Source organism: Triturus cristatus, chromosome 1_2, assembly GCF_964204655.1.
Source record: "Triturus cristatus chromosome 1_2, aTriCri1.1, whole genome shotgun sequence".
Lineage (NCBI taxonomy): Eukaryota > Metazoa > Chordata > Amphibia > Caudata > Salamandridae > Triturus > Triturus cristatus.
Genome location: NC_140580.1, coordinates 648,413,730 through 648,557,908, shown reverse-complemented (window position 1 = coordinate 648,557,908; position 144,179 = coordinate 648,413,730).

The window sequence follows — 144,179 nt, the reverse complement described above, 5'->3', positions numbered from 1 at the left end:
GGTGGGGGGTACGCTCCATGCATACGCGGGTGGGGGTACGTGTCGTACTTACACTGTTGGGGTGGGGGGTACGCTCCATGCATACGCGGATGGGGGTACGTGTCATACGTACACTGTTGGCAAGGGGGTATGCTCCTTGCATACGCGGGTGGGGGTACGTGTCGTACTTACACTGTTGGGGTGGGGGGTACGCTCCTTGCATACACGGGTGGGGGTACGTGTCGTACTTACACTGTTGGGGTGGGGGGTACGCTCCATGCATACGCGGGTGGGGGTACGTGTCGTACTTACACTGTTGGGGTGGGGGGTACGCTCCATGCATACGCGGATGGGGGTACGTGTCGTACGTACACTGTTGGCATGGGGGTACGCTCCTTGCATACGCGGGTGGGGGTACGTGTCGTACTTACACTGTTGGGGTGGGGGTACGCTCCTTGCATACGCGGGTGAGGGTACGGGTCGTACTTACACTGTTGGGGTGGGGGGTACGCTCCATACATACGCGGGTGGGGGTACGTGTCGTACTTACACTGTTGGCATGGGGGGTACGCTCCTTGCATATGCGGGTGGGGGTACGTGTCATACTTACACTGTTGGGGTGGGGGGTACGCTCCATACGTACGCAGGTGGGGGTACGTGTCGTACTTACACTGTTGGGGTGGGGGGTACGCTCCATGCATACGGGGTGGGGGTATGGTCCGTACATATCCGTCCCCACGCTATGTGATGCTTGTGCGGGCCATACCCAGGCCTTTGCCACGTGGGTACGAGCCGTCCCGCCATTGTTGGGGTGACGTAAGTGTGGGCGTGGTACGACTCGTACCCACGCTCTTAAGGCGTGGGTACGGGACGTACCTGTCTGGTTGTGTTGCCGGTTCGCGTCGTCAAGAACTTCCGTTGTGGCGCTCGCTGGCTTAGCTGGACACGCCCCCACCCCCTCGTAGTGACCAGGGCCTGAGGGTCAGGTATGTCCAGGGCATGTGTGCTGTGTGACTTTGGTGGGGGTTTTGTGGCATGCCCTGGTCCTGCCACCCCCCCCCCTTTCCCCCCTCCCTTTGTTGTTCTGACCTTCTGCGGCGTCTGCGTCGGAACCTGTAGAGGAGGTCGACTGCTATGAGGGCCGGGATGACACGTAGGTTCGGGTCCACGTCTGTCTGTCGCGTACGGGTACTCCTTGTTTGCGTCGTCCTGTCTGTCCGTCGCGTACCGGTACTCCTTGTTCGCGTCGTCCTGATTTCCCGGCAGTTTTTGGCATCCGGAAAATATTCACCGTGCGGGATGACGTCGGTGCGAATCGTAATTCCTGGTTCGTGAATGGCAGGCTGCGTGCGTCCCGACGTCACGTTGGCGCTTTCCCGGATCGCATTTGTACGTTTATTTTCGTCGGTCGGGGTTTTGTACGATTCGTACGGAAATGGTGTTTCCGTGCGAATCGTAATTCCATGTTTGTATATTTTTACGACCGGGTACGCATCGGACGGAGAATATGCTCCGTCCGACGGTTCGTACCCGGTTTTTACCGGATCGTAATCGGCACCTAAATATTATTTCTAATGATATTATAATATTTAATATATATTTAACAATTTTATTTTTGCATTGTTAAACATCTTGGCCCAAATTACGATGTCGGGAGTGCTTAAGTCCACCCTACACCATTTCAGTGTGGGAACCGACCGACCGTAGTTTGGCGGTTCCGACAACCCTATTACAATTGACCGCACAAACTCCTATTTTCCTATGGGAACTTGTGCAGTGGTCGGAAACCGGGCGCAGCACAAGCTCTCATAGAGAAATGGGAGTTCCAGTAAATCCCTGAACCGCGTGGCAGGCACCGCACAGTGTCTACCACATGGTGCAGGGATTTACAGTCGGCATGGGTGCCCCCCAGGCTCCCAACCGAAGGCCACGGAGGCATGGGGGCCCTCCTGGGGGCCCCCAAAGTTGCTTTCCGACAGACTTTTCATGTCAGAAAGGCCGAAATTAAAAGCCTGTCGCAAACCGACATCTTAATCCCGACGTTGGAAACATCGTCCGTATGGGATTATGTGCAGCCTCCGAATGGTCGATGGTCTCCTTGAGCCCGTCAGAAGCCAATCGGTCTGACTGACTGGTTTAAACTCTGACCATCTACATTGTAATTAGGCGGTGGGACTTTAAACCAAGGATGTCGGTCAGAAAGCCTCCAACCTGCGGTCGGAGGCTTTCCAACCGACATCCTAATGAGCCCCTTTATATTTTTTACAACATTTTTCTAAAACTAAATTATTTTAAACATAAATTATTACATTAAAAATTAATAATTTTAAATAATAATAATAAATAATTAAAAATTATAAATTAAAAAAAACATAAATTATTTTTGACTATTTTCTATTTCTCCCTATTGTTGTCTATGGAAAATAGTCTTGCTTCCAGTTTAATTAAACAGCCATTTTTTGGGGGTTTCTTTGTTTTGCATTCTATCTATTTCATTGTTTGGTTACTTTTGCAGAGGAAGCTCGCCATTGAGAGCTACGTTTCTGCGGATAAGGTAAATTTGCTTTAAATTATTTTTAAGATCATTTCAGGGTAGGAGGTAATTAGAAGATCTGTAGGTAGAGCAAGTGGTGTGTTAAATATATTTTGTTTGTAGTATGATGAAGTTTTGGTTGTGTTCGGGTTTTTGTGTAGTGTTTTGGAAGTGTAGGATAGCGTATTAGATTGTTAGATGTTTTTGGTTATGTGATATGCATTATTGATTGTTGTTTTTAATGTATGTGGGCTTGTATGTGTTTTTGTGGGAGGGTGTTGTGTTTTTTGTTTTAGGTTTCCGTTCCCGATATTCGGTGGAGGTGAAGATGTTTTTTTTATTTATTTTTTTAAAGAAAATGTTATATAGTTTCATCAAAACTATTAATTTTATATACATTTCCTTTTATTTTTTGGTTTTCTTGGAGGGTTTTTTTTAAAAACTATTTTCCGGGTTTTTGAGGGTTCAATTATAGAGAAGATTGCATTGTTTGGTCCCTTTTTTTTTACAGTTGCATTTTTTAATTTTTCGGGGGGGGTTTATTTTGTATATGGAATTGGATTTGGATCGACTTTGTTTGGGAAATCTACTTGTTTGGGGACAATTGACCGCAACAAACGGTAAGTTATTTTTGATTATCCTAATATGGTTTGATGTTTAATTTTGTAATTTGTTTTGCTATTTTATTTTTTAATTTTAAAAATGTTATTATGTTATTATGCCTTATGTTACTTGTTTGATTATTTTTAATTACATAATAATATTTATTAAATTCAAAAGAAAGTAATAGTTTTTGGTTGGTGTATTTTGATTATTGCAGTAGGTGGTGTTTGGATCGGTATTATTTTTAGAGTATAGATTTTGCAATTTTATCTAGGTTTTCTAGTCCTTGGGTGTTTGTATACAATCTAGCTTTGTATTGTAGGTGCTCATACATTGTTTTGGTTTACTTAGTTTAGGACCTATTTAGTTTCATTGATCCTTGTAGCTTGTGTAGACTTGGTTGTGTTCTTCCCAATGTTTCTTGGAAGGCATTATGCCATCCTTCCACTGCATTGTTGGTTTTAGCTTTTTGGGTTAGAGTAGTGTCATACACATTCCATTCAGAGAATGTGGAATATGGGTTGTCTTCTATGTCCTGATCTGTGTATTCTCCCTACCCATGTGTCTTCGAAAATAGTCTAGTAAGGAAATTATTTTTGTTTCATTTGATTGGTAGAAGGGATTTTCTACAAGTCAGTTGTAGTAGTTTGCCACTTCAGTTATGGGTATGTAGGCTAGGGCTATTAATTGTTTTATTTGATATGTGCAGCTACTGTTTGTTGCATATTCTACATGCCATATACTCTGATTGAAGTGGTACTAGCATCCTTGTATTGCTATATGTGGGTACATTTTTTAATATAGCTTGCATCTTTGCTTGTCCGAAGTTAATGTTTTTTTTCGGGGGCAGTAATTTTCTGTCTGTTGTTTTATTTCTGTTAGAAATTCGGTGTAGATTCTAGCATTTGAACTTAAGATACACACTAAGATATGGCTGCCAGAATATCACCAATCAAAGTATGAACTATGCCAGTCCTTTGTTGCTGTCAACTCATTTGAGCACCCCCAGTGAAATCACCTGAGAAGTATTTAAACCTGTAATTTCAACATGTGGTTTGATGGCGCTTTTGAACGTGAGCACTGAGGAAGGTGAAAGCCGAAATGCATTTGCTCGTAATAAAATCAACTTGAGTCCTGTGAGTGCTGGGCCTGCTTTTTGAAGCTGTTATATTAAACGTGACTCACCCATCACGTCTGCAGGAGAGAGCACCCGTCCTGAGTTCTGCAGCGAAGGGTGAACTTGGAGCCTTGATTTAAATTACTGCCAGAACCGCCGTGATTGAGATGGAATGCAATCCTATCGACCAGCATGGTTGTCAGTTATTTAACTGGTGGTCTGCAGTCATACATTCTGCAACCTGTGGGAACGTATGCTATTTTGCATCACGGCTGTGGCGAGGGACAGAAAAACTGTCAAAATGACACAAACCTGTTTGGGGAACAACAGCGTGGCACTTTTAAAAGGGACTGGCAGCAGGCAGCACACTGAAAGGTACTTTGAAAAAGAAAAAATGTTTTGTTTTTTCAATATGCAAAAGTGAAATCCTGCATTGTCTATCAGTGACTTTATGAACTTGATTTCTTTAAACAACGAGGCCAGTACCATTTGAACCTAAGATACACACTAACTATATGGCTGCCAGAATATCACCAAAGTATGAACTATGCCAGTCCTTTGTTGCTGTCAACTCATTTGAGCTCCACCAATGAAATCACCTGATAAATATTTAAACCTGTAATTTCAACATGTGGTTTGATGGCGCTTTTAAACGTGAGCACTGAGGAAGGCGAAAGCCGAAATGCATTTGCTCGTAATAAAATCAACTTGACTCCCGTGTGTGCAGGGCCTACTTTTTGAAGCTGTTATATTAAACGTGACTTACCCTTCACGTCTGCAGGAGAGAGCACCCGTCCTGAGTTCTGCAACGAAGGGTGAACTTGGAGCCTTGATTTAAATTACTGCTAGAACCGTTGTGATTGAGATGGAATGCAATCCTATCGACCAGCATGGTTGTTAGTTATTTAACTGGTGGTCTGCAGTCATACATTCTGCAACCTGTGGGAACATATGCTATTTTGCATCACAGCTGTGGCAAGGGACAGAAAAACTGTCAAAATGACACAAACCTGTTTGAGGAACAACAGCGTGGCACTTTTAAAAGGGACTGGCAGCAGGCAGCACACTGAAAGGTACTTTGAAAAAGAAAAAATGTTTCGTTTTTTCAATATGCAAAAGTGAAATCCTGCATTGTCTATCAGTGACTTTATGAACTTGATTTCTTTAAAAAACAAGGCCAGTACCATTTGAACTTAAGATACACACTAAGATATGGCTGCCAGAATATCACCAATCAAAGTATGAACTATGCCAGTCCTTTGTTGCTGTCAACTCATTTGAGCACCCCCAATGAAATAAACCTGAGAAGTATTTAAACCTGTAATTTCAACATGTTGTTTGATGGCACTTTTGAACGTGAGCACTGAGGAAGGCGAAAGCCGAAATGCATTTGCTCGTAATAAAATCAACTTGAGTCCCGTGAGTGGTGGGCCTGCTTTTTGAAGCTGTTATATTAAACGTGACTCACCCTTCAAGTCTGCAGGAGAGAGCACCCGTCCTGAGTTCTGCAGCGAAGGGTGAACTTGGAGCCTTGATATATATATATATATATATATCCGAAGTACATGCAAATAAGCCACGCACTCTCAGTAGCAGTAACGAGTTTAATAAACACTGTTACGCGTTTCGAGAGTCGCGCTCCCTTGGTCACACAGTGAAAGTCACGAACACAATCCTCTATAAATGCATACATGATGGTAGACATAGTCATAGGACTCAGGATCTTAGTCATGTGTAAACAAAAGTGACTTTGGCGGCCATCTTAGAGTGGGTACATTTTGTAATGCAAAGGGAGACAAACTTGTTCCTTGTAGTTAATTACTTACAAAAGACACAGTGCATTTAACAAAAATGAGCATTGGAATGACACCGGTAACATTATTCAGGTTTGGTGTCATAGACGCGTGCTTATACTTTCAATAAATCCTATTCACGTCATAGTGACTTATAGCCAGTACATATGCACACTGTACACTTGATGATAACAGTTTATAGTTTGAACTCGTCATAGTGACACGTGTACAAACACAACAACCAGATACGTGTTCCAGAGAACAAGCTTACGGTGGCCAAATTTCAGCAAGCGTAATAATAGCCAACATTCTATGCTTCAAGGTGACAAATAGCCATGAGGTATAGACACAATTGCATGTACTTCAAATTTCTTCATCAAACCAATACTCACACCATAGTGGTGGTACCCTAAGAAAAAGCATTTTGCCTCCAATACAATTTTCTGACTGTAGACCATCTAATAAGTCCCCCTACACAACCTGTGCATAGTGGTGGTACCCTAAGAAAAAGCATTTTGCCTCCAATACAATTTTCTGACTGTAGACCATCTAATAAGTCCCCCTACACAACCTGTGCATATACAGAACAGAAATTTGTGAAAAAAAGATAAGTGTAGAAAAAAGTGATGTCTTATCTACTCATCTTCAGATTTCTTATCTGTGGATATGAAGAAAAGGGTAGGAGCCCGTGAAGTGCTCGTGAAGATATAATGGGCCCCTTCCTTTCCTCCTGTAAGAAAAGGACAAGAAAAGAGTATTAAAAATATTACCAAAACAGTATTTTCCATTAAAAACCAGCATAGGTTGAATACATTATGCACGCAAATGAAAAAGAAGACAAAAGAGAAGGAAAGGAACATGGTAATTGCACAAGTTAGTCTTCTATCAGGTGAGTTGCCAATTCCTCATCCAAATTGTGGCCTTTAGGGAACTTGGTTTCCAGATCCATAATCCACTTAGATTCCCGCTTTCTAAGGGTCAGTTCCCTATTACCACCTCGTTGCCCTACTCTCACTTGTTCAACCGCAAAGTAGGAGAGTAAGTTGCTGTTGGATGAATGTAGTTCTGCAAAGTGTCGTGCTATGGGATAATGAGGGTCCCTATTGTTGACTGCTCTCAGGTGCTCCAGAACTCTCTTTTTAGCCATGTGGGTAGTGCTCCCTACATATCTCTTTTTGCAGGGACATTCCAACACATATACGACAAATGTCGTACTACATGTAAGAAACTGTGTTATAGGTTTCATGTCTTTCTTACCTGGTACGCTAAATTCTTTCACCATTTTGCTGTTTCTACAGGCCTTACAATGGCCACAGGGGTGAAAGCCCTTCAAATTGTGTAGATAGTGGTCTTTCTTAGCAGTGACATCCCCATGTACTAGTATATCTCGTAAGCTTTTACTTTTTCTGTATGTTATTCTGGGTCTAGTACTAATTGTGGGACCTATGATAGGATCATTTTGTAAAATGTTCCAATTTTCACAGAGTATTTTCTGAATCTTAGATGATTCTTTGTTGTAGGTAAGGATCACTCTTGTTTCTTTACTCTCTACAGTATTCTCCTGGATTTTAGCTCCTAGAGTTTCTTCTCTTGTTATGTTCCTGATTTTGGATACGGCTTTATTAAGCACCCAATCTGGGTACCCTCTCTCCTTAAATCTGCATAACATAGTTTTTTATTCTTCCAGATACGCTACCATCTCACTACAGTTTCGTCTTGCCCTCAGCAGCTCACCATAAGGTATACTCCATTTGAGTGTTTCAGGGTGGCTGCTGAGGGCATGGAGGAGACTGTTACCCGCTGTTTCTTTACGGTACAGTCTTGTTTTAAGTGTGTTCCCTGTAGCCATAATCTTAATGTCTAGGAATTCCACTTCTTCCTTTTGCAAGTTATGAGTGAGAATGATGTTGTATGGGTTATCATTAAGCAGATTTACAAATTCAATGGCCTCCTGTTCACTACCTGTCCAAATGAGAAACAGGTCATCTATATATCTCAACCATGTGTCCACTTTACTGAGGTATGTTGCATATTTGGGGTCCCTCCGTACTTCATCCTCCCACATCCCTAGAAACAGATTCGCGAAACTTGGCGCGAAACATGTTCCCATTGATGTACCCGTGGTTTGTTTATACAAGTCTCCATTAAATAGAAATATATTGTTGTGAAGACATATGTTCATCATTTCCACCAGCATCTTGGTGTGATCCAGATACATGATGTCTCTGTCGTTAAGATAATGTGTGCATGCTCTAATTCCCTGATTGTGTTCAATAATAGTGTACAGAGAAGATACATCCAATGTTAAAAACATATGCCCTTCTTCCCATACAATACTGTCAATTTTGCACAAAAAATCCTTTGTATCTTTAACATGCGTTGGCAATTTAAACACATAGTCCTGTAAAAAATGATCGACATATTTAGAAATGTTCTCAAATACACTCCCTATAGATGAAACTATTGGTCTTCCAGGGGGTACAAGGGGATCCTTATGGATTTTAGGGAGAAAGTATATAATCGGAAGTTTGGGGTAATCTCTTTTAAGAAATAAATATTCCTCCCATGAGATTATGCCTTGTTGTTGCCACGTAGACAATTTCTCCCAGGTTGTGATGATACTCTCATTATAATCTCGTGTGTTGCTTTTAGAATAATATTTGTCATTTTCCAATTGTCTATACGCTTCTTTGAGGTACATTTCCTTATCTTGTAAGACCACATTACCCCCTTTATCTGCAGGACGGATAATGAGGTTGTGGTCATTCCCCAAGTCTGTGATGATGGATTTTTGTCTCATGGTGAGATTATAAGAGTTAGTCTTCCCTCTGCCTTGCCCATGTTTACAATCAAGAAGCGATTTTGTGACAACATCGTGAAATGTATCTATGTTGTCATGGGGAAGTATTGGGTAAAATATAGATTTGGGCTTAAAGTTTGTGCTGGCCGCTTTGTCTGTCACGATATTGCTGATCCCAGCAAATGTGTCTTCATTGGCATCCTCCCTAGCTGTATTATACGCTAGATCCTGCATAGTTCTAACAATGCTAGCATCTCCTATTGTGAGACTTGGTTGATCATTATCCTCATACATTACTGGGTTACCTTCTTTGGTTCTCCCTTTGAGGGTATGCCATTTAGAAAGTTTTAACTTCCTAATGAATTTAAACATGTCTACTCTGGTGTTGGAATAGTTAAATATTTCCGTAGGGCAGAATGATAGGCCTAGACACAGTGTTTTCTTCTCAAGATTTGAGAGATGTCGGTTAGAGAGGTTAACAATGGTTTTATTTACCATAGCATTGTCATTCATGGTTGTTTCGTTCTGTAGCCTCCCCGTCTGGTTCCCATCGGCTCTGTATTTCTTTCTCTTGTTAGTTCTGTGCTTCCGTCTTGATCTCCTCTGTTTGCTGCGCCCCTGCCTCTTCCTCTGCCTCTGTCACGTGGTTTGAAGCCACTCCCTATTTACAGTGCTAAGTTAGCTCAATCACGTTAGCTGTTGGAAAACCATCTTGTTGCTTTTGCTGCCTTTGCACCCGACACTGTTGTTACATGTTATTCATTTGAGAAATGCAGACTCGCTCTTGTCTCAAGTGAATGTTATTTATACATACTTAACAGTTGCTAGTGCCCTTGGTCTGTACATCGAGTAAAGAACTGTTCTAGGACACTAGACGGTGCCGGCTGATTATGTTCAGGGTGATCGTACCACTGTTTAGTCACAACATGCACGCAGCTGCAAATACCAGAAAGTCGTGGGCTTTAATATCACAGCGCAGCATATTGTTAGGGCATTCGATAGAAGAGCTGTTGCAGAGAACACTGAGCTGATCCTGTGATGTGATACACCAAAGCTGATCTATACGGTATGGGGTCCCCTATGCAAGCCTATGAGACCTTCTAATAGTCTAATAATATTTTATTAGTTGCTAGAGAAAGGAGGGTGGTTGTTTTCCACTGTCATTATTAATATGATCGCTCCTTTCATTTTCTATGGAATTGTAACAATGCTAATGGTAATGATCTTAACCATTTGTCTGCTTATGTTAGCCAAAGTACTGTATAACAGGACTCGAGGTTTATGAATAAATTCTTTAAACTTTACTGTGTCTTAGTTATTCTGTTGTGGACTGATATATATATGTGCAAACGGGTATTCCGGGTTCCCACCATTCCTGAGAATAACTAAGTCGCATGTTCTGGGTTGTCTATACATTGGGACCGCCGAGCTAAATCTCGGATAACGAATGTGACACTAAGCTAGTCGGATAAGGGGTTCTTAGTTCTGAGGGGAGTTTCTGGTACAACACAATTCTCTAAGGTTCTGGTTTCCTGCGCATAGTTCTGTACATACGCAGAATCCCTACAACATGGCGCCCCTAACGTTTGGTCTTAATATCTGAGATGCCTTAGTAGTGCTTTTTATTAGTCCACAACGCCCTCACTCTGGTTTCCGGATAACGGGAGTGACGGTTTAACCTACCTAGGTTTTAGGCTATAGGTTCTTTCAAGCTTGATAATAAAAAAGGTTACACTAAATCTAAGCCCAAGTGCTACTGAAGATCTCGTTGTATCTTCTTTTTAGTCCTAATGGCGGTAGAAATTCCTGCTCATAGTAGGCTGTCTCTACGTGCTCATTTGAGGACGTACGGGGTGCCTGATGACGGGATGGCAGTGGTGTTTGTCGTAAGTGCAAGTGCCACTTACCCTTATGAGTTGTTTTACTCTTGGGTTACCTTTGAGGCTGTGGAAGATGTCGATAAAACGTTCCACAAATACACTGCCACGCCGGTGCCTCTACATTATACCCCATATATGGCTTTAGAAATTCCTATTTCAACCTGGCAGCACACTATTTGGTTTAATGGCGCCCTCCCCCACACGGTCACCCCGGCGAGACTGGGTCCTTTGTCTATTGAAGGAGCTACTTGGCCGGTACTGGCCGGACATACACCTCATCCACGCTACCTGACGGTAGGAGTGGATAGCTTACGTATACTACACACGACCCTGATTACGGTACATAGGGCGTTAGTGCAGTATGTGTCGCGCACTGTACAGGTGGGGGCACCTGCAGTTGCGGGACACGGGGCTGATCACCATCATGCGGTTGTGGCAAGTCCTGTAATGTAATGGTAAACGCGGTTGTTGGCAAGCGCCCCCAGAATAAGGATGAGTATCCTTATTGGCTTGCAGAAAAATTCGATCAACTAGAAGCCGTGTTTCCTAACACTAGTCCTGTGGATAAACACAGGATACTCACTATTACTTTGCCAAAAGAACTAGTCCCAGACATTGTCGATTGTGACAATTGGGGCAAGGTCTTTGCCGCGACCTATTCGAAGTGCTTCGGCACTACGTCTATGTCGGTACTACCTTCCGTAATCAAGAAAGTCCAGGAGGACCATGGTGCGGAAGCGGCTATTGAATTGGGAATGCGGCTTATCGACAGCTTCGATATAGTATGTTCCATGATTATGGGAAATCTCAAAGGAGATGCCATGCAGTTTCAAGTGGGAAACATGATGGCACTTATTGCGGATGACGATAAGCCAAGGGAGTTTGCAAAAGTTATTGCGAAAGCCTATAGGATGGTTGGACGTAGTGCACTAGGCGTGAAACCCGTCATCAAAATTCCTGATGTAGTACAGCACACTAAAGTGAGTTCGTCTACAAAAGACGATAAACCCAACTTTCCAAAACAAAATTGGCGAGCTAAAAAACAAGATAAACAGCAACAGAAACAGGAGACTCGTCCAGCGTCCCCAGTTCAGGCATATGTTGAACGCACTTATGATTTGCGTGATCGTTCTCGTATTAAGTCACCTGATAGGTTTCAGGTTCCTGACCAGCGCTCTCCTCGTTCTTCACAGGAAACAGCGGCTTCACACTTTGGTGGAGGAGACCGTGGGAGAGGCCGGGGTGCTCAAGGACGAGATCAGCCCCGACAGGCGGACGGAAGAGGCAAGCAGGAGGATTCTGCGCGTCCACGTCCTCCGTTTCAGAAAAAGAAAGTTGCTGCTATCTCAGCGAAGTATGCCTCAGATGGTGCGGACACAGCTTCTGAACATGAAATGGGCGCTGACGCTGCTAGACAGCGCGGCGGAAGTTACAGTAGTGCGGGGAGCACTGCGGCCATTTCTGGAGGCGACAGCAACTAAAATCTATGTAACAGTAGAAACTGCTGATACTCGCGTAGCCCCCCCTGAGAGATTATTTGACGTAGTCCTCAATATTGAGGGTGACATACAACGAAAAATTAACGCGGTATTTTGGGATAATCTAACGACCACCTATGATATACTATTGGCGGAAAAAGATTGGCCCCCGGCGTTTGTTCTAAACGCTCCAAGGGGGGAAGAAGTCATTCTTCCTTCTTTTGGACACGTAGTGCCCAAGGAGGAGTCTAAGAAGTTGGCCGAGGAGTGGGCGCGGGTGCTTGCACCTGCGTTGTATCGTAATCAGGTGGGGTGGGATAAAAGTTCTACCCTCCACGAATTTCCATTGCGGTCCGACCCCCAGCCTCAGCCCCAATACCCTATGCGTCGTGAGGCTAGGTCTCACGTCGCGGCTATCCTTGAACAATTGGAATATCAGGGAGTAATTGAAACGTGTGTGTCATCCATGAATAATCCTTTATTCACTGTAACGAAGCCTGACGGATCGTACCGCCTAGTTTTGGATTACCGGCACTTAAACTCGCACTGCCGGAATTGTGCGGTGCAAAATACCCATAGTTCAGCTCTCGTCGATAGTCTTGTGAGAAAAAGGTTCAAAACCACACTCGACTTGTCCAATGGTTTTTATTGCCATAACATATCCCCTCATAGTTATGAGTGGACCGCTTTTACTTCGGGTGGTAAACAAAAAGTGTTCAAAAGGCTACCAATGGGCTATAAGAATAGTCCTGGGGTATTTGCTGCCCGTGTGGTCTCTCTCTTAGAGATGGTAGACCCGGAGGCGTACTCGTACGTTGATGACATCTACTTAACAGACGACGAGTTGCTTCCACACCTTGCTCGCGTGGACAACATAATTACTATGTTTGCGGACTTTGGTTACAAGTTTAACTTTAAGAAGTCCCACATTGCCGAGTACAGAGTTTTATTCTTGGGGTACGAACTCAACAATGAGGGCCGAGGCTTGGCTCCGCAGTTCCTTGAGAAATGCACACGCCTTCGTATCCCTACGACACTGAAACAACTACAATCATTGCTGGGCTTTCTGAATTTCGGTCGTACCTACATTCCTGAATATGCCCAGCGTATCAAGACACTATATGCCTTGGTGCAACCTAATTTTACCAAATCTTGCTGGCTGCCAGAACATTCGGCTGCATTACACTCTTTGCAGTCTGACCTTCTTACTGCGAAATATTTACAAACTCGTGATAACCACACAAACCTGGTCATAAGAATTGTACCGGGTGTGGAGGGGTTCACGTACTTAACATACAATGAAGGAGACACTGTCCCCATTGCTTACAAATCTCATTTATATACTTCGGCTGAAATGCGTTTCTCCACTGTCGAAAAAGTTTTGACAGCAGTTCAGATGGCAATCCTGAAAGAACGAGCGCTATCACAGGGGAAGCGCATGATGGTGGTAATACCATTTCCTGCCTTAGAGGCAGTCACTAAAGCGACTGTGCCGAATTCTAAAGCTTTGCATCCAAGGTGGACACAATGGGCGACCTCCTTAGCCTCGCCTGATGTCGAATACATTTTTGACGCAGGACTTCAGACTCAGGAGAGTTTGGAGTATGAATTAGTTCATCCGGCTCCACTTACATTGCGTCCGTTGGAGGAGTTCCATTATGTCATATACACTGATGGGTCCGCGCAGCCCGCAACTGGATCAAGGCACGCTTATTCAGCGGCTTGCGCAATTGTTGTTGGTACATTTGTGAATGGAGAATTCAAACAGGATGCGGTGCATACGCAGACTTTGGGTGATTGTACCGCACAATTGGCGGAGCTTAGAGCTCTGGTGCTTGCACTGGAGTTTGCTGATTACAGAGTCACAACTCTTATAGTGAGTGATTCTTACTATTGTGTTCAGTCTTACAACGACAATCTGATGTTTTGGATCGCGAATGGATTTTGTGATGCTGTCGGTAACAGTCTGGCTGACGAGGCAGCTAAAACAGCAGTGGCAACATACTTAGTAGCAGCAGTTACAAGATCCAAAAGTAAGATCGATGATGACATCTTGGCAGCTATTGCTGCATCTAAGACTGGGACGAACTTCCCTAGAGGTTTCCCTTCTCGATACCATTATCACTTAAGTCCTGATAACGTCCCGTTGGTGAGGATTAATGATGTTGGGGATAGGGTTATTCCCAATTCGGACTGCAGGCCTGCATTGGTACAAGCTGCGCACGAGGGTGTTGCGTCTGCGCACGCCGGAGTGTCCGCAACTGTGTCACTGTTGCAACAGCGTTATTGGTGGTACGGTTTGTACAAACATACACGGACTTATGTCCTCAATTGTGGGATTTGCCAACAAATAAAGCCTTCTACGGTGGCGCGTCCACCACAAACGCAGCTGCATATATCTAATCAACCACTAGCGTGTGTTTATTTAGATCACTGCGGTCCTTTTTCCTCGGACACTGCGTACAAGTATATCTTGGTTGCAGTAGATTCGTGCACACGTTTTCTTTGGGTGTGGCCACACAGGAGTGCTGATGCCAGGACTGTCATCAAAGCATTGCGTGTCTTTATAGGGAGTTTTGCATGTGGCACCCTTCACTCTGATCAGCCCTGCGTTCGCCTCTAAGGCTTACAAAGAAGCTATGAGAAGTTTGGGGGTCCAAGTCAAATTTTCGTCTCCATACCGGCCTGAGGGCAATAGTGTTGTGGAACGAATGAACCGTGACCTAAAGCAATCATTGACAGCCAGGGTGTTAGGTACTGGCAAAAACTGGCTAGCCCATTTGTATGACGTCCAACGTGCACTTAATAATCTCCCTAGAAGGTCTCTGGGTGGGAGGACCCCGTACATGATGCTCTTCGGAGTTCGAATGTTTGTCCCTGACCTTGAGGGTCTCGACATGGCGGCGGCAGCCGCGCCTTTTGACTTAGATGACCACTGTACTGTCTTACAGAATCTTCAGGAAACAAGAGACACTCTAGCAAAAGAGCACATATCCTCTGCGACCGAAGCTGGACTTCAGATTCCGGTAGTCGGCTGGCTACCCAGAGTTGGTGATCTGGTCCGTGAGAAGGTGGAGAAGAAGAAGGAGTTTGGCCCCTCTTATCGTGCACCAGTGCCGGTGCTTGGAGTTGAGGGTACCCGCACAATTGTTTTGCCTCCACTTCCTGGTCACAGAGACAACAGGTACATTTCGGTTGACAATGTCAAGCTACACAGGGTGGCCGATACTCCATAGTCTGACACCTTCAGTTTCTTGCCCTTCGATGATGCGCAGTTCTGTTGTGGTTCCACCATCTGACATCGTGCCTGAGGTTGCCATTGAAATGCAAGTACTTTCTGATTCTGCTGTTTCACCTGCGGATGGTGCTTTGCCTGATGATGCTGAGTATTCTTATCCTGCTGATGTCCCTTTGTCCCTTTTGCATTCAACTGATATTGTCCAGTCTAATTCTTCCTTTGGAACTGAATCATTGACTTCCACTGCCCCTTCCAAATTTTCAAATTTTTTTGCCTGGTTCAAGAGACAATTTTTGGTTCCCCCCTGGATTTACATTTGGCTGGTGCTCATTTGCATTTTTTAGGTCTCGCCTGATTCAGCGCTTGCGCTGATCTGGCCGAGACATTTTGTAAAGAGGCTTTTTCAAAGTGCTGCCGTGGCCTAAAGCTACAGTGCACGTGAACGTGCACGCGCGCCCTCCGTTGCATGCGATCGTAATCGCGATTGCGATCACTTTCACTTTCGTCGCGGCCGCGTTGCCAAAACCCAAAGTTAAGTGTGCCTCCTTTTTCCCTTATTTCACTGCTCCTTTTCTCTCTGCTTGCTTGTTATTATTTAGCCCGAGAAGCTTGTTTGTCCCGCCTGTGTAGCATAGCCTGTTTACCATCTCATTGGCAGCTTCTATTCTTCAGAGATATATTTGGACACAAGTGCAATTTCAACCAGAATGCATGATGTTCAAAATAATTGAAATCAGAGCAAGTGGCTCTAAGATCAGTCAGCGAAGGAAAGCGGCAGAAAAACTGTCGGAGTGGTGAAAGGTTGAGCGACCACCTGGGCCTCATTCACAAAAGGCTTTCTGCACCAAAGTATGCTCTATCTTAAGTAAAATTCCGAACTCACGATTTGTGGTGTTTTAGACCTGAAATTCTACAGTCTGCTTCCCTGGTTGACTTCTCTGCGTGAGTAAAACTGCAGGGCCACCTCTGTAAACTCCATTAATTTTTATTTTCCGGTGCAAACTCCTGTGACAGTCCATGAAGTGATAACTGTATGGAAGCCACTCGTGTTTACGTGAACTGAAGCATATGGAAAACTACTCGTCAAAAGGCATGAACTAATGGGGCTCAAGGTGGGAATTACAACAAACATTGCAGTTTTGGGGAACAGGAGTTTTGACAATGAAAAGTGGTTTTTACGTTTCCACAAAGGCTTGTGAGGTTTTGTGGGAAACTGAATGAATTCTGCGACCTACCACTGTGGAGAGCAGTCACTTTGAACTGCTCACTTAAAAACATGGTAAATACCAACAGGATGCAAGCGCTCTATAGACAAACCAGTGGAAAGGAATGTGGCATTCCAACGGTTCATTTTAGAATGCACTTTTTTTTCTGCTCATCGCGTACTACATTTATTTAGCTGTCCGAATACATAATATTATTTTATAGATTTCAGTTCTCACGTTCTCTAAGTTGCATTGGCTCCTCACTTATTTATACCTAAATTACTGCAGCACGAAGGAGCAACAGTCAAAACAAATGAGCAGAGAAGCAAAGACTTTCAGTTCTAAACAGGTCTTTTCACCTTCACATGGTTAATAGCACAAACCCCCTACGAGGATAAACCAACAACTGTCATGATAAAAACTGAGTTTCATATGAGATCTGCTGATTAGCTTCCTCTTATGGGAAGACCGAAAAGGGCAACTGGACGAGGGTAGGGCTCCAGGGCCCAATGGCCTGTGGTTGAAGTATTCAAGTGCTTACTGAGCAAGGTGCCAACAGTGGTGGCCGCTATTTTCCACGGGGGGGGGGGGCTGTAATTTTTTAATTTTTTTACTTCCCTTCAGGCCAGCCAGCCGGCAGGCTGTTGCTTCACAGTCCGCTTGCCACCACCTCTTGCTCCTGGGAAGCACCCAGGCTCCTGAATCCCCTAGCCAATCACAACGCCATCCTTGTGCTTAGTCTGTGTGCCATGCTCCAGCGCTCATATGGGGAATTGGGGCGTGGGCAGGTTCTGTACCCAGGCTGTAATGCAGCCTGAGTGAGGGACATGCGCATGACTTTTATGGTCAGCCCGAGAGGGCCATCCAAACAGTTATGCGCACTTAAGAGTGGAGCAACCTCTCCTCATCCTGGGCCCTGCCCTGCCAGTACAACCCTGCTGACTCCAGGAAACCGAAAACGAAAATGATAACGCTGGTTATCATTTTAGTTTTATTTTAATTACTGCTGGCAGAGCAGTAGGTCGACGCTCCTCCACCTTAGCTTAGGAGCCGCCCCTGGGTGGCGAGACATTTAAATCAATCAATTAGTGTAGTTGGGCTAATAACCCGAGACTAGAATGGACAAACCAGGTACTAAGCAAAGACCACATTGACTTCATATGGTCATAGCCTTCATTCTTACCTGAAGCAGATGATGGGCCATCCACACAAGTGTGGTGCTATTTCAGTTCAAAATGAAATATTGTAAACTTCAGCTGAGTTGCTGGCTCTGGCTAGCACGTGTTTTTGGACACCCAAAACACTATATATCCCTGCAACAAGAAGGGTCTCACGGATGTAACTCTTAATTATAATAATCTTTATTGCATCAGTAATAAAAAAAAAATAGTACACAAGTTAGTTACCCGTTGAGATATGTACTTAAAACAGTCATACTTGAGTCGGATCGGTCAAGGTTACTCGTTACCCTTGGCAATTAACACATTAAATAAGGTTTGTCTTGATAGATGCAATTCACCTGTCAGTCAATATAAACATCTTAATTTGAGCATTTTGATGGTCGGTCTGATTAGGGCACAATGTGCTGACTGGGCTCAGTATTCCCAGATTTCTTTTTATCTAGATTATACATTTCTTTGCTCTCACTAGACTTCCACGCTACTTTTATAAACCTAATAAAAGCACTGGAGAGATGCAGAATATAAAGGAACACTGAAGCCCTCTTTGACAGCTGATTCACGTGTTTTTATTCCCAGAAGTCTGAACAGTGGGAGTAATAAGCCAGCACAATCTTTAGGCAAACCTGGACAGCAGCAGAGGATGCCAGTCATAGTGTCAGATTGATAGACTTATAGCAGCACAGTCTCCACCTGATAGGATAACAGGTGCTTCTCCACTTTTGTTTCACCTATGTAAAACTCACAAAGTCTAGCACAAACCCTTTTAAGCGACAGTGGCAAAGTCTCTGTTATAAATGGTTTAAGTCGACCTAGTATTTAAGAGGTTAGCTGCATTTCATAATGCTTGACTGTCTGACTGCTCTTTGAATATTGCTTAAAACAAGCATTTGCAATGCACTAGGTCTCGCATTTAAGCGAGTTTGAGCTATTGACATTGCACATAACAATCTTACATGTTTTTATTCGTTTTTAAAACATAAATAAAAGGCAGTCATTTACAATGCCAATAGCTTAAACTCATGGAAATGCGAGACCTATTGCATTGCAAATGCTTGTTTGTTCATGCCCATTGGTTTTGTGGTAGTGTTTTTTAGGCTGATAAATGGACACTACCTGGATGAACGTTCTACAATTAGATTGATTAATGGAACTTTGGCCCCACATTCGTCGTCGCACATCATGAAGAGGGACCAGACTTTTGTAAATATCACCGCCTGGCCTGTCCGTGATGGAATAGCATGGGATGCAGTTAAATTTCAAATTCATGGGCCCACGGAAGTGATTAATGTGCCATCTGTATATCGTGTTTCTATGGGTGATGTGGTGAAGCAAGACATTCGATCTGATGATTGGGATGTTAAAACTATAGAGACACTGTTTTCTGATTTGAAATACTATGCCGCATTTGATGCTGAGGATTTGTATTTGAATAATGAAAACTATGCAGAACAGTTTTGTTATCAACATTATGGCACACATTTTCTTCATAGGGCGAACACATTTCGTAGTTTAGTCAACTTTACGCAGTGGGAACATTGCCCAGCCCCGAAGATTGGTAGTTCAAAAACATTGATCGAAAATTTTTCGTATTTTTCGGATTTCAGTGTATCCAATAATGCATCTTTTTATTTTAAGCTTAGAGGCGAACCTATTTCAAAGGTGCGTTTGACCCACACTAAATTGTTGTTTTCTAAGTCCTTCATGGACGATTTGGCAATTGGAGGGTATGACGTTTGGAAACATACTATTGATCTCAAATCGGTTTGGGGAACTAAATCTTGGCAAGTACAAGGTACAGAAGCTTTACATCGTGCCTGCCTCATCCCCAACCACGTGTTATTTTTAAATTCTACAATTTTTCAGACAACCTGTTTTGGATTGGCTATTTCTAAAAAATTAAATTCCCCCTCGATCCCGGATCTGATAGCTTATCCCGGTTGGGAGAATCACACAGATCTGTCCCTTACTATGTTGCAGTCTTTTATTTCCAATTCCACCTTCAACATTAGTGCATTGGACCCTAATGGTTGGTTGGTATGGCAGAAAAGTTCGGATAACTGTCAACGTAGATTTTTGGGGTTAATTCCCGGGTACATACAGGATAGAGTAGACCCACGTTTTCTGTCCTCACACACTGTCACTACCTACTCGGTAGGTAAATTGTGCCAGACATGGTTGCAACATTCCACATTAGATTCAGTTAAAATTCACTTGTCACGTTTGCATGACAAAATTGATTTGAATGATTTTGTTAAGGGTCCCGCATTGGGTAGATCCAAAAGATGGGTGTATGCTGTTTACAACGAGGTATGGAAGTTGTCACAGATTGAGGCTGCTTCCAGGCTCCGTGCTATTGACCAAGCCAATATGGAAAAAGTATTGGCAGTAATAGATAATAGTATTAATACCTTATCTTCGAGAATATATACATTGGATAACATTGTTTCATCTGTTGTAGATATTGTCCAAGACGATGTGTCTGTGTTGTATCATGGTCAATATCAATTACGTTCGATAATGCAATTTGCTTGGACTTTGCAGACGTTAAAGGCGGGGAAAGTACTGTGGGATTACATGAATATTTCTTCTTTATTCCGCCCATTTAATCTGACAGCGAAACAGCAATTCATGTCCATGAAAGATGCTACGTATTCACTACTGCATATAGAAAAGTTAGAACCTTTGCCTTTTTCTGTTGCTGAGTCGGATTATGCTGTGTGGCTTATCCATGGGATGGTCACTCTACCGATTTCTATGTATAGGTTTAGTTCGTGCATGAAACATTATGCCTTAGGCAGATACGAAAAACTTGGTTCTGCATTCTTGCATGAGGTCTGGTCTCTCCCATTTACATATCGATGTGAGAGAGACGGCAAAGAAGTTTATTTGAAAGGTGAGGAGTGTACGTCTGCTCCTGATCATTCTGTAGTATGTAGACATATCCAATTACATGGATCGTGTAATATGAATGCCCCTAATTTAGCTTGCGTATTGAAGGGCATTCCTGTGCCAGTTATAACGCCGTCATTTACGCTGCTTGCTAATGGTAGTTATTTGCTTTTAAATAGTGAGGCTTGCTGTGGGATGTTAGCTGGAATTCCCTATATTGTTTCAGTTTCACGGAGAGTAATTTGCTGTAATAACGTGCTTTTCCCACCCCCGCAAGGCCGACTGGATATATCCATCTGGCCGACGATTCCAACCTTGAAAGCAGAGTTCAATAGGATGAGCAGAATAAGGGCTCTTTTGTCTCAAAAGGAGGTTGCGTTGACTTCGTCACGTGAAACATTTCTCCTTCAGGTGGCGAACACTCGCACGGAAGTTCAAGCGCTTTTGAATACTGACCTCCCCCTACATTTTGGCACACTAATACACACTATCTTCAATGCTTCTTCTACGACTGGTCTGGTCCATTTTTTTTTAAATTGTAGGCTCTGGCCTTGTGACGTCTTTCCAGTCTATCTTTGGTATAATACCAGCTATTTTTCATTCTATTTTTTCTGGGGTTTTCGGAGGATTTCCTCTGATACTCGCATTAATTGCTGGCATACTCCTGTTGGTCTACGCACTACGCTATGGCTGCACGACTTGCGCTACTCGACCACGGATTCAGCCTGTTCCATCTGCGTAGCCAGATGTGGGAATCTTATGGGACTTTACCACTGGCTACCTTGAGTATCGCTTATGGATTATCCTTCCGGTTCCCGTTTTTCACTTGTGTACAGCCTGTGTTTCACTGTCTCGAATGTCCGTTCCAATGGGCTCTGGATATGTGTCTGTCAAACTTGGTGTCACCTGACCTGGATTTTGATCGACTGATGCATCCCTTAGTGGTTCATGAGTTTGACTGTTCTGGAGTCGGGTTTATGGCCTTGGGTGCGGCGCATGGAGTCCTTGGATTATGGGATATCGAGAAAGCAGCAGTTGACTTCCTGGCACGAAGTTACATCGAGATGCCTGCTTCTTGTCCACGTGGAGTGCTTGATGCTCATTTCCCTGTGGAACACGTGTGTTCTTTTTCTTTGCTGAATTGGATGACAGCCAATTTTGCGGATGACTCCAATGATTTTCTACTGGAAGCTGCAGCTGCGTATGCTGCTTATACTTTCCTAAATTGACTGCCGGATGGCGAGTTCAATGGAGTGAATTTTTTTCTATCTTCTCACAAACGATCGTTGGCCTCTATGGACGATGGATTGTGTTTTTACATTTTTTTTCTCTCTCTCTCTCTCTTCTTCGAAATTTTTTCTTCCTCTCATTTTCTGAACTCACATTTCAAGTTCTTTTGTCTGCATCGTTGATCTTGAACTCTGCGTTCTGTTGGAATATTCGCCACTGGTTGTACAGTTGTTCGATCAAAGGGGGATGTCACGTGGTTTGAAGCCACTCCCTATTTACAGTGCTAAGTTAGCTCAATCACATTAGCTGTTGGAAAACCATCTTGTTGCTTTTGCTGCCTTTGCACCCGACACTGTTGTTACATGTTATTCATTTGAGAAATGCAGACTCGCTCTTGTCTCAAGTGAATGTTATTTATACATACTTAACAGTTGCTAGTGCCCTTGGTCTGTACATCGAGTAAAGAACTGTTCTAGGACACTAGACGGTGCCGGCTGATTATGTTCAGGGTGATCGTACCACTGTTTAGTCACAACATGCACGCAGCTGCAAATACCAGAAAGTCGTGGGCTTTAATATCACAGCGCAGCATATTGTTAGGGCATTCGATAGAAGAGCTGTTGCAGAGAACACTGAGCTGATCCTGTGATGTGATACACCAAAGCTGATCTATACGGTATGGGGTCCCCTATGCAAGCCTATGAGACCTTCTAATAGTCTAATAATATTTTATTAGTTGCTAGAGAAAGGAGGGTGGTTGTTTTCCACTGTCATTATTAATATGATCGCTCCTTTCATTTTCTATGGAATTGTAACAATGCTTATGGTAATGATCTTAACCATTTGTCTGCTTATGTTAGCCAAAGTACTGTATAACAGGACTCGAGGTTTATGAATAAATTCTTTAAACTTTACTGTGTCTTAGTTATTCTGTTGTGGACTGATATATATATGTGCAAACGGGTATTTCGGGTTCCCACCATTCCTGAGAATAACTAAGTCGCATGTTCTGGGTTGTCTATACATTGGGACCGCCGAGCTAAATCTCGGATAACGAATGTGACACTAAGCTAGTCGGATAAGGGGTTCTTAGTTCTGAGGGGAGTTTCTGGTACAACACAATTCTCTAAGGTTCTGGTTTCCTGCGCATAGTTCTGTACATACGCAGAATCCCTACAACACCTCTTCCTCTTCCCCGATTTCCTCTCCCTCTCGGTGTTCGTGCTTGTTGAGGGGTTGGTTTCCCCGATTGCCGCCCCTTCTTCAGCACTCGGAATTCGTCCAAAAAAGTCGCTGGTCGAGTTATCACCTCTACCTCTGATGTAGTGCTGGTAGTGTTTTCCGAATTATCCTTGTCCGAGTCATAAGTTGCGGTGTTTGTAGGAACTGGGGTGGTTTCCGTAACATTGATTTTGTCCTTGTCCGTTTTAGATTCTTGGAGGTCATACATATGATCATACTTCCTACTATAGGTATGTATGCGGCCCGTCTCATAGTCTGTGCAGTCACGATGAAGTTTCCTTTGTTTCCTCAGTTTGATGTCTTCTTCATGCTGGGTTAGCCTTGTTCTTAATTCCTCCTTGTATTTCTTAATTGTAGTCTGATCGTTGTGTATCTTTAGTTCTTCTTCTAATTCCGCTATTTCTTTGAGTATATTCTCACGATCTTCCCAAGCGTACTTCACAAGGATACAAAGCATAGTTCTCGAGCTCTTTGTGGAATTCTCAGACCATTCCTCCAACATGCGAGGGTTGGGTGACTCGTATGACGGTGTGGTGTAAATTTTAAGTCCACGTGGTACCATCCCTTTATCTATATAGTCCTGGAGGGAAACTGCTTCCCACCATTTAGATGTTTCAGATTTCTTCAGTTTTTCAAATCTCTTTAATTTTGTCGTGAGGGTGGTGTCTGCTTCTGGTCTCACTGTACCCTGTTGTAGTTTACCGGGTGCTCTTGCTAGGAGAGTTTGGGCTGCTAGACGTCTCTGTGCATCCTCATCCATATTGCGTGGATAACCATACAGCCTATGAAGATATATTAAATCTGGTCTGTTTTAACTGGATTTGGTATACCATTTGTGACACAACGTCACTTGTGTCCTGAAATTGTGTCCAAAATGTACAAATAAGTTTGTCAAATTCACTCGTATACTGCCACCCCTTGAAGAGTTCAAAGTTCCCAATGCCGCTATTTAGTTAAGGATAGACACTTCCTCCGGTGCTAATGGGACACATGACAAGTGTTCGTTTTGTCAGCTTCAAAGGACGAACGAAGCGATCGAAATGAGGACAATACCCCAGTCCCTCACAGTGTCTAAGCACGCAAACCCTCCCCGACAGCCAACTAGAGATGCCTCCCTCCCCGTGGAAACGCAGCCGAGCAGAACAGCGCGTATCTCGCACTGAACTTCCGATCACACTCCCCGGACGGGATGGGCTTACCTCTAGGGCGCTGTTACGGGTGAGGTCACCGATGGTACTGGTGCTGGAAGTATCCTCGTAGATCCAAATCAGACGTAAATAGACTCAGCGGCCGGCAAGATTCCCTCGATTTGTATGCGTAAACGAGATCAGCTCTTCCTGGGGATCTCGCCTGTGGTTGGGTGGCGCGTGAAGCCGGTAGAGCTACCGCCGGCAATAGTAATCCGAAGTACATGCAAATAAGCCACGCACTCTCAGTAGCAGTAACGAGTTTAATAAACACTGTTACGCGTTTCGGGAGTCGCGCTCCCTTGGTCACACAGTGAAAGTTACGAACACAATCCTCTATAAATGCATACATGATGGTAGACATAGTCATAGGACTCAGGATCTTAGTCATGTGTAAACAAAAGTGACTTTGGCGGCCATCTTAGAGTGGGTACATTTTGTAATGCAAAGGGAGACAAACTTGTTCTTTGTAATTAATTACTTACAAAAGACACAGTGCATTTAACAAAAATGAGCATTGGAATGACACCGGTAACATTATTCAGGTTTGGTGTCATAGACGCGTGCTTATACTTTCAATAAATCCTATTCACGTCATAGTGACTTATAGCCAGTACATATGCACACTGTACACTTGAGGAAGAGCTGATCTCGTTTACGCATATATATATATATATATATATATATATATATATATATTCACTGAAAAAACCATAGGTTTCACACACGTTATAGTTAGGAATTAGCATTTAAAAAACCTTGCAAATTCACTGAAAAAACCATAGGTTTCACACATGTTATAGTTAGCGGAAATTTTACTGATAAAAAACCAATGAAATTGCCCCGTTATAGTTAGTGCTGGCAACTATAACTCACGCGACCGCAATCCTCTGCTGATGCTAATACTGTATTTAGACACTTATTTGCCCATGTCTTCTTCCATACATTTTTAGCTATACATATATTACAAATATTTTTTTTTATAAAGACACATATGTCATCAGCAGAAGATTGCGGTCGCGTGAGTTATAGTTGCCAGCACTAACTATAACGGGGCAATTTCATTGGTTTTTTATCAGTAAAATTTCCGCTAACTATAACATGTGTGAAACCTATGGTTTTTTCAGTGAATTTGCAAGGTTTTTTAAATGCTAATTCCTAACTATAACGTGTGTGAAACCTATGGTTTTTTCAGTGAATTTGTACGGTTTTTTTAAATGCTAAGTTACTTTACGCCATTCGAGGCGTGCGCGCCCACTTAACGCAGTGCGTTCCGTGCACGGTTTTTATCAACTTTAATAAGCCCTGTACATTTGGTGGCCTTCGGCCACCAAAAGCACAGGGGGTGGGGTCAATGTGGATAGTGTTTTTTTTATTTCGATTTTATAATTTCATGTTGCCAAAATATAGTTTTTTTACTGATGGAATAAGCCCTGTACATTTGGTGGCCTACGGCCACCAAAAGCACAGGGGGTGGGGTAAGTGTGGATAGTGTTTTTTTTATTTCTATTTTTTACCGTACGCTTACGGTAAGCGTACGGTAAGCGTACTCGGCGAAATTGCCGAAAAAAAATTAAAACCGTTTTTGCTCTTGGGGGATGTTTGGGGACTCCCTCAACATGACTATGTGGGAGGGAGTTGTCAAAACAGCCCCGTAACATGTTTTTGGGCATCATGTTTGATAAATAACACTCAGTGCGAGAGACAAAATGGCGGACGCCGCTTCCTGGTTTCGGCCGATTCGAATGTTTACTAAGATCTAAGAGCCAATCAGAATCGCGCTCGCGCATGCCACCGTACGCGTACGGTAAGCGTACGGTAAGCGTACCGTAAGCGGGCTCAGATATATATATTGATTTAAAGGCTATTTTCTCAGAATCTACTGAACAGATTCACACCAAACCTACAAAAGGCACTTCCTTGACATAGGGACTACCTCTCTGCCAAATTTCTAGTAATTCTGTTCAGCCGTTCGGGCTGTAGCTCTGTCTAAAGGTCCTATGGAAAAATGCATGGGAAAAACGCGTTTTGGGACCCCCCTTTTATCTCAGCCCCCGCTTGACGAATCCCCCCGAGACTTTCAGGGTAGGAGCGGAGCGTAGCGCCCCACCTATTTTGAGAAATTCGCGAGGATTCATCGACCGGCGCCAAAGTTATTCAAAATAGAATGTTGCGGATTTCCTATGGAAAAGGGGTCCTAACTATAATTACCTACTGGCGACCGCCAGTAGGTAATACATATATACATACATATATATATAAATATTCTCTGAAAAAAACATAGGTTTCAGGGGCGTTATAGTTAGTTGGACATTTCACTCGTACAAAACCATAGAAATTCCCCCGGTATAGTTAGTCCAGCTAACTATAACTCACGCGCCCGCAATGCACTGCTGATGACGTCACATATTACATCACTCATGACATGGTCAGTGACATCACTCATGATATCACTGATTACATCTCAAATGACATCACTGATGACATCTCTGATGACATCATCCTTGTGATAGAGTGGCAGACCTCCTCTCACCCTAATATAACCTTTGATACACACACTCAAAAATACAAACTAACAGTTTCAAAACAATGGACATACCAATACCAGTTACAACACACCTATTCAGTAATTCCAAGATCTACACACACATCCACTCATTCACCAACAGTCCCTATACAGTCACTCATACATGTACTCACTCATCATATGTACTCATACACCTATACATCCTGTTACACACCACCACTCATCCATAGAGTTACTCATACACATAGTCACACATGCAAACAAGGTATCAAACATCGATTTACTTGCATATACAGTTATACACACACAACCACACTTACTTCTACAGAAACTTACACATACTTACTCTCTTAAACAATCACTTATAGAAACACCTACTTATTTGTACAGGAACTCTTCCAATCTCTCACTCTCACATATACTCACTTATATACACCAATATTCACATATACTAGTTTAAAACATATGAAGTTACTCATAAAGATACTATTGAGACAGCCATTCCCTCACAAACACACCCATACACACACTCATCCACCTATACAATCCTGCACACATGCTGTCTTCAACACATACAGTGAGTCACTCATTCATGCATCTATGTATATAAGTAATACCCCCCACCAAAACATACAGACACTCAGACACTCATACTGATACTCACAAAACCAACTAATAACCCATATAGACACTCATGTAGCTACTCACCAACCCATGCAGCCACTTATACACAAAGTGAGAGACTGATACAGATATTTACATATTTAAACATTTCTCACTAACCCATGTATTCACTAAGATACACTTAATCAGTCAGTTATACCAATATTTCACAAAAAGAAAATCATCCATTTAGACACTTATATACCCATTTATTCTTCCACCGACCTTGAGATATACATATATAAAACATATTTAATTTTCAGAAAAACACACATTCACTGGATGATGTCATCAGTGATGTCATTTGAGATGTCATGAGTGATGTCATGAATGATGTCACTGACCATGTCATGAGTGATGTAATATGTGATATCATCAGCAGTGCATTGCGGGCAAGCAAGTTATAGTTAGCTGAACTAACTATAACGGGGGAATTTCTATTGTTTTGTACAAGTGAAATGTCCAACTAACTACAACACCCCTGAAACCTATGTTTATTTCAGTGAATTTCTAAGGTTTTTTAAATGCTAATTTCTAACTATAACGTGCCTGAAACCTATGGTTTTTTCATTGAATATATTATACTATGTATACATGTGAAATGTCTTGGTCCGCCTGTTTGCCTCGGTGGCACAGAAAAAATGGGTGGAACTGACGTCAGCACGCCGACGAGGTCCTCTTATGGCTCCAATGATGTCATACGGTGTCGCAAGCAGAGCCGTGCTATTATGATGTCCTCGTCGACGTGGGAGAGCTAGGAAAGAATTTCTGTGGAATGCTGGTGCAGGGGATATTCACCTAAGTGTTCAGGCTAATCCTTTGGGAGCAACTGTTTATGTTGCCACTCCAGAAACCAAAACCAGTGATCCGAGGGCAGAGGCCCTGCAGATGGCACACGAGGTGGGGTGCCCAGTCGTGTGCACCGGCGGGGCAGCGAAGTGACAGGCACCACAACCCACAAAAAAGGTAACGAGGGCACTGAATAACACAGGATCTTCTCTTTGTATCTGGCAGGAACAACAAAGTTAAGATGCCCTTGTACCAAAATGTAGAATTAGTGCTACAACGGTCTTCAAGAGGACCTGCAATGCCGCTTCTGCCTCCCATACCCTGGAGGTGGCACATGGGTCACGTGGTACGGTCATACTGCGGTGGGACGCACACTCGTTGACCTCTCATGGCACTGCTCCACACTTCAGGGAGGACGCTTTCCATTAGCTATGTTTTCCGATGACGTGTCACTCCGGCCCGTCCAACAACAGAACTCCTTTAGATCCAAACAGGCTCTTCCACTTTCTCACCGGAAGTGAAACCAGGCCTCGCGGACACTTTCACAATACAACAGCTGGAAATGCACTTTTCGGTTAAAAAAAAAACACATTCCTTCCTCCTAATTAATCAAATAAACGTCTCACTGAAGAACAGGGACCAGCTTTGATTGGTAAACAGACGTTAGAATAACTTTTTTACTACGCGATACCATTACAACGCATGCATTACCACACATGCATTGTACATTGCGAAGTCATTACTACACATTTTTTTAGAACGCATGGTCATTTACCACGCATGCCTTTACAACAAATTTTGTTGTAAAGGTATGTATGGTAAATGACCATGTGTTCTAAAAAACATGTAGACGATCCACGTTGTTGTAAGGAAATAGAGGCTGTTCCGTTTCCTCACAACGACGTGCACCGCCCCTCAGAGATGATGTGAAGCAGGAACCACGAGGAGAGAGGAACCACGAGGAGTGAGAGGTAAGGTGGATTGGGCATGGGTTGGAATTTGTTTCTAGGGTTTAGGGTAGTGTAGTGGTGTTTGGGTAGTGTAGGGGGTCATGCTGGGGTAGTGTTTTAGGATTTAGGGTAGTGCACTGGTGTTTGGGTAGTGTAGGGGGTCATGCTGGGGTAGTGTTTTAGGGTTTAGGGTAGTGCAGTAGTGTAGGGGGTCGTGCTAGGGGTAGTGTTTTAGGGTTTAGGGTAGTCCAGTTATGTTTGGGTAGTTGTAGGGTGTCGTGCTGGGGTAGTATTTTAGGGTTTAGGGTAGTGCAGTGGTGTTTGGGTAGTGGAGGGGGTAGTGTTTTAGGGTTTAGGGTACCAGCCACAATATCCGTGGACAAAGGAGATCCCGACTCTTTTGAAAGCTCCGCCAATTGAATAATTTGGGTCAAGGGCCCTACCACGTCCAAGACCTATCAATTCCTTTCTTGGGATCCCTCATATACTTGGAGAAAAAAGTACATAGTTTCTCATCAATTATAGGCGTGTGTGCCACCTTCCCCCTTCCCCTTCAGTGAGGGCCTGGGGCATTCTCCCCTCATCCTATTCCTGACCTCCCTTTCAAGGGGTTGATGGATTTTCCCCACTACATACTCTGCCACTTTGGTGTCAGGGGTCCACTCCGCCGACCTAGGATGGTAAATTTGGGTAGGCTCGAACATGTCCGAGAGGACCCCGTCCCCAACCAGGGACTGAGAGGAGTGGGACTTTGGATGCCAGAGATGCCCGAGTCCTTATCCTCATCGGAGGAGAAATCGTCCTCCGATACACCCGCTCCCTCCAAGGGAAACCTGCCATCGGGGTCCACAATAGTGGTGACAGCGTCGCAATTTTCTCCGGACCCCTCCTCCTTCTGGCAGGGTGCATGTTTCAGCGTTCGCACACTCTTGAGGAAGGTCTCCGTAAGTTTATCAAATCCTTCTAAGTGCCCTGCGTTATGCTTAACTGCCCTTTTATTCCCCATCTGGAAGCTACTGGGACCCGCCACCACCAGATCTGGGTCACTGAACACCCCAGGGATGCTTTTCGCCAGCTTATCAACCTGATTCCTAAGAGGAGCCAGTGCCCTAGAAATAGCCAGAGAGAGGGCTTGGTCCACTGCTGGAGGGAGACGTTGGGAGGCCATTCCTCCTCCACTTCCTGGTAGGAGGAGTAAAATTGGTCTTCTGGAGAAGACATGATAGCAGAGGGTGTGAGCACAGAACAAATGCCCTTAAAATCCTTAAGGCAGTTCCCTCGCCGGTGCTCCAACAGCTGGGCTTTCCCCAAAGCTGTTATAAGAATAGACTAAGGAACAATACCAATCACTAATGTGGCCATGTGGGGAAATCACCGCGTAGCGGTGTCAAAATTAGGCGAGGGTTGGTCGGGAATCAAGCGGACACTAAAGGAGTAACCGGATTCCCAAACGCATGTAAAGACCAGCGGGAGCGCTCGACGGAGCTGCCTCGCTCGGACCAAACACGCCTGACAGGATCTCACAGCGCGCAGAGCGCACAGCGGGAGAAACTGCGAGGGGGAGAACGCTCTCGTGCAAGAGCCTGCTGCGCAGGGAATATGAAACAATACCAACGCAATAATGCTAATAACGTGCACAAGAAACCTCTACACAAACAGCAACAACGTCAGATTAAGCCAAGAATGTAAGGAATGCACTTAACTGAGGAGCAGTGAAGAAAGAGGAAGCGGAAGGGACGTCAAGATATTATATATGATGGACTGTGATATGATTGGACTATAGTTGCCTTGAAGACTACCCCGCCAATGGTTCATGGGTTGTGTAGTCTTTTGTTTAATTTTTGTTGTGTTACATTTTCTTTGAACTGCTATGCAAATAAAGTGAGGAAAGCTATGCATAATCCTCGCCTCCGTCCTGCCATAGAATTCATTAAACTCTATTCGATCTGATTTAGAAACGTAGATCATAAAAGTGTACATAAAAATAGTAAATCCTCTTTCCTAATACAATACAGTGAGAATTAATTAAAACCAGTAGGTAAAAACGGGTGTAACAAAGCCCGGTTCAGAGCACCTTCAGGTTAACAGAATCGTAAAGTTCAATGTTTCGTAAGATCATTCTCATGTACTTTGTGCAAAATACGCAATAAGGTGTCCAAGCAAGATATAACTCTCCAATACCTGACCAGTCTGCACTATATAAAACTGCAGAAAAACTAAAAATAAAAAGTCTTTTGCACACTTCTGTCATTGGGCTATATGTGAGCTACATCTGGGTGATATTTGTGCTACATTTGGGCTATTTTTTCTCTCGTGCCATCTTGGGAGACTTATTTGTTATGAAGTTTCCTAATTTCCTCATTTACTGCAGTTTCCTCAGTAGGAAATGCTTTCAGTTTTTTACTTTGATTCCATCAAGATGGCATTCAGATGTGTCATATATTTGCCATAAATTCAGAATGTTAGCACTCTAGTTGTTCATTAGATCACTGTAGTAAAGCTACTGCTCACCAGGGAGTTAACTGGAAGTCTACTGCTGGTATTGAAAGTGATTGTTTCAGTCTGCATGTCAGAATTTTCTAATGAAATAGAAGAGGATTTGAGATCTCACTTAAAACATGCCCTATATTTCTCCATGCCACTGTCACCCCGAGTGGGATGGGGATGCTCAGACGTGAGTCATGTGCTCTCCATGCCACTGGAATCAAGCTATCCTGGCTGAAGAGGGGTGAAACCCCAAAACCGGTCCAAGGATGCTTGTTTCCAGTCCAGGAAAGACCTGGCCTGGCAGTTCGGTCTGGGCTGTTCCCATTGGGCTCAGGGTCAAAACTGATTTGCATAGGGCTGGATCCAAAATGGAATGGCATGGTGAGCAAAAAAACGATGGATTTAGGCGCAGACAGATCTCTGTACTGGGGTGAATGTATAACATTGTTCTGCATTCTGTCCATAAATAGTTATTTTTGCATTTGTGACCCCGAGTGGGACGGGTATGCTCAGACGTGAGTCTCGTGTTCTCCATGCCACTGGAATCAAGCTATACTGGCTGAAGAGGGGTGAAACCCCGAAACCGGTCCTAGGATGCTTCTTTCCCGTCCAGGGAGGACCTGGCCTGGCAGTTCGGGCTAGACTGTTCCCATTGGGCACAGGGTCGAGACTGATTTGCATATAGCTGGGTCCAAACTGAAATGGCATGGTGAGCAAAAAAACTATGGATTTAGGCCCAGATCTCTGCACTGGGGCGAATGTATGACATTGTTCTGCATTCTGTCCATCAATAGTTCTTTTTGCATTTGTCACCCCGAGTGGGACGGGTATGCTCAGACGTGAGTCCCGTACTCTCCATTCCACTGGAATCAAGCTATCCTGGCTGAAGAGGGGTGAAACTCCGAAATCGGTCCTAGGATGCTTGTTTCCAGTCCAGGGAGGACCTGACCTGGCAGTTCGGGCTGGACTATTCCCATTGGGCACAGGGTCAAGACTGATTTGCATATGGCTAGGTCCAAACTGGAATGGCATGGTGAGCAAAAACACAATGGATTTAAGCCCAGATCTCTGTACTGGGGTGAATGTATAACATTGTTCTGCATTCTGTCCATCAATAGTTCTTTTTGCATTTGTCACCCCGAGTGGGATGGGTATGCTCACACGTGAGTCTCGTGCTCTCCATGCCACTGGAATCAAGCTATCCTGACTGAAGATGGGTGAAACCACGAAACTGGTCCTAGGATGCTTGTTTCCAGTCCAGGGAGGACTTGGCCTGGCAGTTCGGGCTGGACTGTTCCCATTGGGCACAGGGTCAAGACTGATTTGCATATGGCTGGGTCCAAACTGGAATGGCATGGTGAGCAATAAAATGATGGATTTAGGCCCAGATGTCTGTACTGGAGTGAATGTATGACATTGTTCTGCATTCTGTCCATCAATAGTTCTTTTTGCATTTGTCACCCCGAGTGGGACAGGTATGCTCAGACGTGAGTCCCATGCTCTCCATGCCACTGGAATCAAGCTATCCTGGCTGAAGGGGGGAGAAAACCCGAATCCGGTCCTAGGATGCTTGTTTCCAGACCAGGGAGGACCTGGCCTGGCAGTTCGGGCTGGACTGTTCCCATTGGGCACAGGGTCAAGACTGATTTGCATATGGCTGGGTCCAAACTGGAATGGCATGGTGAGCAAAAAAACGATGGATTTAGGCCCAGTTCTCTGCACTGGGGTGAATCTATAACATTATTCTGCATTCTTTCCATCAATACTTCTTTTTGCAATTTTCTTTCTGCAGCACTAACCATAATTTCTATGGCAAGATGAACCCCCTCATTTTGTTCCTTTTTAAATTAAATGTTTTAAGTGTTACCAGTCTATTCCAATCAAGATGGCTTCAGGTGTGCCATAGGTTTGTCATAAGTAAGGTAAGACTATTAGCTCTCTAGTTGTTCTTTAGAACACTCTGGGAAGCTGATGTAGAACACAAAGGCATCAACTGACAGGCTGCTCCTGTTGAAATATAACAGGAAGATATTTGAGATCTCACTTAAAACATGTCCTACTTTTTCTTTCTAGAGCACTAACCATAGTTTCTATGGCAAAATGAACCCCCTCATTTTGTTCCTTTTTAAACAACATGTTTTAAGTGTTACCAGTTTATTACAATCAAGATGGCTTCAGGTGTGCCATACTTTTGTCATAAGTAAGACTGTTAGCGCTCTAGTTGTTCTTTAGAACACTCTGGGAAGCTGCAGTAGAACACAAAGGCATCAACTGACAGGCTGCTCCTGTTGAAATATAACAGGAAGATATTTGAGATCTCACTTGAAACATTATTTTTCATTCTACAGCACGAACCATAATTTCTATGACAAAATGAACCCCATCATGTTGCTCCTTTTTAAATTAAATGTTTTAAGTGTTACCAGTTATTCCAATCAAGATGGCTTCGGGTGTGCCATACGTTTGTCATGAGTAAGGCTGTCAGCGCTCTAGTTGTTCTTTAGAACACTCTGGGAAGCTGCAGTAGAACACAAAGGCATCAACTGACAAGCTGCTCCTGTTGAAATATAACAGGAAGATATTTGAGATCTCACTTAAAACATGTCCTACTTTTTTTTCTAGAGCACTAACCATAGTTTCTATGGCAAAATGAACCCCCAAATGTTGTTCCTTTTTAAATAACATGTTTTAAGTGTTACCAGTTTATTCCAATCAAGATGGCTTCAGGTGTGCCATACTTTTGTCATAAGTAAGACTGTTAGTGCTCTAGTTGTTCTTTAGAACACTCTGGGAAGCTGCAGTAGAACACAAAGGCATCAACTGACAGGCTGCTCCTGTTGAAATATAACAGGAAGACATTTGAGATCACACTTGAAACATGTCCTAATTTTTCTTTCTACAGCACTAATCATAAATTCTATGACAAAATGAACCCCATCATTTTGTTCCTTTTTAAATTAAATGTTTTAAGTGTTACCAGTTTATTCCAATCAAGATAGCTTCAGGTGTGCCATATGTTTGTCATAAGTAAGGCTATTAGCGCTCTAGTTGTTCTTTAAAACACTCTGGAAAGCTGCAGTAGAACACAAAGGCATCAAATGACAGGCTGCTCCTGTTGAAATATAACAGGAAGATATTTGAGATCTCACTTAAAACATGTCCTAATTTTTCTTTCTACAGCACTAACCATAATTTCTATGACAAAATGAACCCCCTCATTTTGTTCCTTTTTAAATTAAATGTTTTAAGAGTTACCAGTTTATTCCACTCAAGATGGCTTCAGGTGTGCCATAATTTTGTCATAAGTAAGAGTGTTAGCGCTCTAGTTGTTCTTTAGAACACTCTGGGAAGCTGTAGTAGAACACAAAGGCATCAACTGACAGGCTGCTCCTGTTGAAATATAACAGGAAGATATATGAGATCACACCTGAAACATGTCCTAATTGTTCTTTCTACAGCACTAACCATAATTTCTATGACAAATACGAACCCCATCATGTTGTTCGTTTTTAAATTAAATGTGTTAAATGTTACCAGTTTATTCAAATCAAGATGGCTTCAGGTGTGCCATACTTTTGTCATAAGTAAGGTTGTTAGCGCTCTAGTTGTTCTTTAGAACACTCTGGGAAGCTGCAGTAGAACACAAAGGCATCAACTGACAGGCTGCTCCTGTTGAAATATAACAGGAAGATATTTGAGATCACACTTGAAACATGTCCTATTTGTTCTTTCTACAGCACTAACCATAATTTCTATCACAAAACGAACCCCATCATTTTGTTCCTTTTTAAATTAAATGTGTTAAAAGTTACCAGTTTATTCCAATCAAGATGGCTTTAAGTGTGCCATACTTTTGTCATAAGTAAGGCTGTTAGCGCCCTAGTTGTTCTTTAGAACACACTGGGAAGCTGCAGTAGAACACAAAGGCATCACATGACAGGCTGCTCCTTTTGATATATAACAGGAAGATATTTGAGATCTCACTTAAAACATGTCCTAATTTTTCTTTCTACAGCACTAACCATAATTTCTATGACAAAATGAACCCCCTCATTTTGTTCCTTTTTAAATTAAATGTTTTAAGAGTTACCAGTATATTCCACTCAAGATGGCTTCAGGTGTGCCATAATTTTGTCATAAGTAAGAGTGTTAGCGCTCTAGTTGTTCTTTAGAACACTCTGGGAAGCTGTAGTAGAACACAAAGGCATCAACTGACAGGCTGCTCCTGTTGAAATATAACAGGAAGATATATGAGATCATACTTGAAACATGTCCTAATTGTTCTTTCTACAGCACTAACCATAATTTCTATGACAAATACGAACCCCATCATGTTGTTCCTTTTTAAATTAAATGTGTTAAATGTTACCAGTTTATTCCAATCAAGATAGCTTCAGGTGTGCCATACTTTTGTCATAAGTAAGGTTGTTAGCGCTCTAGTTGTTCTTTAGAACACTCTGGGAAGCTGCAGTAGAACACAAAGGCATCAACTGACAGGCTGCTCCTGTTGAAATATAACAGGAAGATATTTGAGATCACACTTGAAACATGTCCTATTTTTTCTTTCTACAGCACTAACCACAATTTCTATGACAAAACGAACCCCATCATTTTGTTCCTTTTTAAATTAAATGTGTTAAAAGTTACCAGTTTATTCCAATCAAGATTGCTTCAGGTGTGCCATACTTTTGTCATAAGTAAGGCTGTTAGCGCCCTAGTTGTTCTTTAGAACACTCTGGGAAGCTGCAGTAGAACACAAAGGCATCAACTGACAAGCTGCTCCTGTTGAAATATAACAGGAAGATATTTGAGATCTCCCTTGAAACATTATTGTTCATTCTACAGCACGAACCATCATTTCAATGACAAAATGAACGCCATCATTTTGCTCCTTTTTAAATTAAATGTTTTAAGTGTTTCCAGTTTATTCCAATCAAGATGGCTTCGGGTGTGCCATACTGTTGTCATAAGTAAGGCTGTTAGAGCCCTAATTGTTCTTTAGAACACTCTGGGAAGCTGCAGTAGAACACAAAGGCATCAACTGACAAGCTGCTCCTGTTGAAATATAACAGGAAGATATTTGAGATATCACTTGAAACATTATTTTCCATTCTACAGCACGAACCATAATTTCTATGACAAAATGAACCCCATCATGTTGCTCCTTTTTAAATTAAATGTTTTAAGTGTTACCAGTTATTCCAATCAAAATGGCTTCGGGTGTGCCATACTTTTGTCATGAGTAAGGGTGTTAGCGCTCTAGTTGTTCTTTAGAACACTCTGGGAAGCTGCAGTAGAACACAAAGGCATCAACTGACAGGCTGCTCCTGTTGAAATATAACAGGAAGATATTTGAGATCTTACTTAAAACATGTCCTACTTTTTCTTTCTAGAGCACTAACCATAGTTTCTATGGCAAAATGAATCCCCTCATTTTGTTCCTTTTTAAATAACATGTTTTAAGTGTTACCAGTTTATTCCAATCAAGATGGCTTCAGGTGTGCCATACTTTTGTCATAAGTAAGACTGTTAGCGCTCTAGTTGTTCTTTAGAACACTCTGGGACGCTGCAGTGGAACACAAAGGCATCAACTGACAGGCTGCTCCTGTTGAAATATAACAGGAAGTCATTTGAGATCACACTTGAAACATGTCCTAATTTTTCTTTCTACAGCAATAATCATAATTTCTATGACAAAATGAACCCCATCATTTTGTTCCTTTTTAAATTAAATGTTTTAAGTGTTACCAGTTTATTCCAATCAAGATAGCTTCAGGTGTGCCATACGTTTGTCATAAGTAAGGCTGTTAGCGCTCTAGTTGTTCTTTAGAACACTCTGGGAAGCTGCAGTAGAACACAAAGGCATCAACTGACAGGCTGCTCCTGTTGAAATATAACAGGAAGTCATTTGAGATCTCACTTAAAACATGTCCTATTTTTTCTTTCTACAGCACTAATCATAATTTCTATGACAAAATGAACCCCTCATTTTGTTCCTTTTTAAATTAAATGTTTTAAGAGTTACCAGTTTATTCCACTCAAGATGGCTTCAGGTGTGCCATAATTTTGTCATAAGTAAGAGTGTTAGCGCTCTAGTTGTTCTTTAGAACACTCTGGGGAGCTGTGGTAGAACAAAAAGGCATCAACTGACAGGCTGCTCCTGTTGAAATATAACAGAAAGATATTTGAGATCACACTTGAAACATGTCCTATTTGTTCTTTCTACAGCACTAATCATAATTTCTATGACAAAACGAACCCCATCATTTTGTTCCTTTTTAAATTAAATGTGTTAAAAGTTACCAGTTTATTCCTATCAAGATTGCTTCAGGTGTGCCATACTTTTGTCATAAGTAAGGCTGTTAGCGCTCTAGTTGTTCTTTAGAACACTCTAGGAAGCTGCAGTAGAACACAAAGGCATCAACTGACAGGCTGCTCCTGTTGAAATATAACAGGAAGATATTTGAGATCACACTTGAAACATGTCCTATATGTTCTTTCTACAGCACTAATCATAATTTCTATGACAAAACGAACCCCATCATTTTGTTCCTTTTTAAATTAAATGTGTTAAAAGTTACCAGTTTATTCCTATCAAGATTGCTTCAGGTGTGCCATACTTTTGTCATAAGTAAGGCTGTTAGCGCCCTAGTTGTTCTTTAGAACACTCTGGGAAGCTGCAGTAGAACACAAAGGCATCAACTGACAGGCTGCTCCTGTTGAAATATAACAGGAAGATATTTGAGATCACACTTGAAACATGTCCTATTTTTTCTTTCTACAGCACTAACCACAATTTCTATGACAAAACGAACCCCATAATTTTGTTCCTTTTTAAATTAAATGTGTTAAAAGTTACCAGTTTATTCCAATCAAGATTGCTTCAGGTGTGCCATACTTTTGTCATAAGTAAGGCTGTTAGCGCCCTAGTTGTTCTTTAGAACACTCTGGGAAGCTGCAGTAGAACACAAAGGCATCAACTGACAAGCTGCTCCTGTTGAAATATAACAGGAAGATATTTGAGATCTCCCTTGAAACATTATTGTTCATTCTACAGCACGAACCATCATTTCTATGACAAAATGAACCCCATCATTTTGCTCCTTTTTAAATTAAATGTTTTAAGTGTTTCCAGTTTATTCCAATCAAGATGGCTTCGGGTGTGCCATACTGTTGTCATAAGTAAGGCTGTTAGAGCCCTAAATGTTCTTTAGAACACTCTGGGAAGCTGCAGTAGAACACAAAGGCATCAACTGACAAGCTGCTCCTGTTGAAATATAACAGGAAGATATTTGAGATCTCACTTGAAACATTATTTTCCATTCTACAGCACGAACCATAATTTCTATGACAAAATGAACCCCATCATGTTGCTCCTTTTTAAATTAAATGTTTTAAGTGTTACCAGTTATTCCAATCAAGATGGCTTCGGGTGTGCCATACTTTTGTCATGAGTAAGGGTGTTAGCGCTCTAGTTGTTCTTTAGAACACTCTGGGAAGCTGCAGTAGAACATAAAGGCATCAACTGACAGGCTGCTCCTGTTGAAATATAACAGGAAGATATTTGAGATCTTACTTAAAACATGTCCTACTTTTTCTTTCTAGAGCACTAACCATAGTTTCTATGGCAAAATGAACCCCCTCATTTTGTTCCTTTTTAAATAACATGTTTTAAGTGTTACCAGTTTATTCCAATCAAGATGGCTTCAGGTGTGCCATACTTTTGTCATAAGTAAGACTGTTAGCGCTCTAGTTGTTCTTTAGAACACTCTGGGAAGCTGCAGTAGAACACAAAGGCATCAACTGACAGGCTGCTCCTGTTGAAATATAACAGGAAGTCATTTGAGATCACACTTGAAACATGTCCTAATTTTTCTTTCTACAGCACTAATCATAATTTCTATGACAAAATGAACCCATCATTTTGTTCCTTTTTAAATTAAATGTTTTAAGTGTTACCAGTTTATTCCAATCAAGATAGCTTCAGGTGTGCCATACGTTTGTCATAAGTAAGGCTGTTATCGCTCTAGTTGTTCTTTAGAACACTCTGGGAAGCTGCAGTAGAACACAAAGGCATCAACTGACAGGCTGCTCCTGTTGAAATATAACAGGAAGTCATTTGAGATCTCACTTAAAACATGTCCTATTTTTTCTTTCTACAGCACTAATCATAATTTCTATGACAAAATGAACCCCTCATTTTGTTCCTTTTTAAATTAAATGTTTTAAGAGTTACCAGTTTATTCCACTCAAGATGGCTTCAGGTGTGCCATAATTTTGTCATAAGTAAGAGTGTTAGCGCTCTAGTTGTTCTTTAGAACACTCTGGGGAGCTGTGGTAGAACAAAAAGGCATCAACTGACAGGCTGCTCCTGTTGAAATATAACAGGAAGATATGAGATCACACTTGAAACATGTCCTAATTGTTCTTTCTACAGCACTAACCATAATTTCTATGACAAATACGAACTCCATCATGTTGTTCCTTTTTAAATTAAATGTGTTAAATGTTACCAGTTTATTCCAATCAAGATGGCTTCAGGTGTGCCATACTTTTGTCATAAGTAAGGTTGTTAGCGCTCTAGTTGTTCTTTAGAACACTCTGGGAAGCTGCAGTAGAACACAAAGGCATCAACTGACAGGCTGCTGTTTAAATATAACAGGAAGATATTTGATATCTTACTTAAAACATGTCCTACTTTTTCTTTCTAGAGCACTAACCATACTTTCTATGGCAAAATGAACCCCCTCATTTTGTTCCTTTTTAAATAACATGTTTTAAGTGTTACCAGTTTATTCCAATCAAGATGGCTTCAGGTGTGCCATACTTTTGTCATAAGTAAGACTGTTAGCGCTCTAGTTGTTCTTTAGAACACTCTGGGAAGCTGCAGTAGAACACAAAGGCATCAACTGACAGGCTGCTCCTGTTGAAATATAACAGGAAGACATTTGAGATCACTCTTGAAACATGTCCTAATTTTTCTTTCTACAGCACTAATCATAATTTCTATGACAAAATGAACCCCCATCATTTTGTTCCTTTTTAAATTAAATGTTTTAAGTGTTACCAGTTTATTCCAATCAAGATAGCTTCAGGTGTGCCATACGTTTGTCATAAGTAAGGCTATTAGCGCTCTAGTTGTTCTTTAGAACACTCTGGGAAGCTGCAGTAGAACACAAAGGAATCAAATGACAGGCTGCTCCTGTTGAAATATAACAGGAAGATATTTGAGATCTCACTTAAAACATGTCCTATTTTTTCTTTCTACAGCACTAATCATAATTCCTATGACAAAATGAACCCCCTCATTTTGTTCCTTTTTAAATTAAATGTTTTAAGAGTTACCAGTTTATTCCACTCAAGATGGCTTCAGGTGTGCCATAATTTTGTCATAAGTAAGAGTGTTAGCGCTCTAGTTGTTCTTTAGAACACTCTGGGAAGCTGTGGTAGAACAAAAAGGCATCAACTGACAGGCTGCTCCTGTTGAAATATAACAGGAAGATATATGAGATCACACTTGAAACATGTCCTAATTGTTCTTTCTACAGCACTAACCATAATTTCTATGACAAATACGAACCCCATCATGTTGTTCCTTTTTAAATTAAATGTGTTAAATGTTACCAGTTTATTCCAATCAAGATGGCTTCAAGTGTGCCATACTTTTGTCATGAGTAAGGTTGTTAGCGCTCTAGTTGTTCTTTAGAACACTCTGGGAAGCTGCAGTAGAACACAAAGGCATCAACTGACAGGCTGCTCCTGTTGAAATATAACAGGAAGATATTTGAGATCACACTTGAAACATGTCCTATTTGTTCTTTCTACAGCACTAACCATAATTTCAATGACAAAACAAACCCCATCATTTTGTTCCTTTTTAAGTTAAATGTGTTAAAAGTTACCAGTTTATTCCAATCAAGATGGCTTCAGGTGTGCCATACTGTTGTCATAAGTAAGGCTGTTAGCGCCATAGTTGTTCTTTAGAACACTCTGGGAAGCTGCAGTAGAACACAAAGGCATCAACTGACAAGCTGCTCCTGTTGAAATATAACAGGAAGATATTTGAGATCTCACTTGAAACATTATTTTCCATTCTACAGCACGAACCATAATTTCTATGACAAAATGAACCCCATCATGTTGCTCCTTTTTAAATTAAATTTTTTAAGTGTTACCAGTTATTCCAATCAAGATGGCTTCGGGTGTGCCATACTTTTGTCATGAGTAAGGGTGTTAGCGCTCTAGTTGTTCTTTAGAACACTCTGGGAAGCTGCAGTAGAACATAAAGGCATCAACTGACAGGCTGCTCCTGTTGAAATATAACAGGAAGATATTTGAGATCTTACTTAAAACATGTCCTACTTTTTCTTTCTAGAGCACTAACCATAGTTTCTATGGCAAAATGAACCCCCTCATTTTGTTCCTTTTTAAATAACATGTTTTAAGTGTTACCAGTTTATTCCAATCAAGATGGCTTCAGGTGTGCCATACTTTTGTCATAAGTAAGACTGTTAGCGCTCTAGTTGTTCTTTAGAACACTCTGGGAAGCTGCAGTAGAACACAAAGGCATCAACTGACAGGCTGCTCCTGTTGAAATATAACAGGAAGTCATTTGAGATCACACTTGAAACATGTCCTAATTTTTCTTTCTACAGCACTAATCATAATTTCTATGACAAAATGAACCCATCATTTTGTTCCTTTTTAAATTAAATGTTTTAAGTGTTACCAGTTTATTCCAATCAAGATAGCTTCAGGTGTGCCATACGTTTGTCATAAGTAAGGCTGTTATCGCTCTAGTTGTTCTTTAGAACACTCTGGGAAGCTGCAGTAGAACACAAAGGCATCAACTGACAGGCTGCTCCTGTTGAAATATAACAGGAAGTCATTTGAGATCTCACTTAAAACATGTCCTATTTTTTCTTTCTACAGCACTAATCATAATTTCTATGACAAAATGAACCCCTCATTTTGTTCCTTTTTAAATTAAATGTTTTAAGAGTTACCAGTTTATTCCACTCAAGATGGCTTCAGGTGTGCCATAATTTTGTCATAAGTAAGAGTGTTAGCGCTCTAGTTGTTCTTTAGAACACTCTGGGGAGCTGTGGTAGAACAAAAAGGCATCAACTGACAGGCTGCTCCTGTTGAAATATAACAGGAAGATATGAGATCACACTTGAAACATGTCCTAATTGTTCTTTCTACAGCACTAACCATAATTTCTATGACAAATACGAACTCCATCATGTTGTTCCTTTTTAAATTAAATGTGTTAAATGTTACCAGTTTATTCCAATCAAGATGGCTTCAGGTGTGCCATACTTTTGTCATAAGTAAGGTTGTTAGCGCTCTAGTTGTTCTTTAGAACACTCTGGGAAGCTGCAGTAGAACACAAAGGCATCAACTGACAGGCTGCTGTTTAAATATAACAGGAAGATATTTGATATCTTACTTAAAACATGTCCTACTTTTTCTTTCTAGAGCACTAACCATACTTTCTATGGCAAAATGAACCCCCTCATTTTGTTCCTTTTTAAATAACATGTTTTAAGTGTTACCAGTTTATTCCAATCAAGATGGCTTCAGGTGTGCCATACTTTTGTCATAAGTAAGACTGTTAGCGCTCTAGTTGTTCTTTAGAACACTCTGGGAAGCTGCAGTAGAACACAAAGGCATCAACTGACAGGCTGCTCCTGTTGAAATATAACAGGAAGACATTTGAGATCACTCTTGAAACATGTCCTAATTTTTCTTTCTACAGCACTAATCATAATTTCTATGACAAAATGAACCCCCATCATTTTGTTCCTTTTTAAATTAAATGTTTTAAGTGTTACCAGTTTATTCCAATCAAGATAGCTTCAGGTGTGCCATACGTTTGTCATAAGTAAGGCTATTAGCGCTCTAGTTGTTCTTTAGAACACTCTGGGAAGCTGCAGTAGAACACAAAGGAATCAAATGACAGGCTGCTCCTGTTGAAATATAACAGGAAGATATTTGAGATCTCACTTAAAACATGTCCTATTTTTTCTTTCTACAGCACTAATCATAATTCCTATGACAAAATGAACCCCCTCATTTTGTTCCTTTTTAAATTAAATGTTTTAAGAGTTACCAGTTTATTCCACTCAAGATGGCTTCAGGTGTGCCATAATTTTGTCATAAGTAAGAGTGTTAGCGCTCTAGTTGTTCTTTAGAACACTCTGGGAAGCTGTGGTAGAACAAAAAGGCATCAACTGACAGGCTGCTCCTGTTGAAATATAACAGGAAGATATATGAGATCACACTTGAAACATGTCCTAATTGTTCTTTCTACAGCACTAACCATAATTTCTATGACAAATACGAACCCCATCATGTTGTTCCTTTTTAAATTAAATGTGTTAAATGTTACCAGTTTATTCCAATCAAGATGGCTTCAAGTGTGCCATACTTTTGTCATGAGTAAGGTTGTTAGCGCTCTAGTTGTTCTTTAGAACACTCTGGGAAGCTGCAGTAGAACACAAAGGCATCAACTGACAGGCTGCTCCTGTTGAAATATAACAGGAAGATATTTGAGATCACACTTGAAACATGTCCTATTTGTTCTTTCTACAGCACTAACCATAATTTCAATGACAAAACAAACCCCATCATTTTGTTCCTTTTTAAGTTAAATGTGTTAAAAGTTACCAGTTTATTCCAATCAAGATGGCTTCAGGTGTGCCATACTGTTGTCATAAGTAAGGCTGTTAGCGCCATAGTTGTTCTTTAGAACACTCTGGGAAGCTGCAGTAGAACACAAAGGCATCAACTGACAAGCTGCTCCTGTTGAAATATAACAGGAAGATATTTGAGATCTCACTTGAAACATTATTTTTCATTCTACAGCACGAACCATAATTTCTATGACAAAATGAACCCCATCATGTTGCTCCTTTTTAAATTAAATGTTTTAAGTGTTACCTGTTATTCCAATCAAGATGGCTTCGGGGGTACCATAATTTTGTCATGAGTAAGGCTGTTAGCGCTCTAGTTGTTCTTTAGAACACTCTGGGAAGCTGCAGTAGAACACAAAGGCATTACCTGACAGGCTGCTCCTGTTGAAATATAACAGGAAGACATTTGAGATCTCACTTAAAACATGTCCTACTTTTTCTTTCTAGAGCACTAACCATAGTTTCTATGGCAAAATGAACCCCCAAACTTTGTTCCTTTTTAAATAACATGTTTGAATTGTTACCAGTTTATTCCAATCAAGATGGCTTCAGGTGTGCCATACTTTTGTCATAAGTAAGACTGTTAGCGCTCTAGTTGTTCTTTAGAACACTCTGGGAAGCTGCAGTAGAACACAAAGGCATCAACTGACAGGCTGCTCCTGTTGAAATATAACAGGAAGACATTTGAGATCACACTTGAAACATGTCCTAATTTTCTTTCTACAGCACTAATCATAATTTCTATGACAAAATGAACCCCATCATTTTGTTCCTTTTTAAATTAAATGTTTTAAGTGTTACCAGTATATTCCAATCAAGATAGCTTCAGGTGTGCCATACGTTTGTCATAAGTAAGGCTATTAGTGCTCTAGTTGTTCTTTAGAACACTCTGGGAAGCTGCAGTAGAACACAAAGGCATCAAATGACAGGCTGCTCCTGTTGAAATATAACAGGAAGATATTTGAGATCTCACTTAAAACATATCCTAATTTTTCTTTCTACAGCACTAGCCATAATTTCTATGACAAAATGAACCCCCTCATTTTGTTCCTTTTTAAATTAAATGTTTTAAGAGTTACCAGTTTATTCCACTCAAGATGTCTTCAGGTGTGCCATAATTTTGTCATCAGTAAGAGTGTTAGCGCTCTAGTTGTTCTTTAGAACACTCTGGGAAGCTGTAGTAGAACACAAAGGCATCAACTGACAGGCTGCTCCTGTTGAAATATAACAGGAAGACATATGAGATCACACTTGAAACATGTCCTAATTGTTCTTTCTACAGCACTAACCATAATTTCTATGACAAATACGAACCCCATCATGTTGTTCCTTTTTAAATTAAATGTGTTAAATGTTACCAGTTTATTCCAATCAAGATGGCTTCAGGTGTGCCATACTTTTGTCATAAGTAAGGTTGTTAGCGCTCTAGTTGTTCTTTAGAACACTCTGGGAAGCTGCAGTAGAACACAAAGGCATCAACTGACAGGCTGCTCCTGTTGAAATATAACAGGAAGATATTTGAGATCACACTTGAAACATGTCCTATTTGTTCTTTCTACAGCACTAACCATAATTTCTACGACAAAACAAACCCCATCATTTTGTTCCTTTTTAAATTAAATGAGTTAAAAGTTACCAGTTTATTCCAATCAAGATTGCTTCAGGTGTGCCATACTTTTGTCATAAGTAAGGCTGTTAGCGCCCTAGTTGTTCTTTAGAACACTCTGGGAAGCTGCAGTAGAACACAAAGGCATCAACTGACAAGCTGCTCCTGTTGAAATATAACAGGAGATATTTGAGATCTCACTTGAAACATTATTTTCCATTCTACAGCACAAACCATAATTTCTATGCCAAAATAAACCCCATCATGTTGCTCCTTTTTAAATTAAATGTTTTGTTACCAGTTATTCCAATCAAGATGGCTTCGGGTGTGCCATACTTTTGTCATGAGTAAGGCTGTTAGCGCTCTAGTTGTTCTTTAGAACACTCTGGGAAGCTGCAGTAGAACACAAAGGCATCAACTGACAGGCTGCTCCTGTTGAGATATAACAGGAAGATATTTGAGATCTTACTTAAAACATGTCCTACTTTTTCTTTCTAGAGCACTAACCATAGTTTCTATGGCAAAATGAACCCCCTCATTTTGTTCCTTTTTAAATAACATGTTTTAAGTGTTACCAGTTTATTCCAATCAAGATGGCTTCAGGTGTGCCATACTTTTGTCATAAGTAAGACTGTTAGCGCTCTAGTTGTTCTTTAGAACACTCTGGGAAGCTGCAGTAGAACACAAAGGCATCAACTGACAGGCTGCTCCTGTTGAAATATAACAGGAAGATATTTGAGATCTCACTTAAAACATGTCCTATTTTTTCTTTCTGCAGCACTAATCATAATTTCTATGACAAAATGAACCCCCTCGTTTTGTTCCTTTTTAAATTAAATGTTTTAAGAGTTACCAGTTTATTCCACTCAAGATGGCTTCAGGTGTGCCATAATTTTGTCATAAGTAAGAGTGTTAGCGCTCTAGTTGTTCTTTACAACACTCTGGGAAGCTGTGGTAGAACAAAAAGGCATCAACTGACAGGCTGCTCCTGTTGAAATATAACAGGAAGATATATGAGATCACACTTGAAACATGTCCTAATTGTTCTTTCTACAGCACTAACCATAATTTCTATGACAAATACGAACCCCATCATGTTGTTCCTTTTTAAATTAAATGTTTTAAATGTTACCAGTTTATTCCAATCAAGATAGCTTCAGGTGTGCCATAATTTTGTCATAAGTAAGGTTGTTAGCGCTCTAGTTGTTCTTTACAACACTCTGGGAAGCTGCAGTAGAACACAAAGGCATCAACTGACAGGCTGCTCCTGTTGAAATATAACAGGAAGATATTTGAGATCACACTTGAAACATGTCCTATTTGTTCTTTCTACAGCACTAACCATAATTTCTATGACAAAACGAACCCCATCATTTTGTTCCTTTTTAAATTAAATGTGTTAAAAGTTACCAGTTTATTCCAATCAAGATTGCTTCAGGTGTGCCATACTTTTGTCATAAGTAAGGCTGTTAGCGCCCTAGTTGTTCTTTAGAACACTCTGGGAAGCTGCAGTAGAACACAAAGGCATCAACTGACAAGCTGCTCCTGTTGAAATATAACAGGAAGATATTTGAGATCTCCCTTGAAACATTATTTTTCATTCTACAGCACGAACCATCATTTCTATGACAAAATGAACCCCATCATTTTGCTCCTTTTTAAATTAAATGTTTTAAGTGTTTCCAGTTTATTCCAATCAAGATGGCTTCGGGTGTGCCATACTGTTGTCATAAGTAAGGCTGTTAGCGCCCTAATTGTTCTTTAGAACACTCTGGGAAGCTGCAGTAGAACACAAAGGCATCAACTGACAAGCTGCTCCTGTTGAAATATAACAGGAAGATATTTGAGATCTCACTTGAAACATTATTTTCCATTCTACAGCACGAACCATAATTTCTATGACAAAATGAACCCCATCATGTTGCTCCTTTTTAAATTAAATGTTTTAAGTGTTACCAGTTATTCCAATCAAGATGGCTTCGGGTGTGCCATACTTTTGTCATGAGTAAGGGTGTTAGCGCTCTAGTTGTTCTTTAGAACACTCTGGGAAGCTGCAGTAGAACACAAAGGCATCAACTGACAGGCTGCTACTGTTGAAACATAACAGGAAGATATTTGAGATCTTACTTAAAACATGTCCTACTTTTTCTTTCTAGAGCACTAACCATAGTTTCTATGGCAAAATGAACCCCCTCATTTTGTTCCTTTTTAAATAACATGTTTTAAGTGTTACCAGTTTATTCCAATCAAGATGGCTTCAGGTGTGCCATACTTTTGTCATAAGTAAGACTGTTAGCGCTCTAGTTGTTCTTTAGAACACTCTGGGAAGCTGCAGTAGAACACAAAGGCATCAACTGACAGGCTGCTCCTGTTGAAATATAACAGGAAGACATTTAAGATCACACTTGAAACATATCCTAATTTTTCTTTCTACAGCACTAATCATAATTCCTATGACAAAATGAACCCCATCATTTTGTTCCTTTTTAAATTAAATGTTTTAAGTGTTACCAGTTTATTCCAATCAAGATAGCTTCAGGTGTGCCATACGTTTGTCATAAGTAAGGCTATTAGCGCTCTAGTTGTTCTTTAGAACACTCTGGGAAGCTGCAGTAGAACACAAAGGCATCAAATGACAGGCTGCTCCTGTTGAAATATAACAGGAAGATATTTGAGATCTCACTTAAAACATGTCCTATTTTTTCTTTCTACAGCACTAATCATAATTTCTATGACAAAATGAACCCCCTCATTTTGTTCCTTTTTAAATTAAATGTTTTAAGAGTTACCAGTTTATTCCACTCAAGATGGCTTCAGGTGTGCCATAATTTTGTCATAAGTAAGAGTGTTAGCGCTCTAGTTGTTCTTTAGAACACTCTGGGAAGCTGCAGTAGAACACAAAGGCATCAACTGACAGGCTGCTCCTGTTGAAATATAACAGGATGATATGAGATCACACTTGAAAAATGTCCTATTTGTTCTTTCTACAGCACTAACCATAATTTCAATGAAAAAACAAACCCCATCATTTTGTTCCTTTTTAAATTAAATGTGTTAAAAGTTACCAGTTTATTCCAATCAAGATGGCTTCAGGTGTGCCATACTGTTGTCATAAGTAAGGCTGTTAGCGCCCTAGTTGTTCTTTAGAACACTCTGGGAAGCTGCAGTAGAACACAAAGGCATCAACTGACAAGCTGCTCCTGTTGAAATATAACAGGAAGATATTTGAGATCTCACTTGAAACATTATTTTTCATTCTACAGCACGAACCATAATTTCTATGACAAAATGAACCCCATCATGTTGCTCCTTTTTAAATTAAATGTTTTGTTACCAGTTATTCCAATCAAGATGGCTTCGGGTGTGCCATACTTTTGTCATGAGTAAGGCTGTTAGCGCTCTAGTTGTTCTTTAGAACACTCTGGGAAGCTGCAGTAGAACACAAAGGCATCAACTGACAGGTTGCTCCTGTTGAAATATAACAGGAAGATATTTGAGATCTTACTTAAAACATGTCCTACTTTTTCTTTCTAGAGCACTAACCATAGTTTCTATGGCAAAATGAACCCCCTCATTTTGTTCCTTTTTAAATAACATGTTTTAAGTGTTACCAGTTTATTCCAATCAAGATGGCTTCAGGTGTGCCATACTTTTGTCATAAGTAAGACTGGTAGCGCTCTAGTTGTTCTTTAGAACACTCTGGGAAGCTGCAGTAGAACACAAAGGCATCAACTGACAGGTTGCTCCTGTTGAAATATAACAGGAAGATATTTGAGATCTTACTTAAAACATGTCCTACTTTTTCTTTCTAGAGCACTAACCCTAGTTTCTATGGCAAAATGAACCCCCTCATTTTGTTCCTTTTTAAATTAAATGTTTTAAGAGTTACCAGTTTATTCCACTCAAGATGGCTTCAAGTGTGCCATAATTTTGTCCTAAGAAAGAGTGTTAGCGCTCTGGTTGTTCTTTAGAACACTCTGGGAAGCTGTGGTAGAACAAAAAGGCATCAAATGACAGGCTGCTCCTGTTGAAATATAAAAGGAAGATATTTGAGATCTCACTTAAAACATGTCCTATTTTTTCTTTCTACAGCACTAATCATAATTTCTATGACAAAATGAACCCCCTCATTTTGTTCCTTTTTAAATTAAATGTTTTAAGAGTTACCAGTTTATTCCACTCAAGATGGCTTCAGGTGTGCCATAATTTTGTCATAAGTAAGAGTGTTAGTGCTCTAGTTGTTCTTTACAACACTCTGGGAAGCTGTGGTAGAACAAAAAGGCATCAACTGACAGGCTGCTCCTGTTGAAATATAACAGGAAGATATATGAGATCACACTTGAAACATGTCCTAATTGTTCTTTCTACAGCACTAACCATAATTTCTATGACAAATACGAACCCCATCATGTTGTTCCTTTTTAAATTAAATGTGTTAAATGTTACCAGTTTATTCCAATCAAGATAGCTTCAGGTGTGCCATACTTTTGTCATAAGTAAGGTTGTTAGCGCTCTAGTTGTTCTTTAGAACACTCTGGGAAGCTGCAGTAGAACACAAAGGCATCAACTGACAGGCTGCTCCTGTTGAAATATAACAGGAAGATATTTGAGATCACACTTGAAACATGTCCTATTTGTTCTTTCTACAGCACTAACCATAATTTCTATGACAAAACGAACCCCATCATTTTGTTCCTTTTTAAATTAAATGTGTTAAAAGTTACCCGTTTATTCCAATCAAGATTGCTTCAGGTGTGCCATACTTTTGTCATAAGTAAGGCTGTTAGCGCCCTAGTTGTTCTTTAGAACACTCTGGGAAGCTGCAGTAGAACACAAAGGCATCAACTGACAAGCTGCTCCTGTTGAAATATAACAGGAAGATATTTGAGATCTCCCTTGAAACATTATTTTTCATTCTACAGCACGAACCATCATTTCTATGACAAAATGAACCCCATCATTTTGCTCCTTTTTAAATTAAATGTTTTAAGTGTTTCCAGTTTATTCCAATCAAGATGGCTTCGGGTGTGCCATACTGTTGTCATAAGTAAGGCTGTTAGCGCCCTAATTGTTCTTTAGAACACTCTGGGAAGCTGCAGTAGAACACAAAGGCATCAACTGACAAGCTGCTCCTGTTGAAATATAACAGGAAGATATTTGAGATCTTACTTAAAACATGTCCTACTTTTTCTTTCTAGAGCACTAACCATAGTTTCTATGGCAAAATGAATCCCCTCATTTTGTTCCTTTTTAAATAACATGTTTTAAGTGTTACCAGTTTATTCCAATCAAGATGGCTTCAGGTGTGCCATACTTTTGTCATAAGTAAGACTGTTAGCGCTCTAGTTGTTCTTTAGAACACTCTGGGAAGCTGCAGTAGAACACAAAGGCATCAACTGACAGGCTGCTCCTGTTGAAATATAACAGGAAGACATTTGAGATCACACTTGAAACATGTCCTAATTTTTCTTTCTACAGCACTAACCATAGTTTCTATGGCAAAATGAATCCCTCATTTTGTTCCTTTTTAAATAACATGTTTTAAGTGTTACCAGTTTATTCCAATCAAGATGGCTTCAGGTGTGCCATACTTTTGTCATAAGTAAGACTGGTAGCGCTCTAGTTGTTCTTTAGAACACTCTGGGAAGCTGCAGTAGAACACAAAGGCATCAACTGACAGGCTGCTCCTGTTGAAATATAACAGGAAGATATTTGAGATCTCACTTAAAACATGTCCTATTTTTTCTTTCTGCAGCACTAATCATAATTTCTATGACAAAATGAACCCCCTCATTTTGTTCCTTTTTAAATTAAATGTTTTAAGAGTTACCAGTTTATTCCATTCAAGATGGCTTCAAGTGTGCCATAATTTTGTCATAAGAAAGAGTGTTAGCGCTCTGGTTGTTCTTTAGAACACTCTGGGAAGCTGTGGTAGAACAAAAAGGCATCAAATGACAGGCTGCTCCTGTTGAAATATAACAGGAAGATATTTGAGATCTCACTTAAAACATGTCCTATTTTTTCTTTCTACAGCACTAATCATAATTTCTATGACAAAATGAACCCCCTCATTTTGTTCCTTTTTAAATTAAATGTTTTAAGAGTTACCAGTTTATTCCACTCAAGATGGCTTCAGGTGTGCCATAATTTTGTCATAAGTAAGAGTGTTAGCGCTCTAGTTGTTCTTCAGAACACTCTGGGAAGCTGTGGTAGAACAAAAAGGCATCAACTGACAGGCTGCTCCTGTTGAAATATAACAGGAAGATATGAGATCACACTTGAAACATGTCCTAATTGTTCTTTCTACAGCACTAACCATAATTTCTATGACAAATACGAACCCCATCATGTTGTTCCTTTTTAAATTAAATGTGTTAAATGTTACCAGTTTATTCCAATCAAGATGGCTTCAGGTGTGCCATACTTTTGTCATAAGTAAGGTTGTTAGCGCTCTAGTTGTTCTTTAGAACACTCTGGGAAGCTGCAGTAGAACACAAAGGCATCAACTGACAGGCTGCTCCTGTTGAAATATAACAGGAAGATATTTGAGATCTCACTTAAAACATGTCCTATTTTTTCTTTCTACAGCACTAATCATAATTTCTATGACAAAATGAACCCCCTCATTTTGTTCCTTTTTAAATTAAATGTTTTAAGAGTTACCAGTTTATTCCACTCAAGATGGCTTCAGGTGTGCCATAATTTTGTCATAAGTAAGAGTGTTAGCGCTCTAGTTGTTCTTTACAACACTCTGGGAAGCTGTGGTAGAACAAAAAGGCATCAACTGACAGGCTGCTCCTGTTGAAATATAACAGGAAGATATTTGAGATCACACTTGAAACATGTCCTATTTGTTCTTTCTACAGCACTAACCATAATTTCTATGACAAAACGAACCCCATCATTTTGTTCCTTTTTAAATTAAATGTGTTAAAAGTTACCCGTTTATTCCAATCAAGATTGCTTCAGGTGTGCCATACTTTTGTCATAAGTAAGGCTGTTAGCGCCCTAGTTGTTCTTTAGAACACTCTGGGAAGCTGCAGTAGAACACAAAGGCATCAACTGACAAGCTGCTCCTGTTGAAATATAACAGGAAGATATTTGAGATCTCCCTTGAAACATTATTTTTCATTCTACAGCACGAACCATCATTTCTATGACAAAATGAACCCCATCATTTTGCTCCTTTTTAAATTAAATGTTTTAAGTGTTTCCAGTTTATTCCAATCAAGATGGCTTCGGGTGTGCCATACTGTTGTCATAAGTAAGGCTGTTAGCGCCCTAATTGTTCTTTAGAACACTCTGGGAAGCTGCAGTAGAACACAAAGGCATCAACTGACAAGCTGCTCCTGTTGAAATATAACAGGAAGATATTTGAGATCTCACTTGAAACATTATTTTCCATTCTACAGCACGAACCATAATTTCTATGACAAAATGAACCCCATCATGTTGCTCCTTTTTAAATTAAATGTTTTAAGTGTTACCAGTTATTCCAATCAAGATGGCTTCGGGTGTGCCATACTTTTGTCATGAGTAAGGGTGTTAGCGCTCTAGTTGTTCTTTAGAACACTCTGGGAAGCTGCAGTAGAACACAAAGGCATCAACTGACAGGCTGCTCCTGTTGAAATATAACAGGAAGATATTTGAGATCTTACTTAAAACATGTCCTACTTTTTCTCTCTAGAGCACTAACCATAGTTTCCATGGCAAAATGAACCCCCTCATTTTGTTCCTTTTTAAATAACATGTTTTAAGTGTTACCAGTTTATTCCAATCAAGATGGCTTCAGGTGTGCCATACTTTTGTCATAAGTAAGACTGTTAGCGCTCTAGTTGTTCTTTAGAACACTCTGGGAAGCTGCAGTAGAACACAAAGGCATCAACTGACAGGCTGCTCCTGTTGAAATATAACAGGAAGACATTTGAGATCACACTTGAAACATGTCCTAATTTTTCTTTCTACAGCACTAATCATAATTTCTATGACAAAATGAACCCCATCATTTTGTTCCTTTTTAAATTAAATGTTTGAAGTGTTACCAGTTTATTCCAATCAAGATAGCTTCAGGTGTGCCATACGTTTGTCATAAGTAAGGCTATTAGCGCTCTAGTTGTTCTTTAGAACACTCTGGGAAGCTGCAGTAGAACACAAAGGCATCAAATGACAGGCTGCTCCTGTTGAAATATAACAGGAAGATATTTGAGATCTCACTTAAAACATGTCCTATTTTTTCTTTCTACAGCACTAATCATAATTTCTATGACAAAATGAACCCCCTCATTTTGTTCCTTTTTAAATTAAATGTTTTAAGAGTTACCAGTTTATTCCACTCAAGATGGCTTCAGGTGTGCCATAATTTTGTCATAAGTAAGAGTGTTAGCGCTCTAGTTGTTCTTTAGAACACTCTGGGAAGCTGTGGTAGAACAAAAAGGCATCAACTCACAGGCTGCTCCTGTTGAAATATAACAGGAAGATATGAGATCACACTTGAAACATGTCCTAATTGTTCTTTCTACAGCACTAACCATAATTTCTATGACAAATACGAACCCCATCATGTTGTTCCTTTTTAAATTAAATGTGTTAAATGTTACCAGTTTATTCCAATCAAGATGGCTTCAGGTGTGCCATACTTTTGTCATAAGTAAGGTTGTTAGCGCTCTAGTTGTTCTTTAGAACACTCTGGGAAGCTGCAGTAGAACACAAAGGCATCAACTGACAGGCTGCTCCTGTTGAAATATAACAGGAAGATATTTGAGATCACACTTGAAACATGTCCTATTTGTTCTTTCTACAGCACTAACCATAATTTCTATGACAAAACGAACCCCATCATTTTGTTCCTTTTTAAATTAAATGTGTTAAAAGTTACCAGTTTATTCCAATCAAGATTGCTTCAGGTGTGCCATACTTTTGTCATAAGTAAGGCTGTTAGCACCCTAGTTGTTCTTTAGAACACTCTGGGAAGCTGCAGTAGAACACAAAGGCATCAACTGACAGGCTGCTGTTTAAATATAACAGGAAGATATGTGAGATCTTACTTAAAACATGTCCTACTTTTTCTTTCTAGAGCACTAACCATAGTTTCTATGGCAAAATGAACCCCCTCATTTTGTTCCTTTTTAAATACCATGTTTTAAGTGTGACCAGTTTATTCCAATCAAGATGGCTTCAGGTGTGCCATACTTTTGTCATAAGTAAGACTGTTAGCGCTCTAGTTATTCTTTAGAACACTCTGGGAAGCTGCAGTAGAACACAAAGGCATCAACTGACAGGCTGCTCCTGTTGAAATATAACAGGAAGACATTTGAGATCACACTTGAAACATGTCCTAATTTTTCTTTCCACAGCACTAATCATAATTTCTATGACAAAATGAACCCCAACATTTTGTTCCTTTTTAAATTAAATGTTTTAAGTGTTACCAGTTTATTCCAATCAAGATAGCTTCAGGTGTGCCATACGTTTGTCATAAGTAAGGCTATTAGCGCTCTAGTTGTTCTTTAGAACACTCTGGGAAGCTGCAGTAGAACACAAAGGCATCAAATGACAGGCTGCTCCTGTTGAAATATAACAGGAAGATATTTGAGATCTCCCTTGAAACATTATTTTTCATTCTACAGCACGAACCATCATTTCTATGACAAAGTGAACCCCATCATTTTGCTCCTTTTTAAATTAAATGTTTTAAGTGTTTCCAGTTTATTCCAATCAAGATGGCTTCGGGTGTGCCATACTGTTGTCATAAGTAAGGCTGTTAGCGCCCTAATTGTTCTTTAGAACACTCTGGGAAGCTGCAGTAGAACACAAAGGCATCAACTGACAGGCTGCTCCTGTTGAAATATAACAGGAAGATATTTGAGATCTTACTTAAAACATGTCCTACTTTTTCTCTCTAGAGCACTAACCATAGTTTCCATGGCAAAATGAACCCCCTCATTTTGTTCCTTTTTAAATAACATGTTTTAAGTGTTACCAGTTTATTCCAATCAAGATGGCTTCAGGTGTGCCATACTTTTGTCATAAGTAAGACTGTTAGCGCTCTAGTTGTTCTTTAGAACACTCTGGGAAGCTGCAGTAGAACACAAAGGCATCAACTGACAGGCTGCTCCTGTTGAAATATAACAGGAAGACATTTGAGATCACACTTGAAACATGTCCTAATTTTTCTTTCTACAGCACTAATCATAATTTCTATGACAAAATGAACCCCATCATTTTGTTCCTTTTTAAATTAAATGTTTTAAGTGTTACCAGTTTATTCCAATCAAGATAGCTTCAGGTGTGCCATACGTTTGTCATAAGTAAGGCTATTAGCGCTCTAGTTGTTCTTTAGAACACTCTGGGAAGCTGCAGTAGAACACAAAGGCATCAAATGACAGGCTGCTCCTGTTGAAATATAACAGGAAGATATTTGAGATCTCACTTAAAACATGTCCTATTTTTTCTTTCTACAGCACTAATCATAATTTCTATGACAAAATGAACCCCCTCATTTTGTTCCTTTTTAAATTAAATGTTTTAAGAGTTACCAGTTTATTCCACTCAAGATGGCTTCAGGTGTGCCATAATTTTGTCATAAGTAAGAGTGTAAGCGCTCTAGTTGTTCTTTAGAACACTCTGGGAAGCTGTGGTAGAACAAAAAGGCATCAACTCACAGGCTGCTCCTGTTGAAATATAACAGGAAGATATGAGATCACACTTGAAACATGTCCTAATTGTTCTTTCTACAGCACTAACCATAATTTCTATGACAAATACGAACCCCATCATGTTGTTCCTTTTTAAATTAAATGTGTTAAATGTTACCAGTTTATTCCAATCAAGATGGCTTCAGGTGTGCCATACTTTTGTCATAAGTAAGGTTGTTAGCGCTCTAGTTGTTCTTTAGAACACTCTGGGAAGCTGCAGTAGAACACAAAGGCATCAACTGACAGGCTGCTCCTGTTGAAATATAACAGGAAGATATTTGAGATCACACTTGAAACATGTCCTATTTGTTCTTTCTACAGCACTAACCATAATTTCTATGACAAAACGAACCCCATCATTTTGTTCCTTTTTAAATTAAATGTGTTAAAAGTTACCAGTTTATTCCAATCAAGATTGCTTCAGGTGTGCCATACTTTTGTCATAAGTAAGGCTGTTAGCACCCTAGTTGTTCTTTAGAACACTCTGGGAAGCTGCAGTAGAACACAAATGCATCAACTGACAGGCTGCTGTTTAAATATAACAGGAAGATATTTGAGATCTTACTTAAAACATGTCCTACTTTTTCTTTCTAGAGCACTAACCATAGTTTCTATGGCAAAATGAACCCCCTCATTTTGTTCCTTTTTAAATACCATGTTTTAAGTGTGACCAGTTTATTCCAATCAAGATGGCTTCAGGTGTGCCATACTTTTGTCATAAGTAAGACTGTTAGCGCTCTAGTTATTCTTTAGAACACTCTGAAGAGCTGCAGTAGAACACAAAGGCATCAACTGACAGGCTGCTCCTGTTGAAATATAACAGGAAGACATTTGAGATCACACTTGAAACATGTCCTAATTTTTCTTTCCACAGCACTAATCATAATTTCTATGACAAAATGAACCCCAACATTTTGTTCCTTTTTAAATTAAATGTTTTAAGTGTTACCAGTTTATTCCAATCAAGATAGCTTCAGGTGTGCCATACGTTTGTCATAAGTAAGGCTATTAGCGCTCTAGTTGTTCTTTAGAACACTCTGGGAAGCTGCAGTAGAACACAAAGGCATCAAATGACAGGCTGCTCCTGTTGAAATATAACAGGCAGATATTTGAGATCTGACTTAAAACATGTCCTATTTTTTCTTTCTACAGCACTAATCATAATTTCTATGACAAAATGAACCCCCTCATTTTGTTCCCTTTTAAATTAAATGTTTTAAGAGTTACCAGTTTATTCCACTCAAGATGGCTTCAGGTGTGCCATAATTTTGTCATAAGTAAGAGTGTTAGCGCTCTAGTTGTTCTTTAGAACACTCTGGGAAGCTGTGGTAGAACAAAAAGGCATCAACTGACAGGCTGCTCCTGTTGAAATACAACAGAAAGATATTTGAGATCACACTTGAAACATGTCCTATTTGTTCTTTCTACAGCACTAACCATAATTTCAATGAAAAAACAAACCCCATCATTTTGTTCCTTTTTAAATTAAATGTGTTAAAAGTTACCAGTTTATTCCAATCAAGATGGCTTCAGGTGTGCCATACTGTTGTCATAAGTAAGGCTGTTAGCGCCCTAGTTGTTCTTTAGAACACTCTGGGAAGCTGCAGTAGAACACAAAGGCATCAACTGACAAGCTGCTCCTGTTGAAATATAACAGGAAGATATTTGAGATCTCACTTGAAACATTATTTTTCATTCTACAGCACGAACCATAATTTCTATGACAAAATGAACCCCATCATGTTGCTCCTTTTTAAATGAAATGTTTTAAGTGTTACCAGTTATTCCAATCAAGATGGCTTCGGGTGTGCCATACTTTTGTCATGAGTAAGGCTGTTAGCGCTCTAGTTGTTCTTTAGAACACTCTGGGAAGCTGCAGTAGAACACAAAGGCATCAACTGACAGGCTGCTCCTGTTGAAATATAACAGGAAGATATTTGAGATCTCACTTAAAACATGTCCTACTTTTTCTTTCTAGAGCACTAACCATAGTTTCTATGGCAAAATGAACCCCCAAATTTTGTTCCTTTTTAAATAACATGTTTGAATTGTTACCAGTTTATTCCAATCAAGATGGCTTCAGGTGTGCCATACTTTTGTCATAAGTAAGACTGTTAGCGCTCTAGTTGTTCTTTAGAACACTCTGGGAAGCTGCAGTAGAACACAAAGGCATCAACTGACAGGCTGCTCCTGTTGAAATATAACAGGAAGACATTTGAGATCACACTTGAAACATGTCCTAATTTTTCTTTCTACAGCACTAACCATAATTTCTATGACAAAATGAACCCCCTCATTTTGTTCCTTTTTAAATTAAATGTTTTAAGAGTTACCAGTTTATTCCACTCAAGATGTCTTCAGGTGTGCCATAATTTTGTCATAAGTAAGAGTGTTAGCGCTCTAGTTGTTCTTTAGAACACTCTGGGAAGCTGTAGTAGAACACAAAGGCATCACCTGACAGGCTGCTCCTGTTGAAATATAACAGGAAGACATATGAGATCACACTTGAAACATGTCCTAATTGTTCTTTCTACAGCACTAACCATAATTTCTATGACAAATACGAACCCCATCATGTTGTTCCTTTTTAAATTAAATGTGTTAAATGTTACCAGTTTATTCCAATCAAGATGGCTTCAGGTGTGCCATACTTTTGTCATAAGTAAGGTTGTTAGCGCTCTAGTTGTTCTTTAGAACACTCTGGGAAGCTGCAGTAGAACACAAAGGCATCAACTGACAGGCTGCTCCTGTTGAAATATAACAGGAAGATATTTGAGATCACACTTGAAACATGTCCTATTTGTTCTTTCTACAGCACTAACCATAATTTCTATGACAAAACGAACCCCATCATTTTGTTCCTTTTTAAATTAAATGTGTTAAAAGTTACCAGTTTATTCCAATCAAGAAGGCTTCAGGTGTGCCATACTGTTGTCATAAGTAAGGCTGTTAGCGCCCTAGTTGTTCTTTAGAACACTCTGGGAAGCTGCAGTAGAACACAAAGGCATCAACTGACAAGCTGCTCCTGTTGAAATATAACAGGAAGATATTTGAGATCTCACTTGAAATATTATTTTTCATTCTACAGCACAAACCATAATTTCTATGACAAAATGAACCCCATCATGTTGCTCCTTTTTAAATTAAATGTTTTAAGTGTTACCAGTTATTCCAATCAAGATGGCTTCGGGTGTGCCATACTTTTGTCATGAGTAAGGCTGTTAGCGCTCTAGTTGTTCTTTAGAACACTCTGGGAAGCTGCAGTAGAACACAACGGCATCAACTGACAGGCTGCTCCTGTTGAAATATAACAGGAAGATATTTGAGATCTCACTTAAAACATGTCCTACTTTTTCTTTCTAGAGCACTAACCATAGTTTCTATGGCAAAATGAACCCCCAAATTTTGTTCCTTTTTAAATAACATGTTTGAATTGTTACCAGTTTATTCCAATCAAGATGGCTTCAGGTGTGCCATACTTTTGTCATAAGTAAGACTGTTAGCGCTCTAGTTGTTCTTTAGAACACTCTGGGAAGCTGCAGTAGAACACAAAGGCATCAACTGACAGGCTGCTCCTGTTGAAATATAACAGGAAGACATTTGAGAGCACACTTGAAACATGTCCTAATTTTCTTTCTACAGCACTAATCATAATTTCTATGACAAAATGAACCCCATCATTTTGTTCCTTTTTAAATTAAATGTTTTAAGTGTTACAAGTATATTCCAATCAAGATAGCTTCAGGTGTGCCATACGTTTGTCATAAGTAAGGCTATTAGCGCTCTAGTTGTTCTTTAGAACACTCTGGGAAGCTGCAGTAGAACACAAAGGCATCAAATGACAGGCTGCTCCTCTTGAAATATAACAGGAAGATATTTGAGATCTCACTTAAAACATGTCCTAATTTTTCTTTCTACAGCACTAACCATAATTTCTATGACAAAATGAACCCCCTCATTTTGTTCCTTTTTAAATTAAATGTTTTAAGAGTTACCAGTTTATTCCACTCAAGATGTCTTCAGGTGTGCCATAATTTTGTCATAAGTAAGAGTGTTAGCGCTTTAGTTGTTCTTTAGAACACTCTGGGAAGCTGTAGTAGAACACAAAGGCATCAACTGACAGGCTGCTCCTGTTGAAATATAACAGGAAGACATATGAGATCACACTTGAAACATGTCCTAATTGTTCTTTCTACAGCACTAACCATAATTTCTATGACAAATACGAACCCCATCATGTTGTTCCTTTTTAAATTAAATGTGTTAAATGTTACCAGTTTATTCCAATCAAGATGGCTTCAGGTGTGCCATACTTTTGTCATAAGTAAGGTTGTTAGCGCTCTAGTTGTTCTTTAGAACACTCTGGGAAGCTGCAGTAGAACACAAAGGCATCAACTGACAGGCTGCTCCTGTTGAAATATAACAGGAAGATATTTGAGATCACAATTGAAATATGTCCTATTTGTTCTTTCTACAGCACTAACCATAATTTCTATGACAAAACGAACCCCATCATTTTGTTCCTTTTTAAATTAAATGTGTTAAAAGTTACCAGTTTATTCCAATCAAGAAGGCTTCAGGTGTGCCATACTGTTGTCATAAGTAAGGCTGTTAGCGCCCTAGTTGTTCTTTAGAACACTCTGGGAAGCTGCAGTAGAACACAAAGGCATCAACTGACAAGCTGCTCCTGTTGAAATATAACAGGAAGATATTTAAGATCTCACTTGAAATATTATTTTTCATTCTACAGCACGAACCATAATTTCTATGACAAAATGAACCCCATCATGTTGCTCCTTTTTAAATTAAATGTTTTAAGTGTTACCAGTTATTCCAATCAAGATGGCTTCGGGTGTGCCATACTTTTGTCATGAGTAAGGCTGTTAGCGCTCTAGTTGTTCTTTAGAACACTCTGGGAAGCTGCAGTAGAACACAAAGGCATCAACTGACAGGCTGCTCCTGTTGAAATATAACAGGAAGATATTTGAGATCTCACTTAAAACATGTCCTACTTTTTCTTTCTAGAGCACTAACCATAGTTTCTATGGCAAAATGAACCCCCAAATTTTGTTCCTTTTTAAATAACATGTTTGAATTGTTACCAGTTTATTCCAATCAAGATGGCTTCAGGTGTGCCATACTTTTGTCATAAGTAAGACTGTTAGCGCTCTAGTTGTTCTTTAGAACACTCTGGGAAGCTGCAGTAGAACACAAAGGCATCAACTGACAGGCTGCTCCTGTTGAAATATAACAGGAAGACATTTGAGATCACACTTGAAACATGTCCTAATTTTCTTTCTACAGCACTAATCATAATTTCTATGACAAAATGAACCCCATCATTTTGTTCCTTTTTAAATTAAATGTTTTAAGTGTTACAAGTATATTCCAATCAAGATAGCTTCAGGTGTGCCATACGTTTGTCATAAGTAAGGCTATTAGCGCTCTAGTTGTTCTTTAGAACACTCTGGGAAGCTGCAGTAGAACACAAAGGCATCAAATGACAGGCTGCTCCTCTTGAAATATAACAGGAAGATATTTGAGATCTCACTTAAAACATGTCCTAATTTTTCTTTCTACAGCACTAACCATAATTTCTATGACAAAATGAACCCCCTCATTTTGTTCCTTTTTAAATTAAATGTTTTAAGAGTTACCAGTTTATTCCACTCAAGATGTCTTCAGGTGTGCCATAATTTTGTCATAAGTAAGAGTGTTAGCGCTTTAGTTGTTCTTTAGAACACTCTGGGAAGCTGTAGTAGAACACAAAGGCATCAACTGACAGGCTGCTCCTGTTGAAATATAACAGGAAGACATATGAGATCACACTTGAAACATGTCCTAATTGTTCTTTCTACAGCACTAACCATCATTTCTATGACAAATACGAACCCCATCGTGTTGTTCCTTTTTAAATTAAATGTGTTAAATGTTACCAGTTTATTCCAATCAAGATGGCTTCAGGTGTGCCATACTTTTGTCATAAGTAAGGTTGTTAGCGCTCTAGTTGTTCTTTCGAACACTCTGGGAAGCTGCAGTAGAACACAAAGGCATCAACTGACAGGCTGCTCCTGTTGAAATATAACAGGAAGATATTTGAGATCACACTTGAAACATGTCCTATTTGTTCTTTCTGCAGCACTAACCATAATTTCTATGACAAAACGAACCCCATCATTTTGTTCCTTTTTAAATTAAATGAGTTAAAAGTTACCAGTTTATTCCAATCAAGATTGCTTCAGGTGTGCCATACTTTTGTCATACGTAAGGCTGTTAGCGCCCTAGTTGTTCTTTAGAACACTCTGGGAAGCTGCAATAGAACACAAAGGCATCAACTGACAAGCTGCTCCTGTTGAAATATAACAGGAGATATTTGAGATCTCACTTGAAACATTATTTTCCATTCTACAGCACGAACCATAATTTCTATGACAATATAAACCCCATCATGTTGCTACTTTTTAAATTAAATGTTTTGTTACCAGTTATTCCAATCAAGATGGCTTCGGGTGTGCCATACTTTTGTCATGAGTAAGGCTGTTAGCGCTCTAGTTGTTCTTTAGAACACTCTGGGAAGCTGCAGTAGAACACAAAGGCATCAACTGACAGGCTGCTCCTGTTGAAATATAACAGGAAGATATTTGAGATCTTACTTAAAACATGTCCTACTTTTTCTTTCTAGAGCACTAACCATAGTTTGTATGGCAAAATGAACCCCCTCATTTTGTTCCTTTTTAAATAACATGTTTTAAGTGTTACCGGTTTATTCCAATCAAGATGGCTTCAGGTGTGCCATACTTTTGTCATAAGTAAGACTGTTAGCGCTCTAGTTGTTCTTTAGAACACTCTGGGAAGCTGCAGTAGAACACAAAGGCATCAACTGACAGGCTGCTCCTGTTGAAATATAACAGGAAGATATTTGAGATCTCAATTAAAACATGTCCTATTTTTTTCTTTCTGCAGCACTAATCATAATTTCTATGACAAAATGAACCCCCTCATTTTGTTCCTTTTTAAATTAAATGTTTTATGAGTTACCAGTTTATTCCACTAAAGATGGCTTCAATTGTGCCATAATTTTGTCATAAGAAAGAGTGTTAGCGCTCTGGTTGTTCTTTAGAACACTCTGGGAAGCTGTGGTAGAACAAAAAGGCATCAAATGACAGGCTGCTCCTGTTGAAATATAACAGGAAGATATTTGAGATCTCACTTAAAACATGTCCTATTTTTTCTTTCTACAGCACTAATCATAATTTCTATGACAAAATGAAGCCCCTCATTTTGTTCCTTTTTAAATTAAATGTTTTAAGTGTTACCAGTTATTCCAATCAAGATGGCTTCGGGTGTGCCATACCTTTTTCATGAGTAAGGGTGTTAGCGCTCTAGTTGTTCTTTAGAACACTCTGGGAAGCTGCAGTAGAACACAAAGGCATCAACTGACAGGCTGCTCCTGTTGAAATATAACAGGAAGATATTTGAGATCTTACTTAAAACATGTCCTACTTTTTCTTTCTAGAGCACTAACCATAGTTTCTATGGCAAAATGAACCCCCTCATTTTGTTCCTTTTTAAATAACATGTTTTAAGTGTTACCAGTTTATTCCAATCAAGATGGCTTCAGGTGTGCCATACTTTTGTCATAAGTAAGACTGTTAGCGCTCTAGTTGTTCTTTAGAACACTCTGGGAAGCTGCAGTAGAACACAAAGGCATCAACTGACAGGCTGCTCCTGTTGAAATATAACAGGAAGACATTTGAGATCACACTTGAAACATGTCCTAATTTTTCTTTCTACAGCACTAACCATAGTTTCTATGGCAAAATGAACCCCCTCATTTTGTTCCTTTTTAAATAACATGTTTTAAGTGTTACCAGTTTATTCCAATCAAGATGGCTTCAGGTGTGCCATACTTTTGTCATAAGTAAGACTGTTAGCGCTCTAGTTGTTCTTTAGAACACTCTGGGAAGCTGCAGTAGAACACAAAGGCATCAACTGACAGGCTGCTCCTGTTGAAATATAACAGGAAGACATTTGAGATCACACTTGAAACATGTCCTAATTTTTCTTTCTACAGCACTAATCATAATTTCTATGACAAAATGAACCCCATCATTTTGTTCCTTTTTAAATTAAATGTTTTAAGTGTTACCAGTTTATTCCAATCAAGATAGCTTCAGGTGACCCATACGTTTGTCATAAGTAAGGCTATTAGCGCTCTAGTTGTTCTTTAGAACACTCTGGGAAGCTGCAGTAGAACACAAAGGCATCAAATGACAGGCTGCTCCTGTTGAAATATAACAGGAAGATATTTGAGATCTCACTTAAAACATGTCCTATTTTTTCTTTCTACAGCACTAATCATAATTTCTATGACAAAATGAACCCCCTCATTTTGTTCCTTTTTAAATTAAATGTTTTAAGAGTTACCAGTTTATTCCACTCAAGATGGCTTCAGGTGTGCCATAATTTTGTCATAAGTAAGAGTGTTACCGCTCTAGTTGTTTTTTAGAACACTCTGGGAAGCTGTGGTAGAACAAAAAGGCATCAACTGACAGGCTGCTCCTGTTGAAATATAACAGGAAGATATGAGATCACACTTGAAACATGTCCTAATTGTTCTTTCTACAGCACTAACCATAATTTCTATGACAAATACGAACCCCATCATGTTGTTCCTTTTTAAATTAAATGTGTTAAATGTTACCAGTTTATTCCAATCAAGATGGCTTCAGGTGTGCCATACTTTTGTCATAAGTAAGGTTGTTAGCGCTCTAGTTGTTCTTTAGAACACTCTGGGAAGCTGCAGTAGAACACAAAGGCATCAACTGACAGGCTGCTCCTGTTGAAATATAACAGGAAGATATTTGAGATCTTACTTAAAACATGTCCTACTTTTTCTTTCTAGAGCACTAACCATAGTTTCTATGGCAAAATGAACCCCCTCATTTTGTTCCTTTTTAAATAACATGTTTTAAGTGTTACCAGTTTATTCCAACCAAGATGGCTTCAGGTGTGCCATACTTTTGTCATAAGTAAGGCTGTTAGCACCCTAGTTGTTCTTTAGAACACTCTGGGAAGCTGCAGTAGAACACAAAGGCATCAACTGACAGGCTGCTGTTTAAATATAACAGGAAGATATTTGAGATCTTACTTAAAACATGTCCTACTTTTTCTTTCTAGAGCACTAACCATAGTTTCTATGGCAAAATGAACCCCCTCATTTTGTTCCTTTTTAAATAACATGTTTTAAGTGTGACCAGTTTATTCCAATCAAGATGGCTTCAGGTGTGCCATACTTTTGTCATAAGTAAGACTGTTAGCGCTCTAGTTGTTCTTTAGAACACTCTGGGAAGCTGCAGTAGAAGACAAAGGCATCAACTGACAGGCTGCTCCTGTTGAAATATAACAGGAAGACATTTGAGATCACACTTGAAACATGTCCTAATTTTTCTTTCTACAGCACTAATCATAATTTCTATGACAAAATGAACCCCATCATTTTGTTCCTTTTTAAATTAAATGTTTTAAGTGTTACAAGTATATTCCAATCAAGATAGCTTCAGGTGTGCCATACGTTTGTCATAAGTAAGGCTATTAGCGCTCTAGTTGTTCTTTAGAACACTCTGGGAAGCTGCAGTAGAACACAAAGGCATCAAATGACAGGCTGCTCCTCTTGAAATATAACAGGAAGATATTTGAGATCTCACTTAAAACATGTCCTAATTTTTCTTTCTACAGCACTAACCATAATTTCTATGACAAAATGAACGCCCTCATTTTGTTCCTTTTTAAATTAAATGTTTCAAGAGTTACCAGTTTATTCCACTCAAGATGTCTTCAGGTGTGCCATAATTTTGTCATAAGTAAGAGTGTTAGCGCTCTATTTGTTCTTTAGAACACTCTGGGAAGCTGTGGTAGAACAAAAAGGCATCAACTGACAGGCTGCTCCTGTTGAAATATAACAGGAAGATATTTGAGATCACACTTGAAACATGTCCTATTTGTTCTTTCTACAGCACTAACCATAATTTCAATGAAAAAACAAACCCCATCATTTTGTTCCTTTTTAAATTAAATGTGTTAAAAGTTACCAGTTTATTCCAATCAAGATGGCTTTAGGTGTGCCATACTGTTGTCATAAGTAAGGCTGTTAGCGCCCTAGTTGTTCTTTAGAACACTCTGGGAAGCTGCAGTAGAACACAAAGGCATCAACTGACAAGCTGCTCCTGTTGAAATATAACAGGAAGATATTTGAGATCTCACTTGAAACATTATTTTTCATTCTACAGCACGAACCATAATTTCTATGACAAAATGAACCCCATCATGTTGCTCCTTTTTAAATTAAATGTTTTAAGTGTTACCAGTTATTCCAATCAAGATGGCTTCGGGTGTGCCATACTTTTGTCATGAGTAAGGCTGTTAGCGCTCTAGTTGTTCTTTAGAACACTCTGGGAAGCTGCAGTAGAACACAAAGGCATCAACTGACAAGCTGCTCCTGTTGAAATATAACAGGAGATATTTGAGATCTCACTTGAAACATTATTTTCCATTCTACAGCACAAACCATAATTTCTATGCCAAAATAAACCCCATCATGTTGCTCCTTTTTAAATTAAATGTTTTGTTACCAGTTATTCCAATCAAGATGGCTTCGGGTGTGCCATACTTTTGTCATGAGTAAGGCTGTTAGCGCTCTAGTTGTTCTTTAGAACACTCTGGGAAGCTGCAGTAGAACACAAAGGCATCAACTGACAGGCTGCTCCTGTTGAGATATAACAGGAAGATATTTGAGATCTTACTTAAAACATGTCCTACTTTTTCTTTCTAGAGCACTAACCATAGTTTCTATGGCAAAATGAACCCCCTCATTTTGTTCCTTTTTAAATAACATGTTTTAAGTGTTACCAGTTTATTCCAATCAAGATGGCTTCAGGTGTGCCATACTTTTGTCATAAGTAAGACTGTTAGCGCTCTAGTTGTTCTTTAGAACACTCTGGGAAGCTGCAGTAGAACACAAAGGCATCAACTGACAGGCTGCTCCTGTTGAAATATAACAGGAAGACATTTGAGATCACACTTGAAACATGTCCTAATTTTTCTTTCTACAGCACTAACCATAGTTTCTATGGCAAAATGAACCCCCTCATTTTGTTCCTTTTTAAATAACATGTTTTAAGTGTTACCAGTTTATTCCAATCAAGATGGCTTCAGGTGTGCCATACTTTTGTCATAAGTAAGACTGTTAGCGCTCTAGTTGTTCTTTAGAACACTCTGGGAAGCTGCAGTAGAACACAAAGGCATCAACTGACAGGCTGCTCCTGTTGAAATATAACAGGAAGACATTTGAGATCACACTTGAAACATGTCCTAATTTTTCTTTCTACAGCACTAATCATAATTTCTATGACAAAATGAACCCCATCATTTTGTTCCTTTTTAAATTAAATGTTTTAAGTGTTACCAGTTTATTCCAATCAAGATAGCTTCAGGTGACCCATACGTTTGTCATAAGTAAGGCTATTAGCGCTCTAGTTGTTCTTTAGAACACTCTGGGAAGCTGCAGTAGAACACAAAGGCATCAAATGACAGGCTGCTCCTGTTGAAATATAACAGGAAGATATTTGAGATCTCACTTAAAACATGTCCTATTTTTTCTTTCTACAGCACTAATCATAATTTCTATGACAAAATGAACCCCCTCATTTTGTTCCTTTTTAAATTAAATGTTTTAAGAGTTACCAGTTTATTCCACTCAAGATGGCTTCAGGTGTGCCATAATTTTGTCATAAGTAAGAGTGTTACCGCTCTAGTTGTTCTTTAGAACACTCTGGGAAGCTGTGGTAGAACAAAAAGGCATCAACTGACAGGCTGCTCCTGTTGAAATATAACAGGAAGATATGAGATCACACTTGAAACATGTCCTAATTGTTCTTTCTACAGCACTAACCATAATTTCTATGACAAATACGAACCCCATCATGTTGTTCCTTTTTAAATTAAATGTGTTAAATGTTACCAGTTTATTCCAATCAAGATGGCTTCAGGTGTGCCATACTTTTGTCATAAGTAAGGTTGTTAGCGCTCTAGTTGTTCTTTAGAACACTCTGGGAAGCTGCAGTAGAACACAAAGGCATCAACTGACAGGCTGCTCCTGTTGAAATATAACAGGAAGATATTTGAGATCTTACTTAAAACATGTCCTACTTTTTCTTTCTAGAGCACTAACCATAGTTTCTATGGCAAAATGAACCCCCTCATTTTGTTCCTTTTTAAATAACATGTTTTAAGTGTTACCAGTTTATTCCAACCAAGATGGCTTCAGGTGTGCCATACTTTTGTCATAAGTAAGGCTGTTAGCACCCTAGTTGTTCTTTAGAACACTCTGGGAAGCTGCAGTAGAATACAAAGGCATCAACTGACAGGCTGCTGTTTAAATATAACAGGAAGATATTTGAGATCTTACTTAAAACATGTCCTACTTTTTCTTTCTAGAGCACTAACCATAGTTTCTATGGCAAAATGAACCCCCTCATTTTGTTCCTTTTTAAATAACATGTTTTAAGTGTGACCAGTTTATTCCAATCAAGATGGCTTCAGGTGTGCCATACTTTTGTCATAAGTAAGACTGTTAGCGCTCTAGTTGTTCTTTAGAACACTCTGGGAAGCTGCAGTAGAAGACAAAGGCATCAACTGACAGGCTGCTCCTGTTGAAATATAACAGGAAGACATTTGAGATCACACTTGAAACATGTCCTAATTTTTCTTTCTACAGCACTAATCATAATTTCTATGACAAAACGAACCCCATCATTTTGTTCCTTTTTAAATTAAATGTTTTAAGTGTTACAAGTATATTCCAATCAAGATAGCTTCAGGTGTGCCATACGTTTGTCATAAGTAAGGCTATTAGCGCTCTAGTTGTTCTTTAGAACACTCTGGGAAGCTGCAGTAGAACACAAAGGCATCAAATGACAGGCTGCTCCTCTTGAAATATAACAGGAAGATATTTGAGATCTCACTTAAAACATGTCCTAATTTTTCTTTCTACAGCACTAACCATAATTTCTATGACAAAATGAACGCCCTCATTTTGTTCCTTTTTAAATTAAATGTTTTAAGAGTTACCAGTTTATTCCACTCAAGATGTCTTCAGGTGTGCCATAATTTTGTCATAAGTAAGAGTGTTAGCGCTCTATTTGTTCTTTAGAACACTCTGGGAAGCTGTGGTAGAACAAAAAGGCATCAACTGACAGGCTGCTCCTGTTGAAATATAACAGGAAGATATTTGAGATCACACTTGAAACATGTCCTATTTGTTCTTTCTACAGCACTAACCATAATTTCAATGAAAAAACAAACCCCATCATTTTGTTCCTTTTTAAATTAAATGTGTTAAAAGTTACCAGTTTATTCCAATCAAGATGGCTTTAGGTGTGCCATACTGTTGTCATAAGTAAGGCTGTTAGCGCCCTAGTTGTTCTTTAGAACACTCTGGGAAGCTGCAGTAGAACACAAAGGCATCAACTGACAAGCTGCTCCTGTTGAAATATAACAGGAAGATATTTGAGATCTCACTTGAAACATTATTTTTCATTCTACAGCACGAACCATAATTTCTATGACAAAATGAACCCCATCATGTTGCTCCTTTTTAAATTAAATGTTTTAAGTGTTACCAGTTATTCCAATCAAGATGGCTTCGGGTGTGCCATACTTTTGTCATGAGTAAGGCTGTTAGCGCTCTAGTTGTTCTTTAGAACACTCTGGGAAGCTGCAGTAGAACACAAAGGCATCAACTGACAGGCTGCTCCGGTTGAAATATAACAGGAAGAAATTTGAGATCTCACTTAAAACATGTCCTACTTTTTCTTTCTAGAGCACTAACCATAGTTTCTATGGCAAAATGAACCCCCAAATTTTTTTCCTTTTTAAATAACATGTTTGAATTGTTACCAGTTTATTCCAATCAAGATGGCTTCAGATGTGCCATAGTTTTGTCATAAGTAAGACTGTTAGCGCTCTAGTTGTTCTTTAGAACACTCTGGGAAGCTGCAGTAGAACACAAAGGCATCAACTGACAGGCTGCTCCTGTTGAAATATAAGAGGAAGACATTTGAGATCACACTTGAAACATGTCCTAATTTTCTTTCTACAGCACTAATCATAATTTCTATGACAAAATGAACCCCATCATTTTGTTCCTTTTTAAATTAAATGTTTTAAGTGTTACAAGTATATTCCAATCAAGATAGCTTCAGGTGTGCCATACGTTTGTCATAAGTAAGGCTATTAGCGCTCTAGTTGTTCTTTAGAACACTCTGGGAAGCTGCAGTAGAACACAAAGGCATCAAATGACAGGCTGCTCCTCTTGAAATATAACAGAAAGATATTTGAGATCTCACTTAAAACATGTCCTAATTTTTCTTCTACAGCACTAACCATAATTTCTATGACAAAATGAACCCCCTCATTTTGTTCCTTTTTAAATTAAATGTTTTAAGAGTTACCAGTTTATTCCAATCAAGATGTCTTCAGGTGTGCCATAATTTTGTCATAAGTAAGAGTGTTAGCGCTCTAGTTGTTCTTTAGAACACTCTAGGAAGCTGTAGTAGAACACAAAGGCATCACCTGACAGGCTGCTCCTGTTGAAATATAACAGGAAAACATATGAGATCACACTTGAAACATGTCCTAATTGTTCTTTCTACAGCACTAACCATAATTTCTATGACAAATACGAACCCCATCATGTTGTTCCTTTTTAAATTAAATGTGTTAAATGTTACCAGTTTATTCCAATCAAGATGGCTTCAGGTGTGCCATACTTTTGTCATAAGTAAGGTTGTTAGCGCTCTAGTTGTTCTTTAGAACACTCTGGGAAGCTGCAGTAGAACACAAAGGCATCAACTGACAGGCTGCTCCTGTTGAAATATAACAGGAAGATATTTGAGATCTCACTTAAAACATGTCCTACTTTTTCTTTCTAGAGCACTAACCATAGTTTCTATGGCAAAATGAACCCCCAAATTTTGTTCCTTTTTAAATAACATGTTTGAATTGTTACCAGTTTATTCCAATCAAGATGGCTTCAGGTGTGCCATACTTTTGTCATAAGTAAGACTGTTAGCGCTCTAGTTGTTCTTTAGAACACTCTGGGAAGCTGCAGTAGAACACAAAGGCATCACCTGACAGGCTGCTCCTGTTGAAATATAACAGGAAGACATTTGAGATCACACTTGAAACATGTCCTAATTTTCTTTCTACAGCACTAATCATAATTTCTATGACAAAATGAACCCCATCATTTTGTTCCTTTTTAAATTAAATGTTTTAAGTGTTACAAGTATATTCCAATCAAGATAGCTTCAGGTGTGCCATACGTTTGTCATAAGTAAGGCTATTAGCGCTCTAGTTGTTCTTTAGAACACTCTGGGAAGCTGCAGTAGAACACAAAGGCATCAAATGACAGGCTGCTCCTCTTGAAATATAACAGGAAGATATTTGAGATCTCACTTAAAACATGTCCTAATTTTTCTTTCTACAGCACTAACCATAATTTCTATGACAAATACGAACCCCATCATGTTGTTCCTTTTTAAATTAAATGTGTTAAATGTTACCAGTTTATTCCAATAAAGATGGCTTCAGGTGTGCCATACTTTTGTCATAAGTAAGGTTGTTAGCGCTCTAGTTGTTCTTTAGAACACTCTGGGAAGCTGCAGTAGAACACAAAGGCATCAACTGACAGGCTGCTCCTGTTGAAATATAACAGGAAGATATTTGAGATCACACTTGAAACATGTCCTATTCGTTCTTTCTACAGCACTAACCATAATTTCTATGACAAAACGAACCCCATCATTTTGTTCCTTTTTAAATTAAATGAGTTAAAAGTTACCAGTTTATTCCAATCAAGATTGCTTCAGGTGTGCCATACTTTTGTCATACGTAAGGCTGTTAGCGCCCTAGTTGTTCTTTAGAACACTCTGGGAAGCTGCAATAGAACACAAAGGCATCAACTGACAAGCTGCTCCTGTTGAAATATAACAGGAGATATTTGAGATCTCACTTGAAACATTATTTTCCATTCTACAGCACGAACCATAATTTCTATGACAATATAAACCCCATCATGTTGCTCCTTTTTAAATTAAATGTTTTGTTACCAGTTATTCCAATCAAGATGGCTTCGGGTGTGCCATACTTTTGTCATGAGTAAGGCTGTTAGCGCTCTAGTTGTTCTTTAGAACACTCTGGGAAGCTGCAGTAGAACACAAAGGCAGCAACTGACAGGCTGCTCCTGTTGAAATATAACAGGAAGATATTTGAGATCTTACTTAAAACATGTCCTACTTTTTCTTTCTAGAGCACTAACCATAGTTTCTATGGCAAAATGAACCCCCTCATTTTGTTCCTTTTTAAATAACATGTTTTAAGTGTTACCAGTTTATTCCAATCAAGATGGCTTCAGGTGTGCCATACTTTTGTCATAAGTAAGACTGTTAGCGCTCTAGTTGTTCTTTAGAACACTCTGGGAAGCTGCAGTAGAACACAAAGGCATCAACTGACAGGCTGCTCCTGTTGAAATATAACAGGAAGACATTTGAGATCACACTTGAAACATGTCCTAATTTTACTTTCTACAGCACTAATCATAATTTCTATGACAAAATGAACCCCATAATTTTGTTCCTTTTTAAATTAAATGTTTTAAGTGTTACCAGTTTATTCCAATCAAGATAGCTTCAGGTGTGCCATACGTTTGTCATAAGTAAGGCTATTAGCGCTCTAGTTGTTCTTTAGAACACTCTGGGAAGCTGTAGTAGAACACAAAGGCATCAAATGACAGGCTTCTCCTGTTGAAATATAACAGGAAGATATTTGAGATCTCACTTAAAACATGTCCTTTTTTTTCTTTCTACAGCACTAATCATAATTTCTATGACAAAATGAACCCCCTCATTTTGTTCCTTTTTAAATTAAATGTTTTAAGAGTTACCAGTTTATTCCACTCAAGATGGCTTCAGGTGTGCCATAATTTTGTCATAAGTAAGAGTGTTAGCGCTCTAGTTGTTCTTTAGAACACTCTGGGAAGCTGTGGTAGAACAAAAAGGCATCAACTGACAGGCTGCTCATGTTGAAATATAACAGGAAGATATGAGATCACACTTGAAACATGTCCTAATTGTTCTTTCTACAGCACTAACCATAATTTCTATGACAAATACGAACCCCATCATGTTGTTCCTTTTTAAATTAAATGTGTTAAATGTTACCAGTTTATTCCAATCAAGATGGCTTCAGGTGTGCCATACTTTTGTCATAAGTAAGGTTGTTAGCGCTCTGGTTGTTCTTTAGAACACTCTGGGAAGCTGCAGTAGAACACAAAGGCATCAACTGACAGGCTGCTCCTGTTGAAATATAACAGGAAGATATTTGAGATCACACTTGAAACATGTCCTATTTGTTCTTTCTACAGCACTAATCATAATTTCTATGACAAAACGAACCCCATCATTTTGTTCCTTTTTAAATTAAATGTGTTAAAAGTTACCAGTTTATTCCAATCAAGATTGCTTCAGGTGTGCCATACTTTTGTCATAAGTAAGGCTGTTAGCACCCTAGTTGTTCTTTAGAACACTCTGGGAAGCTGCAGTAGAACACAAAGGCATCAACTGACAGGCTGCTGTTTAAATATAACAGGAAGATATTTGAGATCTTACTTAAAACATGTCCTACTTTTTCTTTCTAGAGCACTAACCATAGTTTCTATGGCAAAATGAACCCCCAAATTTTGTTCCTTTTTAAATAACATGTTTGAATTGTTACCAGTTTATTCCAATCAAGATGGCTTCAGGAGTGCCATACTTTTGTCATAAGTAAGACTGTTAGCGCTCTAGTTGTTCTTTAGAACACTCTGGGAAGCTGCAGTAGAACACAAAGGCATCAACTGACAGGCTGCTCCTGTTGAAATATAACAGGAAGAAATTTGAGATCACACTTGAAACATGTCCTAATTTTCTTTCTACAGCACTAATCATAATTTCTATGACAAAATGAACCCCATCATTTTGTTCCTTTTTAAATTAAATGTTTTAAGTGTTACAAGTATATTCCAATCAAGATAGCTTCAGGTGTGCCATACGTTTGTCATAAGTAAGGCTATTAGCGCTCTAGTTGTTCTTTAGAACACTCTGGGAAGCTGCAGTAGAACACAAAGGCATCAAATGACAGGCTGCTCCTCTTGAAATATAACAGGAAGATATTTGAGATCTCACTTAAAACATGTCCTACTTTTTCTTTCTAGAGCACTAACCATAGTTTCTATGGCAAAATGAACCCCCTCATTTTGTTCCTTTTTAAATAACATGTTTTAAGTGTTACCAGTTTATTCCAACCAAGATGGCTTCAGGTGTGCCATACTTTTGTCATAAGTAAGGCTGTTAGCACCCTAGTTGTTCTTTAGAACACTCTGGGAAGCTGCAGTAGAACACAAAGGCATCAACTGACAGGCTGCTGTTTAAATATAACAGGAAGATATTTGAGATCTTACTTAAAACATGTCCTACTTTTTCTTTCTAGAGCACTAACCATAGTTTCTATGGCAAAATGAACCCCCTCATTTTGTTCCTTTTTAAATAACATGTTTTAAGTGTGACCAGTTTATTCCAATCAAGATGGCTTCAGGTGTGCCATACTTTTGTCATAAGTAAGACTGTTAGCGCTCTAGTTGTTCTTTAGAACACTCTGGGAAGCTGCAGTAGAAGACAAAGGCATCAACTGACAGGCTGCTCCTGTTGAAATATAACAGGAAGACATTTGAGATCACACTTGAAACATGTCCTAATTTTTCTTTCTACAGCACTAATCATAATTTCTATGACAAAATGAACCCCATCATTTTGTTCCTTTTTAAATTAAATGTTTTAAGTGTTACAAGTATATTCCAATCAAGATAGCTTCAGGTGTGCCATACGTTTGTCATAAGTAAGGCTATTAGCGCTCTAGTTGTTCTTTAGAACACTCTGGGAAGCTGCAGTAGAACACAAAGGCATCAAATGACAGGCTGCTCCTCTTGAAATATAACAGGAAGATATTTGAGATCTCACTTAAAACATGTCCTAATTTTTCTTTCTACAGCACTAACCATAATTTCTATGACAAAATGAACGCCCTCATTTTGTTCCTTTTTAAATTAAATGTTTTAAGAGTTACCAGTTTATTCCACTCAAGATGTCTTCAGGTGTGCCATAATTTTGTCATAAGTAAGAGTGTTAGCGCTCTATTTGTTCTTTAGAACACTCTGGGAAGCTGTGGTAGAACAAAAAGGCATCAACTGACAGGCTGCTCCTGTTGAAATATAACAGGAAGATATTTGAGATCACACTTGAAACATGTCCTATTTGTTCTTTCTACAGCACTAACCATAATTTCAATGAAAAAACAAACCCCATCATTTTGTTCCTTTTTAAATTAAATGTGTTAAAAGTTACCAGTTTATTCCAATCAAGATGGCTTTAGGTGTGCCATACTGTTGTCATAAGTAAGGCTGTTAGCGCCCTAGTTGTTCTTTAGAACACTCTGGGAAGCTGCAGTAGAACACAAAGGCATCAACTGACAAGCTGCTCCTGTTGAAATATAACAGGAAGATATTTGAGATCTCACTTGAAACATTATTTTTCATTCTACAGCACGAACCATAATTTCTATGACAAAATGAACCCCATCATGTTGCTCCTTTTTAAATTAAATGTTTTAAGTGTTACCAGTTATTCCAATCAAGATGGCTTCGGGTGTGCCATACTTTTGTCATGAGTAAGGCTGTTAGCGCTCTAGTTGTTCTTTAGAACACTCTGGGAAGCTGCAGTAGAACACAAAGGCATCAACTGACAAGCTGCTCCTGTTGAAATATAACAGGAGATATTTGAGATCTCACTTGAAACATTATTTTCCATTCTACAGCACAAACCATAATTTCTATGCCAAAATAAACCCCATCATGTTGCTCCTTTTTAAATTAAATGTTTTGTTACCAGTTATTCCAATCAAGATGGCTTCGGGTGTGCCATACTTTTGTCATGAGTAAGGCTGTTAGCGCTCTAGTTGTTCTTTAGAACACTCTGGGAAGCTGCAGTAGAACACAAAGGCATCAACTGACAGGCTGCTCCTGTTGAGATATAACAGGAAGATATTTGAGATCTTACTTAAAACATGTCCTACTTTTTCTTTCTAGAGCACTAACCATAGTTTCTATGGCAAAATGAACCCCCTCATTTTGTTCCTTTTTAAATAACATGTTTTAAGTGTTACCAGTTTATTCCAATCAAGATGGCTTCAGGTGTGCCATACTTTTGTCATAAGTAAGACTGTTAGCGCTCTAGTTGTTCTTTAGAACACTCTGGGAAGCTGCAGTAGAACACAAAGGCATCAACTGACAGGCTGCTCCTGTTGAAATATAACAGGAAGACATTTGAGATCACACTTGAAACATGTCCTAATTTTTCTTTCTACAGCACTAACCATAGTTTCTATGGCAAAATGAACCCCCTCATTTTGTTCCTTTTTAAATAACATGTTTTAAGTGTTACCAGTTTATTCCAATCAAGATGGCTTCAGGTGTGCCATACTTTTGTCATAAGTAAGACTGTTAGCGCTCTAGTTGTTCTTTAGAACACTCTGGGAAGCTGCAGTAGAACACAAAGGCATCAACTGACAGGCTGCTCCTGTTGAAATATAACAGGAAGACATTTGAGATCACACTTGAAACATGTCCTAATTTTTCTTTCTACAGCACTAATCATAATTTCTATGACAAAATGAACCCCATCATTTTGTTCCTTTTTAAATTAAATGTTTTAAGTGTTACCAGTTTATTCCAATCAAGATAGCTTCAGGTGACCCATACGTTTGTCATAAGTAAGGCTATTAGCGCTCTAGTTGTTCTTTAGAACACTCTGGGAAGCTGCAGTAGAACACAAAGGCATCAAATGACAGGCTGCTCCTGTTGAAATATAACAGGAAGATATTTGAGATCTCACTTAAAACATGTCCTATTTTTTCTTTCTACAGCACTAATCATAATTTCTATGACAAAATGAACCCCCTCATTTTGTTCCTTTTTAAATTAAATGTTTTAAGAGTTACCAGTTTATTCCACTCAAGATGGCTTCAGGTGTGCCATAATTTTGTCATAAGTAAGAGTGTTACCGCTCTAGTTGTTCTTTAGAACACTCTGGGAAGCTGTGGTAGAACAAAAAGGCATCAACTGACAGGCTGCTCCTGTTGAAATATAACAGGAAGATATGAGATCACACTTGAAACATGTCCTAATTGTTCTTTCTACAGCACTAACCATAATTTCTATGACAAATACGAACCCCATCATGTTGTTCCTTTTTAAATTAAATGTGTTAAATGTTACCAGTTTATTCCAATCAAGATGGCTTCAGGTGTGCCATACTTTTGTCATAAGTAAGGTTGTTAGCGCTCTAGTTGTTCTTTAGAACACTCTGGGAAGCTGCAGTAGAACACAAAGGCATCAACTGACAGGCTGCTCCTGTTGAAATATAACAGGAAGATATTTGAGATCTTACTTAAAACATGTCCTACTTTTTCTTTCTAGAGCACTAACCATAGTTTCTATGGCAAAATGAACCCCCTCATTTTGTTCCTTTTTAAATAACATGTTTTAAGTGTTACCAGTTTATTCCAACCAAGATGGCTTCAGGTGTGCCATACTTTTGTCATAAGTAAGGCTGTTAGCACCCTATTTGTTCTTTAGAACACTCTGGGAAGCTGCAGTAGAATACAAAGGCATCAACTGACAGGCTGCTGTTTAAATATAACAGGAAGATATTTGAGATCTTACTTAAAACATGTCCTACTTTTTCTTTCTAGAGCACTAACCATAGTTTCTATGGCAAAATGAACCCCCTCATTTTGTTCCTTTTTAAATAACATGTTTTAAGTGTGACCAGTTTATTCCAATCAAGATGGCTTCAGGTGTGCCATACTTTTGTCATAAGTAAGACTGTTAGCGCTCTAGTTGTTCTTTAGAACACTCTGGGAAGCTGCAGTAGAAGACAAAGGCATCAACTGACAGGCTGCTCCTGTTGAAATATAACAGGAAGACATTTGAGATCACACTTGAAACATGTCCTAATTTTTCTTTCTACAGCACTAATCATAATTTCTATGACAAAATGAACCCCATCATTTTGTTCCTTTTTAAATTAAATGTTTTAAGTGTTACAAGTATATTCCAATCAAGATAGCTTCAGGTGTGCCATACGTTTGTCATAAGTAAGGCTATTAGCGCTCTAGTTGTTCTTTAGAACACTCTGGGAAGCTGCAGTAGAACACAAAGGCATCAAATGACAGGCTGCTCCTCTTGAAATATAACAGGAAGATATTTGAGATCTCACTTAAAACATGTCCTAATTTTTCTTTCTACAGCACTAACCATAATTTCTATGACAAAATGAACGCCCTCATTTTGTTCCTTTTTAAATTAAATGTTTTAAGAGTTACCAGTTTATTCCACTCAAGATGTCTTCAGGTGTGCCATAATTTTGTCATAAGTAAGAGTGTTAGCGCTCTATTTGTTCTTTAGAACACTCTGGGAAGCTGTGGTAGAACAAAAAGGCATCAACTGACAGGCTGCTCCTGTTGAAATATAACAGGAAGATATTTGAGATCACACTTGAAACATGTCCTATTTGTTCTTTCTACAGCACTAACCATAATTTCAATGAAAAAACAAACCCCATCATTTTGTTCCTTTTTAAATTAAATGTGTTAAAAGTTACCAGTTTATTCCAATCAAGATGGCTTTAGGTGTGCCATACTGTTGTCATAAGTAAGGCTGTTAGCGCCCTAGTTGTTCTTTAGAACACTCTGGGAAGCTGCAGTAGAACACAAAGGCATCAACTGACAAGCTGCTCCTGTTGAAATATAACAGGAAGATATTTGAGATCTCACTTGAAACATTATTTTTCATTCTACAGCACGAACCATAATTTCTATGACAAAATGAACCCCATCATGTTGCTCCTTTTTAAATTAAATGTTTTAAGTGTTACCAGTTATTCCAATCAAGATGGCTTCGGGTGTGCCATACTTTTGTCATGAGTAAGGCTGTTAGCGCTCTAGTTGTTCTTTAGAACACTCTGGGAAGCTGCAGTAGAACACAAAGGCATCAACTGACAGGCTGCTCCGGTTGAAATATAACAGGAAGAAATTTGAGATCTCACTTAAAACATGTCCTACTTTTTCTTTCTAGAGCACTAACCATAGTTTCTATGGCAAAATGAACCCCCAAATTTTTTTCCTTTTTAAATAACATGTTTGAATTGTTACCAGTTTATTCCAATCAAGATGGCTTCAGATGTGCCATACTTTTGTCATAAGTAAGACTGTTAGCGCTCTAGTTGTTCTTTAGAACACTCTGGGAAGCTGCAGTAGAACACAAAGGCATCAACTGACAGGCTGCTCCTGTTGAAATATAAGAGGAAGACATTTGAGATCACACTTGAAACATGTCCTAATTTTCTTTCTACAGCACTAATCATAATTTCTATGACAAAATGAACCCCATCATTTTGTTCCTTTTTAAATTAAATGTTTTAAGTGTTACAAGTATATTCCAATCAAGATAGCTTCAGGTGTGCCATACGTTTGTCATAAGTAAGGCTATTAGCGCTCTAGTTGTTCTTTAGAACACTCTGGGAAGCTGCAGTAGAACACAAAGGCATCAAATGACAGGCTGCTCCTCTTGAAATATAACAGAAAGATATTTGAGATCTCACTTAAAACATGTCCTAATTTTTCTTCTACAGCACTAACCATAATTTCTATGACAAAATGAACCCCCTCATTTTGTTCCTTTTTAAATTAAATGTTTTAAGAGTTACCAGTTTATTCCAATCAAGATGTCTTCAGGTGTGCCATAATTTTGTCATAAGTAAGAGTGTTAGCGCTCTAGTTGTTCTTTAGAACACTCTAGGAAGCTGTAGTAGAACACAAAGGCATCACCTGACAGGCTGCTCCTGTTGAAATATAACAGGAAAACATATGAGATCACACTTGAAACATGTCCTAATTGTTCTTTCTACAGCACTAACCATAATTTCTATGACAAATACGAACCCCATCATGTTGTTCCTTTTTAAATTAAATGTGTTAAATGTTACCAGTTTATTCCAATCAAGATGGCTTCAGGTGTGCCATACTTTTGTCATAAGTAAGGTTGTTAGCGCTCTAGTTGTTCTTTAGAACACTCTGGGAAGCTGCAGTAGAACACAAAGGCATCAACTGACAGGCTGCTCCTGTTGAAATATAACAGGAAGATATTTGAGATCTCACTTAAAACATGTCCTACTTTTTCTTTCTAGAGCACTAACCATAGTTTCTATGGCAAAATGAACCCCCAAATTTTGTTCCTTTTTAAATAACATGTTTGAATTGTTACCAGTTTATTCCAATCAAGATGGCTTCAGGTGTGCCATACTTTTGTCATAAGTAAGACTGTTAGCGCTCTAGTTGTTCTTTAGAACACTCTGGGAAGCTGCAGTAGAACACAAAGGCATCACCTGACAGGCTGCTCCTGTTGAAATATAACAGGAAGACATTTGAGATCACACTTGAAACATGTCCTAATTTTCTTTCTACAGCACTAATCATAATTTCTATGACAAAATGAACCCCATCATTTTGTTCCTTTTTAAATTAAATGTTTTAAGTGTTACAAGTATATTCCAATCAAGATAGCTTCAGGTGTGCCATACGTTTGTCATAAGTAAGGCTATTAGCGCTCTAGTTGTTCTTTAGAACACTCTGGGAAGCTGCAGTAGAACACAAAGGCATCAAATGACAGGCTGCTCCTCTTGAAATATAACAGGAAGATATTTGAGATCTCACTTAAAACATGTCCTAATTTTTCTTTCTACAGCACTAACCATAATTTCTATGACAAATACGAACCCCATCATGTTGTTCCTTTTTAAATTAAATGTGTTAAATGTTACCAGTTTATTCCAATAAAGATGGCTTCAGGTGTGCCATACTTTTGTCATAAGTAAGGTTGTTAGCGCTCTAGTTGTTCTTTAGAACACTCTGGGAAGCTGCAGTAGAACACAAAGGCATCAACTGACAGGCTGCTCCTGTTGAAATATAACAGGAAGATATTTGAGATCACACTTGAAACATGTCCTATTCGTTCTTTCTACAGCACTAACCATAATTTCTATGACAAAACGAACCCCATCATTTTGTTCCTTTTTAAATTAAATGAGTTAAAAGTTACCAGTTTATTCCAATCAAGATTGCTTCAGGTGTGCCATACTTTTGTCATACGTAAGGCTGTTAGCGCCCTAGTTGTTCTTTAGAACACTCTGGGAAGCTGCAATAGAACACAAAGGCATCAACTGACAAGCTGCTCCTGTTGAAATATAACAGGAGATATTTGAGATCTCACTTGAAACATTATTTTCCATTCTACAGCACGAACCATAATTTCTATGACAATATAAACCCCATCATGTTGCTCCTTTTTAAATTAAATGTTTTGTTACCAGTTATTCCAATCAAGATGGCTTCGGGTGTGCCATACTTTTGTCATGAGTAAGGCTGTTAGCGCTCTAGTTGTTCTTTAGAACACTCTGGGAAGCTGCAGTAGAACACAAAGGCAGCAACTGACAGGCTGCTCCTGTTGAAATATAACAGGAAGATATTTGAGATCTTACTTAAAACATGTCCTACTTTTTCTTTCTAGAGCACTAACCATAGTTTCTATGGCAAAATGAACCCCCTCATTTTGTTCCTTTTTAAATAACATGTTTTAAGTGTTACCAGTTTATTCCAATCAAGATGGCTTCAGGTGTGCCATACTTTTGTCATAAGTAAGACTGTTAGCGCTCTAGTTGTTCTTTAGAACACTCTGGGAAGCTGCAGTAGAACACAAAGGCATCAACTGACAGGCTGCTCCTGTTGAAATATAACAGGAAGACATTTGAGATCACACTTGAAACATGTCCTAATTTTACTTTCTACAGCACTAATCATAATTTCTATGACAAAATGAACCCCATAATTTTGTTCCTTTTTAAATTAAATGTTTTAAGTGTTACCAGTTTATTCCAATCAAGATAGCTTCAGGTGTGCCATACGTTTGTCATAAGTAAGGCTATTAGCGCTCTAGTTGTTCTTTAGAACACTCTGGGAAGCTGTAGTAGAACACAAAGGCATCAAATGACAGGCTTCTCCTGTTGAAATATAACAGGAAGATATTTGAGATCTCACTTAAAACATGTCCTTTTTTTTCTTTCTACAGCACTAATCATAATTTCTATGACAAAATGAACCCCCTCATTTTGTTCCTTTTTAAATTAAATGTTTTAAGAGTTACCAGTTTATTCCACTCAAGATGGCTTCAGGTGTGCCATAATTTTGTCATAAGTAAGAGTGTTAGCGCTCTAGTTGTTCTTTAGAACACTCTGGGAAGCTGTGGTAGAACAAAAAGGCATCAACTGACAGGCTGCTCATGTTGAAATATAACAGGAAGATATGAGATCACACTTGAAACATGTCCTAATTGTTCTTTCTACAGCACTAACCATAATTTCTATGACAAATACGAACCCCATCATGTTGTTCCTTTTTAAATTAAATGTGTTAAATGTTACCAGTTTATTCCAATCAAGATGGCTTCAGGTGTGCCATACTTTTGTCATAAGTAAGGTTGTTAGCGCTCTGGTTGTTCTTTAGAACACTCTGGGAAGCTGCAGTAGAACACAAAGGCATCAACTGACAGGCTGCTCCTGTTGAAATATAACAGGAAGATATTTGAGATCACACTTGAAACATGTCCTATTTGTTCTTTCTACAGCACTAATCATAATTTCTATGACAAAACGAACCCCATCATTTTGTTCCTTTTTAAATTAAATGTGTTAAAAGTTACCAGTTTATTCCAATCAAGATTGCTTCAGGTGTGCCATACTTTTGTCATAAGTAAGGCTGTTAGCACCCTAGTTGTTCTTTAGAACACTCTGGGAAGCTGCAGTAGAACACAAAGGCATCAACTGACAGGCTGCTGTTTAAATATAACAGGAAGATATTTGAGATCTTACTTAAAACATGTCCTACTTTTTCTTTCTAGAGCACTAACCATAGTTTCTATGGCAAAATGAACCCCCAAATTTTGTTCCTTTTTAAATAACATGTTTGAATTGTTACCAGTTTATTCCAATCAAGATGGCTTCAGGTGTGCCATACTTTTGTCATAAGTAAGACTGTTAGCGCTCTAGTTGTTCTTTAGAACACTCTGGGAAGCTGCAGTAGAACACAAAGGCATCAACTGACAGGCTGCTCCTGTTGAAATATAACAGGAAGAAATTTGAGATCACACTTGAAACATGTCCTAATTTTCTTTCTACAGCACTAATCATAATTTCTATGACAAAATGAACCCCATCATTTTGTTCCTTTTTAAATTAAATGTTTTAAGTGTTACAAGTATATTCCAATCAAGATAGCTTCAGGTGTGCCATACGTTTGTCATAAGTAAGGCTATTAGCGCTCTAGTTGTTCTTTAGAACACTCTGGGAAGCTGCAGTAGAACACAAAGGCATCAAATGACAGGCTGCTCCTGTTGAAATATAACAGGCAGATATTTGAGATCTCACTTAAAACATGTCCTATTTTTTCTTTCTACAGCACTAATCATAATTTCTATGACAAAATGAACCCCCTCATTTTGTTCCTTTTTAAATTAAATGTTTTAAGAGTTACCAGTTTATTCCACTCAAGATGGCTTCAGGTGTGCCATAATTTTGTCATAAGTAAGAGTGTTAGCGCTCTATTTGTTCTTTAGAACACTCTGGGAAGCTGTGGTAGAACAAAAAGGCATCAACTGACAGGCTGCTCCTGTTGAAATATAACAGGAAGATATTTGAGATCACACTTGAAACATGTCCTATTTGTTCTTTCTACAGCACTAACCATAATTTCAATGAAAAAACAAACCCCATCATTTTGTTCCTTTTTAAATTAAATGTGTTAAAAGTTACCAGTTTATTCCAATCAAGATGGCTTTAGGTGTGCCATACTGTTGTCATAAGTAAGGCTGTTAGCGCCCTAGTTGTTCTTTAGAACACTCTGGGAAGCTGCAGTAGAACACAAAGGCATCAACTGACAAGCTGCTCCTGTTGAAATATAACAGGAAGATATTTGAGATCTCACTTGAAACATTATTTTTCATTCTACAGCACGAACCATAATTTCTATGACAAAATGAACCCCATCATGTTGCTCCTTTTTAAATTAAATGTTTTAAGTGTTACCAGTTATTCCAATCAAGATGGCTTCGGGTGTGCCATACTTTTGTCATGAGTAAGGCTGTTAGCGCTCTAGTTGTTCTTTAGAACACTCTGGGAAGCTGCAGTAGAACACAAAGGCATCAACTGACAGGCTGCTCCGGTTGAAATATAACAGGAAGAAATTTGAGATCTCACTTAAAACATGTCCTACTTTTTCTTTCTAGAGCACTAACCATAGTTTCTATGGCAAAATGAACCCCCAAATTTTTTTCCTTTTTAAATAACATGTTTGAATTGTTACCAGTTTATTCCAATCAAGATGGCTTCAGGTGTGCCATACTTTTGTCATAAGTAAGACTGTTAGCGCTCTAGTTGTTCTTTAGAACACTCTGGGAAGCTGCAGTAGAACACAAAGGCATCAACTGACAGGCTGCTCCTGTTGACATATAAGAGGAAGACATTTGAGATCACACTTGAAACATGTCCTAATTTTCTTTCTACAGCACTAATCATAATTTCTATGACAAAATGAACCCCATCATTTTGTTCCTTTTTAAATTAAATGTTTTAAGTGTTACAAGTATATTCCAATCAAGATAGCTTCAGGTGTGCCATACGTTTGTCATAAGTAAGGCTATTAGCGCTCTAGTTGTTCTTTAGAACACTCTGGGAAGCTGCAGTAGAACACAAAGGCATCAAATGACAGGCTGCTCCTCTTGAAATATAACAGAAAGATATTTGAGATCTCACTTAAAACATGTCCTAATTTTTCTTCTACAGCACTAACCATAATTTCTATGACAAAATGAACCCCCTCATTTTGTTCCTTTTTAAATTAAATGTTTTAAGAGTTACCAGTTTATTCCAATCAAGATGTCTTCAGGTGTGCCATAATTTTGTCATAAGTAAGAGTGTTAGCGCTCTAGTTGTTCTTTAGAACACTCTAGGAAGCTGTAGTAGAACACAAAGGCATCACCTGACAGGCTGCTCCTGTTGAAATATAACAGGAAAACATATGAGATCACACTTGAAACATGTCCTAATTGTTCTTTCTACAGCACTAACCATAATTTCTATGACAAATACGAACCCCATCATGTTGTTCCTTTTTAAATTAAATGTGTTAAATGTTACCAGTTTATTCCAATCAAGATGGCTTCAGGTGTGCCATACTTTTGTCATAAGTAAGGTTGTTAGCGCTCTAGTTGTTCTTTAGAACACTCTGGGAAGCTGCAGTAGAACACAAAGGCATCAACTGACAGGCTGCTCCTGTTGAAATATAACAGGAAGATATTTGATATCTCACTTAAAACATGTCCTACTTTTTCTTTCTAGAGCACTAACCATAGTTTCTATGGCAAAATGAACCCCCAAATTTTGTTCCTTTTTAAATAACATGTTTGAATTGTTACCAGTTTATTCCAATCAAGATGGCTTCAGGTGTGCCATACTTTTGTCATAAGTAAGACTGTTAGCGCTCTAGTTGTTCTTTAGAACACTCTGGGAAGCTGCAGTAGAACACAAAGGCATCAACTGACAGGCTGCTCCTGTTGAAATATAACAGGAAGACATTTGAGATCACACTTGAAACATGTCCTAATTTTCTTTCTACAGCACTAATCATAATTTCTATGACAAAATGAACCCCATCATTTTGTTCCTTTTTAAATTAAATGTTTTAAGTGTTACAAGTATATTCCAATCAAGATAGCTTCAGGTGTGCCATACGTTTGTCATAAGTAAGGCTATTAGCGCTCTAGTTGTTCTTTAGAACACTCTGGGAAGCTGCAGTAGAACACAAAGGCATCAAATGACAGGCTGCTCCTCTTGAAATATAACAGGAAGATATTTGAGATCTCACTTAAAACATGTCCTAATTTTTCTTTCTACAGCACTAACCATAATTTCTATGACAAAATGAACGCCCTCATTTTGTTCCTTTTTAAATTAAATGTTTTAAGAGTTACCAGTTTATTCCACTCAAGATGTCTTCAGGTGTGCCATAATTTTGTCATAAGTAAGAGTGTTAGCGCTCTAGTTGTTCTTTAGAACACTCTGGGAAGCTGTAGTAGAACACAAAGGCATCACCTGACAGGCTGCTCCTGTTGAAATATAACAGGAAGACATATGAGATCACACTTGAAACATGTCCTAATTGTTCTTTCTACAGCACTAACCATAATTTCTATGACAAATACGAACCCCATCATGTTGTTCCTTTTTAAATTAAATGAGTTAAAAGTTACCAGTTTATTCCAATCAAGATTGCTTCAGGTGTGCCATACTTTTGTCATACGTAAGGCTGTTAGCGCTCTAGTTGTTCTTTAGAACACTCTGGGAAGCTGCAGTAGAACACAAAGGCATCAACTGACAGGCTGCTCCTGTTGAAATATAACAGGAAGATATTTGAGATCACACTTGAAACATGTCCTATTCGTTCTTTCTACAGCACTAGCCATAATTTCTATGACAAAACGAACCCCATCATTTTGTTCCTTTTTAAATTAAATGAGTTAAAAGTTACCAGTTTATTCCAATCAAGATTGCTTCAGGTGTGCCATACTTTTGTCATACGTAAGGCTGTTAGCGCCCTAGTTGTTCTTTAGAACACTCTGGGAAGCTGCAATAGAACACAAAGGCATCAACTGACAAGCTGCTCCTGTTGAAATATAACAGGAGATATTTGAGATCTCACTTGAAACATTATTTTCCATTCTACAGCACGAACCATAATTTCTATGACAATATAAACCCCATCATGTTGCTCCTTTTTAAATTAAATGTTTTGTTACCAGTTATTCCAATCAAGATGGCTTCGGGTGTGCCATACTTTTGTCACGAGTAAGGCTGTTAGCGCTCTAGTTGTTCTTTAGAACACTCTGGGAAGCTGCAGTAGAACACAAAGGCATCAACTGACAGGCTGCTCCTGTTGAAATATAACAGGAAGATATTTGAGATCTTACTTAAAACATGTCCTACTTTTTCTTTCTAGAGCACTAACCATAGTTTCTATGGCAAAATGAACCCCCTCATTTTGTTCCTTTTTAAATAACATGTTTTAAGTGTTACCGGTTTATTCCAATCAAGATGGCTTCAGGTGTGCCATACTTTTGTCATAAGTAAGACTGTTAGCGCTCTAGTTGTTCTTTAGAACACTCTGGGAAGCTGCAGTAGAACACAAAGGCATCAACTGACAGGCTGCTCCTGTTGAAATATAACAGGAAGATATTTGAGATCTCACTTAAAACATGTCCTATTTTTTTCTTTCTGCAGCACTAATCATAATTTCTATGACAAAATGAACCCCCTCATTTTGTTCCTTTTTAAATTAAATGTTTTAAGAGTTACCAGTTTATTCCACTCAAGATGGCTTCAAGTGTGCCATAATTTTGTCATAAGAAAGAGTGTTAGCGCTCTGGTTGTTCTTTAGAACACTCTGGGAAGCTGTGGTAGAACAAAAAGGCATCAAATGACAGGCTGCTCCTGTTGAAATATAACAGGAAGATATTTGAGATCTCACTTAAAACATGTCCTATTTTTTTTTTCTACAGCACTAATCATAATTTCTATGACAAAATGAACCCCCTCATTTTGTTCCTTTTTAAATTAAATGTTTTAAGTGTTACCAGTTATTCCAATCAAGATGGCTTCGGGTGTGCCATACTTTTGTCATGAGTAAGGGTGTTAGCGCTCTAGTTGTTCTTTAGAACACTCTGGGAAGCTGCAGTAGAACACAAAGGCATCAACTGACAGGCTGCTCCTGTTGAAATATAACACAAAGATATTTGAGATCTTACTTAAAACATGTCCTACGTTTTCTTTCTAGAGCACTAACCATAGTTTCTACTGCAAAATGAACCCCCTCATTTTGTTCCTTTTTAAATAACATGTTTTAAGTGTTACCAGTTTATTCCAATCAAGATGGCTTCAGGTGTGCCATACTTTTGTCATAAGTAAGACTGTTAGCGCTCTAGTTGTTCTTTAGAACACTCTGGGAAGCTGCAGTAGAACACAAAGGCATCAACTGACAGGCTGCTCCTGTTGAAATATAACAGGAAGACATTTGAGATCACACTTGAAACATGTCCTAATTTTTCTTTCTACAGCACTAATCATAATTTCTATGACAAAATGAACCCCATCATTTTGTTCCTTTTTAAATTAAATGTTTTAAGTGTTACCAGTTTATTCCAATCAAGATAGCTTCAGGTGTGCCATACGTTTGTCATAAGTAAGGCTATTAGCGCTCTAGTTGTTCTTTAGAACACTCTGGGAAGCTGCAGTAGAACACAAAGGCATCAAATGACAGGCTTCTCCTGTTGAAATATAACAGGAAGATATTTGAGATCTCACTTAAAACATGTCCTTTTTTTTCTTTCTACAGCACTAATCATAATTTCTATGACAAAATGAACCCCCTCATTTTGTTCCTTTTTAAATTAAATGTTTTAAGAGTTACCAGTTTATTCCACTCAAGATGGCTTCAGGTGTGCCATAATTTTGTCATAAGTAAGAGTGTTAGCGCTCTAGTTGTTCTTTAGAACACTCTGGGAAGCTGTGGTAGAACAAAAAGGCATCAACTGACAGGCTGCTCCTGTTGAAATATAACAGGAAGATATGAGATCACACTTGAAACATGTCCTAATTGTTCTTTCTACAGCACTAACCATAATTTCTATGACAAATACGAACCCCATCATGTTGTTCCTTTTTAAATTAAATGTGTTAAATGTTACCAGTTTATTCCAATCAAGATGGCTTCAGGTGTGCCATACTTTTGTCATAAGTAAGGTTGTTAGCGCTCTAGTTGTTCTTTAGAACACTCTGGGAAGCTGCAGTAGAACACAAAGGCATCAACTGACAGGCTGCTCCTGTTGAAATATAACAGGAAGATATTTGAGATCACACTTGAAACATGTCCTATTTGTTCTTTCTACAGCACTAACCATAATTTCTATGACAAAACAAACCCCATCATTTTGTTCCTTTTTAAATTAAATGTGTTAAAAGTTACCAGTTTATTCCAATCAAGATTGCTTCAGGTGTGCCATACTTTTGTCATAAGTAAGGCTGTTAGCACCCTAGTTGTTCTTTAGAACACTCTGGGAAGCTGCAGTAGAACACAAAGGCATCAACTGACAGGCTGCTGTTTAAATATAACAGGAAGATATTTGAGATCTTACTTAAAACATGTCCTACTTTTTCTTTCTAGAGCACTAACCATAGTTTCTATGGCAAAATGAACCCCCTCATTTTGTTCCTTTTTAAATAACATGTTTTAAGTGTGACCAGTTTATTCCAATCAAGATGGCTTCAGTTGTGCCATACTTTTGTCATAAGTAAGACTGTTAGCGCTCTAGTTATTCTTTAGAACACTCTGGGAAGCTGCAGTAGAACACAAAGGCATCAACTGACAGGCTGCTCCTGTTGAAATATAACAGGAAGACATTTGAGATCACACTTGAAACATGTCCTAATTTTTCTTTCTACAGCACTAATCATAATTTCTATGACAAAATGAACCCCAACATTATGTTCCTTTTTAAATTAAATGTTTTAAGTGTTACCAGTTTATTCCAATCAAGATAGCTTCAGGTGTGCCATACGTTTGTCATAAGTAAGGCGATTAGCACTCTAGTTGTTCTTTAGAACACTCTGGGAAGCTGCAGTAGAACACAAAGGCATCAAATGACAGGCTGCTCCTGTTGAAATATAACAGGCAGATATTTGAGATCTCACTTAAAACATGTCCTATTTTTTCTTTCTACAGCACTAATCATAATTTCTATGACAAAATGAAACCCCTCATTTTGTTCCTTTTTAAATTAAATGTTTTAAGAGTTACCAGTTTATTCCACTCAAGATGGCTTCAGGTGTGCCATAATTTTGTCATAAGTAAGAGTGTTAGCGCTCTAGTTGTTCTTTAGAACACTCTGGGAAGCTGTGGTAGAACAAAAAGGCATCAACTGACAGGCTGCTCCTGTTGAAATATAACAGGAAGATATTTGAGATCACACTTGAAACATGTCCTATTTGTTCTTTCTACAGCACTAACCATAATTTCAATGAAAAAACAAACCCCATCATTTTGTTCCTTTTTAAATTAAATGTGTTAAAAGTTACCAGTTTATTCCAATCAAGATGGCTTCAGGTGTGCCATACTGTTGTCATAAGTAAGGCTGTTAGCGCCCTAGTTGTTCTTTAGAACACTCTGGGAAGCTGCAGTAGAACACAAAGGCATCAACTGACAAGCTGCTCCTGTTGAAATATAACAGGAAGATATTTGAGATCTCACTTGAAACATTATTTTTCATTCTACAGCACGAACCATAATTTCTATGACAAAATGAACCCCATCATGTTGCTCCTTTTTAAATTAAATGTTTTAAGTGTTACCAGTTATTCCAATCAAGATGGCTTCGGGTGTGCCATACTTTTGTCATGAGTAAGGCTGTTAGCGCTCTAGTTGTTCTTTAGAACACTCTGGGAAGCTGCAGTAGAACACAAAGGCATCAACTGACAGGCTGCTCCGGTTGAAATATAACAGGAAGAAATTTGAGATCTCACTTAAAACATGTCCTACTTTTTCTTTCTAGAGCACTAACCATAGTTTCTATGGCAAAATGAACCCCCAAATTTTGTTCCTTTTTAAATAACATGTTTGAATTGTTACCAGTTTATTCCAATCAAGATGGCTTCAGGTGTGCCATACTTTTGTCATAAGTAAGACTGTTAGCGCTCTAGTTGTTCTTTAGAACACTCTGGGAAGCTGCAGTAGAACACAAAGGCATCAACTGACAGGCTGCTCCTGTTGAAATATAAGAGGAAGACATTTGAGATCACACTTGAAACATGTCCTAATTTTCTTTCTACAGCACTAATCATAATTTCTATGACAAAATGAACCCCATCATTTTGTTCCTTTTTAAATTAAATGTTTTAAGTGTTACAAGTATATTCCAATCAAGATAGCTTCAGGTGTGCCATACGTTTGTCATAAGTAAGGCTATTAGCGCTCTAGTTGTTCTTTAGAACACTCTGGGAAGCTGCAGTAGAACACAAAGGCATCAAATGACAGGCTGCTCCTCTTGAAATATAACAGGAAGATATTTGAGATCTCACTTAAAACATGTCCTAATTTTTCTTCTACAGCACTAACCATAATTTCTATGACAAAATGAACCCCCTCATTTTGTTCCTTTTTAAATTAAATGTTTTAAGAGTTACCAGTTTATTCCAATCAAGATGTCTTCAGGTGTGCCATAATTTTGTCATAAGTAAGAGTGTTAGCGCTCTAGTTGTTCTTTAGAACACTCTAGGAAGCTGTAGTAGAACACAAAGGCATCACCTGACAGGCTGCTCCTGTTGAAATATAACAGGAAGACATATGAGATCACACTTGAAACATGTCCTAATTGTTCTTTCTACAGCACTAACCATAATTTCTATGACAAATACGAACCCCCTCATTTTGTTCCTTTTTAAATTAAATGTTTTAAGTGTTACCAGTTATTCCAATCAAGATGGCTTCGGGTGTGCCATACTTTTGTCATGAGTAAGGGTGTTAGCGCTCTAGTTGTTCTTTAGAACACTCTGGGAAGCTGCAGTAGAACACAAAGGCATCAACTGACAGGCTGCTCCTGTTGAAATATAACAGGAAGATATTTGAGATCTCACTTAAAACATGTCCTACTTTTTCTTTCTAGAGCACTAACCATAGTTTCTATGGCAAAATGAACCCCCAAATTTTGTTCCTTTTTAAATAACATGTTTGAATTGTTACCAGTTTATTCCAATCAAGATGGCTTCAGGTGTGCCATACGTTTGTCATAAGTAAGGCTATTAGCGCTCTAGTTGTTCTTTAGAACACTCTGGGAAGCTGCAGTAGAACACAAAGGCATCAAATGACAGGCTGCTCCTCTTGAAATATAACAGGAAGATATTTGAGATCTCACTTAAAACATGTCCTAATTTTTCTTTCTACAGCACTAACCATAATTTCTATGACAAAATGAACGCCCTCATTTTGTTCCTTTTTAAATTAAATGTTTTAAGAGTTACCAGTTTATTCCACTCAAGATGTCTTCAGGTGTGCCATAATTTTGTCATAAGTAAGAGTGTTAGCGCTCTAGTTGTTCTTTAGGACACTCTGGGAAGCTGTAGTAGAACACAAAGGCATCACCTGACAGGCTGCTCCTGTTGAAATATAACAGGAAGACATATGAGATCACACTTGAAACATGTCCTAATTGTTCTTTCTACAGCACTAACCATAATTTCTATGACAAATACGAACCCCATCATGTTGTTCCTTTTTAAATTAAATGTGTTAAATGTTACCAGTTTATTCCAATCAAGATGGCTTCAGGTGTGCCATACTTTTGTCATAAGTAAGGTTGTTAGCGCTCTAGTTGTTCTTTAGAACACTCTGGGAAGCTGCAGTAGAACACAAAGGCATCAACTGACAGGCTGCTCCTGTTGAAATATAACAGGAAGATATTTGAGATCTCACTTGAAACATTATTTTCCATTCTACAGCACGAACCATAATTTCTATGACAATATAAACCCCATCATGTTGCTCCTTTTTAAATTAAATGTTTTGTTACCAGTTATTCCAATCAAGATGGCTTCGGGTGTGCCATACTTTTGTCATGAGTAAGGCTGTTAGCGCTCTAGTTGTTCTTTAGAACACTCTGGGAAGCTGCAGTAGAACACAAAGGCATCAACTGACAGGCTGCTCCTGTTGAAATATAACAGGAAGATATTTGAGATCTTACTTAAAACATGTCCTACTTTTTCTTTCTAGAGCACTAACCATAGTTTCTATGGCAAAATGAACCCCCTCATTTTGTTCCTTTTTAAATAACATGTTTTAAGTGTTACCGGTTTATTCCAATCAAGATGGCTTCAGGTGTGCCATACTTTTGTCATAAGTAAGACTGTTAGCGCTCTAGTTGTTCTTTAGAACACTCTGGGAAGCTGCAGTAGAACACAAAGGCATCAACTGACAGGCTGCTCCTGTTGAAATATAACAGGAAGATATTTGAGATCTCACTTAAAACATGTCCTATTTTTTTCTTTCTGCAGCACTAATCATAATTTCTATGACAAAATGAACCCCCTCATTTTGTTCCTTTTTAAATTAAATGTTTTAAGAGTTACCAGTTCATTCCACTCAAGATGGCTTCAAGTGTGCCATAATTTTGTCATAAGAAAGAGTGTTAGCGCTCTGGTTGTTCTTTAGAACACTCTGGGAAGCTGTGGTAGAACAAAAAGGCATCAAATGACAGGCTGCTCCTGTTGAAATATAACAGGAAGATATTTGAGATCTCACTTAAAACATGTCCTATTTTTTCTTTCTACAGCACTAATCATAATTTCTATGACAAAATGAACCCCCTCATTTTGTTCCTTTTTAAATTAAATGTTTTAAGTGTTACCAGTTATTCCAATCAAGATGGCTTCGGGTGTGCCATACTTTTGTCATGAGTAAGGGTGTTAGCGCTCTAGTTGTTCTTTAGAACACTCTGGGAAGCTGCAGTAGAACACAAAGGCATCAACTGACAGGCTGCTCCTGTTGAAATATAACACGAAGATATTTGAGATCTTACTTAAAACATGTCCTACGTTTTCTTTCTAGAGCACTAACCATAGTTTCTATGGCAAAATGAACCCCCTCATTTTGTTCCTTTTTAAATAACATGTTTTAAGTGTTACCAGTTTATTCCAATCAAGATGGCTTCAGGTGTGCCATACTTTTGTCATAAGTAAGACTGTTAGCGCTCTAGTTGTTCTTTAGAACACTCTGGGAAGCTGCAGTAGAACACAAAGGCATCAACTGACAGGCTGCTCCTGTTGAAATATAACAGGAAGACATTTGAGATCACACTTGAAACATGTCCTAATTTTTCTTTCTACAGCACTAATCATAATTTCTATGACAAAATGAACCCCATCATTTTGTTCCTTTTTAAATTAAATGTTTTAAGTGTTACCAGTTTATTCCAATCAAGATAGCTTCAGGTGTGCCATACGTTTGTCATAAGTAAGGCTATTAGCGCTCTAGTTGTTCTTTAGAACACTCTGGGAAGCTGCAGTAGAACACAAAGGCATCAAATGACAGGCTTCTCCTGTTGAAATATAACAGGAAGATATTTGAGATCTCACTTAAAACATGTCCTTTTTTTTCTTTCTACAGCACTAATCATAATTTCTATGACAAAATGAACCCCCTCATTTTGTTCCTTTTTAAATTAAATGTTTTAAGAGTTACCAGTTTATTCCACTCAAGATGGCTTCAGGTGTGCCATAATTTTGTCATAAGTAAGAGTGTTAGCGCTCTAGTTGTTCTTTAGAATACTCTGGGAAGCTGTGGTAGAACAAAAAAGCATCAACTGACAGGCTGCTCCTGTTGAAATATAACAGGAAGATATGAGATCACACTTGAAACATGTCCTAATTGTTCTTTCTACAGCACTAACCATAATTTCTATGACAAATACGAACCCCATCATGTTGTTCCTTTTTAAATTAAATGTGTTAAATGTTACCAGTTTATTCAAATCAAGATGGCTTCAGGTGTGCCATACTTTTGTCATAAGGAAGGTTGTTAGCGCTCTAGTTGTTCTTTAGAACACTCTGGGAAGCTGCAGTAGAACACAAAGGCATCAACTGACAGGCTGCTCCTGTTGAAATATAACAGGAAGATATTTGAGATCACACTTGAAACATGTCCTAATTGTTCTTTCTACAGCACTAACCATAATTTCTATGACAAAACGAACCCCATCATTTTGTTCCTTTTTAAATTAAATGTGTTAAAAGTTACCAGTTTATTCCAATCAAGATTGCTTCAGGTGTGCCATACTTTTGTCATAAGTAAGGCTGTTAGCACCCTAGTTGTTCTTTAGAACACTCTGGGAAGCTGCAGTAGAACACAAAGGCATCAACTGACAGGCTGCTGTTTAAATATAACAGGAAGATATTTGAGATCTTACTTAAAACATGTCCTACTTTTTCTTTCTAGAGCACTAACCATAGTTTCTATGGCAAAATGAACCCCCTCATTTTGTTCCTTTTTAAATAACATGTTTTAAGTGTGACCAGTTTATTCCAATCAAGATGGCTTCAGGTGTGCCATACTTTTGTCATAAGTAAGACTGTTAGCGCTCTAGTTATTCTTTAGAACACTCTGGGAAGCTGCAGTAGAACACAAAGGCATCAACTGACAGGCTGCTCCTGTTGAAATATAACAGGAAGACATTTGAGATCACACTTGAAACATGTCCTAATTTTTCTTTCTACAGCACTAATCATAATTTCTATGACAAAATGAACCCCAACATTTTGTTCCTTTTTAAATTAAATGTTTTAAGTGTTACCAGTTTATTCCAATCAAGATAGCTTCAGGTGTGCCATACGTTTGTCATAAGTAAGGCTATTAGCGCTCTAGTTGTTCTTTAGAACACTCTGGGAAGCTGCAGTAGAACACAAAGGCATCAAATGACAGGCTGCTCCTGTTGAAATATAACAGGCAGATATTTGAGATCTCACTTAAAACATGTCCTATTTTTTCTTTCTACAGCACTAATCATAATTTCTATGACAAAATAAAACCCCTCATTTTGTTCCTTTTTAAATTAAATGTTTTAAGAGTTACCAGTTTATTCCACTCAAGATGGCTTCAGGTGTGCCATTTTTTTGTCATAAGTAAGAGTGTTAGCGCTCTAGTTGTTCTTTAGAACACTCTGGGAAGCCGTGGTAGAACAAAAAGGCATCAACTGACAGGCTGCTCCTGTTTAAATATAACAGGAAGATATTTGAGATCACACTTGAAACATGTCCTAATTGTTCTTTCTACAGCACTAACCATAATTTCAATGAAAAAAAAAACCCATCATTTTGTTCCTTTTTAAATTAAATGTGTTAAAAGTTACCAGTTTATTCCAATCAAGATGGCTTCAGGTGTGCCATACTGTTGTCATAAGTAAGGCTGTTAGCGCCCTAGTTGTTCTTTAGAACACTCTGGGAAGCTGCAGTAGAACACAAAGGCATCAACTGACAAGCTGCTCCTGTTGAAATATAACAGGAAGATATTTGAGATCACACTTGAAACATGTCCTATTCGTTCTTTCTACAGCACTAACCATAATTTCTATGACAAAACGAACCCCATCATTTTGTTCCTTTTTAAATTAAATGAGTTAAAAGTTACCAGTTTATTCCAATCAAGATTGCTTCAGGTGTGCCATACTTTTGTCATACGTAAGGCTGTTAGCGCCCTAGTTGTTCTTTAGAACACTCTGGGAAGTTGCAATAGAACACAAAGGCATCAACTGACAAGCTGCTCCTGTTGAAATATAACAGGAGATATTTGAGATCTCACTTGAAACATTATTATCCATTCTACAGCACGAACCATAATTTCTATGACAATATAAACCCCATCATGTTGCTCCTTTTTAAATTAAATGTTTTGTTACCAGTTATTCCAATCAAGATGGCTTCGGGTGTGCCATACTTTTGTCATGAGTAAGGCTGTTAGCGCTCTAGTTGTTCTTTAGAACACTCTGGGAAGCTGCAGTAGAACACAAAGGCATCAACTGACAGGCTGCTCCTGTTGAAATATAACAGGAAGATATTTGAGATCTTACTTAAAACATGTCCTACTTTTTCTTTCTAGAGCACTAACCATAGTTTCTATGGCAAAATGAACCCCCTCATTTTGTTCCTTTTTAAATAACATGTTTTAAGTGTTACCGGTTTATTCCAATCAAGATGGCTTCAGGTGTGCCATACTTTTGTCATAAGTAAGACTGTTAGCGCTCTAGTTGTTCTTTAGAACACTCTGGGAAGCTGCAGTAGAACACAAAGGCATCAACTGACAGGCTGCTCCTGTTGAAATATAACAGGAAGATATTTGAGATCTCACTTAAAACATGTCCTATTTTTTTCTTTCTGCAGCACTAATCATAATTTCTATGACAAAATGAACCCCCTCATTTTGTTCCTTTTTAAATTAAATGTTTTAAGAGTTACCAGTTTATTCCACTCAAGATGGCTTCAAGTGTGCCATAATTTTGTCATAAGAAAGAGTGTTAGCGCTCTGGTTGTTCTTTAGAACACTCTGGGAAGCTGTGGTAGAACAAAAAGGCATCAAATGACAGGCTGCTCCTGTTGAAATATAACAGGAAGATATTTGAGATCTCACTTAAAACATGTCCTATTTTTTCTTTCTACAGCACTAATCATAATTTCTATGACAAAATGAACCCCCTCATTTTGTTCCTTTTTAAATTAAATGTTTTAAGTGTTACCAGTTATTCCAATCAAGATGGCTTCGGGTGTGCCATACTTTTGTCATGAGTAAGGGTGTTAGCGCTCTAGTTGTTCTTTAGAACACTCTGGGAAGCTGCAGTAGAACACAAAGGCATCAACTGACAGGCTGCTCCTGTTGAAATATAACACGAAGATATTTGAGATCTTACTTAAAACATGTCCTACGTTTTCTTTCTAGAGCACTAACCATAGTTTCTATGGCAAAATGAACCCCCTCATTTTGTTCCTTTTTAAATAACATGTTTTAAGTGTTACCAGTTTATTCCAATCAAGATGGCTTCAGGTGTGCCATACTTTTGTCATAAGTAAGACTGTTAGCGCTCTAGTTGTTCTTTAGAACACTCTGGGAAGCTGCAGTAGAACACAAAGGCATCAACTGACAGGCTGCTCCTGTTGAAATATAACAGGAAGACATTTGAGATCACACTTGAAACATGTCCTAATTTTTCTTTCTACAGCACTAATCATAATTTCTATGACAAAATGAACCCCATCATTTTGTTCCTTTTTAAATTAAATGTTTTAAGTGTTACCAGTTTATTCCAATCAAGATAGCTTCAGGTGTGCCATACGTTTGTCATAAGTAAGGCTATTAGCGCTCTAGTTGTTCTTTAGAACACTCTGGGAAGCTGCAGTAGAACACAAAGGCATCAAATGACAGGCTTCTCCTGTTGAAATATAACAGGAAGATATTTGAGATCTCACTTAAAACATGTCCTTTTTTTTCTTTCTACAGCACTAATCATAATTTCTATGACAAAATGAACCCCCACATTTTGTTCCTTTTTAAATTAAATGTTTTAAGAGTTACCAGTTTATTCCACTCAAGATGGCTTCAGGTGTGCCATAATTTTGTCATAAGTAAGAGTGTTAGCGCTCTAGTTGTTCTTTAGAACACTCTGGGAAGCTGTGGTAGAACAAAAAGGCATCAACTGACAGGCTGCTCCTGTTGAAATATAACAGGAAGATATGAGATCACACTTGAAACATGTCCTAGTTGTTCTTTCTACAGCACTAACCATAATTTCTATGACAAATACGAACCCCATCATGTTGTTCCTTTTTAAATTAAATGTGTTAAATGTTACCAGTTTATTCCAATCAAGATGGCTTCAGGTGTGCCATACTTTTGTCATAAGTAAGGTTGTTAGCGCTCTAGTTGTTCTTTAGAACACTCTGGGAAGCTGCAGTAGAACACAAAGGCATCAACTGACAGGCTGCTCCTGTTGAAATATAACAGGAAGATATTTGAGATCACACTTGAAACATGTCCTATTTGTTCTTTCTACAGCACTAACCATAATTTCTATGACAAAACGAACCCCATCATTTTGTTCCTTTTTAAATTAAATGTGTTAAAAGTTACCAGTTTATTCCAATCAAGATTGCTTCAGGTGTGCCATACTTTTGTCATAAGTAAGGCTGTTAGCACCCTAGTTGTTCTTTAGAACACTCTGGGAAGCTGCAGTAGAACACAAAGGCATCAACTGACAGGCTGCTGTTTAAATATAACAGGAAGATATTTGAGATCTTACTTAAAACATGTCCTACTTTTTCTTTCTAGAGCACTAACCATAGTTTCTATGGCAAAATGAACCCCCTCATTTTGTTCCTTTTTAAATAACATGTTTTAAGTGTGACCAGTTTATTCCAATCAAGATGGCTTCAGGTGTGCCATACTTTTGTCATAAGTAAGACTGTTAGCGCTCTAGTTATTCTTTAGAACACTCTGGGAAGCTGCAGTAGAACACAAAGGCATCAACTGACAGGCTGCTCCTGTTGAAATATAACAGGAAGACATTTGAGATCACACTTGAAACATGTCCTAATTTTTCTTTCTACAGCACTAATCATAATTTCTATGACAAAATGAACCCCAACATTATGTTCCTTTTTAAATTAAATGTTTTAAGTGTTACCAGTTTATTCCAATCAAGATAGCTTCAGGTGTGCCATACGTTTGTCATAAGTAAGGCTATTAGCGCTCTAGTTGTTCTTTAGAACACTCTGGGAAGCTGCAGTAGAACACAAAGGCATCAAATGACAGGCTGCTCCTGTTGAAATATAACAGGCAGATATTTGAGATCTCACTTAAAACATGTCCTATTTTTTCTTTCTACAGCACTAATCATAATTTCTATGACAAAATGAAACCCCTCATTTTGTTCCTTTTTAAATTAAATGTTTTAAGAGTTACCAGTTTATTCCACTCAAGATGGCTTCAGGTGTGCCATAATTTTGTCATAAGTAAGAGTGTTAGCGCTCTAGTTGTTCTTTAGAACACTCTGGGAAGCTGTGGTAGAACAAAAAGGCATCAACTGACAGGCTGCTCCTGTTGAAATATAACAGGAAGATATTTGAGATCACACTTGAAACATGTCCTATTTGTTCTTTCTACAGCACTAACCATAATTTCAATGAAAAAAAAACCCATCATTTTGTTCCTTTTTAAATTAAATGTGTTAAAAGTTACCAGTTTATTCCAATCAAGATGGCTTCAGGTGTGCCATACTGTTGTCATAAGTAAGGCTGTTAGCGCCCTAGTTGTTCTTTAGAACACTCTGGGAAGCTGCAGTAGAACACAAAGGCATCAACTGACAAGCTGCTCCTGTTGAAATATAACAGGAAGATATTTGAGATCTCACTTGAAACATTATTTTTCATTCTACAGCACGAACCATAATTTCTATGACAAAATGAACCCCATCATGTTGCTCCTTTTTAAATTAAATGTTTTAAGTGTTACCAGTTGTTCCAATCAAGATGGCTTCGGGTGTGCCATACGTTTGTCATGAGTAAGGCTGTTAGCGCTCTAGTTGTTCTTTAGAACACTCTGGGAAGCTGCAGTAGAACACAAAGGCATCAACTGACAGGCTGCTCCGGTTGAAATATAACAGGAAGAAATTTGAGATCTCACTTAAAACATGTCCTACTTTTTCTTTCTAGAGCACTAACCATAGTTTCTATGGCAAAATGAACCCACAAATTTTGTTCCTTTTTAAATAACATGTTTGAATTGTTACCAGTTTATTCCAATCAAGATGGCTTCAGGTGTGCCATACTTTTGTCATAAGTAAGACTGTTAGCGCTCTAGTTGTTCTTTAGAACACTCTGGGAAGCTGCAGTAGAACACAAAGGCATCAACTGACAGGCTGCTCCTGTTGAAATATAAGAGGAAGACATTTGAGATCACACTTGAAACATGTCCTAATTTTCTTTCTACAGCACTAATCATAATTTCTATGACAAAATGAACCCCATCATTTTGTTCCTTTTTAAATTAAATGTTTTAAGTGTTACCAGTTTATTCCAATCAAGATAGCTTCAGGTGTGCCATACGTTTGTCATAAGTAAGGCTATTAGCGCTCTAGTTGTTTTTTAGAACACTCTGGGAAGCTGCAGTAGAACACAAAGGCATCAAATGACAGGCTGCTCCTGTTGAAATATAACAGGCAGATATTTGAGATCTCACTTAAAACATGTCCTATTTTTTCTTTCTACAGCACTAATCATAATTTCTATGACAAAATAAAACCCCTCATTTTGTTCCTTTTTAAATTAAATGTTTTAAGAGTTACCAGTTTATTCCACTCAAGATGGCTTCAGGTGTGCCATAATTTTGTCATAAGTAAGAGTGTTAGCGCTCTAGTTGTTCTTTAGAACACTCTGGGAAGCTGTGGTAGAACAAAAAGGCATCAACTGACAGGCTGCTCCTGTTGAAATATAACAGGAAGATATTTGAGATCACACTTGAAACATGTCCTAATTGTTCTTTCTACAGCACTAACCATAATTTCAATGAAAAAAAAAACCCATCATTTTGTTCCTTTTTAAATTAAATGTGTTAAAAGTTACCAGTTTATTCCAATCAAGATGGCTTCAGGTGTGCCATACTGTTGTCATAAGTAAGGCTGTTAGCGCCCTAGTTGTTCTTTAGAACACTCTGGGAAGCTGCAGTAGAACACAAAGGCATCAACTGACAAGCTGCTCCTGTTGAAATATAACAGGAAGATATTTGAGATCACACTTGAAACATGTCCTATTCGTTCTTTCTACAGCACTAACCATAATTTCTATGACAAAACGAACCCCATAATTTTGTTCCTTTTTAAATTAAATGAGTTAAAAGTTACCAGTTTATTCCAATCAAGATTGCTTCAGGTGTGCCATACTTTTGTCATACGTAAGGCTGTTAGCGCCCTAGTTGTTCTTTAGAACACTCTGGGAAGCTGCAATAGAACACAAAGGCATCAACTGACAAGCTGCTCCTGTTGAAATATAACAGGAGATATTTGAGATCTCACTTGAAACATTATTTTCCATTCTACAGCACGAACCATAATTTCTATGACAATATAAACCCCATCATGTTGCTCCTTTTTAAATTAAATGTTTTGTTACCAGTTATTCCAATCAAGATGGCTTCGGGTGTGCCATACTTTTGTCATGAGTAAGGCTGTTAGCGCTCTAGTTGTTCTTTAGAACACTCTGGGAAGCTGCAGTAGAACACAAAGGCATCAACTGACAGGCTGCTCCTGTTGAAATATAACAGGAAGATATTTGAGATCTTACTTAAAACATGTCCTACTTTTTCTTTCTAGAGCACTAACCATAGTTTCTATGGCAAAATGAACCCCCTCATTTTGTTCCTTTTTAAATAACATGTTTTAAGTGTTACCGGTTTATTCCAATCAAGATGGCTTCAGGTGTGCCATACTTTTGTCATAAGTAAGACTGTTAGCGCTCTAGTTGTTCTTTAGAACACTCTGGGAAGCTGCAGTAGAACACAAAGGCATCAACTGACAGGCTGCTCCTGTTGAAATATAACAGGAAGATATTTGAGATCTCACTTAAAACATGTCCTATTTTTTTCTTTCTGCAGCACTAATCATAATTTCTATGACAAAATGAACCCCCTCATTTTGTTCCTTTTTAAATTAAATGTTTTAAGAGTTACCAGTTTATTCCACTCAAGATGGCTTCAAGTGTGCCATAATTTTGTCATAAGAAAGAGTGTTAGCGCTCTGGTTGTTCTTTAGAACACTCTGGGAAGCTGTGGTAGAACAAAAAGGCATCAAATGACAGGCTGCTCCTGTTGAAATATAACAGGAAGATATTTAAGATCTCACTTAAAACATGTCCTATTTTTTCTTTCTACAGCACTAATCATAATTTCTATGACAAAATGAACCCCCTCATTTTGTTCCTTTTTAAATTAAATGTTTTAAGTGTTACCAGTTATTCCAATCAAGATGGCTTCGGGTGTGCCATACTTTTGTCATGAGTAAGGGTGTTAGCGCTCTAGTTGTTCTTTAGAACACTCTGGGAAGCTGCAGTAGAACACAAAGGCATCAACTGACAGGCTGCTCCTGTTGAAATATAACACGAAGATATTTGAGATCTTACCTAAAACATGTCCTACGTTTTCTTTCTAGAGCACTAACCATAGTTTCTATGGCAAAATGAACCCCCTCATTTTGTTCCTTTTTAAATAACATGTTTTAAGTGTTACCAGTTTATTCCAATCAAGATGGCTTCAGGTGTGCCATACTTTTGTCATAAGTAAGACTGTTAGCGCTCTAGTTGTTCTTTAGAACACTCTGGGAAGCTGCAGTAGAACACAAAGGCATCAACTGACAGGCTGCTCCTGTTGAAATATAACAGGAAGACATTTGAGATCACACTTGAAACATGTCCTAATTTTTCTTTCTACAGCACTAATCATAATTTCTATGACAAAATGAACCCCATCATTTTGTTCCTTTTTAAATTAAATGTTTTAAGTGTTACCAGTTTATTCCAATCAAGATAGCTTCAGGTGTGCCATACGTTTGTCATAAGTAAGGCTATTAGCGCTCTAGTTGTTCTTTAGAACACTCTGGGAAGCTGCAGTAGAACACAAAGGCATCAAATGACAAGCTTCTCCTGTTGAAATATAACAGGAAGATATTTGAGATCTCACTTAAAACATGTCCTTTTTTTTCTTTCTACAGCACTAATCATAATTTCTATGACAAAATGAACCCCCACATTTTGTTCCTTTTTAAATTAAATGTTTTAAGAGTTACCAGTTTATTCCACTCAAGATGGCTTCAGGTGTGCCATAATTTTGTCATAAGTAAGAGTGTTAGCGCTCTAGTTGTTCTTTAGAACACTCTGGGAAGCTGTGGTAGAACAAAAAGGCATCAACTGACAGGCTGCTCCTGTTGAAATATAACAGGAAGATATGAGATCACACTTGAAACATGTCCTAATTGTTCTTTCTACAGCACTAACCATAATTTCTATGACAAATACGAACCCCATCATGTTGTTCCTTTTTAAATTAAATGTGTTAAATGTTACCAGTTTATTCCAATCAAGATGGCTTCAGGTGTGCCATACTTTTGTCATAAGTAAGGTTGTTAGCGCTCTAGTTGTTCTTTAGAACACTCTGGGAAGCTGCAGTAGAACACAAAGGCATCAACTGACAGGCTGCTCCTGTTGAAATATAACAGGAAGATATTTGAGATCACACTTGAAACATGTCCTATTTGTTCTTTCTACAGCACTAACCATAATTTCTATGACAAAACGAACCCCATCATTTTGTTCCTTTTTAAATTAAATGTGTTAAAAGTTACCAGTTTATTCCAATCAAGATTGCTTCAGGTGTGCCATACTTTTGTCATAAGTAAGGCTGTTAGCACCCTAGTTGTTCTTTAGAACACTCTGGGAAGCTGCAGTAGAACACAAACGCATCAACTGACAGGCTGCTGTTTAAATATAACAGGAAGATATTTGAGATCTTACTTAAAACATGTCCTACTTTTTCTTTCTAGAGCACTAACCATAGTTTCTATGGCAAAATGAACCCCCTCATTTTGTTCCTTTTTAAATAACATGTTTTAAGTGTGACCAGTTTATTCCAATCAAGATGGCTTCAGGTGTGCCATACTTTTGTCATAAGTAAGACTGTTAGCGCTCTAGTTATTCTTTAGAACACTCTGGGAAGCTGCAGTAGAACACAAAGGCATCAACTGACAGGCTGCTCCTGTTGAAATATAACAGGAAGACATTTGAGATCACACTTGAAACATGTCCTAATTTTTCTTTCTACAGCACTAATCATAATTTCTATGACAAAATGAACCCCAACATTATGTTCCTTTTTAAATTAAATGTTTTAAGTGTTACCAGTTTATTCCAATCAAGATAGCTTCAGGTGTGCCATACGTTTGTCATAAGTAAGGCTATTAGCGCTCTAGTTGTTCTTTAGAACACTCTGGGAAGCTGCAGTAGAACACAAAGGCATCAAATGACAGGCTGCTCCTGTTGAAATATAACAGGCAGATATTTGAGACCTCACTTAAAACATGTCCTATTTTTTCTTTCTACAGCACTAATCATAATTTCTATGACAAAATGAAACCCCTCATTTTGTTCCTTTTTAAATTAAATGTTTTAAGAGTTACCAGTTTATTCCACTCAAGATGGCTTCAGGTGTGCCATAATTTTGTCATAAGTAAGAGTGTTAGCGCTCTAGTTGTTCTTTAGAACACTCTGGGAAGCTGTGGTAGAACAAAAAGGCATCAACTGACAGGCTGCTCCTGTTGAAATATAACAGGAAGATATTTGAGATCACACTTGAAACATGTCCTATTTGTTCTTTCTACAGCACTAACCATAATTTCAATGAAAAAAAAAACCCATCATTTTGTTCCTTTTTAAATTAAATGTGTTAAAAGTTACCAGTTTATTCCAATCAAGATGGCTTCAGGTGTGCCATACTGTTGTCATAAGTAAGGCTGTTAGCGCCCTAGTTGTTCTTTAGAACACTCTGGGAAGCTGCAGTAGAACACAAAGGCATCAACTGACAAGCTGCTCCTGTTGAAATATAACAGGAAGATATTTGAGATCTCACTTGAAACATTATTTTTCATTCTACAGCACGAACCATAATTTCTATGACAAAATGAACCCCATCATGTTGCTCCTTTTTAAATTAAATGTTTTAAGTGTTACCAGTTATTCCAATCAAGATGGCTTCGGGTGTGCCATACGTTTGTCATGAGTAAGGCTGTTAGCGCTCTAGTTGTTCTTTAGAACACTCTGGGAAGCTGCAGTAGAACACAAAGGCATCAACTGACAGGCTGCTCCGGTTGAAATATAACAGGAAGAAATTTGAGATCTCACTTAAAACATGTCCTACTTTTTCTTTCTAGAGCACTAACCATAGTTTCTATGGCAAAATGAACCCCCAAATTTTGTTCCTTTTTAAATAACATGTTTGAATTGTTACCAGTTTATTCCAATCAAGATGGCTTCAGGTGTGCCATACTTTTGTCATAAGTAAGACTGTTAGCGCTCTAGTTGTTCTTTAGAACACTCTGGGAAGCTGCAGTAGAACACAAAGGCATCAACTGACAGGCTGCTCCTGTTGAAATATAAGAGGAAGACATTTGAGATCACACTTGAAACATGTCCTAATTTTCTTTCTACAGCACTAATCATAATTTCTATGACAAAATGAACCCCATCATTTTGTTCCTTTTTAAATTAAATGTTTTAAGTGTTACAAGTATATTCCAATCAAGATAGCTTCAGGTGTGCCATACGTTTGTCATAAGTAAGGCTATTAGCGCTCTAGTTGTTCTTTAGAACACTCTGGGAAGCTGCAGTAGAACACAAAGGCATCAAATGACAGGCTGCTCCTCTTGAAATATAACAGGAAGATATTTGAGATCTCACTTAAAACATGTCCTAATTTTTCTTCTACAGCACTAACCATAATTTCTATGACAAAATGAACCCCCTCATTTTGTTCCTTTTTAAATTAAATGTTTTAAGAGTTACCAGTTTATTCCAATCAAGATGTCTTCAGGTGTGCCATAATTTTGTCATAAGTAAGAGTGTTAGCGCTCTAGTTGTTCTTTAGAACACTCTAGGAAGCTGTAGTAGAACACAAAGGCATCACCTGACAGGCTGCTCCTGTTGAAATATAACAGGAAGACATATGAGATCACACTTGAAACATGTCCTAATTGTTCTTTCTACAGCACTAACCATAATTTCTATGACAAATACGAACCCCATCATGTTGTTCCTTTTTAAATTAAATGTGTTAAATGTTACCAGTTTATTCCAATCAAGATGGCTTCAGGTGTGCCATACTTTTGTCATAAGTAAGGTTGTTAGCGCTCTAGTTGTTCTTTAGAACACTCTGGGAAGCTGCAGTAGAACACAAAGGCATCAACTGACAGGCTGCTCCTGTTGAAATATAACAGGAAGATATTTGAGATCTCACTTAAAACATGTCCTACTTTTTCTTTCTAGAGCACTAACCATAGTTTCTATGGCAAAATGAACCCCCAAATTTTGTTCCTTTTTAAATAACATGTTTGAATTGTTACCAGTTTATTCCAATCAAGATGGCTTCAGGTGTGCCATACTTTTGTCATAAGTAAGACTGTTAGCGCTCTAGTTGTTCTTTAGAACACTCTGGGAAGCTGCAGTAGAACACAAAGGCATCAACTGACAGGCTGCTCCTGTTGAAATATAACAGGAAGACATTTGAGATCACACTTGAAACATGTCCTAATTTTCTTTCTACAGCACTAATCATAATTTCTATGACAAAATGAACCCCATCATTTTGTTCCTTTTTAAAATAAATGTTTTAAGTGTTACAAGTATATTCCAATCAAGATAGCTTCAGGTGTGCCATACGTTTGTCATAAGTAAGGCTATTAGCGCTCTAGTTGTTCTTTAGAACACTCTGGGAAGCTGCAGTAGAACACAAAGGCATCAAATGACAGGCTGCTCCTCTTGAAATATAACAGGAAGATATTTGAGATCTCACTTAAAACATGTCCTAATTTTTCTTTCTACAGCACTATCCATAATTTCTATGACAAAATGAACGCCCTCATTTTGTTCCTTTTTAAATTAAATGTTTTAAGAGTTACCAGTTTATTCCACTCAAGATGTCTTCAGGTGTGCCATAATTTTGTCATAAGTAAGAGTGTTAGCGCTCTAGTTGTTCTTTAGAACACTCTGGGAAGCTGTAGTAGAACACAAAGGCATCACCTGACAGGCTGCTCCTGGTGAAATATAACAGGAAGACATATGAGATCACACTTGAAACATGTCCTAATTGTTCTTTCTACAGCACTAACCATAATTTCTATGACAAATACGAACCCCATCATGTTGTTCCTTTTTAAATTAAATGTGTTAAATGTTACCAGTTTATTCCAATCAAGATGGCTTCAGGTGTGCCATACTTTTGTCATAAGTAAGGTTGTTAGCGCTCTAGTTGTTCTTTAGAACACTCTGGGAAGCTGCAGTAGAACACAAAGGCATCAACTGACAGGCTGCTCCTGTTGAAATATAACAGGAAGATATTTGAGATCACACTTGAAACATGTCCTATTTGTTCTTTCTACAGCACTAACCATAATTTCTATGACAAAACGAACCCCATCATTTTGTTCCTTTTTAAATTAAATGAGTTAAAAGTTACCAGTTTATTCCAATCAAGATTGCTTCAGGTGTGCCATACTTTTGTCATACGTAAGGCTGTTAGCGCCCTAGTTGTTCTTTAGAACACTCTGGGAAGCTGCAATAGAACACAAAGGCATCAACTGACAAGCTGCTCCTGTTGAAATATAACAGGAGATATTTGAGATCTCACTTGAAACATTATTTTCCATTCTACAGCACGAACCATAATTTCTATGACAATATAAACCCCATCATGTTGCTCCTTTTTAAATTAAATGTTTTGTTACCAGTTATTCCAATCAAGATGGCTTCGGGTGTGCCATACTTTTGTCATGAGTAAGGCTGTTAGCGCTCTAGTTGTTCTTTAGAACACTCTGGGAAGCTGCAGTAGAACACAAAGGCATCAACTGACAGGCTGCTCCTGTTGAAATATAACAGGAAGATATTTGAGATCTTACTTAAAACATGTCCTATTTTTTCTTTCTAGAGCACTAACCATAGTTTCTATGGCAAAATGAACCCCCTCATTTTGTTCCTTTTTAAATAACATGTTTTAAGTGTTACCGGTTTATTCCAATCAAGATGGCTTCAGGTGTGCCATACTTTTGTCATAAGTAAGACTGTTAGCGCTCTAGTTGTTCTTTAGAACACTCTGGGAAGCTGCAGTAGAACACAAAGGCATCAACTGACAGGCTGCTCCTGTTGAAATATAACAGGAAGAAATTTGAGATCTCACTTAAAACATGTCCTACTTTTTCTTTCTAGAGCACTAACCATAGTTTCTATGGCAAAATGAACCCCCAAATTTTGTTCCTTTTTAAATAACATGTTTGAATTGTTACCAGTTTATTCCAATCAAGATGGCTTCAGGTGTGCCATACTTTTGTCATAAGTAAGACTGTTAGCGCTCTAGTTGTTCTTTAGAACACTCTGGGAAGCTGCAGTAGAACACAAAGGCATCAACTGACAGGCTGCTCCTGTTGAAATATAAGAGGAAGACATTTGAGATCACACTTGAAACATGTCCTAATTTTCTTTCTACAGCACTAATCATAATTTCTATGACAAAATGAACCCCATCATTTTGTTCCTTTTTAAATTAAATGTTTTAAGTGTTACAAGTATATTCCAATCAAGATAGCTTCAGGTGTGCCATACGTTTGTCATAAGTAAGGCTATTAGCGCTCTAGTTGTTCTTTAGAACACTCTGGGAAGCTGCAGTAGAACACAAAGCATCAAATGACAGGCTGCTCCTCTTGAAATATAACAGGAAGATATTTGAGATCTCACTTAAAACATGTCCTAATTTTTCTTCTACAGCACTAACCATAATTTCTATGACAAAATGAACCCCCTCATTTTGTTCCTTTTTAAATTAAATGTTTTAAGAGTTACCAGTTTATTCCAATCAAGATGTCTTCAGGTGTGCCATAATTTTGTCATAAGTAAGAGTGTTAGCGCTCTAGTTGTTCTTTAGAACACTCTAGGAAGCTGTAGTAGAACACAAAGGCATCACCTGACAGGCTGCTCCTGTTGAAATATAACAGGAAGACATATGAGATCACACTTGAAACATGTCCTAATTGTTCTTTCTACAGCACTAACCATAATTTCTATGACAAATACGAACCCCATCATGTTGTTCCTTTTTAAATTAAATGTGTTAAATGTTACCAGTTTATTCCAATCAAGATGGCTTCAGGTGTGCCATACTTTTGTCATAAGTAAGGTTGTTAGCGCTCTAGTTGTTCTTTAGAACACTCTGGGAAGCTGCAGTAGAACACAAAGGCATCAACTGACAGGCTGCTCCTGTTGAAATATAACAGGAAGATATTTGAGATCTCACTTAAAACATGTCCTACTTTTTCTTTCTAGAGCACTAACCATAGTTTCTATGGCAAAATGAACCCCCTCATTTTGTTCCTTTTTAAATAACATGTTTTAAGTGTTACCAGTTTATTCCAATCAAGATGGCTTCAGGTGTGCCATACTTTTGTCATAAGTAAGACTGTTAGCGCTCTAGTTGTTCTTTAGAACACTCTGGGAAGCTGCAGTAGAACACAAAGGCATCAACTGACAGGCTGCTCCTGTTGAAATATAAGAGGAAGACATTTGAGATCACACTTGAAACATGTCCTAATTTTCTTTCTACAGCACTAATCATAATTTCTATGACAAAATGAACCCCATCATTTTGTTCCTTTTTAAATTAAATGTTTTAAGTGTTACCAGTTTATTCCAATCAAGATAGCTTCAGGTGTGCCATACGTTTGTCATAAGTAAGGCTATTAGCGCTCTAGTTGTTCTTTAGAACACTCTGGGAAGCTGCAGTAGAACACAAAGGCATCAAATGACAGGCTGCTCCTGTTGAAATATAACAGGCAGATATTTGAGATCTCACTTAAAACATGTCCTATTTTTTCTTTCTACAGCACTAATCATAATTTCTATGACAAAATAAAACCCCTCATTTTGTTCCTTTTTAAATTAAATGTTTTAAGAGTTACCAGTTTATTCCACTCAAGATGGCTTCAGGTGTGCCATAATTTTGTCATAAGTAAGAGTGTTAGCGCTCTAGTTGTTCTTTAGAACACTCTGGGAAGCTGTGGTAGAACAAAAAGGCATCAACTGACAGGCTGCTCCTGTTGAAATATAACAGGAAGATATTTGAGATCACACTTGAAACATGTCCTAATTGTTCTTTCTACAGCACTAACCATAATTTCAATGAAAAAAAAAACCCATCATTTTGTTCCTTTTTAAATTAAATGTGTTAAAAGTTACCAGTTTATTCCAATCAAGATGGCTTCAGGTGTGCCATACTGTTGTCATAAGTAAGGCTGTTAGCGCCCTAGTTGTTCTTTAGAACACTCTGGGAAGCTGCAGTAGAACACAAAGGCATCAACTGACAAGCTGCTCCTGTTGAAATATAACAGGAAGATATTTGAGATCACACTTGAAACATGTCCTATTCGTTCTTTCTACAGCACTAACCATAATTTCTATGACAAAACGAACCCCATCATTTTGTTCCTTTTTAAATTAAATGAGTTAAAAGTTACCAGTTTATTCCAATCAAGATTGCTTCAGGTGTGCCATACTTTTGTCATACGTAAGGCTGTTAGCACCCTAGTTGTTCTTTAGAACACTCTGGGAAGCTGCAATAGAACACAAAGGCATCAACTGACAAGCTGCTCCTGTTGAAATATAACAGGAGATATTTGAGATCTCACTTGAAACATTATTTTCCATTCTACAGCACGAACCATAATTTCTATGACAATATAAACCCCATCATGTTGCTCCTTTTTAAATTAAATGTTTTGTTACCAGTTATTCCAATCAAGATGGCTTCGGGTGTGCCATACTTTTGTCATGAGTAAGGCTGTTAGCGCTCTAGTTGTTCTTTAGAACACTCTGGGAAGCTGCAGTAGAACACAAAGGCATCAACTGACAGGCTGCTCCTGTTGAAATATAACAGGAAGATATTTGAGATCTTACTTAAAACATGTCCTACTTTTTCTTTCTAGAGCACTAACCATAGTTTCTATGGCAAAATGAACCCCCTCATTTTGTTCCTTTTTAAATAACATGTTTTAAGTGTTACCGGTTTATTCCAATCAAGATGGCTTCAGGTGTGCCATACTTTTGTCATAAGTAAGACTGTTAGCGCTCTAGTTGTTCTTTAGAACACTCTGGGAAGCTGCAGTAGAACACAAAGGCATCAACTGACAGGCTGCTCCTGTTGAAATATAACAGGAAGATATTTGAGATCTCACTTAAAACATGTCCTATTTTTTTCTTTCTGCAGCACTAATCATAATTTCTATGACAAAATGAACCCCCTCATTTTGTTCCTTTTTAAATTAAATGTTTTAAGAGTTACCAGTTTATTCCACTCAAGATGGCTTCAAGTGTGCCATAATTTTGTCATAAGAAAGAGTGTTAGCGCTCTGGTTGTTCTTTAGAACACTCTGGGAAGCTGTGGTAGAACAAAAAGGCATCAAATGACAGGCTGCTCCTGTTGAAATATAACAGGAAGATATTTAAGATCTCACTTAAAACATGTCCTATTTTTTCTTTCTACAGCACTAATCATAATTTCTATGACAAAATGAACCCCCTCATTTTGTTCCTTTTTAAATTAAATGTTTTAAGTGTTACCAGTTATTCCAATCAAGATGGCTTCGGGTGTGCCATACTTTTGTCATGAGTAAGGGTGTTAGCGCTCTAGTTGTTCTTTAGAACACTCTGGGAAGCTGCAGTAGAACACAAAGGCATCAACTGACAGGCTGCTCCTGTTGAAATATAACACGAAGATATTTGAGATCTTACCTAAAACATGTCCTACGTTTTCTTTCTAGAGCACTAACCATAGTTTCTATGGCAAAATGAACCCCCTCATTTTGTTCCTTTTTAAATAACATGTTTTAAGTGTTACCAGTTTATTCCAATCAAGATGGCTTCAGGTGTGCCATACTTTTGTCATAAGTAAGACTGTTAGCGCTCTAGTTGTTCTTTAGAACACTCTGGGAAGCTGCAGTAGAACACAAAGGCATCAACTGACAGGCTGCTCCTGTTGAAATATAACAGGAAGACATTTGAGATCACACTTGAAACATGTCCTAATTTTTCTTTCTACAGCACTAATCATAATTTCTATGACAAAATGAACCCCATCATTTTGTTCCTTTTTAAATTAAATGTTTTAAGTGTTACCAGTTTATTCCAATCAAGATAGCTTCAGGTGTGCCATACGTTTGTCATAAGTAAGGCTATTAGCGCTCTAGTTGTTCTTTAGAACACTCTGGGAAGCTGCAGTAGAACACAAAGGCATCAAATGACAGGCTTCTCCTGTTGAAATATAACAGGAAGATATTTGAGATCTCACTTAAAACATGTCCTTTTTTTTCTTTCTACAGCACTAATCATAATTTCTATGACAAAATGAACCCCCACATTTTGTTCCTTTTTAAATTAAATGTTTTAAGAGTTACCAGTTTATTCCACTCAAGATGGCTTCAGGTGTGCCATAATTTTGTCATAAGTAAGAGTGTTAGCGCTCTAGTTGTTCTTTAGAACACTCTGGGAAGCTGTGGTAGAACAAAAAGGCATCAACTGACAGGCTGCTCCTGTTGAAATATAACAGGAAGATATGAGATCACACTTGAAACATGTCCTAATTGTTCTTTCTACAGCACTAACCATAATTTCTATGACAAATACGAACCCCATCATGTTGTTCCTTTTTAAATTAAATGTGTTAAATGTTACCAGTTTATTCCAATCAAGATGGCTTCAGGTGTGCCATACTTTTGTCATAAGTAAGGTTCTTAGCGCTCTAGTTGTTCTTTAGAACACTCTGGGAAGCTGCAGTAGAACACAAAGGCATCAACTGACAGGCTGCTCCTGTTGAAATATAACAGGAAGATATTTGAGATCACACTTGAAACATGTCCTATTTGTTCTTTCTACAGCACTAACCATAATTTCTATGACAAAACGAACCCCATCATTTTGTTCCTTTTTAAATTAAATGTGTTAAAAGTTACCAGTTTATTCCAATCAAGATTGCTTCAGGTGTGCCATACTTTTGTCATAAGTAAGGCTGTTAGCACCCTAGTTGTTCTTTAGAACACTCTGGGAAGCTGCAGTAGAACACAAACGCATCAACTGACAGGCTGCTGTTTAAATATAACAGGAAGATATTTGAGATCTTACTTAAAACATGTCCTACTTTTTCTTTCTAGAGCACTAACCATAGTTTCTATGGCAAAATGAACCCCCTCATTTTGTTCCTTTTTAAATAACATGTTTTAAGTGTGACCAGTTTATTCCAATCAAGATGGCTTCAGGTGTGCCATACTTTTGTCATAAGTAAGACTGTTAGCGCTCTAGTTATTCTTTAGAACACTCTGGGAAGCTGCAGTAGAACACAAAGGCATCAACTGACAGGCTGCTCCTGTTGAAATATAACAGGAAGACATTTGAGATCACACTTGAAACATGTCCTAATTTTTCTTTCTACAGCACTAATCATAATTTCTATGACAAAATGAACCCCAACATTATGTTCCTTTTTAAATTAAATGTTTTAAGTGTTACCAGTTTATTCCAATCAAGATAGCTTCAGGTGTGCCATACGTTTGTCATAAGTAAGGCTATTAGCGCTCTAGTTGTTCTTTAGAACACTCTGGGAAGCTGCAGTAGAACACAAAGGCATCAAATGACAGGCTGCTCCTGTTGAAATATAACAGGCAGATATTTGAGATCTCACTTAAAACATGTCCTATTTTTTCTTTCTACAGCACTAATCATAATTTCTATGACAAAATGAAACCCCTCATTTTGTTCCTTTTTAAATTAAATGTTTTAAGAGTTACCAGTTTATTCCACTCAAGATGGCTTCAGGTGTGCCATAATTTTGTCATAAGTAAGAGTGTTAGCGCTCTAGTTGTTCTTTAGAACACTCTGGGAAGCTGTGGTAGAACAAAAAGGCATCAACTGACAGGCTGCTCCTGTTGAAATATAACAGGAAGATATTTGAGATCACACTTGAAACATGTCCTATTTGTTCTTTCTACAGCACTAACCATAATTTCAATGAAAAAAAAAACCCATCATTTTGTTCCTTTTTAAATTAAATGTGTTAAAAGTTACCAGTTTATTCCAATCAAGATGGCTTCAGGTGTGCCATACTGTTGTCATAAGTAAGGCTGTTAGCGCCCTAGTTGTTCTTTAGAACACTCTGGGAAGCTGCAGTAGAACACAAAGGCATCAACTGACAAGCTGCTCCTGTTGAAATATAACAGGAAGATATTTGAGATCTCACTTGAAACATTATTTTTCATTCTACAGCACGAACCATAATTTCTATGACAAAATGAACCCCATCATGTTGCTCCTTTTTAAATTAAATGTTTTAAGTGTTACCAGTTATTCCAATCAAGATGGCTTCGGGTGTGCCATACGTTTGTCATGAGTAAGGCTGTTAGCGCTCTAGTTGTTCTTTAGAACACTCTGGGAAGCTGCAGTAGAACACAAAGGCATCAACTGACAGGCTGCTCCGGTTGAAATATAACAGGAAGAAATTTGAGATCTCACTTAAAACATGTCCTACTTTTTCTTTCTAGAGCACTAACCATAGTTTCTATGGCAAAATGAACCCCCAAATTTTGTTCCTTTTTAAATAACATGTTTGAATTGTTACCAGTTTATTCCAATCAAGATGGCTTCAGGTGTGCCATACTTTTGTCATAAGTAAGACTGTTAGCGCTCTAGTTGTTCTTTAGAACACTCTGGGAAGCTGCAGTAGAACACAAAGGCATCAACTGACAGGCTGCTCCTGTTGAAATATAAGAGGAAGACATTTGAGATCACACTTGAAACATGTCCTAATTTTCTTTCTACAGCACTAATCATAATTTCTATGACAAAATGAACCCCATCATTTTGTTCCTTTTTAAATTAAATGTTTTAAGTGTTACAAGTATATTCCAATCAAGATAGCTTCAGGTGTGCCATACGTTTGTCATAAGTAAGGCTATTAGCGCTCTAGTTGTTCTTTAGAACACTCTGGGAAGCTGCAGTAGAACACAAAGGCATCAAATGACAGGCTGCTCCTCTTGAAATATAACAGGAAGATATTTGAGATCTCACTTAAAACATGTCCTAATTTTTCTTCTACAGCACTAACCATAATTTCTATGACAAAATGAACCCCCTCATTTTGTTCCTTTTTAAATTAAATGTTTTAAGAGTTACCAGTTTATTCCAATCAAGATGTCTTCAGGTGTGCCATAATTTTGTCATAAGTAAGAGTGTTAGCGCTCTAGTTGTTCTTTAGAACACTCTAGGAAGCTGTAGTAGAACACAAAGGCATCACCTGACAGGCTGCTCCTGTTGAAATATAACAGGAAGACATATGAGATCACACTTGAAACATGTCCTAATTGTTCTTTCTACAGCACTAACCATAATTTCTATGACAAATACGAACCCCATCATGTTGTTCCTTTTTAAATTAAATGTGTTAAATGTTACCAGTTTATTCCAATCAAGATGGCTTCAGGTGTGCCATACTTTTGTCATAAGTAAGGTTGTTAGCGCTCTAGTTGTTCTTTAGAACACTCTGGGAAGCTGCAGTAGAACACAAAGGCATCAACTGACAGGCTGCTCCTGTTGAAATATAACAGGAAGATATTTGAGATCTCACTTAAAACATGTCCTACTTTTTCTTTCTAGAGCACTAACCATAGTTTCTATGGCAAAATGAACCCCCAAATTTTGTTCCTTTTTAAATAACATGTTTGAATTGTTACCAGTTTATTCCAATCAAGATGGCTTCAGGTGTGCCATACTTTTGTCATAAGTAAGACTGTTAGCGCTCTAGTTGTTCTTTAGAACACTCTGGGAAGCTGCAGTAGAACACAAAGGCATCAACTGACAGGCTGCTCCTGTTGAAATATAACAGGAAGACATTTGAGATCACACTTGAAACATGTCCTAATTTTCTTTCTACAGCACTAATCATAATTTCTATGACAAAATGAACCCCATCATTTTGTTCCTTTTTAAAATAAATGTTTTAAGTGTTACAAGTATATTCCAATCAAGATAGCTTCAGGTGTGCCATACGTTTGTCATAAGTAAGGCTATTAGCGCTCTAGTTGTTCTTTAGAACACTCTGGGAAGCTGCAGTAGAACACAAAGGCATCAAATGACAGGCTGCTCCTCTTGAAATATAACAGGAAGATATTTGAGATCTCACTTAAAACATGTCCTAATTTTTCTTTCTACAGCACTATCCATAATTTCTATGACAAAATGAACGCCCTCATTTTGTTCCTTTTTAAATTAAATGTTTTAAGAGTTACCAGTTTATTCCACTCAAGATGTCTTCAGGTGTGCCATAATTTTGTCATAAGTAAGAGTGTTAGCGCTCTAGTTGTTCTTTAGAACACTCTGGGAAGCTGTAGTAGAACACAAAGGCATCACCTGACAGGCTGCTCCTGGTGAAATATAACAGGAAGACATATGAGATCACACTTGAAACATGTCCTAATTGTTCTTTCTACAGCACTAACCATAATTTCTATGACAAATACGAACCCCATCATGTTGTTCCTTTTTAAATTAAATGTGTTAAATGTTACCAGTTTATTCCAATCAAGATGGCTTCAGGTGTGCCATACTTTTGTCATAAGTAAGGTTGTTAGCGCTCTAGTTGTTCTTTAGAACACTCTGGGAAGCTGCAGTAGAACACAAAGGCATCAACTGACAGGCTGCTCCTGTTGAAATATAACAGGAAGATATTTGAGATCACACTTGAAACATGTCCTATTTGTTCTTTCTACAGCACTAACCATAATTTCTATGACAAAACGAACCCCATCATTTTGTTCCTTTTTAAATTAAATGAGTTAAAAGTTACCAGTTTATTCCAATCAAGATTGCTTCAGGTGTGCCATACTTTTGTCATACGTAAGGCTGTTAGCGCCCTAGTTGTTCTTTAGAACACTCTGGGAAGCTGCAATAGAACACAAAGGCATCAACTGACAAGCTGCTCCTGTTGAAATATAACAGGAGATATTTGAGATCTCACTTGAAACATTATTTTCCATTCTACAGCACGAACCATAATTTCTATGACAATATAAACCCCATCATGTTGCTCCTTTTTAAATTAAATGTTTTGTTACCAGTTATTCCAATCAAGATGGCTTCGGGTGTGCCATACTTTTGTCATGAGTAAGGCTGTTAGCGCTCTAGTTGTTCTTTAGAACACTCTGGGAAGCTGCAGTAGAACACAAAGGCATCAACTGACAGGCTGCTCCTGTTGAAATATAACAGGAAGATATTTGAGATCTTACTTAAAACATGTCCTATTTTTTCTTTCTAGAGCACTAACCATAGTTTCTATGGCAAAATGAACCCCCTCATTTTGTTCCTTTTTAAATAACATGTTTTAAGTGTTACCGGTTTATTCCAATCAAGATGGCTTCAGGTGTGCCATACTTTTGTCATAAGTAAGACTGTTAGCGCTCTAGTTGTTCTTTAGAACACTCTGGGAAGCTGCAGTAGAACACAAAGGCATCAACTGACAGGCTGCTCCTGTTGAAATATAACAGGAAGAAATTTGAGATCTCACTTAAAACATGTCCTACTTTTTCTTTCTAGAGCACTAACCATAGTTTCTATGGCAAAATGAACCCCCAAATTTTGTTCCTTTTTAAATAACATGTTTGAATTGTTACCAGTTTATTCCAATCAAGATGGCTTCAGGTGTGCCATACTTTTGTCATAAGTAAGACTGTTAGCGCTCTAGTTGTTCTTTAGAACACTCTGGGAAGCTGCAGTAGAACACAAAGGCATCAACTGACAGGCTGCTCCTGTTGAAATATAAGAGGAAGACATTTGAGATCACACTTGAAACATGTCCTAATTTTCTTTCTACAGCACTAATCATAATTTCTATGACAAAATGAACCCCATCATTTTGTTCCTTTTTAAATTAAATGTTTTAAGTGTTACAAGTATATTCCAATCAAGATAGCTTCAGGTGTGCCATACGTTTGTCATAAGTAAGGCTATTAGCGCTCTAGTTGTTCTTTAGAACACTCTGGGAAGCTGCAGTAGAACACAAAGGCATCAAATGACAGGCTGCTCCTCTTGAAATATAACAGGAAGATATTTGAGATCTCACTTAAAACATGTCCTAATTTTTCTTCTACAGCACTAACCATAATTTCTATGACAAAATGAACCCCCTCATTTTGTTCCTTTTTAAATTAAATGTTTTAAGAGTTACCAGTTTATTCCAATCAAGATGTCTTCAGGTGTGCCATAATTTTGTCATAAGTAAGAGTGTTAGCGCTCTAGTTGTTCTTTAGAACACTCTAGGAAGCTGTAGTAGAACACAAAGGCATCACCTGACAGGCTGCTCCTGTTGAAATATAACAGGAAGACATATGAGATCACACTTGAAACATGTCCTAATTGTTCTTTCTACAGCACTAACCATAATTTCTATGACAAATACGAACCCCATCATGTTGTTCCTTTTTAAATTAAATGTGTTAAATGTTACCAGTTTATTCCAATCAAGATGGCTTCAGGTGTGCCATACTTTTGTCATAAGTAAGGTTGTTAGCGCTCTAGTTGTTCTTTAGAACACTCTGGGAAGCTGCAGTAGAACACAAAGGCATCAACTGACAGGCTGCTCCTGTTGAAATATAACAGGAAGATATTTGAGATCTCACTTAAAACATGTCCTACTTTTTCTTTCTAGAGCACTAACCATAGTTTCTATGGCAAAATGAACCCCCAAATTTTGTTTCTTTTTAAATAACATGTTTGAATTGTTACCAGTTTATTCCAATCAAGATGGCTTCAGGTGTGCCATACTTTTGTCATAAGTAAGACTGTTAGTGCTCTAGTTGTTCTTTAGAACACTCTGGGAAGCTGCAGTAGAACACAAAGGCATCAACTGACAGGCTGCTCCTGTTGAAATATAACAGGAAGACATTTGAGATCACACTTGAAACATGTCCTAATTTTCTTTCTACAGCACTAATCATAATTTCTATGACAAAATGAACCCCATCATTTTGTTCCTTTTTAAAATAAATGTTTTAAGTGTTACAAGTATATTCCAATCAAGATAGCTTCAGGTGTGCCATACGTTTGTCATAAGTAAGGCTATTAGCGCTCTAGTTGTTCTTTAGAACACTCTGGGAAGCTGCAGTAGAACACAAAGGCATCAAATGACAGGCTTCTCCTGTTGAAATATAACAGGAAGATATTTGAGATCTCACTTAAAACATGTCCTTTTTTTTCTTTCTACAGCACTAATCATAATTTCTATGACAAAATGAACCCCCTCATTTTGTTCCTTTTTAAATTAAATGTTTTAAGAGTTACCAGTTTATTCCACTCAAGATGGCTTCAGGTGTGCCATAATTTTGTCATAAGTAAGAGTGTTAGCGCTCTAGTTGTTCTTTAGAACACTCTGGGAAGCTGTGGTAGAACAAAAAAGCATCAACTGACAGGCTGCTCCTGTTGAAATATAACAGGAAGATATGAGATCACACTTGAAACATGTCCTAATTGTTCTTTCTACAGCACTAACCATAATTTCTATGACAAATACGAACCCCATCATGTTGTTCCTTTTTAAATTAAATGTGTTAAATGTTACCAGTTTATTCCAATCAAGATGGCTTCAGGTGTGCCATACTTTTGTCATAAGGAAGGTTGTTAGCGCTCTAGTTGTTCTTTAGAACACTCTGGGAAGCTGCAGTAGAACACAAAGGCATCAACTGACAGGCTGCTCCTGTTGAAATATAACAGGAAGATATTTGAGATCACACTTGAAACATGTCCTAATTGTTCTTTCTACAGCACTAACCATAATTTCTATGACAAAACGAACCCCATCATTTTGTTCCTTTTTAAATTAAATGTGTTAAAAGTTACCAGTTTATTCCAATCAAGATTGCTTCAGGTGTGCCATACTTTTGTCATAAGTAAGGCTGTTAGCACCCTAGTTGTTCTTTAGAACACTCTGGGAAGCTGCAGTAGAACACAAAGGCATCAACTGACAGGCTGCTGTTTAAATATAACAGGAAGATATTTGAGATCTTACTTAAAACATGTCCTACTTTTTCTTTCTAGAGCACTAACCATAGTTTCTATGGCAAAATGAACCCCCTCATTTTGTTCCTTTTTAAATAACATGTTTTAAGTGTGACCAGTTTATTCCAATCAAGATGGCTTCAGGTGTGCCATACTTTTGTCATAAGTAAGACTGTTAGCGCTCTAGTTATTCTTTAGAACACTCTGGGAAGCTGCAGTAGAACACAAAGGCATCAACTGACAGGCTGCTCCTGTTGAAATATAACAGGAAGACATTTGAGATCACACTTGAAACATGTCCTAATTTTTCTTTCTACAGCACTAATCATAATTTCTATGACAAAATGAACCCCAACATTTTGTTCCTTTTTAAATTAAATGTTTTAAGTGTTACCAGTTTATTCCAATCAAGATAGCTTCAGGTGTGCCATACGTTTGTCATAAGTAAGGCTATTAGCGCTCTAGTTGTTCTTTAGAACACTCTGGGAAGCTGCAGTAGAACACAAAGGCATCAAATGACAGGCTGCTCCTGTTGAAATATAACAGGCAGATATTTGAGATCTCACTTAAAACATGTCCTATTTTTTCTTTCTACAGCACTAATCATAATTTCTATGACAAAATAAAACCCCTCATTTTGTTCCTTTTTAAATTAAATGTTTTAAGAGTTACCAGTTTATTCCACTCAAGATGGCTTCAGGTGTGCCATAATTTTGTCATAAGTAAGAGTGTTAGCGCTCTAGTTGTTCTTTAGAACACTCTGGGAAGCTGTGGTAGAACAAAAAGGCATCAACTGACAGGCTGCTCCTGTTGAAATATAACAGGAAGATATTTGAGATCACACTTGAAACATGTCCTAATTGTTCTTTCTACAGCACTAACCATAATTTCAATGAAAAAAAAAACCCATCATTTTGTTCCTTTTTAAATTAAATGTGTTAAAAGTTACCAGTTTATTCCAATCAAGATGGCTTCAGGTGTGCCATACTGTTGTCATAAGTAAGGCTGTTAGCGCCCTAGTTGTTCTTTAGAACACTCTGGGAAGCTGCAGTAGAACACAAAGGCATCAACTGACAAGCTGCTCCTGTTGAAATATAACAGGAAGATATTTGAGATCACACTTGAAACATGTCCTATTCGTTCTTTCTACAGCACTAACCATAATTTCTATGACAAAACGAACCCCATCATTTTGTTCCTTTTTAAATTAAATGAGTTAAAAGTTACCAGTTTATTCCAATCAAGATTGCTTCAGGTGTGCCATACTTTTGTCATGAGTAAGGCTGTTAGCGCTCTAGTTGTTCTTTAGAACACTCTGGGAAGCTGCAGTAGAACACAAAGGCATCAACTGACAGGCTGCTCCTGTTGAAATATAACAGGAAGATATTTGAGATCTTACTTAAAACATGTCCTACTTTTTCTTTCTAGAGCACTAACCATAGTTTCTATGGCAAAATGAACCCCCTCATTTTGTTCCTTTTTAAATAACATGTTTTAAGTGTTACCGGTTTATTCCAATCAAGATGGCTTCAGGTGTGCCATACTTTTGTCATAAGTAAGACTGTTAGCGCTCTAGTTGTTCTTTAGAACACTCTGGGAAGCTGCAGTAGAACACAAAGGCATCAACTGACAGGCTGCTCCTGTTGAAATATAACAGGAAGATATTTGAGATCTCACTTAAAACATGTCCTATTTTTTTCTTTCTGCAGCACTAATCATAATTTCTATGACAAAATGAACCCCCTCATTTTGTTCCTTTTTAAATTAAATGTTTTAAGAGTTACCAGTTTATTCCACTCAAGATGGCTTCAAGTGTGCCATAATTTTGTCATAAGAAAGAGTGTTAGCGCTCTGGTTGTTCTTTAGAACACTCTGGGAAGCTGTGGTAGAACAAAAAGGCATCAAATGACAGGCTGCTCCTGTTGAAATATAACAGGAAGATATTTAAGATCTCACTTAAAACATGTCCTATTTTTTCTTTCTACAGCACTAATCATAATTTCTATGACAAAATGAACCCCCTCATTTTGTTCCTTTTTAAATTAAATGTTTTAAGTGTTACCAGTTATTCCAATCAAGATGGCTTCGGGTGTGCCATACTTTTGTCATGAGTAAGGGTGTTAGCGCTCTAGTTGTTCTTTAGAACACTCTGGGAAGCTGCAGTAGAACACAAAGGCATCAACTGACAGGCTGCTCCTGTTGAAATATAACACGAAGATATTTGAGATCTTACCTAAAACATGTCCTACGTTTTCTTTCTAGAGCACTAACCATAGTTTCTATGGCAAAATGAACCCCCTCATTTTGTTCCTTTTTAAATAACATGTTTTAAGTGTTACCAGTTTATTCCAATCAAGATGGCTTCAGGTGTGCCATACTTTTGTCATAAGTAAGACTGTTAGCGCTCTAGTTGTTCTTTAGAACACTCTGGGAAGCTGCAGTAGAACACAAAGGCATCAACTGACAGGCTTCTCCTGTTGAAATATAACAGGAAGATATTTGAGATCTCACTTAAAACATGTCCTTTTTTTTCTTTCTACAGCACTAATCATAATTTCTATGACAAAATGAACCCCATCATTTTGTTCCTTTTTAAATAACATGTTTTAAGTGTTACCGGTTTATTCCAATCAAGATGGCTTCAGGTGTGCCATACTTTTGTCATAAGTAAGACTGTTAGCGCTCTAGTTGTTCTTTAGAACACTCTGGGAAGCTGCAGTAGAACACAAAGGCATCAACTGACAGGCTGCTCCTGTTGAAATATAACAGGAAGAAATTTGAGATCTCACTTAAAACATGTCCTACTTTTTCTTTCTAGAGCACTAACCATAGTTTCTATGGCAAAATGAACCCCCAAATTTTGTTCCTTTTTAAATAACATGTTTGAATTGTTACCAGTTTATTCCAATCAAGATGGCTTCAGGTGTGCCATACTTTTGTCATAAGTAAGACTGTTAGCGCTCTAGTTGTTCTTTAGAACACTCTGGGAAGCTGCAGTAGAACACAAAGGCATCAACTGACAGGCTGCTCCTGTTGAAATATAAGAGGAAGACATTTGAGATCACACTTGAAACATGTCCTAATTTTCTTTCTACAGCACTAATCATAATTTCTATGACAAAATGAACCCCATCATTTTGTTCCTTTTTAAATTAAATGTTTTAAGTGTTACAAGTATATTCCAATCAAGATAGCTTCAGGTGTGCCATACGTTTGTCATAAGTAAGGCTATTAGCGCTCTAGTTGTTCTTTAGAACACTCTGGGAAGCTGCAGTAGAACACAAAGGCATCAAATGACAGGCTGCTCCTCTTGAAATATAACAGGAAGATATTTGAGATCTCACTTAAAACATGTCCTAATTTTTCTTCTACAGCACTAACCATAATTTCTATGACAAAATGAACCCCCTCATTTTGTTCCTTTTTAAATTAAATGTTTTAAGAGTTACCAGTTTATTCCAATCAAGATGTCTTCAGGTGTGCCATAATTTTGTCATAAGTAAGAGTGTTAGCGCTCTAGTTGTTCTTTAGAACACTCTAGGAAGCTGTAGTAGAACACAAAGGCATCACCTGACAGGCTGCTCCTGTTGAAATATAACAGGAAGACATATGAGATCACACTTGAAACATGTCCTAATTGTTCTTTCTACAGCACTAACCATAATTTCTATGACAAATACGAACCCCATCATGTTGTTCCTTTTTAAATTAAATGTGTTAAATGTTACCAGTTTATTCCAATCAAGATGGCTTCAGGTGTGCCATACTTTTGTCATAAGTAAGGTTGTTAGCGCTCTAGTTGTTCTTTAGAACACTCTGGGAAGCTGCAGTAGAACACAAAGGCATCAACTGACAGGCTGCTCCTGTTGAAATATAACAGGAAGATATTTGAGATCTCACTTAAAACATGTCCTACTTTTTCTTTCTAGAGCACTAACCATAGTTTCTATGGCAAAATGAACCCCCAAATTTTGTTTCTTTTTAAATAACATGTTTGAATTGTTACCAGTTTATTCCAATCAAGATGGCTTCAGGTGTGCCATACTTTTGTCATAAGTAAGACTGTTAGTGCTCTAGTTGTTCTTTAGAACACTCTGGGAAGCTGCAGTAGAACACAAAGGCATCAACTGACAGGCTGCTCCTGTTGAAATATAACAGGAAGACATTTGAGATCACACTTGAAACATGTCCTAATTTTCTTTCTACAGCACTAATCATAATTTCTATGACAAAATGAACCCCATCATTTTGTTCCTTTTTAAAATAAATGTTTTAAGTGTTACAAGTATATTCCAATCAAGATAGCTTCAGGTGTGCCATACGTTTGTCATAAGTAAGGCTATTAGCGCTCTAGTTGTTCTTTAGAACACTCTGGGAAGCTGCAGTAGAACACAAAGGCATCAAATGACAGGCTTCTCCTGTTGAAATATAACAGGAAGATATTTGAGATCTCACTTAAAACATGTCCTTTTTTTTCTTTCTACAGCACTAATCATAATTTCTATGACAAAATGAACCCCCTCATTTTGTTCCTTTTTAAATTAAATGTTTTAAGAGTTACCAGTTTATTCCACTCAAGATGGCTTCAGGTGTGCCATAATTTTGTCATAAGTAAGAGTGTTAGCGCTCTAGTTGTTCTTTAGAACACTCTGGGAAGCTGTGGTAGAACAAAAAAGCATCAACTGACAGGCTGCTCCTGTTGAAATATAACAGGAAGATATGAGATCACACTTGAAACATGTCCTAATTGTTCTTTCTACAGCACTAACCATAATTTCTATGACAAATACGAACCCCATCATGTTGTTCCTTTTTAAATTAAATGTGTTAAATGTTACCAGTTTATTCCAATCAAGATGGCTTCAGGTGTGCCATACTTTTGTCATAAGGAAGGTTGTTAGCGCTCTAGTTGTTCTTTAGAACACTCTGGGAAGCTGCAGTAGAACACAAAGGCATCAACTGACAGGCTGCTCCTGTTGAAATATAACAGGAAGATATTTGAGATCACACTTGAAACATGTCCTAATTGTTCTTTCTACAGCACTAACCATAATTTCTATGACAAAACGAACCCCATCATTTTGTTCCTTTTTAAATTAAATGTGTTAAAAGTTACCAGTTTATTCCAATCAAGATTGCTTCAGGTGTGCCATACTTTTGTCATAAGTAAGGCTGTTAGCACCCTAGTTGTTCTTTAGAACACTCTGGGAAGCTGCAGTAGAACACAAAGGCATCAACTGACAGGCTGCTGTTTAAATATAACAGGAAGATATTTGAGATCTTACTTAAAACATGTCCTACTTTTTCTTTCTAGAGCACTAACCATAGTTTCTATGGCAAAATGAACCCCCTCATTTTGTTCCTTTTTAAATAACATGTTTTAAGTGTGACCAGTTTATTCCAATCAAGATGGCTTCAGGTGTGCCATACTTTTGTCATAAGTAAGACTGTTAGCGCTCTAGTTATTCTTTAGAACACTCTGGGAAGCTGCAGTAGAACACAAAGGCATCAACTGACAGGCTGCTCCTGTTGAAATATAACAGGAAGACATTTGAGATCACACTTGAAACATGTCCTAATTTTTCTTTCTACAGCACTAATCATAATTTCTATGACAAAATGAACCCCAACATTTTGTTCCTTTTTAAATTAAATGTTTTAAGTGTTACCAGTTTATTCCAATCAAGATAGCTTCAGGTGTGCCATACGTTTGTCATAAGTAAGGCTATTAGCGCTCTAGTTGTTCTTTAGAACACTCTGGGAAGCTGCAGTAGAACACAAAGGCATCAAATGACAGGCTGCTCCTGTTGAAATATAACAGGCAGATATTTGAGATCTCACTTAAAACATGTCCTATTTTTTCTTTCTACAGCACTAATCATAATTTCTATGACAAAATAAAACCCCTCATTTTGTTCCTTTTTAAATTAAATGTTTTAAGAGTTACCAGTTTATTCCACTCAAGATGGCTTCAGGTGTGCCATAATTTTGTCATAAGTAAGAGTGTTAGCGCTCTAGTTGTTCTTTAGAACACTCTGGGAAGCTGTGGTAGAACAAAAAGGCATCAACTGACAGGCTGCTCCTGTTGAAATATAACAGGAAGATATTTGAGATCACACTTGAAACATGTCCTAATTGTTCTTTCTACAGCACTAACCATAATTTCAATGAAAAAAAAAACCCATCATTTTGTTCCTTTTTAAATTAAATGTGTTAAAAGTTACCAGTTTATTCCAATCAAGATGGCTTCAGGTGTGCCATACTGTTGTCATAAGTAAGGCTGTTAGCGCCCTAGTTGTTCTTTAGAACACTCTGGGAAGCTGCAGTAGAACACAAAGGCATCAACTGACAAGCTGCTCCTGTTGAAATATAACAGGAAGATATTTGAGATCACACTTGAAACATGTCCTATTCGTTCTTTCTACAGCACTAACCATAATTTCTATGACAAAACGAACCCCATCATTTTGTTCCTTTTTAAATTAAATGAGTTAAAAGTTACCAGTTTATTCCAATCAAGATTGCTTCAGGTGTGCCATACTTTTGTCATGAGTAAGGCTGTTAGCGCTCTAGTTGTTCTTTAGAACACTCTGGGAAGCTGCAGTAGAACACAAAGGCATCAACTGACAGGCTGCTCCTGTTGAAATATAACAGGAAGATATTTGAGATCTTACTTAAAACATGTCCTACTTTTTCTTTCTAGAGCACTAACCATAGTTTCTATGGCAAAATGAACCCCCTCATTTTGTTCCTTTTTAAATAACATGTTTTAAGTGTTACCGGTTTATTCCAATCAAGATGGCTTCAGGTGTGCCATACTTTTGTCATAAGTAAGACTGTTAGCGCTCTAGTTGTTCTTTAGAACACTCTGGGAAGCTGCAGTAGAACACAAAGGCATCAACTGACAGGCTGCTCCTGTTGAAATATAACAGGAAGATATTTGAGATCTCACTTAAAACATGTCCTATTTTTTTCTTTCTGCAGCACTAATCATAATTTCTATGACAAAATGAACCCCCTCATTTTGTTCCTTTTTAAATTAAATGTTTTAAGAGTTACCAGTTTATTCCACTCAAGATGGCTTCAAGTGTGCCATAATTTTGTCATAAGAAAGAGTGTTAGCGCTCTGGTTGTTCTTTAGAACACTCTGGGAAGCTGTGGTAGAACAAAAAGGCATCAAATGACAGGCTGCTCCTGTTGAAATATAACAGGAAGATATTTAAGATCTCACTTAAAACATGTCCTATTTTTTCTTTCTACAGCACTAATCATAATTTCTATGACAAAATGAACCCCCTCATTTTGTTCCTTTTTAAATTAAATGTTTTAAGTGTTACCAGTTATTCCAATCAAGATGGCTTCGGGTGTGCCATACTTTTGTCATGAGTAAGGGTGTTAGCGCTCTAGTTGTTCTTTAGAACACTCTGGGAAGCTGCAGTAGAACACAAAGGCATCAACTGACAGGCTGCTCCTGTTGAAATATAACACGAAGATATTTGAGATCTTACCTAAAACATGTCCTACGTTTTCTTTCTAGAGCACTAACCATAGTTTCTATGGCAAAATGAACCCCCTCATTTTGTTCCTTTTTAAATAACATGTTTTAAGTGTTACCAGTTTATTCCAATCAAGATGGCTTCAGGTGTGCCATACTTTTGTCATAAGTAAGACTGTTAGCGCTCTAGTTGTTCTTTAGAACACTCTGGGAAGCTGCAGTAGAACACAAAGGCATCAACTGACAGGCTTCTCCTGTTGAAATATAACAGGAAGATATTTGAGATCTCACTTAAAACATGTCCTTTTTTTTCTTTCTACAGCACTAATCATAATTTCTATGACAAAATGAACCCCATCATTTTGTTCCTTTTTAAATTAAATGTTTTAAGTGTTACCAGTTTATTCCAATCAAGATAGCTTCAGGTGTGCCATACGTTTGTCATAAGTAAGGCTATTAGCGCTCTAGTTGTTCTTTAGAACACTCTGGGAAGCTGCAGTAGAACACAAAGGCATCAAATGACAGGCTTCTCCTGTTGAAATATAACAGGAAGATATTTGAGATCTCACTTAAAACATGTCCTTTTTTTTCTTTCTACAGCACTAATCATAATTTCTATGACAAAATGAACCCCCACATTTTGTTCCTTTTTAAATTAAATGTTTTAAGAGTTACCAGTTTATTCCACTCAAGATGGCTTCAGGTGTGCCATAATTTTGTCATAAGTAAGAGTGTTAACGCTCTAGTTGTTCTTTAGAACACTCTGGGAAGCTGTGGTAGAACAAAAAGGCATCAACTGACAGGCTGCTCCTGTTGAAATATAACAGGAAGATATGAGATCACACTTGAAACATGTCCTAATTGTTCTTTCTACAGCACTAACCATAATTTCTATGACAAATACGAACCCCATCATGTTGTTCCTTTTTAAATTAAATGTGTTAAATGTTACCAGTTTATTCCAATCAAGATGGCTTCAGGTGTGCCATACTTTTGTCATAAGTAAGGTTGTTAGCGCTCTAGTTGTTCTTTAGAACACTCTGGGAAGCTGCAGTAGAACACAAAGGCATCAACTGACAGGCTGCTCCTGTTGAAATATAACAGGAAGATATTTGAGATCACACTTGAAACATGTCCTATTTGTTCTTTCTACAGCACTAACCATAATTTCTATGACAAAACGAACCCCATCATTTTGTTCCTTTTTAATTTAAATGTGTTAAAAGTTACCAGTTTATTCCAATCAAGATTGCTTCAGGTGTGCCATACTTTTGTCATAAGTAAGGCTGTTAGCACCCTAGTTGTTCTTTAGAACACTCTGGGAAGCTGCAGTAGAACACAAACGCATCAACTGACAGGCTGCTGTTTAAATATAACAGGAAGATATTTGAGATCTTACTTAAAACATGTCCTACTTTTTCTTTCTAGAGCACTAACCATAGTTTCTATGGCAAAATGAACCCCCTCATTTTGTTCCTTTTTAAATAACATGTTTTAAGTGTGACCAGTTTATTCCAATCAAGATGGCTTCAGGTGTGCCATACTTTTGTCATAAGTAAGACTGTTAGCGCTCTAGTTATTCTTTAGAACACTCTGGGAAGCTGCAGTAGAACACAAAGGCATCAACTGACAGGCTGCTCCTGTTGAAATATAACAGGAAGACATTTGAGATCACACTTGAAACATGTCCTAATTTTTCTTTCTACAGCACTAATCATAATTTCTATGACAAAATGAACCCCAACATTATGTTCCTTTTTAAATTAAATGTTTTAAGTGTTACCAGTTTATTCCAATCAAGATAGCTTCAGGTGTGCCATACGTTTGTCATAAGTAAGGCTATTAGCGCTCTAGTTGTTCTTTAGAACACTCTGGGAAGCTGCAGTAGAACACAAAGGCATCAAATGACAGGCTGCTCCTGTTGAAATATAACAGGCAGATATTTGAGATCTCACTTAAAACATGTCCTATTTTTTCTTTCTACAGCACTAATCATAATTTCTATGACAAAATGAAACCCCTCATTTTGTTCCTTTTTAAATTAAATGTTTTAAGAGTTACCAGTTTATTCCACTCAAGATGGCTTCAGGTGTGCCATAATTTTGTCATAAGTAAGAGTGTTAGCGCTCTAGTTGTTCTTTAGAACACTCTGGGAAGCTGTGGTAGAACAAAAAGGCATCAACTGACAGGCTGCTCCTGTTGAAATATAACAGGAAGATATTTGAGATCACACTTGAAACATGTCCTATTTGTTCTTTCTACAGCACTAACCATAATTTCAATGAAAAAAAAAACCCATCATTTTGTTCCTTTTTAAATTAAATGTGTTAAAAGTTACCAGTTTATTCCAATCAAGATGGCTTCAGGTGTGCCATACTGTTGTCATAAGTAAGGCTGTTAGCGCCCTAGTTGTTCTTTAGAACACTCTGGGAAGCTGCAGTAGAACACAAAGGCATCAACTGACAAGCTGCTCCTGTTGAAATATAACAGGAAGATATTTGAGATCTCACTTGAAACATTATTTTTCATTCTACAGCACGAACCATAATTTCTATGACAAAATGAACCCCATCATGTTGCTCCTTTTTAAATTAAATGTTTTAAGTGTTACCAGTTATTCCAATCAAGATGGCTTCGGGTGTGCCATACGTTTGTCATGAGTAAGGCTGTTAGTGCTCTAGTTGTTCTTTAGAACACTCTGGGAAGCTGCAGTAGAACACAAAGGCATCAACTGACAGGCTGCTCCGGTTGAAATATAACAGGAAGAAATTTGAGATCTCACTTAAAACATGTCCTACTTTTTCTTTCTAGAGCACTAACCATAGTTTCTATGGCAAAATGAACCCCCAAATTTTGTTCCTTTTTAAATAACATGTTTGAATTGTTACCAGTTTATTCCAATCAAGATGGCTTCAGGTGTGCCATACTTTTGTCATAAGTAAGACTGTTAGCGCTCTAGTTGTTCTTTAGAACACTCTGGGAAGCTGCAGTAGAACACAAAGGCATCAACTGACAGGCTGCTCCTGTTGAAATATAAGAGGAAGACATTTGAGATCACACTTGAAACATGTCCTAATTTTCTTTCTACAGCACTAATCATAATTTCTATGACAAAATGAACCCCATCATTTTGTTCCTTTTTAAATTAAATGTTTTAAGTGTTACAAGTATATTCCAATCAAGATAGCTTCAGGTGTGCCATACGTTTGTCATAAGTAAGGCTATTAGCGCTCTAGTTGTTCTTTAGAACACTCTGGGAAGCTGCAGTAGAACACAAAGGCATCAAATGACAGGCTGCTCCTCTTGAAATATAACAGGAAGATATTTGAGATCTCACTTAAAACATGTCCTAATTTTTCTTCTACAGCACTAACCATAATTTCTATGACAAAATGAACCCCCTCATTTTGTTCCTTTTTAAATTAAATGTTTTAAGAGTTACCAGTTTATTCCAATCAAGATGTCTTCAGGTGTGCCATAATTTTGTCATAAGTAAGAGTGTTAGCGCTCTAGTTGTTCTTTAGAACACTCTAGGAAGCTGTAGTAGAACACAAAGGCATCACCTGACAGGCTGCTCCTGTTGAAATATAACAGGAAGACATATGAGATCACACTTGAAACATGTCCTAATTGTTCTTTCTACAGCACTAACCATAATTTCTATGACAAATACGAACCCCATCATGTTGTTCCTTTTTAAATTAAATGTGTTAAATGTTACCAGTTTATTCCAATCAAGATGGCTTCAGGTGTGCCATACTTTTGTCATAAGTAAGGTTGTTAGCGCTCTAGTTGTTCTTTAGAACACTCTGGGAAGCTGCAGTAGAACACAAAGGCATCAACTGACAGGCTGCTCCTGTTGAAATATAACAGGAAGATATTTGAGATCTCACTTAAAACATGTCCTACTTTTTCTTTCTAGAGCACTAACCATAGTTTCTATGGCAAAATGAACCCCCAAATTTTGTTCCTTTTTAAATAACATGTTTGAATTGTTACCAGTTTATTCCAATCAAGATGGCTTCAGGTGTGCCATACTTTTGTCATAAGTAAGACTGTTAGCGCTCTAGTTGTTCTTTAGAACACTCTGGGAAGCTGCAGTAGAACACAAAGGCATCAACTGACAGGCTGCTCCTGTTGAAATATAACAGGAAGACATTTGAGATCACACTTGAAACATGTCCTAATTTTTCTTTCTACAGCACTAATCATAATTTCTATGACAAAATGAACCCCATCATTTTGTTCCTTTTTAAATTAAATGTTTTAAGTGTTACCAGTTTATTCCAATCAAGATAGCTTCAGGTGTGCCATACGTTTGTCATAAGTAAGGCTATTAGCGCTCTAGTTGTTCTTTAGAACACTCTGGGAAGCTGCAGTAGAACACAAAGGCATCAAATGACAGGCTTCTCCTGTTGAAATATAACAGGAAGATATTTGAGATCTCACTTAAAACATGTCCTTTTTTTTCTTTCTACAGCACTAATCATAATTTCTATGACAAAATGAACCCCCACATTTTGTTCCTTTTTAAATTAAATGTTTTAAGAGTTACCAGTTTATTCCACTCAAGATGGCTTCAGGTGTGCCATAATTTTGTCATAAGTAAGAGTGTTAGCGCTCTAGTTGTTCTTTAGAACACTCTGGGAAGCTGTGGTAGAACAAAAAGGCATCAACTGACAGGCTGCTCCTGTTGAAATATAACAGGAAGATATGAGATCACACTTGAAACATGTCCTAATTGTTCTTTCTACAGCACTAACCATAATTTCTATGACAAATACGAACCCCATCATGTTGTTCCTTTTTAAATTAAATGTGTTAAATGTTACCAGTTTATTCCAATCAAGATGGCTTCAGGTGTGCCATACTTTTGTCATAAGTAAGGTTGTTAGCGCTCTAGTTGTTCTTTAGAACACTCTGGGAAGCTGCAGTAGAACACAAAGGCATCAACTGACAGGCTGCTCCTGTTGAAATATAACAGGAAGATATTTGAGATCACACTTGAAACATGTCCTATTTGTTCTTTCTACAGCACTAACCATAATTTCTATGACAAAACGAACCCCATCATTTTGTTCCTTTTTAAATTAAATGTGTTAAAAGTTACCAGTTTATTCCAATCAAGATTGCTTCAGGTGTGCCATACTTTTGTCATAAGTAAGGCTGTTAGCACCCTAGTTGTTCTTTAGAACACTCTGGGAAGCTGCAGTAGAACACAAAGGCATCAACTGACAGGCTGCTGTTTAAATATAACAGGAAGATATTTGAGATCTTACTTAAAACATGTCCTACTTTTTCTTTCTAGAGCACTAACCATAGTTTCTATGGCAAAATGAACCCCCTCATTTTGTTCCTTTTTAAATAACATGTTTTAAGTGTGACCAGTTTATTCCAATCAAGATGGCTTCAGTTGTGCCATACTTTTGTCATAAGTAAGACTGTTAGCGCTCTAGTTATTCTTTAGAACACTCTGGGAAGCTGCAGTAGAACACAAAGGCATCAACTGACAGGCTGCTCCTGTTGAAATATAACAGGAAGACATTTGAGATCACACTTGAAACATGTCCTAATTTTTCTTTCTACAGCACTAATCATAATTTCTATGACAAAATGAACCCCAACATTATGTTCCTTTTTAAATTAAATGTTTTAAGTGTTACCAGTTTATTCCAATCAAGATAGCTTCAGGTGTGCCATACGTTTGTCATAAGTAAGGCTATTAGCGCTCTAGTTGTTCTTTAGAACACTCTGGGAAGCTGCAGTAGAACACAAAGGCATCAAATGACAGGCTGCTCCTGTTGAAATATAACAGGCAGATATTTGAGATCTCACTTAAAACATGTCCTATTTTTTCTTTCTACAGCACTAATCATAATTTCTATGACAAAATGAAACCCCTCATTTTGTTCCTTTTTAAATTAAATGTTTTAAGAGTTTCCAGTTTATTCCACTCAAGATGGCTTCAGGTGTGCCATAATTTTGTCATAAGTAAGAGTGTTAGCGCTCTAGTTGTTCTTTAGAACACTCTGGGAAGCTGTGGTAGAACAAAAAGGCATCAACTGACAGGCTGCTCCTGTTGAAATATAACAGGAAGATATTTGAGATCACACTTGAAACATGTCCTATTTGTTCTTTCTACAGCACTAACCATAATTTCAATGAAAAAACAAACCCCATCATTTTGTTCCTTTTTAAATTAAATGTGTTAAAAGTTACCAGTTTATTCCAATCAAGATGGCTTCAGGTGTGCCATACTGTTGTCATAAGTAAGGCTGTTAGCGCCCTAGTTGTTCTTTAGAACACTCTGGGAAGCTGCAGTAGAACACAAAGGCATCAACTGACAAGCTGCTCCTGTTGAAATATAACAGGAAGATATTTGAGATCTCACTTGAAACATTATTTTTCATTCTACAGCACGAACCATAATTTCTATGACAAAATGAACCCCATCATGTTGCTCCTTTTTAAATTAAATGTTTTAAGTGTTACCAGTTATTCCAATCAAGATGGCTTCGGGTGTGCCATACGTTTGTCATGAGTAAGGCTGTTAGCGCTCTAGTTGTTCTTTAGAACACTCTGGGAAGCTGCAGTAGAATACAAAGGCATCAACTGACAGGCTGCTCCGGTTGAAATATAACAGGAAGAAATTTGAGATCTCACTTAAAACATGTCCTACTTTTTCTTTCTAGAGCACTAACCATAGTTTCTATGGCAAAATGAACCCCCAAATTTTGTTCCTTTTTAAATAACATGTTTGAATTGTTACCAGTTTATTCCAATCAAGATGGCTTCAGGTGTGCCATACTTTTGTCATAAGTAAGACTGTTAGCGCTCTAGTTGTTCTTTAGAACACTCTGGGAAGCTGCAGTAGAACACAAAGGCATCAACTGACAGGCTGCTCCTGTTGAAATATAAGAGGAAGACATTTGAGATCACACTTGAAACATGTCCTAATTTTCTTTCTACAGCACTAATCATAATTTCTATGACAAAATGAACCCCATCATTTTGTTCCTTTTTAAATTAAATGTTTTAAGTGTTACAAGTATATTCCAATCAAGATAGCTTCAGGTGTGCCATACGTTTGTCATAAGTAAGGCTATTAGCGCTCTAGTTGTTCTTTAGAACACTCTGGGAAGCTGCAGTAGAACACAAAGGCATCAAATGACAGGCTGCTCCTCTTGAAATATAACAGGAAGATATTTGAGATCTCACTTAAAACATGTCCTAATTTTTCTTCTACAGCACTAACCATAATTTCTATGACAAAATGAACCCCCTCATTTTGTTCCTTTTTAAATTAAATGTTTTAAGAGTTACCAGTTTATTCCAATCAAGATGTCTTCAGGTGTGCCATAATTTTGTCATAAGTAAGAGTGTTAGCGCTCTAGTTGTTCTTTAGAACACTCTAGGAAGCTGTAGTAGAACACAAAGGCATCACCTGACAGGCTGCTCCTGTTGAAATATAACAGGAAGACATATGAGATCACACTTGAAACATGTCCTAATTGTTCTTTCTACAGCACTAACCATAATTTCTATGACAAATACGAACCCCATCATGTTGTTCCTTTTTAAATTAAATGTGTTAAATGTTACCAGTTTATTCCAATCAAGATGGCTTCAGGTGTGCCATACTTTTGTCATAAGTAAGGTTGTTAGCGCTCTAGTTGTTCTTTAGAACACTCTGGGAAGCTGCAGTAGAACACAAAGGCATCAACTGACAGGCTGCTCCTGTTGAAATATAACAGGAAGATATTTGAGATCTCACTTAAAACATGTCCTACTTTTTCTTTCTAGAGCACTAACCATAGTTTCTATGGCAAAATGAACCCCCAAATTTTGTTCCTTTTTAAATAACATGTTTGAATTGTTACCAGTTTATTCCAATCAAGATGGCTTCAGGTGTGCCATACTTTTGTCATAAGTAAGACTGTTAGAGCTCTAGTTGTTCTTTAGAACACTCTGGGAAGCTGCAGTAGAACACAAAGGCATCAACTGACAGGCTGCTCCTGTTGAAATATAACAGGAAGACATTTGAGATCACACTTGAAACATGTCCTAATTTTCTTTCTACAGCACTAATCATAATTTCTATGACAAAATGAACCCCATCATTTTGTTCCTTTTTAAAATAAATGTTTTAAGTGTTACAAGTATATTCCAATCAAGATAGCTTCAGGTGTGCCATACGTTTGTCATAAGTAAGGCTATTAGCGCTCTAGTTGTTCTTTAGAACACTCTGGGAAGCTGCAGTAGAACACAAAGGCATCAAATGACAGGCTGCTCCTCTTGAAATATAACAGGAAGATATTTGAGATCTCACTTAAAACATGTCCTAATTTTTCTTTCTACAGCACTAACCATAATTTCTATGACAAAATGAACGCCCTCATTTTGTTCCTTTTTAAATTAAATGTTTTAAGAGTTACCAGTTTATTCCACTCAAGATGTCTTCAGGTGTGCCATAATATTGTCATAAGTAAGAGTGTTAGCGCTCTAGTTGTTCTTTAGAACACTCTGGGAAGCTGTAGTAGAACACAAAGGCATCACCTGACAGGCTGCTCCTGGTGAAATATAACAGGAAGACATATGAGATCACACTTGAAACATGTCCTAATTGTTCTTTCTACAGCACTAACCATAATTTCTATGACAAATACGAACCCCATCATGTTGTTCCTTTTTAAATTAAATGTGTTAAATGTTACCAGTTTATTCCAATCAAGATGGCTTCAGGTGTGCCATACTTTTGTCATAAGTAAGGTTGTTAGCGCTCTAGTTGTTCTTTAGAACACTCTGGGAAGCTGCAGTAGAACACAAAGGCATCAACTGACAGGCTGCTCCTGTTGAAATATAACAGGAAGATATTTGAGATCACACTTGAAACATGTCCTATTTGTTCTTTCTACAGCACTAACCATAATTTCTATGACAAAACGAACCCCATCATTTTGTTCCTTTTTAAATTAAATGAGTTAAAAGTTACCAGTTTATTCCAATCAAGATTGCTTCAGGTGTGCCATACTTTTGTCATACGTAAGGCTGTTAGCGCCCTAGTTGTTCTTTAGAACACTCTGGGAAGCTGCAATAGAACACAAAGGCATCAACTGACAAGCTGCTCCTGTTGAAATATAACAGGAGATATTTGAGATCTCACTTGAAACATTATTTTCCATTCTACAGCATGAACCATAATTTCTATGACAATATAAACCCCATCATGTTGCTCCTTTTTAAATTAAATGTTTTGTTGCCAGTTATTCCAATCAAGATGGCTTCGGGTGTGCCATACTTTTGTCATGAGTAAGGCTGTTAGCGCTCTAGTTGTTCTTTAGAACACTCTGGGAAGCTGCAGTAGAACACAAAGGCATCAACTGACAGGCTGCTCCTGTTGAAATATAACAGGAAGATATTTGAGATCTTACTTAAAACATGTCCTATTTTTTCTTTCTAGAGCACTAACCATAGTTTCTATGGCAAAATGAACCCCCTCATTTTGTTCCTTTTTAAATAACATGTTTTAAGTGTTACCGGTTTATTCCAATCAAGATGGCTTCAGGTGTGCCATACTTTTGTCATAAGTAAGACTGTTAGCGCTCTAGTTGTTCTTTAGAACACTCTGGGAAGCTGCAGTAGAACACAAAGGCATCAACTCACAGGCTGCTCCTGTTGAAATATAACAGGAAGATATTTGAGATCTCACTTAAAACATGTCCTATTTTTTTCTTTCTGCAGCACTAATCATAATTTCTATGACAAAATGAACCCCCTCATTTTGTTCCTTTTTAAATTAAATGTTTTAAGAGTTACCAGTTTATTCCACTCAAGATGGCTTCAAGTGTACCATAATTTTGTCATAAGAAAGAGTGTTAGCGCTCTGGTTGTTCTTTAGAACACTCTGGGAAGCTGTGGTAGAACAAAAAGGCATCAAATGACAGGCTGCTCCTGTTGAAATATAACAGGAAGACATTTGAGATCACACTTGAAACATGTCCTAATTTTTCTTTCTACAGCACTAATCATAATTTCTATGACAAAATGAACCCCCTCATTTTGTTCCTTTTTAAATTAAATGTTTTAAGTGTTACCAGTTATTCCAATCAAGATGGCTTCGGGTGTGCCATACTTTTGTCATGAGTAAGGGTGTTAGCGCTCTAGTTGTTCTTTAGAACACTCTGGGAAGCTGCAGTAGAACACAAAGGCATCAACTGACAGGCTGCTCCTGTTGAAATATAACAGGAAGATATTTGAGATCTTACTTAAAACATGTCCTACGTTTTCTTTCTAGAGCACTAACCATAGTTTCTATGGCAAAATGAACCCCCTCATTTTGTTCCTTTTTAAATAACATGTTTTAAGTGTTACCAGTTTATTCCAATCAAGATGGCTTCAGGTGTGCCATACTTTTGTCATAAGTAAGACTGTTAGCGCTCTAGTTGTTCTTTAGAACACTCTGGGAAGCTGCAGTAGAACACAAAGGCATCAACTGACAGGCTGCTCCTGTTGAAATATAATAGGAAGACATTTGAGATCACACTTGAAACATGTCCTAATTTTTCTTTCTACAGCACTAATCATAATTTCTATGACAAAATGAACCCCATCATTTTGTTCCTTTTTAAATTAAATGTTTTAAGTGTTACCAGTTTATTCCAATCAAGATAGCTTCAGGTGTGCCATACGTTTGTCATAAGTAAGGCTATTAGCGCTCTAGTTGTTCTTTAGAACACTCTGGGAAGCTGCAGTAGAACACAAAGGCATCAAATGACAGGCTGCTCCTGTTGAAATATAACAGGAAGATATTTGAGATCTCACTTAAAACATGTCCTATTTTTTCTTTCTACAGCACTAATCATAATTTCTATGACAAAATGAACCCCCTCATTTTGTTCCTTTTTAAATTAAATGTTTTAAGAGTTACCAGTTTATTCCACTCAAGATGGCTTCAGGTGTGCCATAATTTTGTCATAAGTAAGAGTGTTAGCGCTCTAGTTGTTCTTTAGAACACTCTGGGAAGCTGTGGTAGAACAAAAAGGCATCAACTGACAGGCTGCTCCTGTTGAAATATAACAGAAAGATATGAGATCACACTTGAAACATGTCCTATTTGTTCTTTCTACAGCACTAACCATAATTTCTATGACAAAACGAACCCCATCATTTTGTTCCTTTTTAAATTAAATGTGTTAAAAGTTACCAGTTTATTCCAATCAAGATTGCTTCAGGTGTGCCATACTTTTGTCATAAGTAAGGCTGTTAGCACCCTAGTTGTTCTTTAGAACACTCTGGGAAGCTGCAGTAGAACACAAAGGCATCAACTGACAGGCTGCTGTTTAAATATAACAGGAAGATATTTGAGATCTTACTTAAAACATGTCCTACTTTTTCTTTCTAGAGCACTAACCATAGTTTCTATGGCAAAATGAACCCCCTCATTTTGTTCCTTTTTAAATAACATGTTTTAAGTGTGACCAGTTTATTCCAATCAAGATGGCTTCAGGTGTGCCATACTTTTGTCATAAGTAAGACTGTTAGCGCTCTAGTTATTCTTTAGAACACTCTGGGAAGCTGCAGTAGAACACAAAGGCATCAACTGACAGGCTGCTCCTGTTGAAATATAACAGGAAGACATTTGAGATCACACTTGAAACATGTCCTAATTTTTCTTTCTACAGCACTAATCATAATTTCTATGACAAAATGAACCCCAACATTTTGTTCCTTTTTAAATTAAATGTTTTAAGTGTTACCAGTTTATTCCAATCAAGATAGCTTCAGGTGTGCCATACGTTTGTCATAAGTAAGGCTATTAGCGCTCTAGTTGTTCTTTAGAACACTCTGGGAAGCTGCAGTAGAACACAAGGGCATCAAATGACAGGCTGCTCCTGTTGAAATATAACAGGCAGATATTTGAGATCTCACTTAAAACATGTCCTATTTTTTCTTTCTACAGCACTAATCATAATTTCTATGACAAAATGAACCCCCTCATTTTGTTCCTTTTTAAATTAAATGTTTTAAGAGTTACCAGTTTATTCCACTCAAGATGGCTTCAGGTGTGCCATAATTTTGTCATAAGTAAGAGTGTTAGCGCTCTAGTTGTTCTTTAGAACACTCTGGGAAGCTGTGGTAGAACAAAAAGGCATCAACTGACAGGCTGCTCCTGTTGAAATATAACAGGAAGATATTTGAGATCACACTTGAAACATGTCCTATTTGTTCTTTCTACAGCACTAACCATAATTTCAATGAAAAAACAAACCCCATCATTTTGTTCCTTTTTAAATTAAATGTGTTAAAAGTTACCAGTTTATTCCAATCAAGATGGCTTCAGGTGTGCCATACTGTTGTCATAAGTAAGGCTGTTAGCGCCCTAGTTGTTCTTTAGAACACTCTGGGAAGCTGCAGTAGAACACAAAGGCATCAACTGACAAGCTGCTCCTGTTGAAATATAACAGGAAGATATTTGAGATCTCACTTGAAACATTATTTTTCATTCTACAGCACGAACCATAATTTCTATGACAAAATGAACCCCATCATGTTGCTCCTTTTTAAATTAAATGTTTTAAGTGTTACCAGTTATTCCAATCAAGATGGCTTCGGATGTGCCATACTTTTGTCATGAGTAAGGCTGTTAGCGCTCTAGTTGTTCTTTAGAACACTCTGGGAAGCTGCAGTAGAACACAAAGGCATCAACTGACAGGCTGCTCCGGTTGAAATATAACAGGAAGAAATTTGAGATCTCACTTAAAACATGTCCTACTTTTTCTTTCTAGAGCACTAACCATAGTTTCTATGGCAAAATGAACCCCCAAATTTTGTTCGTTTTTAAATAACATGTTTGAATTGTTACCAGTTTATTCCAATCAAGATGGCTTCAGGTGTGCCATACTTTTGTCATAAGTAAGACTGTTAGCGCTCTAGTTGTTCTTTAGAACACTCTGGGAAGCTGCAGCAGAACACAAAGGCATCAACTGACAGGCTGCTCCTGTTGAAATATAAGAGGAAGACATTTGAGATCACACTTGAAACATGTCCTAATTTTCTTTCTACAGCACTAATCATAATTTCTATGACAAAATGAACCCCATCATTTTGTTCCTTTTTAAATTAAATGTTTTAAGTGTTACAAGTATATTCCAATCAAGATAGCTTCAGGTGTGCCATACGTTTGTCATAAGTAAGGCTATTAGCGCTCTAGTTGTTCTTTAGAACACTCTGGGAAGCTGCAGTAGAACACAAAGGCATCAAATGACAGGCTGCTCCTCTTGAAATATAACAGGAAGATATTTGAGATCTCACTTAAAACATGTCCTAATTTTTCTTTCTACAGCACTAACCATAATTTCTATGACAAAATGAACCCCCTCATTTTGTTCCTTTTTAAATTAAATGTTTTAAGAGTTACCAGTTTATTCCACTCAAGATGTCTTCAGGTGTGCCATAATTTTGTCATAAGTAAGAGTGTTAGCGCTCTAGTTGTTCTTTAGAACACTCTGGGAAGCTGTAGTAGAACACAAAGGCATCACCTGACAGGCTGCTCCTGTTGAAATATAATAGGAAGACATATGAGATCACACTTGAAACATGTCCTAATTGTTCTTTCTACAGCACTAACCATAATTTCTATGACAAATACGAACCCCATCATGTTGTTCCTTTTTAAATTAAATGTGTTAAATGTTACCAGTTTATTCCAATCAAGATGGCTTCAGGTGTGCCATACTGTTGTCATAAGTAAGGCTGTTAGCGCCCTGGTTGTTCTTTAGAACACTCTGGGAAGCTGCAGTAGAACACAAAGGCATCAACTGACAAGCTGCTCCTGTTGAAATATAACAGGAAGATACTTGAGATCTCACTTGAAACATTATTTTTCATTCTACAGCACGAACCATAATTTCTATGACAAAACGAACCCCATCATGTTGCTCCTTTTTAAATTAAATGTTTTAAGTGTTACCAGTTATTCCAATCAAGATGGCTTCGGGTGTGCCATACTTTTGTCATGAGTAAGGCTGTTAGCGCTCTAGTTGTTCTTTAGAACACTCTGGGAAGCTGCAGTAGAACACAAAGGCATCAACTGACAGGCTGTTCCTGTTGAAATATAACAGGAAGACATATGAGATCACACTTGAAACATGTCCTAATTGTTCTTTCTACAGCACTAACCATAATTTCTATGACAAATACGAACCCCATCATGTTGTTCCTTTTTAAATTAAATGTGTTAAATGTTACCAGTTTATTCCAATCAAGATGGCTTCAGGTGTGCCATACTTTTGTCATAAGTAAGGTTGTTAGCACTCTAGTTGTTCTTTAGAACACTCTGGGAAGCTGCAGTAGAACACAAAGGCATCAACTGACAGGCTGCTCCTGTTGAAATATAACAGGAAGATATTTGAGATCACACTTGAAACATGTCCTATTTGTTCTTTCTACAGCACTAACCATAATTTCTATGACAAAACGAACCCCATCATTTTGTTCCTTTTTAAATTAAATGAGTTAAAAGTTACCAGTTTATTCCAATCAAGATTGCTTCAGGTGTGCCATACTTTTGTCATACATAAGGCTGTTAGCGCCCTAGTTGTTCTTTAGAACACTCTGGGAAGCTGCAATAGAACACAAAGGCATCAACTGACAAGCTGCTCCTGTTGAAATATAACAGGAGATATTTGAGATCTCACTTGAAACATTATTTTCCATTCTACAGCACGAACCATAATTTCTATGACAATATAAACCCCATCATGTTGCTCTTTTTTAAATTAAATGTTTTGTTACCAGTTATTCCAATCAAAATGGCTTCGGGTGTGCCATACTTTTGTCATGAGTAAGGCTGTTAGCGCTCTAGTTGTTCTTTAGAACACTCTGGGAAGCTGCAGTAGAACACAAAGGCATCAACTGACAGGCTGCTCCTGTTGAATATAACAGGAAGATATTTGAGATCTTACTTAAAACATGTCCTACTTTTTCTTTCTAGAGCACTAACCATAGTTTCTATGGCAAAATGAACCCCCTCATTTTGTTCTTTTTTAAATAACATGTTTTAAGTGTTACCGGTTTATTCCAATCAAGATGGCTTCAGGTGTGCCATACTTTTGTCATAAGTAAGACTGTTAGCG